The 123,256-nt window shown below is 56.8% G+C and overlaps 3 protein-coding genes and 1 long non-coding RNA gene across 6 annotated transcripts; 3 read left to right on the top strand and 1 right to left on the bottom strand.

Moving 5' to 3' along the window:
• Nucleotides 1–12,988: 12,988 nt before the first annotated feature.
• On the bottom strand, nucleotides 12,989–22,339 carry LOC144935377 (uncharacterized). Its single transcript, XR_013637306.1, has 3 exons — nucleotides 21,324–22,339; nucleotides 13,636–13,688; nucleotides 12,989–12,999 (listed from the first exon to the last, which is right to left on the bottom strand). It is a non-coding gene; the product is annotated as an uncharacterized LOC144935377 (long non-coding RNA).
• An 87-nt stretch (nucleotides 22,340–22,426) lies between these two features.
• On the top strand, nucleotides 22,427–50,382 carry LOC144935600 (uncharacterized). Its single transcript, XM_078862425.1, has 10 exons — nucleotides 22,427–22,509; nucleotides 22,580–22,850; nucleotides 27,321–27,507; nucleotides 27,791–30,196; nucleotides 34,513–36,829; nucleotides 37,611–37,731; nucleotides 39,953–40,054; nucleotides 43,727–44,018; nucleotides 44,248–44,382; nucleotides 45,532–50,382. Exons 1-10 carry the CDS (start codon nucleotides 22,427–22,429, stop codon nucleotides 45,699–45,701), a joined length of 6,084 nt encoding a protein of 2,027 aa, XP_078718551.1. The 3' UTR covers nucleotides 45,702–50,382.
• Nucleotides 50,383–53,680: 3,298 nt separating this feature from the next.
• On the top strand, nucleotides 53,681–84,497 carry CSK (C-terminal Src kinase). 3 transcript variants are annotated; one of them, XM_078861952.1, is made up of 13 exons: nucleotides 53,682–54,066; nucleotides 66,074–66,127; nucleotides 66,314–66,424; nucleotides 67,146–67,258; nucleotides 68,034–68,253; nucleotides 74,782–74,875; nucleotides 75,739–75,804; nucleotides 76,396–76,495; nucleotides 77,052–77,136; nucleotides 77,974–78,047; nucleotides 81,175–81,373; nucleotides 81,987–82,073; nucleotides 82,591–84,495. In XM_078861952.1, exons 2-13 carry the CDS (start codon nucleotides 66,113–66,115, stop codon nucleotides 82,771–82,773), a joined length of 1,347 nt encoding a protein of 448 aa, XP_078718078.1. In that variant the 5' UTR covers nucleotides 53,682–54,066; nucleotides 66,074–66,112; the 3' UTR covers nucleotides 82,774–84,495. The 3 variants fall into 3 exon arrangements, with proteins under 3 accessions (XP_078718079.1, XP_078718078.1, XP_078718077.1); XM_078861951.1 differs by having other exon boundaries at nucleotides 53,682–53,965; XM_078861953.1 differs by lacking the exon at nucleotides 66,314–66,424 and having other exon boundaries at nucleotides 53,681–53,965; nucleotides 82,591–84,497.
• A 2,511-nt stretch (nucleotides 84,498–87,008) lies between these two features.
• On the top strand, nucleotides 87,009–104,318 carry LOC144935293 (protein ERGIC-53-like). Its single transcript, XM_078861856.1, has 13 exons — nucleotides 87,009–87,180; nucleotides 88,246–88,400; nucleotides 89,107–89,208; nucleotides 90,455–90,516; nucleotides 91,019–91,118; nucleotides 91,297–91,417; nucleotides 91,877–91,935; nucleotides 92,377–92,536; nucleotides 92,835–92,983; nucleotides 99,196–99,254; nucleotides 100,707–100,851; nucleotides 101,692–101,798; nucleotides 104,282–104,318. The coding sequence occupies exons 1-13, from the start codon at nucleotides 87,009–87,011 to the stop codon at nucleotides 104,316–104,318; spliced, it is 1,428 nt and encodes a 475-aa protein (XP_078717982.1).
• Nucleotides 104,319–123,256: the final 18,938 nt, after the last annotated feature.

Consider the following 123,256-nt stretch of genomic DNA (forward strand, 5'->3'; position numbering starts at 1 on the left):
GAGAGGTGAGTGGTGGTGAGTGAAAGGTGAGTGGTGAGGAGTGAGTGGTGAGTGGTGGTGAGTGAGTGGTGAGTGCCGAGTCAGAGTGAGAGGTGAGTGGTGGTGAGTGAAAGGTGAGTGGTGATGAGTCAGAGTGAGAGGTGAGTGACGAGTGAGAGGTGAGTGACGAGTGAGAGGTGAGTGGTGGTGAGTGAAAGGTGAGTGACGAGTCAGAGTGAGAGGGGAGTTGGGATGAGTGAGAGGTGAGTGGTGATAAGTGAAAGGTGAGTGGTGAGGAGTGAGTGGTGGTGAGTAACGAGTGAGAGGTGAGGCGAGTGAGAAGTCAGAGTGATGGGGGTGAAAGGTGGTGATGAGAGGTGAGGAAAGGAGTGAGAGGTGAGTGGTGAGTGGTGAGGAGAGTGAGAGGAGGTGAGTGGTGAGGAGTGAGTGGTGAGGAGAGTGAGAGGTGAGTGGTGAGGAGGTGAGTGGTGAGGAGTGAGTGAGTGGTGAGGAGTGAGTGGTGAGTAGTGAGTGGTGAGGAGTAAGTGGTGAGGAGAGTGGTGAGGAGTGGTGAGTGGTGAGGAGTGAGTGGTGAGGAGTGAGTGGTGAGGAGTGAGTGGTGAGGAGAGTGGTGAGGAGTGGTGAGGAGTGAGTGGTGAGGAGGGAGTGAGTGGTGAGGAGTGAGTGGTGAGGAGTGAGTGGTGAGGAGAGTGGTGAGGAGTGAGTGGTGAGGAGTGAGTGGTGAGGAGTGAGTGAGTAGTGAGGAGTGAGTGGTGAGGAGTGAGTGGTGAGGAGTGAGTGGTGAGTGGTGAGGAGTGAGTGGTGAGGAGTGAGTGGTGAGGAGTGAGTGAGTGGTGAGGAGTGAGTGGTGAGGAGTGAGGAGTGAGTGGTGAGGAGTGAGTGGTGAGTGGTGAGGAGTGAGTGGTGAGGAGAGTGGTGAGGAGTGAGTGGTGAGGAGTGAGTGGTGAGGAGTGAGTGGTGGGTGAGGAGTGAGTGGTGAGGAGTGAGTGGTGAGAAGTGAGGAGAGTGGTGAGGAGTGAGTGGTGAGAAGTGAGGAGAGTGGTGAGTGGTGAGGAGTGAGTGGTGAGGAGTGAGGAGAGTGGTGAGTGGTGAGGGGTGAGTAGTGAGTGGTGAAGAGTGAGTGGTGAGGGGTGAGTGGTGAGGAGTGAGTGGTGAGGAGTGAGTGGTGAGGAGAGTGGTGAGGAGTGAGTGGTGAGGAGTGAGTGGTGGGTGAGGAGTGAGTGGTGAGGAGTAAGTGGTGAGGAGTGAGGAGAGTGGTGAATGGTGGTGAGGAGTGAGTGAGTGAGTGGTGAGTGGTGGTGAGAAGTGAGGAGAGTGGTGAGGAGTGAGTGGTGAGGAGTGAGTGGTGAGTGGTGAGGAGTGAGTGGTGAGTGGTGGTGAGGAGTGAGTGGTGAGTGGTGAGTGGTGGTGAGGAGTGAGTGGTGAGTGGTGGTGAGCGGAAGCTGTGATTGGGTTCCGCCATGGCCGCTCAGGCGGGGAGCGCGGTCGCCATGGCAACCAGGCACGCTGGGGGGAAGGGGGGAATCAAAGGTCACATGACGACTCCCTCCACTGTCACACCACGTGTACTGCCACACACTGTACTGTCACACCACGTGTACTGTCACACTGTACTGTCACACCACGTGTACTGGCACACTGTACTGTTACACCCCCTGTACTGTTCTACACGCAACCTTACGTATACCCACGTCCTTATCATTAAACTCGGACACCGCTACATCCGTCGAGTTGGGTAACACACCTGTGGATACACCTACACCTGTATAACACACGTTTAGCACACACACCTACACCTGTTTAACACACACACCTGTTGAGCACACACCTACACCTGTTTAACACACACCTACAGCTGTATAGCACACACACACAAACACCTACACCTGTTTAACACTCACCTGTATTTTTCGATTTAAAGCTTTCGTGACTGCAGGGATTCATCTTCTTGGTTCTTTCGGTAAAGTCACGTAGAAGGGAAGTAATAAAATAATAAAAATAAAACATAATAAAATTATTCTCACGACGTTTCGGCCACAACGCAAGCAGCCGTCCTCAGGTGAAAACCAGGTCCGTCGAGGCGACAGAGTCTGAATGAAACAGCACACGAGCTTGGAGCATCTATATAAGCTGGGCGCCTTGACAAAGGAATTTGCATATCAATAGGAATTTAGCATATTTATGGGAAATGCAGGAATGTGATTAGCACTACATATGCATGTGCATTATGCAGGATTGACAGCATCAAAGGGAGCTGCAGTTGCTGCTGCTGCTGCTGCTGCAGTTTCTGCTGCTGCTGCAGTTGCTGCTGCTGCTGCTGCAGTTGCTGCTGCTGCTGCAGTTGCTGCTGCTGCTGCTGCAGTTGCTGCTGCTGCTGCTGCAGTTGCTGCTGCTGCTGCTGCTGCAGTTGCTGCTGCTGCTGCTGCTGCAGTTGCTGCTGCTGCTGCTGCAGTTGCTGCTGCTGCTGCTGCTGCAGTTGCTGCTGCTGCTGCTGCTGCTGCAGTTGCTGCTGCTGCTGCTGCTGCAGTTGCTGCTGCTGCTGCTGCTGCAGTTGCTGCTGCTGCTGCTGCTGCAGTTGCTGCTGCTGCTGCTGCAGTTGCTGCTGCTGCTGCTGCTGCAGTTGCTGCTGCTGCTGCTGCTGCAGTTGCTGCTGCTGCTGCTGCTGCAGTTGCTGCTGCTGCTGCTGCTGCAGTTGCTGCTGCTGCTGCTGCAGTTGCTGCTGCTGCTGCTGCAGTTGCTGCTGCTGCTGCAGTTGCTGCCTTATCCATTTTAATATAACACTATGTATTATTCTACCCACCCTAATGTGTATCACACTGCTATATATTTACTATACAATTACGACACCATACATTACTCTGCCCACTGCACCATGCCAGTGAGTGGAACGCGGTCTGAAATTCACCGTAAACGTGAACACAATCAGTTAAGATCCGACATGGTTTATTACGTCCTTCCAATGATTGCTAAGCCAGAATCCATCTTCTCGGTTGAAATTGTCTCTGTGTTTGTATATGTGGATCGCCTCATGAACGAATCTCTCATGATAGCCAGATGGCTTGCAGAGAACCTCTGTCTTGGAGAAGTCAATGTCATGTGAACCCACTGAATTGTAACAGTGATCTGCCACGGCTGAGGTGTTTGTCCTACCGTGTTTCAGGTCTGCTTTATGTTCACGGATGCGGTCCGAGACATGTCGTTTGGTTTCTCCAATGTAACTGCTACCACAGAGGCAACTTAGTTTGTAGACGCCAGGGTACTGTGTGTCTGGAACCACATCTTTTACAGACGGGACCAGATCACGGATTTTATGTACTGTGTTGAATCGGACCTGGATCTTGTGTTTAATCAGGATTTTGGAGATCTTTTTTGTGACCCCAGCAATGTAGGGTAAGGTGATGGTCTTGAAAAGCTCCTCAACAGGATCCTTCTTGATGGTTGGAGTGATGGCCTTGCGGATTGTGTAGTCGGAGTAACCATTAGCCTTAAGAGCTTGGCGTACGTGTTTGAGTTCACTGCCAATGTGTTCCTGGTCGGAAATGCATTGGGCTCTATGGTATAGAGTCTTGATGAGGGAATTCTTCTGGGATGGATGGTGGTGGGAATCCGGTTTTAGGTAAGCATCCGTATGGGTAGCTTTCCTGTAGACAGAGTGGCTCATTGAACCATCAGGTCTCCTTTTAATTAGGACATCCAAAAAGGGTAGCTTGCTATCTTTTTCGACTTCCATGGTGAATCTGATGGCTGGGTGTATGGAATTGATGTGGTCGAGAAATTGGTCTAGAGCAGGCCAGCCATGTGGCCAGATGACAAAAGTGTCATCTACGTACCTCTTCCATAAGGTCGGGCGTAGAGTGGCAGTCTTGATGGCGTCAGTCTCAAATTTCTCTGCAAGCCATCTGGCTATCATGAGAGATTCGTTCATGAGGCGATCCACATATACAAACACAGAGACAATTTCAACCGAGAAGATGGATTCTGGCTTAGCAATCATTGGAAGGACGTAATAAACCATTTCGGATCTTAACTGATTGTGTTCACGTTTACGGTGAATTTCAGACCGCGTTCCACTCACTGGCATGGTGCAGTGGGCAGAGTAATGTATGGTGTCGTAATTGTATAGTAAATATATAGCAGTGTGATACACATTAGGGTGGGTAGAATAATTCATAGTGTTATATTAAAATGGATAAGGCAGCAACTGCAGCAGCAGCAGCAACTGCAGCAGCAGCAGAAACTTCAGCAGCAGCAGCAACTGCAGCAGCAGCAACTGCAGCAGCAGCAACTGCAGCAGCAGCAACTGCAGCAGCAGCAACTGCAGCAGCAGCAGAAACTGCAGCAGCAGCAGAAACTTCAGCAGCAGCAACTGCAGCAGCAGCAACTGCAGCAGCAGCAACTGCAGCAGCAGAAACTGCAGCAGCAGCAGCAGCAACTGCAGCTCCCTTTGATGCTGTCAATCCTGCATAATGCACATGCATATGTAGTGCTAATCACATTCCTACATTTCCCATAAATATGCTAAATTCCTCTTGATATGCAAATTCCTTTGTCAAGGCGCCCAGCTTATATAGATGCTCCAAGCTCGTGTGCTGTTTCATTCAGACTCTGTCGCCTCGACTGACCTGGTTTTCACCTGAGGACGGCTGCTTGCGTTGTGGCCGAAACGTCGTGAGAATAATTTTATTATGTTTTATTTTTATTATTTTATTACTTCCCTTCTACGTGACTTTACCGAAAGAACCAAGAAGACTCACCTGTATAACACACACACCTGTATAACACTCACCTGTTGAGCACACACACACCTACAGCTGTTTAATACACACACACACACCTACAGCTGTTTAATACACACACACACACCTACACCTGTATAACACCTACACCTGTTTAACACACACGCCTATTGAGCACACACGGTCGCACGCCCACGCGACCTCACACCTCTACCCACGCACAAGACAAAGATCCCCCGTGTAGCCTTAACAGACTTTTGGGGCAAGTGCTGTGAGCGAGCGCCTATGAAGGGGTCGGTGGCCAGCCTCACGCCCGACCGCCTTTGTCTCCCTAGCGGCGATATTTAACACTGCACCAGGTACTCATTTGAGGCTGAGTCGACCTCGGGGAGGCCCAGGACCGGTTCGGAAAATCGTCACTGTTATTGGCCCTGAGCAGGAATCGAACCCGGGTGGCGCGCGAACCGCTCCACGACCGCTCCCCACCCGTACACCCACTCGCACGTGTCCACAAAAACAACTACACTCAGTGCTTGTGCCAGGCTAGGTGCACTTTGAGGGTCCATTACCAACACCCCGCCATTCGCCACTCAGTGACGGTGACGTCACCACGGCGTCTGTGCCAGACCAGGTGCACTTTGAGGCCACGTGAAGTGTCGAGGGCTCGCTGGCATGTTTCAGGACAGAGTGACAGACCCAGGTGCCATGGGTTGGCTGACTGAGATGACTGGTAATTGCATCACCTGTACCCCCACTGTGCCAACTTGCTGTGCTTTATCAGCCCAGTGCCCCGCTTGTTGTTGGAGCGTCGCTCCTCCGCCCTCCGTTGTTGCTGGAGGGCGACTGCCTCCAACTGCCCAGTAGCAGCGTCCTTCACGAGCCTCCTCCACAGAGGCCGATCTTGACACTGCTGGTACCAGTCATCGGCAAGTCCACTCAGCTCCACGTCCTTCCGTACCACATCACTCCATCTCTTCTCTAGCCCATGTCGTGTCCGTTTGGCCCCCTCTATTCGGCCAAACAAAAGCTGTTTGGGCATGCGGTGGCTGGGCATGCGGGCTACATGACCCAGCCAACGCAGCCTTGCCTGCCGGAGGAGTTCACTGATGGGAATTTGTCCAGATATGTCAAGGATTTGTGAGCTCCTCACACAATCCAGCCTGCAGGTTAAACCCAGGATGGAACATAGGCATGGCAGCCTGAGTGTTTCTAACTGGCGCAGATGTTCCATGAGAGGGGTCCATGTTTCACAAGCGTAGAGAAGGGAGGGAATGACTGTGGCCCAGAACACCCGAAGCTTTGTGCGGAGCGACAGACCAGGTAGCTTCCACACAGCATAGAGCAGCCGATGAAAATATGCCGCCCGAATGATTCGGAGTGGAGGCATCTGTTGTCAAACCGGAGCTGGTCATACGCACACTGCCCAGGTATTAGAAACTCTCTCCACAATTACTCCATCACCAAAGGGGGAGGGGTGGCGTGTTTGGTGGAACAAAATACCCAGGCATGTGCTTAGTTTTGGTGGGGCTGATGGTTAAGAACCCACCTCTTAGTGGCACACTCCAGCCAGATTCGGCAGCAGCGCATCCAACTCCTCATCTGAGTGAGCAGCAATCACACAGATCACCGACATACATTACATGGTTGACCAATAGGGAGCCATCCCTCGACCGCACCCGGGTATCGATCAGCCTCCCATTGTATCAACACCAGATATCAATTCCTCGCACACAGATCCAAAGCACACACACCACGTGACCCCTCCCCCTCGGGCCCCTCCTCCTCGGGCCCCCTCCCCCTCGGGCCCCCTCCCCCTCGGGCCCCCTCCCCCTCGGGCCCCCTCCCCCTCGGGCCCCCGCCCCCTCGGGCCCCCTCCCCCTCGGGCTCCACGGGCCCCTCCCCCTCGCGCAGGGAGAGCCACGGGGCCCTCCCGCGGGGTTTCGCGACTCGCCAGAGCTCACTCGGGTTCACTCGGGGCCTCCTCGGGCCTCCTCGGGCTTCCTCGGGCCCTCCTCGGGGTTCTCTGGGGACCTCGTCGGGCCTCCTCGGGAGCCCCGAGCAGCGGGGACATGCGGGGGGGGGGGGGGTAGAGCCGACGCGGGGCCCGCGGGCACCCCGCGCGGGCTCGGGGGTGATACGCAGTGGGGCAGGTGAGGGAGCGTGGGCTGTGTGTGTGGTAAAGTTTGGTGTGTGTGTGTGTGGTAAGGTTTGGTGTGTGTGTGGTAAGGTTTGGTGTGTGTGGTAAGGTTTAGTGTGCGTGGTAAGGTTTAGTGTGTGTGTGGTAAAGTTTGGTGTGTGTGTGTGTGGTAAGGTTTGGTGTGTGTGGTAAAGTTTGGTGTGTGTGTGTGTGGTAAGGTTTGGTGTGTGTGTGGTAAGGTTTGGTGTGTGTGGTAAGGTTTAGTGTGCGTGGTAAGGTTTAGTGTGTGTGTGGTAAAGTTTGGTGTGTGTGTGGTAAGGTTTGGTGTGTGTGGTAAGGTTTGGTGTGTGTGTGTGTGGTAAAGTTTGGTGTGTGTGTGTGGTAAGGTTTGGTGTGTGTGGTAAAGTTTGGTGTGTGTGTGTGTGGTAAGGTTTGGTGTGTGTGGTAAGGTTTGGTGTGTGTGTGTGGTAAAGTTTGGTGTGTGTGTGTGGTAAAGTTTGGTGTGTGTGTGGTAAGGTTTGGTGTGTGTGGTAAGGTTTGGTGTGTGTGGTAAGGTTTGGTGTGTGTGGTAAGGTTTGGTGTGTGTGTGTGGTAAGGTTTGGTGTGTGTGGTAAAGTTTAGTGTGTGTGGTAAGGTTTGGTGTGTGTGTGTGGTAAGGTTTGGTGTGTGTGGTAAGGTTTAGTGTGTGTGGTAAGGTTTAGTGTGTGTGGTAAGGTTTAGTGTGTGTGTGGTAAAGTTTGGTGTGTGTGTGTGTGGTAAGGTTTGGTGTGTGTGTGTGTGTGGTAAGGTTTGGTGTGTGTGGTAAGGTTTAGTGTGCGTGGTAAGGTTTAGTGTGTGTGTGGTAAAGTTTGGTGTGTGTGTGTGGTAAGGTTTGGTGTGTGTGGTAAGGTTTGGTGTGTGTGGTAAAGTTTGGTGTGTGTGTGTGTGTGTGTGGTAAGGTTTGGTGTGTGTGTGTGGTAAGGTTTGGTGTGTGTGGAAAGGTTTAGTGTGCGTGGTAAGGTTTAGTGTGTGTGTGGTAAAGTTTGGTGTGTGTGTGTGTGGTAAGGTTTGGTGTGTGTGGTAAGGTTTGGTGTGTGTGTGGTAAAGTTTGGTGTGTGTGTGTGTGGTAAGGTTTGGTGTGTGTGGTAAAGTTTGGTGTGTGTGTGTGTGGTAAGGTTTGGTGTGTGTGGTAAGGTTTGGTGTGTGTGTGTGGTAAAGTTTGGTGTGTGTGTGTGGTAAAGTTTGGTGTGTGTGGTAAGGTTTGGTGTGTGTGTGGTAAGGTTTGGTGTGTGTGTGTGTGGTAAGGTTTGGTGTGTGTGGTAAGGTTTGGTGTGTGTGGTAAGGTTTGGTGTGTGTGTGTGGTAAGGTTTGGTGTGTGTGGTAAAGTTTGGTGTGTGTGTGTGGTAAGGTTTGGTGTGTGTGGTAAGGTTTGGTGTGTGTGTGTGTGGTAAGGTTTGGTGTGTGTGGTAAAGTTTGGTGTGTGTGTGTGTGGTAAGGTTTGGTGTGTGTGGTAAGGTTTGGTGTGTGTGTGTGGTAAAGTTTGGTGTGTGTGTGTGGTAAGGTTTGGTGTGTGTGTGGTAAGGTTTGGTGTGTGTGTGTGGTAAGGTTTGGTGTGTGTGGTAAGGTTTGGTGTGTGATTGTGGTAAGGTTTGGTGTGTGATTGTGGTAAAGTTTGGTGTGTGGTTGTGGTAAGGTTTAGTGTGTGTGATTGTGGTAAAGTTTAGTGTGTGTGTTTGTGGTAAAGTTTAGTGTGTGTGTGGTAAGGTTTGGTGTGTGTGGTTGTGGTAAAGTTTAGTGTGTGTGTTTGTGGTAAAGTTTAGTGTGTGTGGTAAAGTTTGGTGTGTGGTTGTGGTAAAGTTTGGTGTGTGGTTGTGGTAAAGTTTGGTGTGTGGTTGTGGTAAAGTTTGGTGTGTGGTTGTGGTAAAGGTTGGTGTGTGTGGTTATGGTAAGGGTTGGTGTGTGTTTGTGGTAAAGTTTGGTGTGTGGTTGTGGTAAGGTTTGGTGTGTGTGGTTATGGTAAGGGTTGGTGTGTGTTTGTGGTAAAGTTTAGTGTGTGTGGTAAGGTTTGGTGTGTGTGGTTGTGGTAAGGTTTGGTGTGTGTGGTTGTGGTAAGGTTTGGTGTGTGTGGTTGTGGTAAGGTTTGGTGTGTGTGGTTGTGGTAAGGTTTGGTGTGTGTGTGTGGTAAAGTTTGGTGTGTGGTTGTGGTAAGGTTTCGTGTGTGGTTGTGGTAAGGGGTGGTGTGTGTTTGTGGTAAGGTTTGGTGTGTGTGGTTGTGGTAAGGTTTGGTGTGTGTGTGTGGTAAAGTTTAGTGTGTGTGGTAAGGTTTGGTGTGTGTGGTTGTGGTAAGGTTTGGTGTGTGTGGTTGTGGTAAGGGTTGGTGTGTGTTTGTGGTAAAGTTTAGTGTTTGTGGTAAGGTTTGGTGTGTGTATGTGGTAAGGTTTGGTGTGTGTGTGTGGTAAGGTTTGGTGTGTGTGTGTGTGTGTGTGGTAAAGTTTGGTGTGTGTGTGTGGTAAGGTTTGGTGTGTATGGTAAGGTTTGGTGTGTGTGGTAAGGTTTGGTGTGTGTGTGTGTGGTAAGGTTTGGTGTGTGTGTGTGGTAAGGTTTGGGGTGTGTGTGTGTGGTAAGGTTTGGTGTGTGTGGTAAGGTTTGGTGTGTGTGTGTGGTAAGGTTTGGTGTGTTTGTGTGGTAAGGTTTGGTGTGTTTGTGTGGTAAGGTTTGGTGTGTGTGTGTGGTAAGGTTTGGTGTGTGTGTGTGTTGTAAGGTTTGGTGTGTGTGGTAAGGTTTGGTGTGTGTGTGTGTGTGGTAAGGTTTGGTGTGTGTGTGTGTGGTAAGGTTTGGTGTGTGTGTGTGTGTGGTTAGGTTTGGTGTGTGTGTGTGGTAAGGTTTGGTGTGTGTGTTTGTGGTAAAGTTTGGTGTGTGTGTTTGTGGTAAAGTTTAGTGTGTGTGTGGTAAGGTTTGGTGTGTGTGTGTGGTAAAGTTTGGTGTGTGGTTGTGGTAAGGTTTCGTGTGTGGTTGTGGTAAGGGGTGGTGTGTGTTTGTGGTAAGGTTTGGTGTGTGTGGTTGTGGTAACGTTTGGTGTGTGTGTGTGGTAAAGTTTGGTGTGTGTGGTTGTGGTAAGGGTTGGTGTGTGTTTGTGGTAAAGTTTGGTGTGTGTGGTTGTGGTAAGGTTTGGTGTGTGTGGTTGTGGTAAAGTTTGGTGTGTGTGTGTGGTAAAGTTTAGTGTGTGTGGTAAGGTTTGGTGTGTGTGGTTGTGGTAAGGTTTGGTGTGTGTGGTTGTGGTAAGGTTTGGTGTGTGTGTGTGGTAAGGTTTGGTGTGTGTGTGTGTAGTAAAGTTTGGTGTGTGTGGTTGTGGTAAAGTTTAGTGTGTGTGGTTGTGGTAAGGTTTGGTGTGTGTGTGTGGTAAAGTTTAGTGTGTGTGGTAAGGTTTGGTGTGTGTGGTTGTGGTAAGGTTTGGTGTGTGTGGTTGTGGTAAGGGTTGGTTTGTGTTTGTGGTAAAGTTTAGTGTGTGTGGTAAGGTTTGGTGTGTGTATGTGGTAAGGTTTGGTGTGTGTGTGTGGTAAGGTTTGGTGTGTGTGTGGTAAAGTTTGGTGTGTGTGTGTGGTAAGGTTTGGTGTGTGTGGTAAAGTTTGGTGTGTGTGTGTGGTAAGGTTTGGTGTGTGTGGTAAGGTTTGGTGTGTGTGGTAAGGTTTGGTGTGTGTGTGTGGTAAGGTTTGGGGTGTGTGTGTGTGTGGTAAGGTTTGGGGTGTGTGTGGTAAGGTTTGGTGTGTGTGGTTGTGGTAAGGTTTAGTGTGTGTGGTTGTGGTAAGGTTTGGTGTGTGTGGTTGTGGTAAGGTTTGGTGTGTGTGGTTGTGGTAAGGTTTGGTGTGTGTGTGTGTGGTAAGGTTTGGTGTGTGTGTGTGTGTGTGGTAAGGTTTGGGGTGTGTGTGGTAAGGTTTGGTGTGTGTGGTTGTGGTAAGGTTTGGTGTGTGTGGTTGTGGTAAGGTTTGGTGTGTGTGGTTGTGGTAAGGTTTGGTGTGTGTGGTTGTGGTAAGGTTTGGTGTGTGTGGTTGTGGTAAGGTTTGGTGTGTGTGGTTGTGGTAACGTTTGGTGTGTGTGTGTGGTAAAGTTTGGTGTGTGTGGTTGTGGTAAGGGTTGGTGTGTGTTTGTGGTAAAGTTTGGTGTGTGTGGTTGTGGTAAGGTTTGGTGTGTGTGGTTGTGGTAAAGTTTGGTGTGTGTGTGTGGTAAAGTTTAGTGTGTGTGGTAAGGTTTGGTGTGTGTGGTTGTGGTAAGGTTTGGTGTGTGTGGTTGTGGTAAGGCCATGTGGCCAGATGACAAAAGTGTCATCTACGTACCTCTTCCATAAGGTCGGGCGTAGAGTGGCAGTCTTGATGGCGTCAGTCTCAAATTTCTCTGCAAGCCATCTGGCTATCATGAGAGATTCGTTCATGAGGCGATCCACATATACAAACACAGAGACAATTTCAACCGAGAAGATGGATTCTGGCTTAGCAATCATTGGAAGGACGTAATAAACCATTTCGGATCTTAACTGATTGTGTTCACGTTTACGGTGAATTTCAGACCGCGTTCCACTCACTGGCATGGTGCAGTGGGCAGAGTAATGTATGGTGTCGTAATTGTATAGTAAATATATAGCAGTGTGATACACATTAGGGTGGGTAGAATAATTCATAGTGTTATATTAAAATGGATAAGGCAGCAACTGCAGCAGCAGCAGCAACTGCAGCAGCAGCAGAAACTTCAGCAGCAGCAGCAACTGCAGCAGCAGCAACTGCAGCAGCAGCAACTGCAGCAGCAGCAACTGCAGCAGCAGCAACTGCAGCAGCAGCAGAAACTGCAGCAGCAGCAGAAACTTCAGCAGCAGCAACTGCAGCAGCAGCAACTGCAGCAGCAGCAACTGCAGCAGCAGAAACTGCAGCAGCAGCAGCAGCAACTGCAGCTCCCTTTGATGCTGTCAATCCTGCATAATGCACATGCATATGTAGTGCTAATCACATTCCTACATTTCCCATAAATATGCTAAATTCCTCTTGATATGCAAATTCCTTTGTCAAGGCGCCCAGCTTATATAGATGCTCCAAGCTCGTGTGCTGTTTCATTCAGACTCTGTCGCCTCGACTGACCTGGTTTTCACCTGAGGACGGCTGCTTGCGTTGTGGCCGAAACGTCGTGAGAATAATTTTATTATGTTTTATTTTTATTATTTTATTACTTCCCTTCTACGTGACTTTACCGAAAGAACCAAGAAGACTCACCTGTATAACACACACACCTGTATAACACTCACCTGTTGAGCACACACACACCTACAGCTGTTTAATACACACACACACACCTACAGCTGTTTAATACACACACACACACCTACACCTGTATAACACCTACACCTGTTTAACACACACGCCTATTGAGCACACACGGTCGCACGCCCACGCGACCTCACACCTCTACCCACGCACAAGACAAAGATCCCCCGTGTAGCCTTAACAGACTTTTGGGGCAAGTGCTGTGAGCGAGCGCCTATGAAGGGGTCGGTGGCCAGCCTCACGCCCGACCGCCTTTGTCTCCCTAGCGGCGATATTTAACACTGCACCAGGTACTCATTTGAGGCTGAGTCGACCTCGGGGAGGCCCAGGACCGGTTCGGAAAATCGTCACTGTTATTGGCCCTGAGCAGGAATCGAACCCGGGTGGCGCGCGAACCGCTCCACGACCGCTCCCCACCCGTACACCCACTCGCACGTGTCCACAAAAACAACTACACTCAGTGCTTGTGCCAGGCTAGGTGCACTTTGAGGGTCCATTACCAACACCCCGCCATTCGCCACTCAGTGACGGTGACGTCACCACGGCGTCTGTGCCAGACCAGGTGCACTTTGAGGCCACGTGAAGTGTCGAGGGCTCGCTGGCATGTTTCAGGACAGAGTGACAGACCCAGGTGCCATGGGTTGGCTGACTGAGATGACTGGTAATTGCATCACCTGTACCCCCACTGTGCCAACTTGCTGTGCTTTATCAGCCCAGTGCCCCGCTTGTTGTTGGAGCGTCGCTCCTCCGCCCTCCGTTGTTGCTGGAGGGCGACTGCCTCCAACTGCCCAGTAGCAGCGTCCTTCACGAGCCTCCTCCACAGAGGCCGATCTTGACACTGCTGGTACCAGTCATCGGCAAGTCCACTCAGCTCCACGTCCTTCCGTACCACATCACTCCATCTCTTCTCTAGCCCATGTCGTGTCCGTTTGGCCCCCTCTATTCGGCCAAACAAAAGCTGTTTGGGCATGCGGTGGCTGGGCATGCGGGCTACATGACCCAGCCAACGCAGCCTTGCCTGCCGGAGGAGTTCACTGATGGGAATTTGTCCAGATATGTCAAGGATTTGTGAGCTCCTCACACAATCCAGCCTGCAGGTTAAACCCAGGATGGAACATAGGCATGGCAGCCTGAGTGTTTCTAACTGGCGCAGATGTTCCATGAGAGGGGTCCATGTTTCACAAGCGTAGAGAAGGGAGGGAATGACTGTGGCCCAGAACACCCGAAGCTTTGTGCGGAGCGACAGACCAGGTAGCTTCCACACAGCATAGAGCAGCCGATGAAAATATGCCGCCCGAATGATTCGGAGTGGAGGCATCTGTTGTCAAACCGGAGCTGGTCATACGCACACTGCCCAGGTATTAGAAACTCTCTCCACAATTACTCCATCACCAAAGGGGGAGGGGTGGCGTGTTTGGTGGAACAAAATACCCAGGCATGTGCTTAGTTTTGGTGGGGCTGATGGTTAAGAACCCACCTCTTAGTGGCACACTCCAGCCAGATTCGGCAGCAGCGCATCCAACTCCTCATCTGAGTGAGCAGCAATCACACAGATCACCGACATACATTACATGGTTGACCAATAGGGAGCCATCCCTCGACCGCACCCGGGTATCGATCAGCCTCCCATTGTATCAACACCAGATATCAATTCCTCGCACACAGATCCAAAGCACACACACCACGTGACCCCTCCCCCTCGGGCCCCTCCTCCTCGGGCCCCCTCCCCCTCGGGCCCCTCCCCCTCGGGCCCCTCCCCCTCGGGCCCCCTCCCCCTCGGGCCCCCGCCCCCTCGGGCCCCCTCCCCCTCGGGCTCCACGGGCCCCTCCCCCTCGCGCAGGGAGAGCCACGGGGCCCTCCCGCGGGGTTTCGCGACTCGCCAGAGCTCACTCGGGTTCACTCGGGGCCTCCTCGGGCCTCCTCGGGCTTCCTCGGGCCCTCCTCGGGGTTCTCTGGGGACCTCGTCGGGCCTCCTCGGGAGCCCCGAGCAGCGGGGACATGCGGGGGGGGGGGGGTAGAGCCGACGCGGGGCCCGCGGGCACCCCGCGCGGGCTCGGGGGTGATACGCAGTGGGGCAGGTGAGGGAGCGTGGGCTGTGTGTGTGGTAAAGTTTGGTGTGTGTGTGTGTGGTAAGGTTTGGTGTGTGTGTGGTAAGGTTTGGTGTGTGTGGTAAGGTTTAGTGTGCGTGGTAAGGTTTAGTGTGTGTGTGGTAAAGTTTGGTGTGTGTGTGTGTGGTAAGGTTTGGTGTGTGTGGTAAAGTTTGGTGTGTGTGTGTGTGGTAAGGTTTGGTGTGTGTGTGGTAAGGTTTGGTGTGTGTGGTAAGGTTTAGTGTGCGTGGTAAGGTTTAGTGTGTGTGTGGTAAAGTTTGGTGTGTGTGTGGTAAGGTTTGGTGTGTGTGGTAAGGTTTGGTGTGTGTGTGTGTGGTAAAGTTTGGTGTGTGTGTGTGGTAAGGTTTGGTGTGTGTGGTAAAGTTTGGTGTGTGTGTGTGTGGTAAGGTTTGGTGTGTGTGGTAAGGTTTGGTGTGTGTGTGTGGTAAAGTTTGGTGTGTGTGTGTGGTAAAGTTTGGTGTGTGTGTGGTAAGGTTTGGTGTGTGTGGTAAGGTTTGGTGTGTGTGGTAAGGTTTGGTGTGTGTGGTAAGGTTTGGTGTGTGTGTGTGGTAAGGTTTGGTGTGTGTGGTAAAGTTTAGTGTGTGTGGTAAGGTTTGGTGTGTGTGTGTGGTAAGGTTTGGTGTGTGTGGTAAGGTTTAGTGTGTGTGGTAAGGTTTAGTGTGTGTGGTAAGGTTTAGTGTGTGTGTGGTAAAGTTTGGTGTGTGTGTGTGTGGTAAGGTTTGGTGTGTGTGTGTGTGTGGTAAGGTTTGGTGTGTGTGGTAAGGTTTAGTGTGCGTGGTAAGGTTTAGTGTGTGTGTGGTAAAGTTTGGTGTGTGTGTGTGGTAAGGTTTGGTGTGTGTGGTAAGGTTTGGTGTGTGTGGTAAAGTTTGGTGTGTGTGTGTGTGTGTGTGGTAAGGTTTGGTGTGTGTGTGTGGTAAGGTTTGGTGTGTGTGGAAAGGTTTAGTGTGCGTGGTAAGGTTTAGTGTGTGTGTGGTAAAGTTTGGTGTGTGTGTGTGTGGTAAGGTTTGGTGTGTGTGGTAAGGTTTGGTGTGTGTGTGGTAAAGTTTGGTGTGTGTGTGTGTGGTAAGGTTTGGTGTGTGTGGTAAAGTTTGGTGTGTGTGTGTGTGGTAAGGTTTGGTGTGTGTGGTAAGGTTTGGTGTGTGTGTGTGGTAAAGTTTGGTGTGTGTGTGTGGTAAAGTTTGGTGTGTGTGGTAAGGTTTGGTGTGTGTGTGGTAAGGTTTGGTGTGTGTGTGTGTGGTAAGGTTTGGTGTGTGTGGTAAGGTTTGGTGTGTGTGGTAAGGTTTGGTGTGTGTGTGTGGTAAGGTTTGGTGTGTGTGGTAAAGTTTGGTGTGTGTGTGTGGTAAGGTTTGGTGTGTGTGGTAAGGTTTGGTGTGTGTGTGTGTGGTAAGGTTTGGTGTGTGTGGTAAAGTTTGGTGTGTGTGTGTGTGGTAAGGTTTGGTGTGTGTGGTAAGGTTTGGTGTGTGTGTGTGGTAAAGTTTGGTGTGTGTGTGTGGTAAGGTTTGGTGTGTGTGTGGTAAGGTTTGGTGTGTGTGTGTGGTAAGGTTTGGTGTGTGTGGTAAGGTTTGGTGTGTGATTGTGGTAAGGTTTGGTGTGTGATTGTGGTAAGTTTGGTGTGTGGTTGTGGTAAGGTTAGTGTGTGTGATTGTGGTAAAGTTTAGTGTGTGTGTTTGTGGTAAAGTTTAGTGTGTGTGTGGTAAGGTTTGGTGTGTGTGGTTGTGGTAAAGTTTAGTGTGTGTGTTTGTGGTAAAGTTTAGTGTGTGTGGTAAAGTTTGGTGTGTGGTTGTGGTAAAGTTTGGTGTGTGGTTGTGGTAAAGTTTGGTGTGTGGTTGTGGTAAAGTTTGGTGTGTGGTTGTGGTAAAGGTTGGTGTGTGTGGTTATGGTAAGGGTTGGTGTGTGTTTGTGGTAAAGTTTGGTGTGTGGTTGTGGTAAGGTTTGGTGTGTGTGGTTATGGTAAGGGTTGGTGTGTGTTTGTGGTAAAGTTTAGTGTGTGTGGTAAGGTTTGGTGTGTGTGGTTGTGGTAAGGTTTGGTGTGTGTGGTTGTGGTAAGGTTTGGTGTGTGTGGTTGTGGTAAGGTTTGGTGTGTGTGGTTGTGGTAAGGTTTGGTGTGTGTGTGTGGTAAAGTTTGGTGTGTGGTTGTGGTAAGGTTTCGTGTGTGGTTGTGGTAAGGGGTGGTGTGTGTTTGTGGTAAGGTTTGGTGTGTGTGGTTGTGGTAAGGTTTGGTGTGTGTGTGTGGTAAAGTTTAGTGTGTGTGGTAAGGTTTGGTGTGTGTGGTTGTGGTAAGGTTTGGTGTGTGTGGTTGTGGTAAGGGTTGGTGTGTGTTTGTGGTAAAGTTTAGTGTTTGTGGTAAGGTTTGGTGTGTGTATGTGGTAAGGTTTGGTGTGTGTGTGTGGTAAGGTTTGGTGTGTGTGTGTGTGTGTGTGGTAAAGTTTGGTGTGTGTGTGTGGTAAGGTTTGGTGTGTATGGTAAGGTTTGGTGTGTGTGGTAAGGTTTGGTGTGTGTGTGTGTGGTAAGGTTTGGTGTGTGTGTGTGGTAAGGTTTGGGGTGTGTGTGTGTGGTAAGGTTTGGTGTGTGTGGTAAGGTTTGGTGTGTGTGTGTGGTAAGGTTTGGTGTGTTTGTGTGGTAAGGTTTGGTGTGTTTGTGTGGTAAGGTTTGGTGTGTGTGTGTGGTAAGGTTTGGTGTGTGTGTGTGTTGTAAGGTTTGGTGTGTGTGGTAAGGTTTGGTGTGTGTGTGTGTGTGGTAAGGTTTGGTGTGTGTGTGTGTGGTAAGGTTTGGTGTGTGTGTGTGTGTGGTTAGGTTTGGTGTGTGTGTGTGGTAAGGTTTGGTGTGTGTGTTTGTGGTAAAGTTTGGTGTGTGTGTTTGTGGTAAAGTTTAGTGTGTGTGTGGTAAGGTTTGGTGTGTGTGTGTGGTAAAGTTTGGTGTGTGGTTGTGGTAAGGTTTCGTGTGTGGTTGTGGTAAGGGGTGGTGTGTGTTTGTGGTAAGGTTTGGTGTGTGTGGTTGTGGTAACGTTTGGTGTGTGTGTGTGGTAAAGTTTGGTGTGTGTGGTTGTGGTAAGGGTTGGTGTGTGTTTGTGGTAAAGTTTGGTGTGTGTGGTTGTGGTAAGGTTTGGTGTGTGTGGTTGTGGTAAAGTTTGGTGTGTGTGTGTGGTAAAGTTTAGTGTGTGTGGTAAGGTTTGGTGTGTGTGGTTGTGGTAAGGTTTGGTGTGTGTGGTTGTGGTAAGGTTTGGTGTGTGTGTGTGGTAAGGTTTGGTGTGTGTGTGTGTAGTAAAGTTTGGTGTGTGTGGTTGTGGTAAAGTTTAGTGTGTGTGGTTGTGGTAAGGTTTGGTGTGTGTGTGTGGTAAAGTTTAGTGTGTGTGGTAAGGTTTGGTGTGTGTGGTTGTGGTAAGGTTTGGTGTGTGTGGTTGTGGTAAGGGTTGGTTTGTGTTTGTGGTAAAGTTTAGTGTGTGTGGTAAGGTTTGGTGTGTGTATGTGGTAAGGTTTGGTGTGTGTGTGTGGTAAGGTTTGGTGTGTGTGTGGTAAAGTTTGGTGTGTGTGTGTGGTAAGGTTTGGTGTGTGTGGTAAAGTTTGGTGTGTGTGTGTGGTAAGGTTTGGTGTGTGTGGTAAGGTTTGGTGTGTGTGGTAAGGTTTGGTGTGTGTGTGTGGTAAGGTTTGGGGTGTGTGTGTGTGTGGTAAGGTTTGGGGTGTGTGTGGTAAGGTTTGGTGTGTGTGGTTGTGGTAAGGTTTAGTGTGTGTGGTTGTGGTAAGGTTTGGTGTGTGTGGTTGTGGTAAGGTTTGGTGTGTGTGGTTGTGGTAAGGTTTGGTGTGTGTGTGTGTGTGGTAAGGTTTGGTGTGTGTGTGTGTGTGTGGTAAGGTTTGGGGTGTGTGTGGTAAGGTTTGGTGTGTGTGGTTGTGGTAAGGTTTGGTGTGTGTGGTTGTGGTAAGGTTTGGTGTGTGTGGTTGTGGTAAGGTTTGGTGTGTGTGGTTGTGGTAAGGTTTGGTGTGTGTGGTTGTGGTAAGGTTTGGTGTGTGTGGTTGTGGTAACGTTTGGTGTGTGTGTGTGGTAAAGTTTGGTGTGTGTGGTTGTGGTAAGGGTTGGTGTGTGTTTGTGGTAAAGTTTGGTGTGTGTGGTTGTGGTAAGGTTTGGTGTGTGTGGTTGTGGTAAAGTTTGGTGTGTGTGTGTGGTAAAGTTTAGTGTGTGTGGTAAGGTTTGGTGTGTGTGGTTGTGGTAAGGTTTGGTGTGTGTGGTTGTGGTAAGGTTTGGTGTGTGTGTGTGGTAAGGTTTGGTGTGTGTGTGTGTAGTAAGTTTGGTGTGTGTGGTTGTGGTAAAGTTTAGTGTGTGTGGTTGTGGTAAGGTTTGGTGTGTGTGTGTGGTAAAGTTTAGTGTGTGTGGTAAGGTTTGGTGTGTGTGGTTGTGGTAAGGTTTGGTGTGTGTGGTTGTGGTAAGGGTTGGTTTGTGTTTGTGGTAAAGTTTAGTGTGTGTGGTAAGGTTTGGTGTGTGTGTGTGGTAAGGTTTGGTGTGTGTGTGGTAAGTTTGGTGTGTGTGTGTGGTAAGGTTTGGTGTGTGTGGTAAGTTTGGTGTGTGTGTGTGGTAAGGTTTGGTGTGTGTGGTAAGGTTTGGTGTGTGTGGTAAGGTTTGGTGTGTGTGTGTGGTAAGGTTTGGGGTGTGTGTGTGTGTGGTAAGGTTTGGGGTGTGTGTGGTAAGGTTTGGTGTGTGTGGTTGTGGTAAGGTTTAGTGTGTGTGGTTGTGGTAAGGTTTGGTGTGTGTGGTTGTGGTAAGGTTTGGTGTGTGTGGTTGTGGTAAGGTTTGGTGTGTGTGTGTGTGTGGTAAGGTTTGGTGTGTGTGTGTGTGTGTGGTAAGGTTTGGGGTGTGTGTGGTAAGGTTTGGTGTGTGTGGTTGTGGTAAGGTTTGGTGTGTGTGGTTGTGGTAAGGTTTGGTGTGTGTGGTTGTGGTAAGGTTTGGTGTGTGTGGTTGTGGTAAGGTTTGGTGTGTGTGGTTGTGGTAAGGTTTGGTGTGTGTGGTTGTGGTAAGGTTTGGTGTGTGTGTGTGGTAAGGTTTGGTGTTTGTGTGTGTGGTAAAGTTTAGTGTGTGTGGTAAAGTTTAGTGTGTGTGGTAAGGTTTGGTGTGTGTGGTTGTGGTAAGGTTTGGTGTGTGTTTGTGGTAAAGTTTAGTGTGTGTGGTAAGGTTTGGTGTGTGTATGTGGTAAGGTTTGGTGTGTGTGGTTGTGGTAAGGTTTGGTGTGTGGCTGTGGTAAGGGTTGGTGTGTGTGGTAAGGTTTGGTGTGTGTGGTTGGTGTGAGGTTGTGGTAAGGGTTGGTGTGTGGTTGTGGTAAAGTTTGGTGTGTGTGGTTGTGGTAAGGTTTGGTGTGTGTCGTAAGGGTTGGTGTGAGGTTGTGGTAAGGGTTGGTGTGTGGTTGTGGTAAGTTTGGTGTGTGGTTGTGGTAAGGTTTGGTGTGTGGTTGTGGTAAAGTTTGGTGTGTGTGTGTGGTAAAGTTTGGTTTAGTGTGGTGTGTGTGTGGTAAGGTTTAGTGTGGGGTGGAAGTTTGTGTGTGGTTGAGGTTTAGTGTGGTGTGGTGTGTAAGTTTGCGTGTGTTTGAGGTTTTGTGTGGTGTGTAAGTTTGTGTGTTTGTGTTTGAGGTTTAGTGTTGTGTGTGTGTGTAAGTTTGTGTGTGTGGTAAGGTTTAGTGTGGTGTGGTGTGTAAGTTTGTGTGTGTGTGGTGTGTGTGTGTAAGTTTGTGTGTGTGGTTGAGGTTTAGTGTGGTGTGTGTGTGTGTAAGTTTGCGTGAGGTTGAGGTAGGGTTTGGTGTGTGTGTGGTAAGGTTTAGTGTGGTGTGTAAGTTTGTGTGTGTGTGGTAAGGTTTAGTGTGGTGTGGTGTGTAAGTTTGTGTGTGTGTGGTAAGGTTTAGTGTGGTGTGTGTGTAAGTTTGTGTGTGTGTGGTTGAGGTTTAGTGTGGTGTGTGTGTAAGTTTGTGTGTGTGTGGTAAGGTTTAGTGTGGTGTGATGTGTGTAAGTTTGTGTGTGTGTGGTTGAGGTTTAGTGTGGTGTGTGTGTAAGTTTGTGTGTGTGGTTGAGGTTTAGTGTGGTGTGTGTGTAAGTTTGTGTGTGTGATTGAGGTTTAGTGTGGTGTGTGTGTGTGTAAGTTTGTGTGTGTGGTTGAGGTTTAGTGTGGTGTGTGTGTAAGTTTGTGTGTGTGATTGAGGTTTAGTGTGGTGTGTGTGTGTGTAAGTTTGTGTGTGTGGTTGAGGTTTAGTGTGGTGTGTGTGTAAGTTTGTGTGTGTGGTTGAGGTTTAGTGTGGTGTGTGTGTAAGTTTGTGTGTGGTTGAGGTTTAGTGTGGTGTGTGTGTAAGTTTGTGTGTGTGTGGTAAGGTTTAGTGTGGTGTGTGTGTAAGTTTGTGTGTGTGGTTGAGGTTTAGTGTGGTGTGTGTGTAAGTTTGTGTGTGTGGTTGAGGTTTAGTGTGGTGTGTGTGTAAGTTTGTGTGTGTGGTTGAGGTTTAGTGTGGTGTGTGTGTAAGTTTGTGTGTGTTTGAGGTTTAGTGTGGTGTGTGTGTGTAAGTTTGTGTGTGTGTGTGTGTTTGAGGTTTAGTGTGGTGTGTGTGTAAGTTTGTGTGTGTTTGAGGTTTAGTGTGGTGTGTGTGTGTAAGTTTGTGTGTGTTTGAGTTTTAGTGTGGTGTGTGTGTGTAAGTTTGTGTGTGTGTGTGTGTGTTTGAGGTTTAGTGTGGAGTGTGTGTGTAAGTTTGTGTGTGTTTGAGTTTTAGTGTGGTGTGGTGTGTAAGTTTGTGTGTGGTTGAGGTTTAGTGTCGTGTGTGTAAGTTTGTGTGTGTGAGGTGAGGTTTAGTGTGGTGTGTGGTGTGTAAGTTTGTGTGGTTCTGCGATTGTAAAGTTTCGTGGTTGTCGCGACAGGATGCGGTCAGAGCGCTGCTCGGCGCGAGTTCGATTCCCGATCGCGGCCACCAGCGCAGGTGACGATTATCTTAACCGGTCCTGGGCCACCCCTAAGTCTACTCAGCCTCAAATGAGTACCTGGTGTATAAACATCGCCACTAGGGAGACAAAGGCGGCAGAGCGTGGTGGTGCTGGTGACTCACCCCTCGTGTGCCGTGCCGGCCTTCATAGGTGCTCGCTAACAGCACTTGCCCCAACATGTGCTTTGTCTATAGTGTACGGAGGATCTTTGTCTTGTGGTTGTGGTGCTTGGTGTGGCGTGCATTGTGTCGGGGTGCGGCTGTGTACGTTGGGTGGGGTGTATAGCGGTGTGCTGTGTACACGTTGTGCGGGGTTTGTGTGGTCTGTGCACGTCGTGCATGTGGTGGTTATAGGTGTTGGTGCTGTGTAGTCTACATGGTGTGTACGTGGTGAGTTTTGGCCTGTGCGTGGTGTGTGAGGGTGTGCGTGAAATGCATGGGTTTATGGTGTCGGGTGAACGTCGTCAATGAGGTGGTGGAGTGTGGTGTGATGCGTGGTGTGTGAGGGTGTGAGTGTATGGGTTTGTCGGGGGTGTGTGCGTGTGGTACGTGGTGTGTGAGTGTATGGGTTTGCGGGGGGTGTGTGCGTGTGGTGCGTGGTGTGTGAATGTCTGGGTTCGTGGGGGGTGTGTGCGTGTGGTGCATGGTGTGTGAGGGTGTGAGTGTATGGGTTTGCGGGGGGTGTGTGCGTGTGGTGCGTGGTGTGTGAGTGTGTGAGTGTCTGGGTTCGTGGGGGGGTGTGTGCGTGTGGTGCGTGGTGTGTGAGTGTATGGGTTCGTGGGGGTGTGGTGCGTGGTGTGTGAGGGTGTGAGTGTATGGGTTCGTGGGGGGTGTGGTGCGTGGTGTGTGAGGGTGTGAGTGTATGGGTTCGTGGGGGGTGTGGTGTGTGAGGGTGTGAGTGTACGGGTTCGTGGGGGGTGTGGTGCGTGGTGTGTGAGTGTATGGGTTTGCGTGCGTGTGTGGTGCGTGCGGTGCGTGCGGTGTGCAGCAGCAGCGGCAACAGCGGCACGCCGTCCCTCACGCCCCTCTCGGTGTCTCCCTCCCTGCAGGAGGCCGCCCCTCACTCCCAGCTCCTGCCGCTTCATCCTCGTCGCCTAGCAACCGTCTCCCCGGACAACCGCTCCACTCTGCGGGGCCATCCTCCTCCTCCATCCGCCTCTCCTCCTCCTCCGCCTCCTCCCTCTCTCCCGGGCGCCGCCTGCGGCCCAGCGAGCCCCGGCGGCAGCATGGGCAGCCAGCCCAGCGCGCCGCGCAAAGACGGCAAGGAGGGCCGGGAGGGCAAGGCCGTGGGAAAAACCAAAGCCAAGAAGCGCAAGGAGAAGGCCGTCCCCCGGGCGAGCGCCCCGGACGACCGTCACCGCCGCTCGCTGGACGTGAAGCCCCCCTGCGGGGGGGGGGCCGGCGTGGCCTGGCGACGTCGCCGTCGGGCGCCGCCGCTCGGAGGTCGTCTCGGAGCGCCGGTACGCGGAGGTCGCCGAGCGGCCGTCTCCTCCGCGGGGGGCGGCGGCAGCGGCGGCGTGGCCGGGCGCGGAGAGCGTGCGCATCACGCGGCAAGAGGACGAGAGCTTTGGCCTGGACGTGGAGGTGAAGTCGTCGCGGCCCGTGCGGGTCCTCGTCGTGAACCTCCACCTGGGGGGGGTGGCCGAGCGCGTGAGTCGCCCACGCTCGCCCTCCCTCGCTCGCACCGGCTCTCGCTCGCTCAATTACTCGCCCTCTCGCTCCTCGCGCGTGCTGTCTGTGCTGCTCTCTGTCTCTCTCTCGCTTGCTCGATCAATTACTTGCTCACGCATTCACTCGCTCCCTCGCACGCACACACTCACCGTCTCACGTACTCTCTCACTCGGTCCCACCGCCATTCAATCCACTCGCTCACTGGCACGCACTCTTTGCACATCGCTCCCACTCGCACACGTGCACAAATCTACATACGCAAAGACAAAGCTTTTACCAGACTGTAGGATCGCTATTAGGGAATGTGTAACACCTATGACTTGCGGCACGGCACGCGAGGGGGTGGGTGGTCAGCACCACGCACGCAAGGTCCCCGTTGTCTCTCCAATGCTGATATTTAAATACACCATAGCAGGTATGTATTTAAGGCCGAACTGACCTAGAGGAGGCCCAGGACCGGTTCAGAAATTCGCCATGGTTATTGGTTGTGAGCAGGAATCAAACTCTGGTCGCCGGGTTCTAGCGCAGTGCGCTCATTCCCGTGCCTTCTCACCATTTTGAGACGCGTGCTCACAGTGGCAGCCCCCCCCCCCCCTTTGTCTCCTTCATGCTGCTAATCCCTCACTGTCTGCGGCACGCACTGTGCACCCCCACCGCTCCCTGCACCCGCCGTCTCATCCTGTCGGTGGGGGGAGCAGGGGGAGCTGGGTGGGAGGAGGGGGAGCTGGGTGGGAGGAGGGGGAGCTGGGTGGGAGCTGGGTGGGAGCAGGGGGAGCTGGGTGGGAGGAGGGGGAGCTGGGTGGGAGCAGGGGGAGCTGGGTGGGAGGAGGGGGAGCTGGGTGGGAGCTGGGTGGGAGCAGGGGGAGCTGGGTGGGAGCAGGGGGAGCTGGGTGGGAGGAGGGGGAGCTGGGTGGGAGCAGGGGGGGCTGGGTGGGAGCAGAGGGAGCTGGGTGGGAGCTGGGTGGGAGCAGGGGGAGCTGGGTGAGAGGAGGGGGGGCTGGGTGGGAGCAGAGGGAGCTGGGTGGGAGCAGAGGGAGCTGGGTGGGAGCTGGGTGGGAGCAGGGGGAGCTGGGTGGGAGCAGGGGGAGCTGGGTGGGAGGAGGGGGGGCTGGGTGGGAGCAGGGGGAGCTGGGTGGGAGGAGGGGGAGCTGGGTGGGAGCAGGGGGAGCTGGGTGGGAGCAGAGGGAGCTGGGTGGGAGCTGGGTGGGAGCAGGGGGAGCTGGGTGGGAGCAGGGGGAGCTGGGTGAGAGGAGGGGGAGCTGGGTGGGAGCAGGGGGAGCTGGGTGGGAGCAGGGGGAGCTGGGTGGGAGGAGGGGGAGCTGGGTGGGAGCAGGGGGAGCTGGGTGGGAGCAGAGGGAGCTGGGTGGGAGCTGGGTGGGAGCAGGGGGAGCTGGGTGGGAGCAGGGGGAGCTGGGTGAGAGGAGGGGGAGCTGAGTGGGAGCAGGGGGAGCTGGGTGGGAGCTGGGTGGGAGGTGGGGGGGCTGGGTGGGAGCAGGGGGAGCTGGGTGGGAGCAGGGGGAGCTGGGTGGGAGCAGGGGGGGCTGGATGGGAGCAGGGGGAGCTGGGTGGGAGCAGGGGGAGCTGGGTGGGAGCAGGGGGAGCTGGGTGGGAGCAGGGGGAGCTGGGTGGGAGCAGGGGGAGCTGGGTGGGAGCAGGGGGAGCTGGGTGGGAGCAGGGGGAGCTGGGTGGGAGCAGGGGGAGCTGGGTGGGAGGAGGGGGAGCTGGGTGGGAGCAGGGGGGGCTGGGTGGGAGCAGGGGGAGCTGGGTGGGAGCTGGGTGGGAGCAGGGGGAGCTGGGTGAGAGGAGGGGGAGCTGGGTGGGAGCAGAGGGAGCTGGGTGGGAGCTGGGTGGGAGCTGGGTGGGAGCAGGGGGAGCTGCGTGGGAGGAGGGGGGGCTGGGTGGGAGCAGGGGGAGCTGGGTGGGAGGAGGGGGAGCTGGGTGGGAGCAGGGGGAGCTGGGTGGGAGCAGGGGGAGCTGGGTGGGAGCAGAGGGAGCTGGGTGGGAGCTGGGTGGGAGCAGGGGGAGCTGGGTGGGAGCAGGGGGAGCTGGGTGGGAGCAGGGGGAGCTGGGTGAGAGGAGGGGGAGCTGGGTGGGAGCAGGGGGAGCTGGGTGGGAGCAGGGGGAGCTGGGTGAGAGGAGGGGGAGCTGGGTGGGAGCAGGGGGAGCTGGGTGGGAGCAGGGGGAGCTGGGTGGGAGCAGGGGGGGCTGGGTGGGAGGAGGAGGGGGGGCTGGGTGGGAGCAGGGGGAGCTGGGTGGGAGCAGGGGGAGCTGGGTGGGAGGAGGGGGGGCTGGGTGGGAGCAGGGGGAGCTGAGTGGGAGGAGGGGGGGCTGGGTGGGAGCAGGGGGGGCTGGGTGGGAGCAGGGGGAGCTGGGTGGGAGCAGGGGGAGCTGGGTGGGAGGAGGGGGGGCTGGGTGGGAGCAGGGGGGGCTGGGTGGGAGGAGGGGGAGCTGGGTGGGAGCAGGGGGAGCTGGGTGGGAGGAGGGGGGGCTGGGTGGGAGCAGGGGGGCTGGGTGGGAGCAGGAGGAGCTGGGTGGGAGCAGGGGGAGCTGGGTGGGAGCAGGGGGAGCTGGGTGGGAGGAGGGGGGGCTGGGTGGGAGCAGGGGGGGCTGGGTGGGAGCAGGGGGAGCTGGGTGGGAGCAGGGGGAGCTGGGTGGGAGCAGGGGGAGCTGGGTGGGAGCAGGGGGAGCTGGGTGGGAGGAGGGGGGGCTGGGTGGGAGCAGGGGGAGCTGGGTGGGAGCAGGGGGAGCTGGGTGGGAGGAGAGGGTAGCTGGGAGTGAATGCCAGATTCTTTGAAGGAATTTAATTTATGCAAATAATAATATGCGCATTGTGTCACTCGACACCCCTGCAAACGAGACGTTCCACACTCATGGAGTTGTGACAGCTGCATTGCATTACCCGGGCAGGGCAGCTCTGTTCATACATCCTGACAAGATCCAGGTGGAAGCCTGGAAGAAGCCAGGAGGAAGCGAGGTGGAAGCTTGGTGGAAGCCAGAAGGGAGCCAGGAGGAAGTAACGAGGTAGCCTGGTGAAGGTCAGGAGGGAGCCTGGTGGAAGCCAAGAGGAACCCTCAAGGGCGCTGAGTGGAAGTAAGGAGAGTCGGGTGAGAGCATGGGTTAGAGTAATTTGCAGGGTTCTCAACTCTGGAATTACAACAAACCTGGGACGCAACATGGGAAGAAGAGCAATATCTGGCAATAGCAGAAGAGGTGGGAATGAGCAGTGAACGTGCTCTGAGCGCTGTTTCGTCGTTGTTGTTACGACGCCGACAAAAGCCGGCACTCGTGATGTCCCCAGGGAGACTCCAGAACGACAGCTACGTCATTACTCAGCAAGAGGACGATCCTGGGACAGGTGAAACCTCTAGCCTGGTGGGAGCCGGGTAGGAGCTGGGTGGGAGAAGCCGGCTCGGAGCCGTGCCGACCGGTTGGCCCCGACCCGTCGGACCGGTTAAGCGAGGTCCCCGGTGCCAGCGTGAGGCCCACGGAAGCGAGGAGGCAGCGTCCTCATGCGGGGTCACTGAGGCCCACGTGGCCTGCCACCATCACCACCACCGCTACCACCATCACTGCTACTACTACTGCCACCACCACCATCATAACCGCCGCCACTACCGCCACCACCGCCGCCACCAGCACCATCATCACCACCACCATCATCATCACCGCCACCATCACCACTACCATGACCGCCACCACCATCACCGTCACCACCAATACAGCAGCTACCACCGCCATCATCATCACCACCAAAGACAAAGATCTCCCGTATAGCCTGAATAGACTGTTGGGGCAAGTGCTGTTAGCGAGCACCTATGAAGGCCGGTACGGCACGGCACACGAGGGGGTGGGTGGCCAGCACCACGCCCGGCCGCATTTGTCTCCCCACACTGCTTCAAGTACTCATTTGAGGCTGAGTCGACCTAGGGGAGGGCCAGGACCGGTTCAAATAATCGTCACTGGTGTTGGCCGTGAACGGTTTGTAGCGCAACGCGCAAACGCCTATACCACCACTCCTCATCACCACCGCCACCACCGCCACCACAGACAGGCAGCCACACAGGTGTAGCCCAGGGCTTATCACGAGGGTCAGAAGGTTTGGCAAATAGTTTGCAGGTCAACGCGCAAGGTCAGAGCTGGGTCACCAACCACATCCCCAGTGCTGAGAAACAATCTTCTGCAAATCACTCAATAGGGTTCTCATAGCAGCAGCAGCCGCAACTTTGCCGCCTCGCACTGCAAACACTTGGCAGGACCCTCCTGAAAAGGTGTCTTGAGACTCTACGTTCCCACCACTCACCGGCTCCCTCTGCTGCGATCGTTCCCAATGCAGTACTGTTTCTACTGCCATAGCGAGATGGACACTGGATGCGGTGTGCCGGGGCGAGATTAATCCCTACCCTCCGTTATGCGTGGCCACTGGTCGCCGTGGCGACGCGGTCCTCGCAGGAGGTGGGCGGGCGGCTGCTGCCAGGAGACGAGATCGTGGTGGCAAACGGCATCGCCGTGGAGACGCTCTCGTACCAGGAGGCGCGGCAGCACCTGGCGCACCTGGCGCACTCCACCACGCTGGTGCTGACCAAGCGCACGCCCAGCGCCACCACCACCGCCCCTCTGCGGCCCTCCAGCGCGCCAGGTGAGGCTCACCTGCAGCTCACCAGGAGAGCAGCGCACTTGTACAGCTCACCAGCTTAGCGGGCCACTGAAACACCATCTCACCGAGACAGCAGCTCACTGACACAGCAGCTCACCAGCCTAGCGGGCCACTGAAACACCATCTCACCGACATAGCAGCCCACTGACACAGCAGCTCACTGACACACCAGCCCACTGACACACCAGCTCACTGACACAGCAATTGACATGTAACGTTGCTGTGGCCGTGACGCGAGTTCCGCCTGCGTTGTCTCTCGCACGAGGAGTCGGAGGCGTGCGGAGACCGGCGCCGCCCGTGCCGGTGGCCGCCGGCTCCACCGGCCGCAGCGCGGGTGACTCGCCGGACGCGGGACCGCGAGCGCACAATGGTGCCGCCGGCAGCGCCGGCAGCGTGGGCAGCGTGAGCAGCGCGAGCAGCGACCCGGCGTCGGAGCGCGCCGCACCGCCCGGCTCCTGGGCGCTGGCGCGTCGGTCTCCCGCCGGCACCACGACCACCGGCAGCAGCGGCGGGAGCATCGGCAGCGACGGCGAAAGCGACGACAGCGACGTCGCTGTAGAGAGGGGCGCGTCACCCGGGAGAGGGGGGGCGGCGAGGGCCGAGGGAGCGCCGCCGGGGTTGGCGGCGGTGCCCCCCGGGGGGAGCGGTGCCGGCGGCCGGCGGGGCTCGGGGTCTTCCGACCCGACCTCCGACTCGGAGGGGGAGTCGCTCGCGTCTGGACGATCGGGACGGGAACGTTCCGAACGGGGAGAGGAGGAGGAACGGGGGCGTGGGGGGAGGGGGGAACTCCCGGAGGGCACGCGCGTGGGCCCGGCTCGGCCACGGCGAGAGAGGGAACGCCGGGAGGAGGAAAGCTCCAACAGCGAAGAGGAATGTTTGGAAGAGGAATGCGTGGAGAGGGAATGTTTAACGTTGGAACGTTTAGAAAAGGAGCGTTTGCAGAGGGAAAGCTTGAAAGAGGAACAGAAGAGTTTGGAAAGGGAACGTTTGGAGAGGGATGAGGAGGAACAGGAGCGCGTGGCGAGGGGGGAACGCCCGGAGGGTACGCACGTGGGCCCGGCTCATCCACACCGAGAAAGGGAACGCCGGGAAGAGGATAGCTCGGACAGCGAAGAGAAATGTGTGGAGAGGGAATGTTTAACGTGGGAATGCTTAGAAAAGGAGCGTTTGCAGAGGGAAAGCTTGAAAGAGGAACAGAAGCGTTTGGAAAGGGAACGTTTGGAGAGGGAACGTTTGGAGAGGGATCGTTTGGAGAGGGAACGTTTGGAACAAGAACGCTTGAATAAAGAAGAGGAACGTTTGAACCAAGAACGCATGGAACAGGAATGTTTGGAGAGGGAACGCTTAGAAGAGGAAGAAGAACGTTTGGAATGGGAACGCTTAGAAGAAGAACGTTTGGAGCAGGAACGCTTCGAGGAAGAGGGACGTTTGGAGAGGGAACGCTTTGAAGAACAACGTTTGATCAAAGAACGTTTGGAGAGGGAACGCTTGAAAGAAGAACGTTTGGAGAGGGAACGCTTAGAGGAAGAGGAACATTTGGAGAGGGAACGTGTGGAATTGGAACGTTTGGAGAGGGAACGCTTCGAGGAAGAGGAACGTGTGGAGAGGGAGCGTTTGGAATGGGAACGTGTGGAGAGGGAACGCTTAGAGGAAGAGGAACGTTTGGAGAAGGAACGCTTCGAGGAAGAGGAACGTGTGGAGAGGGAACGTGTGGAGAGGGAACGTGTGGAGAGGGAACGTGTGGAGAGGGAGCGTGTGGAGAGGGAGCGTGTGGAGAGGGAACGTGTGGAGAGGGAGCGTGTGGAGGAGGAACGTGTGGAGAGGGAGCGTGTGGAGAGGGAGCGTGTGGAGAGGGAGCGTGTGGAGAGGGAGCGTGTGGAGAGGGAACGTTTGGAGGAGGAACGTGTGGAGAGGGAGCGTGTGGAGAGGGTGCGTGTGGAGAGGGAACGTTTTGAAGAGGAACTTTTGGAGCTGGAACTCTTAAAAGGGAGGGATCGCAGCTCGGGGTCTGATTTCAGTTCCAGGGAAGCTGGACCAAGATCTGCAAAATCCGAACCGGACGAGTCCAGCGACTCGGACTCGGATTTGGACCACGGGCGCCCGCCGGTGGGCCCAGCAGCCCCCGGGCAGCCGGGACCGCGGGATGGGCCGGCGGTAGCAGCCATGTATGCCAACGCCGTGGACAGCACCGAGAGCAGCGACGACGACGACGACGACGACAATGACGATGACGAGCTGGAGCTTTGCTGCCCTGTGGCGGCGCCCGTGTCGGGGTCCAGCGCGGCCAACGGGCCCGGCTCTCCCCGGACACCCGCTCAGCTCCACCTGCTGCTCTCACCCCGCCTCTCCTCCTCCTCCTCCACCTCCTCCACCTCGTCATCGCTGGCTTCGTTATCGCCCGTCGTGGCGGTCCGGGGTGCTCCGTCATCGCCGCCGCCGCCGGTGGAGGGTAACTCATTAACCGAAATGGGCGGAGGGGGCCCGGCAGTGCCGCCCCAGGGTCAGAGTCTCCCCGAACGAGAGACTCTGTCGTCGCCTAGCGGAGGCGGCGGGCACACGGGCGCTGCGGCGGTGACGGCGGCGGTGAACGTTCGAGCGCCAGAAGTGAGCGGCGGCGGTGGCACCGCGGCACGGGCCAAGGCGGACGGAATCGAGATGTCCAAGCTGAAAGGTAACGGCGCTCCGCTCGCCCGGTCTGCGTGTCGGGGTTCGCCGCGATTCGCTCGCCCTGCTGGCCCTCTCGGCATTTTGGCACCGCGAGCCGCTTGGTTTACGACACCACTAGAGCCGCCGCAATAAACCTCGCATTTTTGGAATTCATGCAAAGTGTGACCCTTGCCCGACGCCGGTAACAGCCGGGTGGTCGGTGGGCGCCTCGGTGTTCTGCCGCCGCAACTGGTGCAGCGACAGCGGCCGTAGCATGACAACGCAAGGGCACAACGAAGAAAGTTTCCGATGAGCGCGCGCGTGCCACCAGCAGCGACGTGACAGAACGAACGCTGGTCAGTGCAGGCAGAGGCACGCAGAGACGGCAGCACGGAATTCCATTGAGAGGTGGAAAGAGGTTCGCGTGGATTACAGAATGCACATCTCGCCACGGTGGGATACAGGAGGTCGTGGGTTTCATCCCGATCCTGACGAAACCTGTATATTTGGAGTTTTCCTCTCTCTCTCTCCCCACGGTCGCGTGGATTTTTTTGAGTTTTTCCTTCCACATTTAGAAGCATGCGTTTAGAGTATTTGGCTGCTATAAATTTCCACATGATAAGCCACTTCGTGGAGCTATCATTTGTGGCCAGGTCGCTTCTGAAAAAGGGTTATATCGCTCAGTAGGCCTTACCTGGTAAAATAAAGAATAGCTTTTAGTTTAATGACATCATCCAAACTGTGAAGTGAGTGAGGCTTGGGCAGGATGCATCATGGCCAGTAGGCGGCACGATGATGGCCGCTGATCGAGACGAACGACGAAGTGGCAGCTGAGGGATGGAACGTGGAGTCCTAGGGGATGGCCACCCCTTGAGGAGATGGAGCGACGATGAGGTCGGCGTGTGGTGGCTGTGTGGATCGTTGCATCGCAGGATCGTATGATGTGGCGACTGCTTGGGGAGGCCTTCATCCAGCAGTGGATTGACCACGGGCTGATGACAATGATGACATCTTTATTGATTCACAATCATTGCGGCTGATGTGGCGGTGCTCGTGATGCTGGGCAGAGTCTCGGATTGGTGTTGGGCTCATTGCTGTACTGGATTTTACTTGCAGCGCTTTTGTCCTTGTAGTGACCCTTGGTCACTCTTGCAAAAGAGACTCACCCTGGTCTCTGTGATGTCTCACCTCGATAAACAAAACAAACGTGAAGCCTGAAGTGACGGCACAACGTGCAGCACGGATTGCAATCGTAGCAAACATCACACCACACGCGCACACTGGAGTGGGTGGCACGCGTCTCGTGGCCATGGCCATAGAGGGCGGGTCATACTGGATGTGGTGTGCTGCACTTGGATATATGATGGCGCCTCCTCTTCCACCGGAACATTAACAAAGTTCTTCCCCACTTCTCACTCGCTCTGTCCGTGCGGCACCCCGCACCTCTTCCCTGCCTCATCCCCTAGCCCACACCTCCTCCGAGTCCTGATCTTCATGCAGCCATGCACGGTCAGGGTGGTTCATTGTAATTGGTGTAGTTTAGCGCGTGCGGTACGAGCACTATCGCTCTCATAGCGCAGGCCGATCGTAGGAAAGGCGCTGCTGTGGTCTCGAAGCAGGCGGCGGCGCTGCTGCTGCTGCTGAGTGGGATCCCAACTGAGTGACTTGCGGTGTAATTTTTCTAATGTGGCAAATTTTGGACCGTGACACCGGTGGCACAAAGTTGCCTGCTTGTTGCAAACGACGTCGCGGGATCTGTAACGTCCACTGTGAAGTGGATAGCGCGAAGTAGTGGTAGCTTACAGTTGATACGCACAGTAGCAGTCACAAACCACTGCAACAAGCGGCTAACACTGCACCGCTGGGGAATATCACCGCTTCAGCTTACCCATTGTTATAGCCCCGGGGTTGTAACACCACCCCCGGGGGTTGTAACACCACCCCCGGGGGTTGTAACACCACCCCCGGAGGTTGTAACACCACCCCTGGGGGTTGTAACACCACCCCCGGGGGTTGTAACACCACCCCCGGAGGTTGTAACACCACCCCTGGGGGTTGTAACACCACCCCCGGGGGTTGTAACACCACCCCCGGAGGTTGTAACACCACCCCTGGGGGTTGTAACACCACCCCCGGGGGTTGTAACACCACCCCCGGGGGTTGTAACACCACCCCCGGAGGTTGTAACACCACCGCCCGCGAGGGTTGTAACACCACCGCCCGCGAGGGTTGTAACACCACCGCCCGTGGGGGTTGTAACACCACCGCCCGCGAGGGTTGTAACACCACCGCCCCGGGGTTGTAACACCACCCCCGGAGGTTTTAACGCCACCGCCCGTGGGGGTTGTAACACCACCCCCGGAGGTTTTAACGCCACCGCCCGTGGGGGTTGTAACGCCACCGCCCGTGGGGGTTGTAACACCACCGCCCGCGAGGGTTGTAACACCACCGCCCGTGGGGGTTGTAACACCACCGCCCGCGAGGGTTGTAACACCACCGCCCGTGGGGGTTGTAACACCACCGCCCGCGAGGGTTGTAACACCACTGCCCGTGAGGGTTGTAACACCACCGCCCGTGGGGGTTGTAACACCACCGCCCGCGAGGGTTGTAACACCACCGCCCGCGAGGGTTGTAACACCGCCGCCCGTGGGGGTTGTAACACCACCACCCCCGGGGGTTGTAACACCACCGCCCGTGGGGGTTGTAACACCGCCGCCCGCGAGGGTTGTAACACCACCACCCCTGCGAGGGTTGTAACGCCACCACCCCCGGGGGTTGTAACGCCACCGCCCGCGAGGGTTGTAACACCACCGCCCGCGAGGGTTGTAACACCACCACCCCTGCGAGGGTTGTAACGCCACCACCCCCGGGGGTTGTAACACCGCCGCCCGCGAGGGTTGTAACACCACCGCCCGCGAGGGTTGTGACACCACCACCCCCGGAGGTTGTAACGCCACCGCCCGCGAGGGTTGTAACACCACCACCGCCCGCGAGGGTTGTAACGCCACCGCCCGCGGGGGTTGTAACGCGACATTGTCGAGGAAGTTGGCACCGCGTGCCGAAGGGTGGAACAGTGGCTCGGTGATTTGCGCGCTGAACTCTGAACCCGGCGAGTAGAGTCCGGTTTGCGGTAAGAGCCACCGCCCCGTCGTAGGGTGAGCGGTGTGAGAGACGCCCCTCTCACTAAACCGCACTGACCAGCGCGGTGAAGTACGGTCAAAGATCGCCCGTGTCTGACACGGAGCCTGTGTTGGGGCCTTCACCCGGCAGCGGGGCAGCGTGGCTCCCTTTGTGGGCCGCCGTCGTGCGATTTGTCAGAATCAGAATATTTATAGTGGATGAATCTGATGAGCTATAAAGCTCTTTCACAACTGTCCAGTAGGAGGCGGGTCAGAACGTCACAACAATACAAAAACACGACAGGAGTGAAAAACACAGGAAAAGTAAACAAAACATACACTTAAAACTAAACTATATTTTTTCTTACCAGCTAAAGCCCACTGAGGTATTAACTTATTTTTCAGAGAAGCGACCTGGTTTACAAATGATAGCTCAACAAAGTTGCTTATCATGTGGAAATGTATTTCAGCCAAAATAATAATACAAAAATCAATGCAAGTTTCTAAATGTGGAGGGAAAAACCGGAGGACCCGGAGAAAAAAATTCCACGCGACCGTGGTGAGAACATGCAAATAGAAAATATTCAGGTGTCGGGATCGAACCTCCTACCTTCTATGTACCAGCCAAGGAAAATAACATCACACCACCGTGGCGCCCTTTAAATCATAAGTATATAAGTTCGCTGCCTCTGGTATGGATTGAAACAAACATAGATCTAGAGTACAATACAATTTGGCACAACATCGCTGTGGCGGCTCGAGAAACAAATGCAATCGCATTCTTCTCTGGGAAGGAATAAAGAGATGCAGTTTCTGGAGCTTCTCTTGGAGTTCAAGATTTCGCTCTGGCTGCTCTCCGTTGGTACCCCCTCAAGGGCAGTAACGTCCTTGGAGTATTTTAATCCTCCCTCCCTCCTCCATCTCCCTCCTTATCTGCACCCCGAGCGATGGAACTCCCTCCCCTGACACCTTAACCCCCCACCCACCTCCCAACAAAACCACCTGGCCTCGCCTACAGCTCCCTCCTCTACCCTTGAGCAGAGCCCTGCCCTAACCGTGCCCACCTCCCGAGCCATCTCGCTGCTCCCTCTTCCTGAACGCTCTCCCTAAACCTCTTGTTGTCGTATAGATGTCTCCCTTGTGAATTCTGAGATCTGTGGCGTTGCTGTTTTCGAAACATCTCGGTTGTTGATACCTCTGTGTTGTTGCTGTCTTATTGCAGGCCTCGCTATCAGGAGGGGTCCGGGCGCGGGGCCCACGGTGGCCCCCAGGGCCCCGGCGCCATCTCTGCCGGGCCCCGTCACGTCCCTGCAGCTGCTGTCGCGACGGCTGCCGTCCCCGCTCGCCGTCGCTTCCGACGAGGACGAGGACGGCCGCGGGAAACCACCTGAGCCCGCGGGGAGCGGCGGCAGCGAGGAGGCGGTGTCGCCCCAAGACAAATCTGACGAAATCCCGGAAGGAACCGGGCATGGGAGAGGTAGCCCCGTGCCAGTGGAGGAAACCGATTGGGCCTGCGGATCCGGCGACGAAGGGGGGTCCCTGGAGGAGGGGCAGCGCGGGGAGGAGCACGACCCTCGCCGGCCGCCAAACGACGTCTGCGCCGCGGAGCCGAGCGGCGGCGACGTGGCGACGCCGATGCCCGGCCTCGACTCGCCGAGCGGTGGAGGGGCGAGGAGCCTCCCGCCCAGCCCCCCGCCCAGCCCCCCGCCCAGCCCCCCGCCCAGCCCTCCGCCCAGCCCCCCTCCGAGCCCCCCTCTGCAGCAGCGCGAGTCCAACGGCTACTCCGATGCATCGGCATCTCCGCCCAACGGCCGGGCGTCCCCTGCAGGGGAGGTCGAGCCGGAATCGCGCAGCCCCCCGCTCCCCCCACAAAGCCCCCCGCTCCTCCCACCCAGCCCCCCGCTCCTCCCACCCAGCCCCCCGCTCCTCCCACCCAGCCCCCCGCTCCTCCCACCCAGCCCCCCGCTCCTCCCACACAGCCCCCCGCGGTCACCTCCAGCGGTTCTCCCGCAGGAGCCTCCGTTCGGTACTCCGTCCCGCACTCCTCAAGGGCCCGCACCCAGCCCCCCACATTCACCACCGCCCAGCCTCTCTCGGGGCCTCCACGCAAGCCCCCCTCGGGGCTCGCCACCAGGCTCGCCCCCTCGCAGCCTCTCGCCGTTCACTGACCAGGATCTGGTCGCCGTGACGTCGACGCGGCCGCAGGAGCGTTGGGAACGCGATGGCGCCGTGGTCCCTCGGGGCCCACCCACCATTTCCTCGTCACTTCCATCGTTACCGCGGTCACCGGGCCAACGCGTGGCTTCCTCGGGGAGCGACTCGTCCGGGGAGCAGGAGGTGCGGGTCCAGGAGAAGAAGCCACGGGGGTCCTCCCCTTCTAAAGAGGCGTCCGCTCCGGACGCAGTCATCCATGACGCGAGGCCCAGAGCCGGTGGCAGCCACAGCGGCGACGACGACGACGATGAAGTGGACTGGAAGCAGCGTGGGGCGAGGCCAGCTGGAGGGGGAGATGCCCCCCACTTTGGCAGCCCTCCGGGGACGACCTGGACGGCGCAGGAGCCAGCAGCTCCGAGCGAGCGGCCCCCGGTGCTTCCTCGGCGCCGACCTCCGCTGCCCGCGGGGCTGACCCCGAGCGCCGCAGCCGATCTCCCCGAGACGCGGGGCGAGGGCGCGGACCCGGACTCCGAGTCGGAGGAAGCCGCCTACCGCCCGCAGTCGGTGTGGCAGAGGGTCCGCTCCTACGAGGTCCTGGGCGTCTCGGCGCCGCGCCGGCCCAGTGCCAAGGACGCCACCGCCACATCCGCCGGTCGCGTCTGGCCGCCCAAGCGCCGCGACTCGATCGACGAGCCGGATGGCAGCGGCGGGAGCGCGGCGGGTGACTCTGTGGACTTGGGGTGTGGGTCCACCAGCCCGGCGTTGTCCCTCGACGAGGCGCGGGCCGGGGCGTGGCCGGCGCCGGTCGCTCGCCCGCACACCGGTGCCGGCGCCGGCCCCGCCGAGTCGGGCCGCAAGGATGGCCGAGAGTCGGAGGCCAAAATTGGAAACTACATCTTCCGGTCGGCAGGAAAACCGAAGCCGGACGGCACGGTGGCGTGGCCGCCCCGGGACGGCGACACGCTGGTGGTGCACGCACGGCCCGTCGTCATCGTCGAGAAGGAGGCGGCCGTGCGGGGTGCTGATGGCGACGGCCGTGCGGGCGGGAAGCAGGAGGTGGAAGTTGGCGGCGGGGAGAGAAGGGGTTTCACTGGGAGCCTCGGGTTCGACCACGGCGCCGCCACACGGGCCAAGAGCCTGCCCAGCTTGCTGGATGGCGCCGACACCGGCCGGAGGCCCGCGCCAGAGACCGCCGTCCCGCAGAGATCCGCGGCGGGGCCCGGCAGCCTGGGCGACGGCAGGCGGGAGAGCTGGCGGTGGAGCGTGGCGGAAGGAGCCCTGACGCGGAGCTCCACCGTGGGACCCAGCAAGAACTGGCGGTGGAGCGGGGCGTACGACGTGGGGCGGAGCAGCGGCGCTGAGGTGGAACCGAGCTGGTCCGTGAGGTGAGCGCAAGTCGTCCAGCGGTGACCAGATCGGTCCCATGCTAACGGGGACCACCTGTTCCGAAAGTCTGGGTGACCTCACCGATTGACAGGCACTGGCTCAGATATCGCCGATGTTGGTCGCGAGCGGTCGTCCGGCTCGTAGGGCGGTGCACTACCCACTGCCCCAGTGCTCCCAATCACACATGGACAACACAAAATCCCCTGTCAAGGCTATGTAGGCGGTTGGGGAAAGTGCTGTGTGTGTTTACGTGCGTGTGTGTGTGTTAATTGGGGAGCTGTGGCGTGGTGGTTAGCGTTCTGCGCTACGAAGCCGGCGATCCGAGTTCGAAAACTCTTCATGACTAACATCATTGACGATTATCTGAATCAGTCCCGAAATTCCCCAAGGGCAACTCGCCCTTAAAATCAGTACCTGATGCGATGTGTAAACGAGCACTTGGGGAGACAAAGGCGGCCGAGCGTGGTACTGGCCACCCACCCCCTCGTGTGCCGTGCCGGCTTCATAAGTGCTCGCTAACAGCACTTGCCGCAAAAGTCTGTTCAGGCTGTATGGGGGATCTTTGTTTTGTGGGGAGCGGTAGTGCAGTGGTCAGTACGCTGTGCTGCGAACCCGACAACCAGAGTTAAATTCCTGCTCATGGCCAACACCACTGACGATTTTCTGAACCGATCCTGGGCCTCCCCTAGGTGAACTCAGCCTCATAGGTTCTTGCTAACAGCACTTGCCCCAACAGTCTACGAAGGCTAAATGTTGTTGTTGGTGTTGTTGTTGTGCCAGTCTGCTGGAGCTGGAGAGTTGTGCGCCACACGAGGGGCGCCGGGCACTCGTGACATCGCTCGTCCCATGGGACCACGTGCAGCAGCTGATCGCACAGGCCGAGGAGTGCGGAGCCACTCAGGTGCCACCCCCGTGACGCCTATGACCCCCCCATGAACGCTCGTGACCCCCCCCCCCATGACCTCTGAGGAGTGGCATGCCCAATCGACACCACCTTGTCCCGGACAGCGACCCTGCGTGTTTGTGTCAGTCGGTGATGGTGCGGATGGGTGTGCGTGTCTTAGGGGAGCGGTGGTGCAGTGGTTAGCACACTGCACTACGAATCCGGTGACCCGAATTCGATTCCCGCTCGCGACAAATAACAGTGTGAATATCTCAACGAGTCCTAGGCCTGCCCTAGGTCGACTCAACCTTAAATGAGTACCTGGCAAAGTATGTAAACTTCAGCAATGGGGCTGGGGAGACAAATGCGGCCGGGCGTTGTGCTGGCCAACCATCCCCTCGTGTGCCTTGCCGGTCTTCATTGGTGCTCGTGAAGAGCACTTGCCCCAACAGCCTGTTAAAGGCTATACGGGGAACCCTTGTATTTGTATGTATCTTATACCTGGTGTGCTGTGTAAATAGCAGCACTGGGGAGCTAAAGGCGGGCAGGCATGGTGCTGGCCACCTACCTCCTCATGTTCACCTATGTATACACAGGTGGCACATCTGTCAGTCATCTCCCGTATCCCCTGAGTCCCTCCCATGACCTGCCAGCAACGAGAGCCTTCCACACACGACGGCCTCAACGTGCACCCAGCCTGGCACAAGCGCCATGGTGACGCCACAGCCACTCATTGTCGAATGGTGGCTGTTGTTGAATGTAGTGTGTCTTGTGAGTGTGGTGGTTGTTGTCGTGTGTATTGTGAGTGTGGTGGTGGTGGTTGTTGTAGTGTGTATTGTGAGTGTGGTGTTGGTGGTTGTTGTATTGTGAGTGTGGTGGTGGTGGTTGTTGTATTGTGTATTGTGAGTGTGGTGGTGGTTGTAGTGTGTATTGTGAGTGTGGTGGTCGTTGTTGTCGTGTGTATTGTGAGTGTGGTGGTGGTTGTCGTGTGTATTGTGAGTGTGGTGGTTGTTGTAGTGTGTATTGTGAGTGTGGTGGTGGTGGTTGTTGTGTGTATTGTGAGTGTGGTGGTGGTGGTTGTTGTATTGTGAGTGTGGTGGTGGTGGTTGTTGTGTGTATTGTGAGTGTGGTGGTGGTGGTTGTTGTGTGTATTGTGAGTGTGGTGGTGGTGGTTGTAGTGTGTATTGTGAGTGTGGTGGTGGTGGTTGTTGTAGTGTGTATTGTGAGTGTGGTGGTGGTGGTTGTTGTATTGTGAGTGTGGTGGTGGTGGTTGTTGTAGTGTGTATTGTGAGTGTGGTGGTTGTTGTAGTGTGTATTGTGAGTGTGGTGGTGGTGGTTGTTGTATTGTGAGTGGTGGTGGTGGTTGTTGTAGTGTGTATTGTGAGTGTGGTGGTGGTGGTTGTTGTAGTGTGTATTGTGAGTGTGGTGGTGGTGGTTGTTGTATTGTGAGTGTGGTGGTGGTGGTTGTTGTAGTGTGTATTGTGAGTGTGGTGGTGGTTGTTGTGTGTATTGTGAGTGTGGTGGTGGTGGTTGTTGTGTGTATTGTGAGTGTGGTGGTGGTGGTTGTAGTGTGTATTGTGAGTGTGGTGGTGGTGGTTGTTGTATTGTGAGTGTGGTGGTGGTTGTTGTAGTGTGTATTGTGAGTGTGGTGGTGGTGGTTGTTGTATTGTGAGTGGTGGTGGTGGTTGTTGTAGTGTGTATTGTGAGTGTGGTGGTGGTGGTGGTTGTAGTGTGTATTGTGAGTGTGGTGGTTGTTGTAGTGTGTATTGTGAGTGTGGTGGTGGTGGTTGTTGTAGTGTGTATTGTGAGTGTGGTGGTGGTTGTTGTAGTGTGTATTGTGAGTGTGGTGGTGGTGGTTGTGTGTATTGTGAGTGTGGTGGTTGTTGTATTGTGAGTGTGGTGGTGGTTGTTGTAGTGTGTATTGTGAGTGTGGTGGTGGTGGTTGTTGTAGTGTGTATTGTGAGTGTGGTGGTTGTTGTAGTGTGTATTGTGAGTGTGGTGGTTGTTGTAGTGTGTATTGTGAGTGTGGTGGTGGTTGTAGTGTGTATTGTGAGTGTGGTGGTGGTGGTTGTAGTGTGTATTGTGAGTGTGGTGGTGGTTGTAGTGTGTATTGTGAGTGTGGTGGTGGTGGTTGTTGTAGTGTGTATTGTGAGTGTGGTGGTGTTGGTTGTTGTAGTGTGTATTGTGAGTGTGGTGGTGGTGGTTGTTGTATTGTGAGTGTGCGGCTGTGTGTGGACAGGTGTTGACCGACACGAGGGTCGTGGTTCTGCACAAGGAGGAGGGGGCGGGGCTGGGCTTCAGCATCGCCGGGGGCCACGACATGGAGACCAAACTGATCACTGTGAGCACACACACACCACACGCACGCACACACGCACGTACACACATACGTACGCACACTCGCACACACACAACAACAACCGCCATTCGCCACTAAGTGGCGGTGACGTCACCACGACGCTTGTGCCAGGCCAAGTGCACCTTGAGGCCACGTGAAGTGTCGAACGCCCGCTGGCAGGAGGTCACGGGGCAGACCCAGGTGCCACGGGTCGACTGACTGAGATGACCGAGATGACTGGCTGATGCACCACCTGTGCTCCCTACTGTGCCAACTTGCTGTGCTTTAGCCACCCGGCGCTCCGCTCGTTGTTATGAGCGTCACTCCTCCGCCCTCCGTTGTTGTTGGAGGGCGACTGCCTCCAACTGCCCAGTAGCGTCCTTCACGAGCCTCCTCCACAGAGGCCGTTCTAGACACCGCTGCTACCAGTCATCGGCAAGTCCACTCAGCTCCACGTCCTCCTGTACCACATCACTCCATCTCTTCTCTAGCCCGTGCCGCACCCGTTTAGCCCCCTCGATCCGGCCGAACAAAAGCTGTTTAGGCATGCGGTGGCTGGGCATGCGGGCTGCATGACCCAGCCAACGCAGCCTTGCCTGCCGGAGGAGCTCACCGATTAGACTTTGCCCAGATCTTTCAAGGATTTGTGAGCTCCTCACACAATCCAGCCTGGTTAAACCCAGGATGGATCGCAGGCAGGCCAGCCTAAATGTTTCTCCATTAGGGGGGTCCACGTTTCGCAAGCGTAGAGAGGGGAGGGAATGACTGTGGCCGAGAAGACCTGAAGCTTCGTGCGGAGCGACAGACCAGGTAGCTTCCACACAGCGTTACGCAACCGATGAAAAGATATTGCCGCTCGACTGATTCAGAGTGAGACCTCTGCTGTTAAACTGGAGCCGGTCATAAGCACACTGCCCAGGTATGGGAAACTCTCCACTCTCTCCACAACTGCCCCATCACCGATTGGGAGTTTTGGGGGTGGAGTGTCCGATGGTACAAAATACCCAGGCAGGTGCTTAGTTTTGGTGGGGCTGATGGTAAGGCCCCACCTCTTAGTGGCACGCTCCAGTCTCAGCAGCAGCGTCTCCAACTCCTCCTCTGAATGAGCAGCTATTACCAAATCATAGGCATACATAACGTGGTTGACCAATAGGGAGCCATCCCTTGATCGCACCCGGGCATCGATCAGCCTCCCATTATATCTGTACCAAATGGAAATTCCCCCGGTACAGCTATTGAAGGCTTCACGGACTACGTGGTCAAAATAGATGTTAAATAATGTGGGAGCCAGAGGACATCACTGTCGCACCCCAAGGTGTACAGAGAAAGGCTCCGACTCCTGGCCACGTAGTTTTACCCGGGCCCGCTCACCATCATGAAGGTCCTTAATGATCGTGAGCAGAGGGTCAGGGACTCCGAAAGCACGAAGAACAACCCAGAGCCCAGGCCTACTGATGGTATCATAGGCCTTGACCAGGTCAATAAAGCAGAGATGTAGGTCTTGTTGGAATTCTCTACACCTCTGCTGTAGCAGACGGACAGAAAATATGGCATCTGTGCAGGACCGCTCTTTCCTGAAACCGCATTGGGGTTCCGCAAGCCTCTCCTCAGCGTACCTAGCAAGGCGATGTTGAATAATCCTTGTCAGGACCTTTCCCGGCACACTGAGGAGTGAAATGCCCCTGTAGTTGTTACAGTCTGTGCGGGGTCCCCCTTCTTAAAGAGGGGGGCCACCAGGGCATCCTTCCAATCCTGCGGAACCCGTCCAGTGGTCCAGACTGTTGTTATGATGTCATATAGGGCAGTCTGTGCACAAATGCCACCCTCCCTCAGCATTTCGCTTGGGAGATCATCTCTGCCCGTTGCCTTTCCTGGTCTCAGACTCCGGATCGCCTTCAGTACTTCCTCAACAGATGGCACCTCAGCCAGCCACTCACAGGGGGGGACTTCTTCCAATAGTTGAGGCATCGCAGCCTCAACAGGGTCATCCCCACTCTGTGCCACGCTGTTTTCCTGGCTGAGGGTTTTCCCCTCCCCCAGGACCTCAGAAATGCTCAGCAAATCTGCAAACCTGTTCCTGGGGGTCAGAGATTGGATCACCGTTTTTTTCCCCTAATGATGATAATAGGTATGGTGCTGCAGGTTACTTTTTTGATGGAGTTAAATAGTGATTTATGATCGCGGGCCACTGAGGCAGACTCCATCTCTTCAGCAACCCGCGACCACCACCCATCCTTGCAGCGCCTTACGGCTCTCCGAACCTCCGAGCGAAGACTGCGGTAAGCCTCCTCATTCTCTGATGTGGGATGCTGTAGCCGATGAGAGTGGGCCTGTCGCTTTTTCTCAACTATCCTGAACACCTCCTCTGTCAGCCAGGGTCTCTGGGGAGGTCTGGACCGCGTACCCAAAGCAGCCATTGCAGCTGCATGATTCACAGTTCTAAACCTCGCCCATTTACCCTCGACATCAGGAGGAGTGGGGGACGATGGCAGGCGCATCTTACAGATGACTAGTCGATGGTCAATGGGCAGATCAGCTCCACGGTAGGTCCTGGTGTCAAGGACATGGGCTTGCATCCGCACACGTGCACGCACACACACACGCACACACGTTCACACGCACACACGCACACACGCACACACACACGCACACACACACGTTCACACACATGCGCGCGCACACACCCACACGCATACACGCACGCACACACGCACACATACACACGCACACACGCACACATACACGCACATATACGCACACACAACAACAACAACCGCCATTCGCCACTAAGTGGCGGTGACGTCACCATGACGCTTGTGCCAGGCCAAGTGCACCTTGAGGCCACGTGAAGTGTCGAACGCCCGCTGGCAGGAGGTCACGGGGCAGACCCAGCAGGTGCCAGGGGTCGACTGACCGAGATGACCGAGATGACTGGCTGATGCACCACCTTTGCCCCCTACTGTACCAACTTGCTGTGCTTTAGCCACCCGGCGCTCCGCTCGTTGTTGTGAGCGTCGCTCCTCCGCCCTCCGTTGTTGTTGGAGGGCGACTGCCTCCAACTGCCCAGTAGCGTCCTTCACGAGCCTCCTCCACAGAGGCCGTTCTTGACACCGCTGGTACCAGTCATCGGCAAGTCCACTCAGCTCTACGTCCTCCTGTACCACATCACTCCATCTCTTCTCTAGCCCGTGCCGCGCCCGTTTAGCCCCCTCGATCCGGCCGAACAAAAGCTGTTTAGGCATGCGGTGGCTGGGCATGCGGGCTACATGACCCAGCCAACGCAGCCTTGCCTGCCGGAGGAGCTCACCAATGGGACTTTGCCCAGATCTTTCAAGGATTTGTGAGCTCCTCACACAATCCAGCCTGGTTAAACCCAGGATGAATCGTAGGCAGGCCAGCCTAAATGTTTCCAACCGGCGAAGATGCTCCATTAGGGGGGTCCACGCACACACGCACACACGCACACACACAAAGATCCACTGTCTAGCCTTAGCAGGCTGTATTGGGGCAAATGCTGCGAGTGAGCACCTCCTCCACCCTCCATTGTTGGAGGGCGACTGCCTCCAACGGGAAGAGCAAATGAACCCTTGATTAAGGACTGCTCATAGCGGACGTCCCTGTGGCTGGCGCCGTGCATCATTAACGTTCGTGCTGGTGCCGCCCACGACGCCGCAGGTCCACCGCGTGTTCTCCGAGGGTGTGTCTGCGCGGGAGGGCTCCATCCGACGGGGGGACCAGCTTGTGAGCGTGGGGGGCCGCGCCCTGGCCGGCGCTTCGCACGGCGACGCGCTGACGCTGCTGCACGCGGCGCGGCTGCCCCCCTCCGTGGTGGTGATCGTGCGCCGGACCCCGCTCTCGTCGCCGGTGCTTCTGCCGACGGCATCGCCAACGGGAGCACCGGGTTTCAGGCCCGGAGGCCGCAGCGCCGCCGCCGTTGCCAGCGTCATCACGGCAGCACTGTCTACCGGTGAGCTAGCGCCACGTGCGTGGGAGCGAGAGGTGGGGGGGGGGAGGCGGTGAGCGGCACCGGACGTGAGCTCAATCGAGTGACGCTCACCTGCTCCTTGCTCACGTGACGGTCGGCCTCGTGCCGCCCCTCGCCCTGCTCGCCCCGCTCGCTCACATGCCGCAGCTCACCCACACCTCGGTCGCCCTCCTCGCCCACACCCCTCTCACCACCCGCACTTTCTGTGTAGCCCCCCCGGACCCCCAGGGCCGCGTCTTCACCGTGACCGTAGAGACCGCGACCTCGGGCCTGGGCCTGAGCCTGCAGGGTGGCCGTGGCTCCGTGCTCGGGGACCAGCCAATCACCATCAAGAAAGTCTTCCACGGTAACAGGCCACTGGCGTGCGGGGTCATGCCACCACCGGGCCTGGGCCGTCCGGTGATATGAGCGAGCGATGACTCGCCCGGGTAGCAGTTCCATCACTCGCCCAGACGGATAGCAAATATCATTCCGCGGTGGTGACATCGCTGCTGCTGTGTGGCCGGTGGTGCACAAGCACAATTAACAATTCCTCAGTGACACAGTACAAGTGTGTGGCCTTCAAAGGAAAAGTCTATCATGGGCCACGTTTCGGGCAATGCAGCTTCTTCATCAAGCGTGTCGTTAGAGAGGCCAGAGAGAATTAATTATCATTGGGCCCATGGTGTAAACAAGTCTCCAACTCATGTCATCCACTCTCTCTTCTGGCCTCTCCATTGGCCGAAACGTCGCCTATTAAATATTTGTTATTGACACGGAATGCGCCGAGTTGTTTTGTTGGCTGTGCTTGTGCACCAACCACTTCCGACGCAGCGGCGTTTCCATCACCGTTGCGTTGGCTCTGGTGACGGCCTCACCCCGCCGCTTCCACCGCCGCCACGCGCGAGTGTGGGCGACGCGCGTCCCCTTCCCTCGTGGGCGTCTCTGCCAATGAATTTCACCGCGGGAGCTTGTGAACGGAATTCCTCCGTGACAACGCTCTTTACAGGAAATGAGTTTCTTTGACAGATTTGTGTTTGTTGCCCCGTGTTTCATTTCTTCTGTCACGCAGTAGTTGTCTCTGCTCTGATTGCTGTTCGGTTCATTGCTGTACTTTATTTTATTGGCATTGCTTTTGGCATTGTGGTGACCCAGGTCACTCTTGCAAATGAGACTCATCCTGATCTGTTTGAGTTCTCACCTCGATTAACAAAACAAACGTGAAGCCTAAAAAGATGGCACAATGTGCAGCGCGGATCGCAATCGTAGCAAACATCACACCACACACGCACGCGGGGATTAATCGCACCTCTTATTAGCACAGTTGGCTACGTACGGTGCAAAAGAAGTTCAACATACATACAATCTCTCACCGCTATTCATTTTATTGCTGTGACTTTACATTGCTTGTTTTGCTTTAGTGGGCCCAGGCCACTCGTGCAAGTGAGGCTCCTCTATCCTGATCTCCTGACCTCGCACCTGATTACACAACACAAGCTTGAACCTTGACCCCCAGGTGGCGCAGCGGAGACGAGTGGCAAGGTGCGCGAGGGCGACGAGGTGCTGCAGTTCTGCGAGAGGGACCTGCGGGGGATGACGAAGTTTGACGCCTGGAACCTCGTCAAGTCGGCGCCTCCGGGGCCCGTGACGCTCACGCTGCGGAGAGGGGGCGCGGCTCGGCCTTGAGACGGAGCAGCTCACGCTCCGCACCACATTCCGTGCCAAACCACACTGCGCCGCACCACACACCTCACCACGCACCTCACCACGCACCTCACCACGCACCTCACCACGCACCTCACCACGCACCTCACCACGCACCTCACCACGCACCTCACCACGCACCTCACACACGATACCACATCACTCTGAACCACACCAAACCCACACACTAAACCACACTGCTCCACGCCGCACAAAACCAAACCGTGCCACACCTCACACGCCAAACTGCACCACGCCACACCAAATCACACCGCACGAGTCTAACTGGCTCTGCTCCTTGCGCCCTGTTACTGTTCATTCAGCCAGCCGCGCAGCACCCTGCAGTCCTCGCTACCCCACCAGCACCCTCCCTTGCCATCATCACCACCGTCGGGCAGCCACCTGTCACGCTGCCTCCACTTTGTGGAGACGACGGCGGCGTGCTGCCCTCTGCTGGGGCTAAAGCTGCCGGCGGCCATTCCTGGCTGCCACTGCCAGGCAGCGACAGTCTCGGCCGGTGTGCGCGTCGCGGTGTGTGCTTCACGGTGTGCGCGTCGCGGTGTGTGCGGCACCGACCGTAGAGGGGCATCGTTTTTTACGGAGCTGCAGGGTCAACGTCGGCCTTGGGACCTTCACTGTCATCGGCAACCTCGTCTCCGTCGAGGGCGAGACCGGTGGCCACCTCGGAGGGTTTCGCGATGCCGTCGTGGTTTTGGCAGGGCGCTCTGATCGACGTTTTCTCGGGTTGTACCGCTAAACGTCGTTCGGCACGATGTCCGTCGTTCCGCTCCGCGTGCCAGTCACTTCAGGAAGGAAGTTCAAAAAGGAGTTTGTGAAAAAACTGCCGGCACGCGACAGGCGAATTGTCGGACATCACGCCCGGCAATGCATGGCGGTAGAACCAGAAAGCTCCCCGGAGAGCAGTGACATTACTCTGCGGAGCGGTGGTGGTGGTGGTGGTGGGGGGGCGCAGGAGTAACAGCGGCGCCGTGTGACTCTCACTCGCGACGCGCGCTCTTGCCAAAGTGTGATCATTGCCTGGGGGAATGGGAGAAGCCACGGGGGCACTCGGGTGACGAAGGCATTCAGACGGCGATGCGTCGCGTTCAATTGAGAACGATCGTCCTTGTGCAATAAGTCACGGGGGGTGGGGTCGGGTGGGGAGAGTGGTCACTCACCGCACGTATTTATGTTCGGTTTTGTTCACGTGCAGAATCAATGGGGCAGGTTGGGCCGCACGGCAGCGGTGGGGGTCCCCGGTGAGGTCGTCCTCCGTTGACCCTTGGGGGGGGGGGGTGTGGAGTGTTTGTGGGGGCAGCTGTCGGTCAGTGATGGGCTATTTGATGGCCCAACCATTGGTGGATTGGGTCACTGCACTAATCAGAATTTTTGCCGGGTCGGCACCACACTCCGGGCCCAAGTGAATCTGTGCGGCGCAACCTCGTACACACGGCAATCACCCCCCCTACTGGCAGCAGACTTGCGCCCCAGGTCACTCTGCAATGAGACTCATTCTGGTCTCTTGCGTTCTCACCTGGTTACACAAAACCAACCCGAACCGTAACCCACACCCGAGTGAACGACGACGTATGATTTGCGGTTGCTCTCCGATTCCTCTTGGTGCAATTCCTCGCGCGTGCCTGGGCGCCCTGCATCCCGTGTCGAGCGGCCCGACATCCCGTGTCCCACGTCCCGTGTTCCTTGTCGACCGGTCCTGCGCTCTGGACCCTTGTGGCACCGCGGGGCGATTCACAGCGGTCCACGCGCGTCTCTGTCGCCGCGTCGCTCTGGAGATTTTCACTCGGGAAAATTAGAATTTTCCAAAAGCGCTCCAACCCCCTCCTCCTTCATCCGCCTTTTCATTTCATCATTTTCACCCCGGTTCCTCCTCTGGCAGCCGCTGCCCTCGGCTCGCGCTCCTCTGGTGTTTTCCAGCTGTGGCCGACCGGCGCTCACCTCTGTGATTGTTGCTCGACTTGTTATTCATCTCGGCTCCACGGTGACGAGATGTTATCTCCCTTTTCTGGTGCGCAGGAGGAGGTAGCAGGTTCGACCCCGACGATGCCTGTTGTATATTTGGTGGTCACGAAGATCGTTCTCCGGGTTCCTCCGATTTTGCCCCCCCCCCCTCTACATTTAGAAACACGTGTTTAGATTATTTGGCTGCTATAGGTGATCACGTGTGATAAGCTACTGTGATGAGCTATCATGCGTGGCCAGCTCACCTGTGAACAAGAGCTAATCGCTTGGTGGGCTTTATCTGGGAAATTAAATAGTTCACAGTTTATTATAGTTGTATCTTGAGCCAAACATTGTGGCCTCCTTTGCTGCTAAGGCCTTCGGTCGTTCCGTGCTGAAGGACATCCACCGCGTGTCGTGACGACCACGTCGTTGACAAGTCTCCGTGAAGGGTGGAAACACTTTCACCGTTTGTGTTTATGCCAATATCTCCAATACAATTTTCGGAAAAGCACCTAACGTCACTGTGACGTATCTGCCAAAGTTACTGATTGCGATTCGCGCGGCGGTCTCGAGCACCGCCTTGGTCACGTGTGTTTCTATTGAATCAAGTGACCGCGGCCCAGTGGGACCGCGTTCGACCCGCTTGTTGTTACTGCGGTTCGTGGTGCTGTTTGGGAAGGCCGCCCTCGTTAATCGCGCGGTGTCTGTGTGTTAACCATAAAATGCCACGACGCGCCCTCTGCTTCACTCGCAGTGGCCGTTAACGGTCCCGTGACATGATTCGAAACGAGTTGGCTGGCTGTTGTGTGCGATCCAAATTTGAAAAATATCTCCCAAATGAATCCACTCAATTGAAATTCCGCACGGCAACATCGCCCCCTACCGTTAAACTACCGCAGCCTGTGCCTGTGAACCGCAGCGGTGTCTTCCTTCGCGCTCTGAGAACGATAGCGCCCGCACCAAATCTACTAACTTATAACGATGATTGCAGGTGGTTGGTCGTGCGTAGATGATCGTCAGTGCTATGCATTTCTTGTGGTCAAGATTAATATCCGCAACTGGACCGTGCGGCGAACACTTTGAGCGTCGTGACGGATCGGTGTGGGGATTTGGATGGTGAGCAGCAGGCGGGCTGGGTGAAGCGTCTCGGAATCGCGAGAGGTGGCGGCCGCGGCATTGAGAGGCCTTCGTCCAGCAGAGCACAAAACGCAGTTCAGTTCCCTCGCACCTCCGATGAGTACGGTTGCCTATGTGGGGGCGAAAGTAGCCACGGTCTGTGCATTCCTGATTGATGTTTATGATGATGTTGACGGTACAAGATGGGCCGATTGCCACCTGCAGCCCCCAGGTGATGGCTTTTTGAAAGCGGCTGATGGCAACCTGCCCCTCATAATTTATATTGAGTTTAATCTGTGTTCATTCTATACATCACGGTGCTGTCGTTTGTGCGAATCGCGTATTTCACAATCGTCAAGGAAGAACCACAGACGAGCGGGAAAGCAGCAGCAGCAGCCATGCGCTAAGGATCCAGCACTTCCAACAATCCCCCAAGATCTGCGGTCCTCTCTACATTAAGATGTTTTAAGCCAAATGAATGAGTGTTTAGACACGTGGGAGGATACCAGGGCGCCCAGAGAAAACTCACGCGTGCGAGAGGGCAACACTCTCCCATCATACAGAAGGCACAGATGATAGTCCAAACTTGTACCGCCTTGTGCTGAGCCACGGGAGTTTCGCAAAATCTGCAGCACCGCGTTACAGGCTGCCACGTGCAGCGTTGCGCCCACCACCGCCTCCCGGCCTATCCTGTGGGCAGCATCGACTGACTGCAAGCCTGCCGTCACTTTAATTTGACTACAGTAATTATGCAAATTTTGGCTACAAATTACACGTCCCCAGGCGGCCACACCTGATAACCGGCTGTTGGCAATGATCCCCGTGTGTGTGGGGAATGCCCGCTGTGTTGACATGATCCGCTGTATGCCGCGAGCAGGCTGTCCGCGACCAATGTCGTGAATGGTAATTGAGGAGTGGGTCGGATCGCGTGAGAGAGTTCAGATGTCGGACTGAAGGGCACCGCCATCGTTCTGACGGCTGCCCAGTGATACTGTAAACTACCCGCGAAGCCTCGTCACCCAGTCGTTAATTGTGCTGCTCTTCACCGTTAGTGATAAACTGGTCGAGTTTGTTCACCCCACAACTTCATTACTTGGGCTGTGTCGGATGGAGGAAGGTGTGCGACACACATTTTACTCACGCGGCTGTCTGATCCATAATGCAATAGTTAATGCTCCACCGTGTTTAATCCTGTTGCGTCGCTCCAACAATGACATCTCCATTTGTTTAGCGGATGTATTCTGGCACGTGAGCCAAGTAAACACGTAACGGCGGGGGGGGCAACGTTGGGCCAACCACATGCAACGTTGGCTCTGACGTTGCATGTTTACTGGGAGGTTGTTTGCGTGTGTTTAGCTCGTTTATCCTGAGCCCCACTTTTACTGCCGCCTTTGTTCAGTTCATCTTGCGTTGCGTCTGCTTGCGTGTGGGGAGGTGAGATAATCCGATGGCCGATGGATTGCCCAGGGGTAGCAGCGAGGTGGATCGCTCCTGCTGCTGCTGCTGCTGCTGCTCCTGCTGCTCCTGCTGCTGCTCCTGCTGCTGCTGCTGCTCCTGCTGCTGCTCCTGCTGCTCCTGCTGCTGCTCCTGCTGCTGCTCCTGCTCCTGCTGCTGCTGCTGCTCCTGCTGCTGCTCCTGCTGCTCCTGCTGCTGCTCCTGCTGCTGCTGCTCCTGCTGCTGCTCCTGCTGCTGCTGCTGCTCCTGCTGCTCCGGCTGCTGCTCCTGCTGCTGCTCCTGCTGCTGCTCCTGCTGCTCCTGCTGCTGCTGCTCCTGCTGCTGCTCCTGCTGCTGCTGCTGCTCCTGCTGCTGCTCCTGCTGCTGCTGCTGCTCCTGCTGCTGCTCCTGCTGCTGCTGCTCCTGCTGCTGCTGCTCCTGCTGCTCCTGCTGCTGCTGCTGCTCCTGCTGCTCCTGCTGCTGCTGCTGCTCCTGCTGCTGCTGCTCCTGCTGCTGCTGCTGCTCCTGCTCCTGCTGCTGCTGCTCCTGCTGCTGCTGCTCCTGCTGCTGCTGCTCCTGCTGCTGCTGCTGCTGCTGCTGCTGCTGCTCCTGCTGCTGCTGCTGCTGCTCCTGCTGCTGCTGCTGCTCCTGCTGCTCCTGCTGCTCCTGCTGCTGCTCCTGCTGCTGCTGCTGCTCCTGCTGCTGCTGCTGCTCCTGCTGCTGCTGCTGCTGCTGCTCCTCTGCACGGGCCACGTGGCTCGGGGACTGGCTCCTCGTCACGTCAGCCTCTCATCAGTCCTCTTGTTGTCCATTGCCACTCGGCTGTTATGATCGTGGTGGTGGTCGTGGTGCTGCTGCTGCTGCGATGGCAGTGGTGCACAAGGGCAACTAACAAAACAACTCGACACATTGCGACTCGCGCTCAGACTTTATTGTTTCAGCCGGTGATGTCCCATTGAGCAAAGCAGCTCTGTCTCAAGGACGGGCCAAATACCCTCGGCAGTGGCGGCAGCCACAGGATTTTGCATTAATTATGAGACGCATAGTTACACACAGACGCATAGAGTTACACAGAGACCCATAGAGTTACACAGAGACTCATAGAGTTACACACAGACGCATAGAGTTACACACAGACGCATAGAGTTACACACAGACGCATAGAGTTACACAGAGACTCGTATAATTACACAGAGACTCAGAGTTACACGGAGACTCACAGGGTGAGACTGCGGCCCAGAGGCCACGGCCCAAGACCGTCAGCAGCGATGGTAGCTCCAGGACCTCGCAGGGTAGATGGAACGCGTCGACTCTGCAGAACAACAGACACATGGTTGACACGAAACCCGCGCCACAACTCACTACAGAGACGAAAGGACTCGGTCACTTACACTGCCATAAAACGACGTATGCGCTGTGAAGAAGGGCACTTGCCCGAAACGTCGGCTATTCCTGCAGATGTTTCCTATTGAGGCCGCGCGCGGTATGGAGGTGAATGTGTTGGGGGGGGGGTAGATGTGTGGTCGTCGGTCGCGCCGCCCGTGACCCCGCACGCAGTGGCCACAGGCGGCCACTAGGGGGTGATAAACCACAGCCTCGGGTCATCCGTTCTCAGACCCTTGTCCGGTTTCTCAAAGCGAGTTAACCGGTAACCCGTTTGCAGTGGGTCGTGAGTGGCGATCGGCAACGCGGGGTCGCGTCCACACGGCGCGTTTCTCAGGTTCATCGGTTGAAGCATCCAAACGTGTCGACGCGTTTAGATTGATCGGCATCTCTGTGTGTCGCTGCCAATCGGTTTTTACCGGAGCTTTTTTTTTCCATTTGGTTACCGGTTAATGCAACAACGACCAAGACAAAAATTCCGACGTTCGCGACCCCCTAATGACCACTCGCGGTGTGCGTGACCCCGACTCCGAGTTTTGTTTTCGGTTTTTTAAATATTTTCTTCTGAATTTTGCCGGGGAGATGAGCCCCCGCGGGGCGGGTGGCCAGCACCACGCCCGGGGCCGCCTTTGTCTCCCCAGTGCTGATGTTTAAAATAAAATACATCAGCACTGGTCTTAGTGGGAATCGAACCCGGATTCGTAGCGCAGTGCGCTAACCACTGCCCCACCGCTCCCAACCACCACCACTCCTGATGTTGGATTGTGCACCGGAGCCCCTGGGATGAGAGAGAGATGCACTGCATTGTTTTATTTAGCCGTGGTCAAAACCAGTGATTAATTCACGCATAATGGACACTGCTGTGATTCACTTGCAACGCCACACTTCAGACTGTAATATATATAACCTCGGAAAACGATGGTAATAATAATTATAATAAAAGATCACACTGCTCCGAGTGTGCCGTCGTGAATCGATCGAGCCGGGTGAGTGAAGGTGGAGCTCTGTCCCACAGCAATTTGTCATTTACTCGCCCCCGTCGCCGCTGCCTCGAGGGCTGTAAGCAGGAGGTGAGAACAGCCAATGCCTCCATTGGAGCAGCAAGTCACCGGCCGTGGACTGTTGAGGCCGCATCCCTCACGGAATGAGGGGAGAGGGGAAGGTGGAACACAGGGAGAGGGGGGGGCGAGCACGGCGGCTGTGGAGACGACGCCGTCGACAGGAGGAGAGAGTCTGAGCGACTCTCAAGACTCCTTTTAGGAGGGTCCTGCCAACTGCTCACGGTGCTAGCGGGCGATGTTGCTGCTCCTGCGTGATCCCGTTTGAGTGCTTTGCAGGAGGTTGTTCAGCAATTGGGGACGTGGTTTGGCCAATGCCAGTTCCACTGTGTGTGTGGGTTTAGCTACGGGAGGAGGAGAGGGGGCCGGAGGAGGGGGGGAGGAGGAGGGGGGGAGGAGGAGGAGGGGGGGAGGAGGAGGGGGGGAGGAGGAGGAGGGGGGGGAGGAGGAGGAGGAGGGGGGGAGGAGGAGGGGGGGGAGGAGGGGGGGAGGAGGAGGGGGGGGAGGAGGGGGGGAGGAGGAGGGGGGGGAGGAGGGGGGGAGGAGGAGGGGGGGGAGGAGGGGGGGAGGAGGAGGGGGGGGAGGAGGGGGGGAGGAGGAGGGGGGGGGGGAGGAGGGGGGGGGGAGGAGGGGGGGGGGAGGAGAGGGGGAGGAGGAGGGGGGGCCGGAGGAACCCCGTGCGGGGCAGGGGGAGGAGAATACACCAAGTGGACGCAGGCGGCGCCCGGGATGAGCTGCAGTCTTCAGGAGAGAGGAAAGGAGACAGCAGCAGCAGAGGAGGAGGAGTGAGGAGACGGCAGAGGAGACTGAAGAGGAGGGGAAGACAGTCGTTAGAGGGGGGAGTAGGGAGAGATCAGGGAGAGGGTGGAGAGAGGGGAGGAGTGAGGGGATCGTCAGGAGATCGTCAGGAGAGAGGCCACAGTGTTGGTGATCGTGAGAGGGGGGGACAGAGGAGACCGTGAGGAGGGGAGTGAGGGAGAGTGAGGAGGGAGCAGGGAGAGTGTGGGGAGTGAGGAGAGAGGGGGGAGAGTGAGGAGAGGGGGCAGCAGAGAGAGAGAGGAGGGAGCAGGGAGAGAGTGTGTAGAGAGGGGGGGGAGAGAGCGGCAGAGTCGCCGCTCCCCGTTTCCCCTCTCACGCGGAAACGGCAACAGCAGCAGCAGCAGCATCCGCCCCGCGCCCCGCGCTCCTCTCCGCCTTCTTCACGCTCTCCCATGCGCGGGGCCCGCTGTGAGGCCACGGCGAGCAGCAGGAGCAGGCAGGAGCAGGAGGTGGTGGTGGCACCACGACGAGGAGGTGAGCAGACGAGAGAGGACGCGGCGGAGAGACGAGAGGGGGCGGATCAGGAGGGAAGAGAGGAGGCGACAGGCAGGACGAGCAGAGTGGAGAGAGACGAGGTGAGGGGACGTGAGGCGATTAGGGGACGAGGTGGGGAGAGGGGATGTGTCGAGGTGGGGAGAGATGAGAGAGGCGATGGTGACAAGCGCCGCCCGTTATTTACAATGGGCGCGGTGTGGGGGGACGCCGCGGCCTAGGCCTAGTGCGAGGCCTCGCCTTGCCTGGGGACGCTGCGGGGATGGAGGCGCCTCTCGCCGGCCGAGAGGCTTCGTCCCAGCCCCCGCCCCCCTCGAGAAGTAACACGAATAGAGGCGAGCCCTCTATCCAGCAGTGGAGTGGTCGTGGCCGCTGGTTACGACGAGAAGGGGTTGCTCTGCTTCGGGCCGGATTCGCTTTAAAGTAAGAAATGTAAGGTTCGTACTCGCTGGTGGGGGTTGACGTCTACGGAGGAGACGGAGCGATGGATTCGGATCGTGTGCGCGACTCCCTGTGTGGATTTCTAACGACGGTACACGGTCGGGTCGCGAGACGTGGATGTGGCCCGGGCTTCATCCCGCGGTGGATCATCCAGCTGCTGCTTGACGATGGGAGCTGGAGTCGGGTGACGCCTTCTGATAGCGGCGCCCGAGACTTAACGGAGCAGGAGGAGGATCGGGGGACCCCCTTTAGGGGTCTCGTGATCCCGTCCAGGGCTCTGGTGACTGTGAAAGCATGACAGTGGTCCTGTGGAAGGGTTAGGGGTCCCGTCCAGGGGGTCCAGCGATCCCGGTTAGGGGAGTTTAGCGATTCTGTTTATGGTGATTGCGGTCGTGAGTCGGGGTCGAGCGGTCTTGTTTAGGGGTCCAGTTTTCCTGTTTAGGGAATCGGACAGGGATCAGCCGCTGTGCGTGTGGCGTTTGTAGTGTTTGTTGACTGCGCTTGGAATGTCCGCCGCTCCCATAATTACCGCTAATTTGGCTGTGGGCTGGGGTTCGTTTGGAGGAGCTGTGCGGGCGGCCTGACCCGGTCCCATCATCGTGTCCTGGACTCAATCAGAGCTTTGCAGACCCAGAGCTGTCCCTGCACAACCAGCCGCGTGCTGACCTGGTGCAACCCTCACCCAGTACAACCCTCACCCAGTACAACCCTCACCCAGACAGCCCTCACCCAGTACAACCCTCACCCAGTACAACCCTCACTCAGACAGCCCTCACCCAGTACAACCCTCACCCAGTACAACCCTCACCCAGACAGCCCTCACCCAGTACAACCCTCACCCAGACAGCCCTCACCCAGTACAACCCTCACCCAGACAGCCCTCACCCAGTACAACCCTCACCCAGACAGCCCTCACCCAGTACAACCCTCACCCAGACAGCCCTCACCCAGTACAACCCTCACCCAGTACAACCCTCACCCAGTACAACCCTCACCCAGTACAACCCTCACCCAGTACAACCCTCACCCAGTACAACCCTCACCCAGACAGCCCTCACCCAGTACAACCCTCACCCAGACAGCCCTCACCCAGTGCAACCCTCACCCAGTACAACCCTCACCCAGACAGCCCTCACCCAGTACAACCCTCACCCAGTACAACCCTCACCCAGTACAACCCTCACCCAGTACAACCCTCACCCAGTACACCCCTCACCCAGTACAACCCTCACCCAGACAACCCTCACCCAGTACAACCCTCATCCAGTGCAACCCTCACCCAGTACAACCCTCACCCAGTACAACCCTCACCCAGTACAACCCTCACCCAGTACAACCCTCACCCAGTACAACCCTCACCCAGTACAACCCTCATCCAGTGCAACCCTCACCCAGTACAACCCTCACCCAGTACAACCCTCACCCAGTACAACCCTCACCCAGTACAACCCTCACCCAGTACAACCCTCACCCAGTACAACCCTCACCCAGACAGCCCTCACCCAGTACAACCCTCACCCAGTACAACCCTCACCCAGACAGCCCTCACCCAGTACAACCCTCACCCAGTACAACCCTCACCCAGACAGCCCTCACCCAGTACAACCCTCACCCAGTACAACCCTCACCCAGTACAACCCTGACCCAGTACAACCCTGACCCAGTACAACCCTCACCCAGTACAACCCTCACCCAGTACAACCCTCACCCAGTGCAACCCTCACCCAGTACAACCCTCACCCAGACAACCCTCACCCAGTACAACCCTCACCCAGTGCAACCCTCACCCAGTACAACCCTCACCCAGTGCAACCCTCACCCAGACAGCCCTCACCCAGTACAACCCTCACCCAGTACAACCCTCACCCAGTACAACCCTCACCCAGTACAACCCTCACCCAGTACAACCCTCACCCAGTACAACCCTCACCCAGTACAACTCTCACCCAGTACAACCCCCACCCAGTGCAACCCTCACTCAGTACAACCCTCACCCAGACAACCCTCACCCAGACAACCCTCACCCAGTACAACCCTCACCCAGTACAACCCTCACCCAGTACAACCCTCACCCAGTACAACCCTCACCCAGTACAACCCTCACCCAGTGCAACCCTCACCCAGTGCAACCCTCACCCAGTGCAACCCTCACCCAGTGCAACCCTCACCCAGTGCAACCCTCACCCAGTACAACCCTCACCCAGTACAACCCTCACCCAGTGCAACCCTCACCCAGTGCAACCCTCAGCTCTCATTACCCGAGCCCTCCCTGCCTTACCTAACCACACCCTACCCAACACAACTACACCTTAACCAATCACACCCTACCCAACCACTCCCTACTCTACCACATCCTACTCAACCACTCCCTACTCAACACAACTACACCTTACCCAATCACTCCCTACTCAACCACTCCCTATTCTACCACATCCTACTCAACCACATCCTACCCAACCACTCCCAACTCTACCACACCCTACTCAACCACTCCCTACTCAACACAACTACACCTTACCCAATCACACCCTACTCAACCACTCTCTACTCTACCACATCCTACTCAACCACTCCCTATTCAACCACTCCCTACTCAACCACTCCCTACTCAACCACTCCCTACCCAACCACTCCCTACTCAACCACTCCCTACCCAACCACTCCCTACTCAACCACTCTCTACCCAACCACTCCCTACTCAACCACTCCCTACTCAACCACTCCCTACTCAACCACATCCTACTGAACCACTCCCTACCCAACCACTCCCTACCCAACCATTCCCTACCCAACCACTCCCTACCCAACCACTCCCGACTCAACCACTTCCTACTCAACCATTCCCTACTCAACCACTCCCTACCCAACCACTCCCTACCCAACCACTCCCTACTCAACCACTCCCTACTCAACCACTCCCTACTCAACCACTCCCTACCCAACCACTCTCTACTCAACCACTCCCTACTCACCCACTCCCTACCCAACCACTCCCTACTCAACCACTCTCTACCCAACCACTCCCTACCCAACCACTCCCTACTCAACCACTCCCTACCCAACCACTCCCTACCCAACCACTCCCTACTCAATCACTCCCTACCCAACCACTCCCTACCCAACCACTCCCTCCCCAACCACTCCCTACTCAACCACTCCATACCCAACCACTCTCTACTCAACCACTCCCTACTAAACCACTCCCTACTCAACCACTCTCTACTCAACCACTCCCTACTCAACCACTCCCTACCCAACCACTCCCTACTCAACCACTCCCTACCCAACCACTCCCTACCCAACCACTCTCTACTCAATCACTCCCTACTCAACCACTCCCTACCCAACCACTCCCTTTCCAACCACTCCCTACTCAACCACTCCCTACTCAACCACGCCTTACTCAACCACTCCCTACTCAACCACTCCCTACTCAACCACATCCTACTCAACCACTCCCTACCCAACCACTCCCTACCCAACCACTCCCTACCCAACCATTCCCTACCCAACCACTCCCTACCCAACCACTCCCTACCCAACCACTCCCTACTCAACCACTCCCTACTCAACCACTCCCTACTCAACCACTCCCTACTCAACCACTTCCTACCCAACCACTCCATACCCAAGCACTCTCTACTCAACCACTCTCTACTCAACCACTCCCTACTCAACCACTCTCTACTCAACCACTCCCTACTCAACCACTCCCTACTCAACCACTCCCTACTCAACCACTCCCTACTCAACCACTCCCTACTCAACCACTCCCTACCCAACCACTCCCTACCCAACCACTCCCTACCCAACCACTCCCTACCCAACCACTCCCTACTCAACCACTCACTACTCAACCACTCCCTACTCAACCACTCCCTACCCAACCACTCTCTACTCAACCACTCCCTACTCAACCACTCCCTACTCAACCACTCCCTACCCAACCACTCCCTACCCAACCACTCCCTACTCAACCACTCTCTACTCAACCACTCCCTACCCAACCACTCTCTACTCAACCACTCTCTACCCAACCACTCCCTACCCAACCACTCCCTACTCAACCACTCTCTACCAAACCACTCCCTACCCAACCACTCTCTACTCAACCACTCCCTACTCAACCACTTCCTACTCAACCACTTCCTACCCAACCACTCCCTACTCAACCACTCCCTACTCAACCACTCCCTACTCAACCACTCCCTACTGAACCACTCCCTACCCAACCACTCCCTACTCAACCACTCCCTACTCAACCACTCCCTACCCAACCACTCTCTACTCAACCACTCCCTACTCAACCACTCCCTACCCAACCACTCCCTACCCAACCACTCCCTACCCAACCACTCCCTACTCAACCACTCCCTACTCAACCACTCCCTACTCAACCACTCCCTACCCAACCACTCTCTACTCAACCACTCCCTACTCAACCACTCCCTACCCAACCACTCCCTACCCAACCACTCCCTACTCAACCACTCCCTACCCAACCACTCCCTACCCAACCACTCCCTACCCAACCACTCCCTACTCAACCACTCCCTACTCAACCACTCCCTACTCAATCACTCCCCACCCAACCACTCCCTACCCAACCACTCTCTACCCAACCACTCTCTACTCAACCACTCCCTACCCAACCACTCTCTATTCAACCACTCCCTATTCAACCACTCCCTACCCAATCACTCCCTACCCAACCACTCCCTACCCAACCACTCCCTACCCAACCACTCTCTACTCAACCACTCCCTACCCAACCACTCCCTACTCAACCACTCCCTACCCAACCACTCCCTACTCAATCACTCCCCACCCAACCACTCCCTACCCAACCACTCTCTACTCAACCACTCCCTACTCAACCACTTCCTACTCAACCACTTCCTACCCAACCACTCCCTACTCAACCACTCCCTACTCAACCACTCCCTACTGAACCACTCCCTACCCAACCACTCCCTACTCAACCACTCCCTACTCAACCACTCCCTACCCAACCACTCTCTACTCAACCACTCCCTACTCAACCACTCCCTACCCAACCACTCCCTACCCAACCACTCCCTACCCAACCACTCCCTACTCAACCACTCCCTACTCAACCACTCCCTACTCAACCACTCCCTACCCAACCACTCTCTACTCAACCACTCCCTACTCAACCACTCCCTACCCAACCACTCCCTACCCAACCACTCCCTACTCAACCACTCCCTACCCAACCACTCCCTACCCAACCACTCCCTACCCAACCACTCCCTACTCAACCACTCCCTACTCAACCACTCCCTACTCAATCACTCCCCACCCAACCACTCCCTACCCAACCACTCTCTACCCAACCACTCTCTACTCAACCACTCCCTACCCAACCACTCTCTATTCAACCACTCCCTATTCAACCACTCCCTACCCAATCACTCCCTACCCAACCACTCCCTACCCAACCACTCCCTACCCAACCACTCTCTACTCAACCACTCCCTACCCAACCACTCCCTACTCAACCACTCCCTACCCAACCACTCCCTACTCAATCACTCCCCACCCAACCACTCCCTACCCAACCACTCTCTACTCAACCACTCCCTACCCAACCACTCTCTATTCAACCACTCCCTACTCAACCACTCCCTACCCAATCACTCCCTACCCAACCACTCCCTACTCAATCACTCCCCACCCAACCACTCCCTACCCAACCACTCTCTACCCAACCGCTCTCTACTCAACCACTCCCTACCCAACCACTCCCTACCCAACCACTCCCTACCCAACCACTCTCTACTCAACCACTCTCTACTCAACCACTCCCTACTCAACCACTCTCTACTCAACCACTCCCTACCCAACCACTCCCTACCCAACCACTCCCTACCCAACCACTCCCTACTCAACCACTCCCTACCCAACCACTCTCTACTCAACCACTCCCTACCCAACCACTCTCTACCCAACCACTCTCTACTCAACCACTCCCTACTCAACCACTCCCTACTCAACCACTCTTTATCGAACAACACCCTACCCGACCTGGCCCTATGCTGACCCACGCACACCAGCCCATACCTCAACTCCACCTGGGCCTACTATAAGGCTGGCGCCTGTTCCACAACCAAACCCGAATATGATTCTCAGTCAGCACTTGGTCTATTATCAAAACTGCGCAATAAACTGTTAATACAGTTCAACACAAGACTGGTGGAAGCAGATCTCGATGCAAATCCATTCCTGCCACCAGAATACAGGTGTCACTTCCCAGACAGGTGGAAAATCTTTCTTCCAATCATCCCCCACCCAGGCCAGTCCTCCATAATAACCTACCTTCATCTCGCCCTCACTCTTAACTAAACTCGAAACCAACTGGCCAACCTTACTCTACCTGATCCTACATACCTCTTCTGTACCATGCCCTAACCTTTTCAAACCTACTCCGTTCCTCCCTTCACTGCCCTACCAGACGTGATCCGACTCTTTGCCGTTAGCTCCCGTTCTACTCTTGTCTGCATATAATAGGATGAGATGGCCCCTGTCAGCCCCAGTGTTTACTCGCAGAGCAATAACACTGATTAATTCTGGTTGGGATACAGACCGCACCACTGCTCTGTCCTGCCCGAACACGAGCTCCGAATTCGGTGGTCAGCAACCTGCGGCTCCGAAGCCGCATGCGGCTCTTTAAAGACTGCTTCGTGACATTATTTATTAAGGGCCGCCGTCCCGTATTCACGTTGCATTGCGGCTCTTGAAACACTGAGTTTTTTACCGAATTAGAAAACAAGGGCACTTCTTGTTATTTTGATTTCTGACTCCTGCCTTAACTCCACTCCCCTCGATCACAAGCCTACCCCAGCTGGGACTAAGCCTGCCCAGGGGCACGTCCCTGCTGTTGATATCCCTGAGAGAGAGATTGACAGATGCTGCTATCTTCTGCAAATGTAGACAATCAAGAATAGCCCAGAGTGCGGCTGCTGTCACCAATCTCAAACCGTGGACCACAAAGTAACACCACTGCACGCTTAGATCATTGGCCAGAACCACTTAAAATGTGTTGTGTGTGTATCTTTGGGTCTCTATGTAAGTCTGTTAATCTGTGTGAGTCTATGGATCTGTATGCGAGTCTCTGGGTGTCTATACAAGTCGTTGAATCTCCACGATATTCACCGGGCTACTCCTGAAGCTCACACGCCAACCTAGACACAAGCGTGTGAGCATTGATGATCAACACCGCACCGTGCGTGAGGACGAGAGGGATGGGGAGGCGGGCGCTCCACTCCATCCCTGCTTGTCCCTAACTCTGTTACGCAGTAATACAATGGAACTCGTGCACCCTATTGATTTGGGATCTCCGCTGGGGGCAGCGTAATTGAGCCAGAGGCAGCTGGGTCATGGAGGGGCTGTTCATCATGGCCAGGGCTCAGCGCGAGCGATGGAGGACGTGGCGCGTTTCGTTCAAACGAGGTACCACACGGCGGGGAAAACGTCGCTGTCATCGAACACAGTGCTGCAGCCAATCAGTAGCCCTATACTCCTCACGCTAAACTCTTCACCCTAACCCATAATCCAACCCTTAGTTGTTAATCCCAACTCTAAACCTCAACATCCAACCATAACCCCAGTTCTAAATCTAAACCATAACCCTAGCCTTAGCCCTAAACCAACCTTAATCTTGGCAATAAACCCTAACCCCAACATTAACTCCAACCCAATCTAAAACCCTAAACTCCAACCCTAATCGCAGCCCTTACCCCAACCCTTAGCCCTAAACCCTAACATCCCAGTTCCCAACTGGAACCCTATTCCACTGTGCACCAATCAAAACACAGTCCCATGCAGAGCCCTACAAATCACTTGACACGACACACTGTATTTGCAAAGAGACAGCATCTCAAGACGCCATACAGAAATGGGGAGCATATTTAAATGGAAGCACTCACTCATTGGCCCCGATGTGAGTCTATGGGTCCCTATAGGTCCGTATGTGAGTATTACTGGTCTTTTTGGAGTCTATGGGTCTTTGTGTTTTGTATGGGTCTAAATGCGAGTCGGGACAGTACAATACAATGGGCTGTACAGAAACTGTAGTGCAAATGTATTTATAGAGTCGATTTGTTGTAGGCAGAAGAGAATGGAAGGAGCTCAGCCTGAACTTGACATTGACTTATTATCTCATCATTGCGTTTATTTTCGTTATCGTTAATTTGTGTAAAGAGCTCGAGTAAGATTCCTGCTATCGTCTGAGCATTACAACAGTCTGACCACTATCCCTTGTTATGCTTTTCGTGACAATCTCGGGGACTTTTCTGGTCCCCCGGATAGAAGGAAGTCCTAAAGATAGCGGCTTGTGGTCTCGGGACACTGATTGATTCATTTAAAGATATTTTTGCCATCGTCCCCCAGCAGTGTGGACTGTCAAGGCGAGGTTGTAGGGATAGGGCGAAACGGGGTCGCAGGGAGTGGACAAATTAGGGGAACTGGGGTGGGGGCACGGAGGGGTTCTCAGCTGCCCAAGCGAGCCGCACAGCTGCATATCCCTCATCCCCCCCCTTCCCACCACAACAGCCTCAGCCTAAAATAGTGCAACATCCCCCAGCCAGCGCTAGAGCGGAAACTCGGAAGCGGAATTTGTTGCGGCACCAAAACTGCGCAAGCGTCCACCTGTGGTGGGTGAAGTTCCCAAGCACAGACACGGCTCTGGTGCGAGTCGTGACGCCGCCGCGTGGGTGTTTTTACGGTTGTGCCACACGGCTCTCTCCGCTGTGTTTTTACGGTTGTGCCACACGGCTCTCTCTGCTGTGTTTTTACGGTTGTGCCACACGGCTCTCTCTGCTGTGTTTGTGGGGTTGTGCCACACGGCTCTCTCCGCTGTGTTTGTGGTGTTGTGCCACACGGCTCTCTCTGCTGTGTTTGTGGGGTTGTGCCACACGGCTCTCTCTGCTGTGTTTGTGGGGTTGTGCCACACGGCTCTCTCCGCTGTGTTTGTGAGGTTGTGCCACACGGCTCTCTCTGCTGTGTTTGTGAGGTTGTGCCACACGGCTCTCTCTGCTGTGTTTGTGGGGTTGTGCCACACTGCTCTCTCTGCTGTGTTTGTGGGGTTGTGCCACACGGCTCTCTTTGCTGTGTTTGTGGGGTTGTGCCACACGGCTCTCTCTGCTGTGTTTGTGGGGTTGTGCCACACGGCTCTCTCTGCTGTGTTTGTGGGGTTGTGCCACACGGCTCTCTGCTGTGTTTGTGGGGTTGTGCCACACGGCTCTCTCTGCTGTGTTTGTGGGGTTGTGCCACACGGCTCTCTCTGCTGTGTTTGTGGGGTTGTGCCACACGGCTCTCTCTGCTGTGTTTGTGGGGTTGTGCCACACGGCTCTCTCTGCTGTGTTTGTGGGGTTGTGTCACACGGCTCTCTGCTGTGTTTGTGGTGTTGTGCCACACGGCTCTCTTTGCTGTGTTTGTGGGGTTGTGCCACACGGCTCTCTCTGCTGTGTTTGTGGTGTTGTGCCACACGGCTCTCTCTGCTGTGTTTATGGTGTTGTGCCACACGGCTCTCTCTGCTGTGTTTGTGGGGTTGTGCCACACGGCTCTCTCTGCTGTGTTTGTGGGGTTGTGCCACACGGCTCTCTCCGCTGTGTTTGTGGGGTTGTGTCACACGGCTCTCTCTGCTGTGTTTGTGGGGTTGTGCCACACGGCTCTCTCCGCTGTGTTTGTGGGGTTGTGCCACACGGCTCTCTCCGCTGTGTTTGTGGGGTTGTGCCACACGGCTCTCTCCGCTGTGTTTGTGGGGTTGTGCCACACGGCTCTCTCTGCTGTGTTTGTGGGGTTGTGCCACACGGCTCTCTCCGCTGTGTTTGTGGGGTTGTGCCACACGGCTCTCTCTGCTGTGTTTGTGGGGTTGTGCCACACGGCTCTCTCTGCTGTGTTTGTGGGGTTGTGCCACACGGCTCTCTCTGCTGTGTTTGTGGGGTTGTGCCACACGGCTCTCTCCGCTGTGTTTGTGGGGTTGCGCCGCCCGCATTGTCGTTCGGCACGTCGCCCGACATTCCGCTCCGCGCGCTGGGAGCATCCTCGGTGCCGGGAACCTGGGAGCCGTGAGCCGTCTTCTCTTGTCGGCATGTGGAGCGAAACGTCGGACGTCGTGCCGAACAAGAACGGGCGGCGCAACCCGAATAAGCAGCAGGGACACGGATGAGTCGTCGTTGGGTGGGGGGCACCCATCGGCGCACTCGTTTCACCCCTGCGACACCGCCACCGTGGACAGAGTGGGTTTTCTGTGCTGCATTTATACAAAGCGTGATGTTGTCCACATCACGATCAGTCATTATCCACTGCTGGATGAAGGCCTCTCCACGCCCTGACCATTCCTCATGGCCCGGTGCTGCCGGTTATCTGCTGTACATGAGCCAATCTGATCTCTTGGCACCATCTCCACACGGGTCATCCTCCTGGACGCGTTCCCACCTGCGGCTGCCCATTCCATCATGAGTCTCGTCCCATCTATCGATCTGTCCTGCCCAAGCCACGTACCCTTTTTTATTCTCAGTGTGATGTGTTCCTTTTCTGCCTCGCGGTGCAATTCAAATCATTGCACCCCTCCACGCTTCTTTTGCACGCTCTCCAATGTTTGTTCCGTTTTGTTTGTCAACACACCTGCGGGCACGATGTCTCTGTGCTAAAACGGTCGCTTCTCAGTAACGTGTACTCGCTTGCCCGTCCGTCGTGCTCGCTGCTGCTGCTGTTGCAGCGGTGGTGGTAATCGCGGCGGGGTGTTTCCTGCGTGTCGATTGGCTCGGCTGCTTTGGCACGCGCCGCCAATGCACAAGCGTTGCCATCTCTAGGTGCCGTGCCATTACTCTTGGAATTATAACGTCGAGCCCTGCTTTCTTGCCCCCCCCCCCAACTAGCAAGAGGGTAGCAGGGTGGGTGCTGAGGTTTTGGTTTGGGTGGCAGGGCCTTTACCAACTGATGCTGCCACTTGCCACCCCTGTGGCCACAAACACTAGGGTTCCCTTCTCGGGGGTTTCTAACGAGCGAGCCTCAATTTCCTTCCCCGGTTCCCTCCCTCCCTGCTCGCCCTACCCGCCTGCTATCGCTGGTTCCCATGTTTCCGTGGCAGCCAGGGAGCACGGCACTCGCAGATCGACAGATGAATATCTGCTGCTCCCTTTTCAACGTCGGGTGTTTCCTGTTGGCCGTGTCACGATTGCCTGAGCGTGTCCCACGCTTTCCCCGCGAGCAGCGGTGCCGCTCAGGAACTGCTGCTCAATCTCCCTCTGCCGTGCGCTCATATTTCACCCCTAACCGGGGCTCCTCACCCCTGACCCAAGCTCCTCACCCGTACAGGATTCATCATCCTTACCGGGACTCTTCTTCTAGAACACCCTGCCCCCTACCAAGAATCCAGGACTCCTGCCCCCTACCTCCATACCAAGTGGGTGTCTGTGGTGTCGCTGAGAGGAGCTACCCCGGCACAGTTTTTCCTAGAACCAGCGGCCGGTGTGTCGGCGAGGAAGCGGCATCCCTGTCAGTATTTGCGGTCGTGCGTAATGAACTTTCGCGGGTTTCTAAATCTTCGCCGCATCCCGCTCCTTCTCCCCGTGTGTTCCCTGTTTTTCCTTCTGCTGCCCCCCCCCGCCTTCCCCTCCACAGATCGGATGATCGGGGAGAGCCCTTGAGCCGGGAGTCGTGATGACGGACCACGAGGTAATGTCACAATGCAAGGCCACCACGCACGGGGTCGCATGAGGGGCCACGCTTGGGGTCACACGCACACACGGGGTCACGTGTACATGAGGTCACACATTCACGGGGTGGCACGAGACCACTCGAGGCCCCTCGTCGGTGCCTTGTGGTGCTCCAGCACTCCCTCAACATCTGCTGTGTCCCCAGACCTGGGCCCCCGGGACCCACTGTGTGGCTCGTTACAACTACCATGGCACGGCTAACGACGACCTCTCCTTCAACAAGGGCGATGTGCTCACCATCGTCTCCGACAACAAGGCATATGGGCTGACCGCCTCACCACCTCACCACCTCACCACGCTACTGCCTCACGCCCTTACAGTCTCACCGCATTACAGTCTCACCACTCCACCGCCTCACCAACTCATAGCATCACCACCTCGCCATGCCACAGTCTCGTGAACTCGCAACATCACCACCTCACCCCCCGCACCTCGCCACCTCACCCGAGTGCCTCGCGTAGCCCAGGGTTCCCCGATCAATCGTCGTGATTGCGTCCATCTGTGTGTACGTGCTCCTCTTCCGTTCCCACACGCACGAGTGAACCTCTCGGTGTGCACGCGCGTGCGTGACCGCACAGAGAAACGCGCCCGTGCGTGATGTGTTTCCAAGTGTGTGAACGCGCACGCTAACGCACGCGTGAATCCCCCCCCCGACCCCGTGTGTGCGTGCGTGATGTGTTTCCGAGTGTGTGAACGCGCACGCTTACGCACACGTGAACCCCCGACCCCGTGTGTGCGTGTGTGTGTGCGCGCGCGTGTGCGTGCGTGCATGCGTGATGTGTGTGATGTGCGTGTGTGTGCGTGCGTGCGTGCGTGCGTGTGTGTGTGTGCGTGCGCGTGTGTGCGTGATGTACGTGCGTGCGTGCGTGCGTGTGTACGTGCGTGTGTGCATGCGTGTGTGTGTGTGCGTGCGTGCGTGATGTACGTGCGTGTGTGTGTGTGTACGTGTGTGTGTGTGTGTGCGTGTGAACGCACAGGACAGGAACTGGTACCAGGCTCGCAACAAAGATGGCCGCGAGGGCTTCATTCCTGCCAACTACGTGCAAAAACGCGAGGCCGTCAAGACCGACGGCAAGCTCAGCATGATGCCGTGAGTGCCCGTATTGAGCCCGTCCCATCCGATCTGGTGAAGCTGGGGGCGGCAAGGCAGGGGGCTGGAGGTCAGCCCGGTTTCTGGTCACTGAGCCGGCGTTTTTTGTTCGGGTGGCAGAGTCTCGGCCGATCCGGTTGGGGCCCGGCGCGGTGGTTTGATCTCATAGAGGTCGGGGGTGGTGGGGAAACTCGGGGCTCACGGGGGCTCGATGCGGCCCGCAGCCACGTGAGGCCTACCAGTTATAAACGGCGTGCCGATGGTTTAATTATACTGATCTTAATTGATATTCGGCTTTGGCCCCGTGATACACTGAATCGTAATACTGCCTGCGATAACCTACGTGTTGAGATGTTTACGCTGTTTACAGTTCAGATTTCTGCCAGTCTTCTCTCCACATGATGGTACAACCCAGTGGAGTAACTTTCAGTGTCATATTTCGAAATTGGTTACCGTGACGCCGGCACGCAATGGCCGACTCATGCAAACGATCTTCATCAATGTTCACCGTGAGTGAAGCAAACGGCGTGTGGCACTGTTGTGATTAACATACGCACCACAGTATTAACCAGGGCAGCCAGCCGGATTCGAACCGCGAGCCTCAACAAACAAGCGGCGGCGGTGAACACGCTGCCCACCAGGGAACCGTGGGATGCAGGGAGGGGAGGGATCGTATGATATTTGTAGACGTCTGATCCCAGGTTCAGAATTTTATGCGGGTTGAAAGGTCGTCCTCTCGCCCGACGCGTGATCGTGGCGGGCGCGTGCACCGCAGGTGGTTCCACGGGAAGATCCCGAGGGAGCAGGCGGAACGGCTGCTGTGCCCTCCGGAGGACGGGATGTTCCTGGTGCGTGAGAGCACCAACTACCCGGGCGACTACACGCTGTGCGTGTGCGCCGGCGGCAAGGTGGAGCACTACCGCATCATCTACCGCGAGAGCCGGCTCACCATCGACGAGGAGAGCTACTTCGACAACCTTATCCAGCTCGTCGAGGTGAGCGCACGAGCACGCGTACGTGCGTACGTACGTGTGTTTGATGAGGAGCGGTGGCGCAGTGGTTATGATAATGATGGTGGTGGTGATGGTGGTGATGATGATACTGGTGGCAAACACAGATGGGAAGCGATAGTGTAGTGGTTAGCGCATTCTTGCTATGAGCCTGGCGACCTGAATTCAATTCCCGCTCTTGGCCTACGTCAGTGACAGAATATCTAAACCGGTCCTAGCTCGCGCCTGGATCAACTCGGGACGAAATGGGTACCTGGTGTGGTGCGTAAAGTCAGCATTCGGCAGACAAAGACACCGAGCAGTGGTGATGGCCGCACCACCCCTTTGTGAGCCGTGCCGGCCTTCATAGGTGCTCGGGAACAGCGCTTGCCCCAACAGTCTTCTTAAGGCTATACGGGGGATCTTTGTCTTTGTGTGTGTGCGCACCTGGACGAGTCCGCATTGGGAATCTGCATTGATGTATGTATTTGTGTTTGTTCATGAGTGTGGATGTGTGTGTGTGCTGTGTGTTCGCATGTGTGTGTGTCGCTGGGAGCTGTAACAGTCTGCTTTACAACAGCGGCATGGACTTATACAGCGTCCCAACGCAATTACAACACAACGCGCTACGCAACAACAGAGGGCACATTTGTTTCATTCTTTATTGTTTTATTATTGCGCTTTTACCCGGGAAGCCTCACTGAGTCTCATGACTCTTCTGTAGAAGAGTCATGCCAAGTTTTCACGGTATTAGGGAGCAATGTTGTTGCTGCTGCGTGTGATCCCGGATTGAGTCATTTACGGGTGATTTCTAAGCATTGGGATGCTTTGGCCAGAACCAGCAACATTCTTTTAGCTATGAGAGGAGGAAACCAGAGAACCCGGAGGAAAACGGCGCCCGGGTCAGGAATGGAACCCAGGAACTCGTTGCTGTGTGACGCGAGTGTCAACGCTGCACCGCCCTTATAGAGAGGGTTGGTCGGTCATCGGCCTCTGTGAGTCTACGTCTCTGTGCGAGTCTATGGGTCTCTGTATAAGTCTTTGGGGTTATGCGTAAGTCTATCGATCTGCGTTGTGAGTCTATGGGTCTCTGGGTCTATGGGTCCACAGTCATTCAAAGGCAGAGGAAAAATAGGAACCTGTTGAGCCTGGTCTTAAACAGGGAGCTGACAGCACGGCTAACCGGGGCATGGGTGTTTCAGACCGTGGGGGCATCAGCAGAGGTGGTGCGGTGTGGGGGCGGTGGATCGGGTAAACCTTACCCCCCCCCCGCTCGGTGTTTATCTCCATGGTGATCACTGGCCGACCCGCTTCTCCCTGAGCCCGCCGTACACGACGCGGGGGACACGGCGTCCTCGTCAGTCGCCCCCTGACCTTTGGTCGTTGCCTGCAAAATGTCAAAGGTTGCTTTCTCATGGAAATTCACGTACAGTGCGGGTCAGATGTACAGTTCACATTTAAAGCGGAGCGCGTGGGTGCAACTTTGGATCTAAATGCGGACGAGTTCCTGTTTTTTGCAACAGAAATACAAATTGTAGAAGAGAAACCGCGAACTTCCTCCATCACTGCGGCGTGCTAACACATGCGGCCTTGCTTGGACCGCGATGGCACCGGCTGTCGCAATCAGCGGGGCCTTTCTCAGACGAAGCGAGTGTGTGGTTTGGCGAACGTCCTTTGGCTCGGGCCACACGAGCGGCGCGAGTTTCCGTGACGTCGGCAATGTATTGTGGGAGAGGAAAGGGGCCCCCACGATCCTGGGCGGCCGATTCTTCGTCGCTCGCCGGGCTCGTAATGGGTCTGGGGGCAGAAGGGGGGGGGCGTCCATGCCCCACGCCCCACGAGAGGGTTTTCTGCGCTCAGGTTTTTAGATAAACGGTAGAGACCGCCACCGCCGCATCTTCTCCTCACGGCTATCTAAGCCATGCGGAGACGCTCGCACAAAGCCCCGTGTGTGCGCGCGTGTGTGTGCACGTGTGTGTGCACGTGTGTGTGCGTGTGTGCATTTGTGTCACTTGTACACAGTGCGGATTTTCACCGTTGTCATGGTAATGGCACTCAGTGGTTCAGTGTAGCGGTTAGCAAACTGCTCTACGAATTCAGCGACCAGAGTTTGATTCCCGCTCAAGGCCAACACCATTGACGATCAGCCCTAAGCCGACTCGGCTTCAAACAAGTACATCGCCACTAGGGAGACCAAGGCGGCCATGCAAGGTGCTGGCCACCCACCCTCTCGTGTGACATGCTGGTCTTCAAAGGTGCTCACTAACAGCACTTCCCAGACATTATGTTCAGGCTATGGGGGTATCTTTGTCTTTGAGTGTGCACGTGAGTGTGTGTGTGTGCGCGTGTATGTGTGTGTGTCCATTTGTGTCACTCATACACAGTGCGGCTTTTCACCGTTGTCATGGTTATAGCACTCAGTGGTTCACTGTGGCCGGACTCAGTGGGTGCTGGGAAGGGAGAAGCGCCTGTGGCAGGGATTCGGTTACTGGCTGAGTGCTGCTCGTAGTAACTGTGTGTGCTCTGCTGTGTGCTGTGTACTTCGCGTGGTGACCATGTGTGCTGTGTACTTCGCGTGGTGACCATGTGTGCTGTGTACTTCGCGTGGTGACCATGTGTGCTGTGTACTTCGCGTGGTGACCATGTGTGCTGTGTACTTCGCGTGGTGACCATGTGTGCTGTGTACGTCGCGTGGTGACCATGTGTGCTGTGTACTTCGCGTGGTGACCATGTGTGCTGTGTGGTGTGGGTGTGGTGGTGTAGCGTGCTGCGCTATGAACCCAGCGACCTGAGTTTAATTCCCGCTCACGGCCAAAACCGTTTGTGTAAACATTGCCACGAGGGAGACAACGATGGCAGGGCGTGTTGGTGACCACCACCCCCGTGTCCCGTGCCAGTCTTCATAGGTGCTCGCTAACAGCACTTGCTCTTACAGTCTGTTAAGGCTACACGGGGGGGATCTTTGTATGGTGGGTGTGGTGTGCATGCGGTATGTGTGCTGCTTGTGTGTGTGTGCTGTGTGTGTAGAAGCTACCTGGTCTGTCGCTTCACACGAAGTTTAGGGTCTTCTCGGGTGGTTGTGCTCTTCCTTCTCTACGCTTGAAAAACGTGGAAAATCTTCGCCGGTTAGACACATTCAGACTGGCCTGCCTATAATCCATCCTTGGTTTAACAAAGCTGGATTGTGTGAAGAGTTTACAAATCCTTGAAAGATCTGGACACAGTCCCATAGTTGATCTCTTCCGGCAGGCAAGGCAGCGTTCGCTGTGTCATGTAGCCCGCATGCCCAGCCACCGCATACCTAATCAACTTTTGTTCAGCCGGATAGAAGAGGCTAAACAGGCACAGCACGGGCTAGAGAAGAGATGGAATAATGTGGTACCAGAGGATATATAGCTGAGTGGACTTGTCAATGCCTGGTACCAGCGGTGTCAAGATCGGCCTCTGTGAAAGAGGTTCGTGAAGGACGCTGCTACTGGGCAGTTGGAGGCAGTCGCTCTCCAGCAACAACGAAGGGCAGAGGAGCAACGCTCACAACAACGAGCACAGTGCCGGGCAGCTAAAACACAGCAAGTTGGCACAGTAGGGGGCACAGGTGGTGCATCTGCCAGTCATCTCAGTCAGTCAACCCATGGCACATGGGTCTGTCCCGTGACCTCCTGCCAGCGGACGTTCGACACTTCACGTGGCCTTAAAGTGCACATAGCCTGGCACAAGCGTCGTACTGACGTCACCGCCACTTAGTTGCGAATGGCGGTTGTTGTTGCTGTGTGTGTGCTACTCGTGTGTTTGTAGTTCAGCTTTCGTGGGGTCACCCTGTCCCCACGACCCACCGCATGGCCCATGGCTCTCACATCTATGCCAGCAGTCTGGCCCAAAACTAAAACGTGGAATGCACGTTTATAAGTTGTGCTTGCACAAGCCATGTATTTGTCAAATCGACGCATTCGTCAATGCCACCTTGGCCTGTAAAGAGAAATATAATATAGAAGTATAAAACGGAAGATGTTTTGCGCAATGTCCATTTCTGGTCTCATAAGCCTCATTGCTTGGGTTAAATATGAAATAAATATGAGTCTGGAGAGGCTGCTTCACTTGGGTGTGGTTGCGTGAGCATCTCTGCGCGTCCTTGTGCGTGCGTGAGCGCACCCTGACGTGTGTGGCTGTGTTTGTCAATGAGCCTTCCACGCTTCACATGGCCTCAAGGTGCACTTAGCCTGGCACATTCACTGTTATGATGTAGCCGCCACTTGCACGTCCACCTTTTCCCTGCAAGCCTTTTAAAGGCTATAAGGGGTATTTTCGTCTGGTGTTTGAAAGGATACACATGGGATCCCTGTCATTGTGTGTGGGGAGCGGTGGCGCAGTGGTTAGCACACTGTGTTATGAATCCGAGTTTATTTCCCACAATATGACCAATAACAGTCATGATAATCTGAACCATTCCGGGGCTTCTATTAAGTGGACTCGGCTTTAAATTGGAGTACCTGGCATAAACATACACCACATTAAGCACTTCAGAGACAAAGGCGGGCAGGTGTGGTGTTAGCCACCAACCACTCATTTGCAGTGTCGGCCTTCATAGGTGCTTGCTAACAGCACTGGTCCCAACAGTGTGTTGAAGGCTATATGGGAAATCTTTTATCTTCGTGTGATCATGCCTGTGTGTTTGCCGGTGTCTCTACGGCTACACATGGGATCTGTGCGTGGGACTATGTGTGACTGTGGGTGTGGCTGCGCGTGCGACTGCGCGTGTGACTGCGTGTGTGACTGTGTGTGTGACCGCGTGGTGGTCCCCCTCTTTAAGAAGGGGGACCGTACCGACTGTAACAACTACAGGGGCATCTCACTCCTCAGTGTGCCGGGTAAGGTCCTTGCAAGGATTATTCAACATCGCCTTGCTAGGCATGCTGAGGAGAGGCTTGCGGAGCCCCAATGTGGTTTCAGGAAAGGGCGGTCCTGCACAGATGCCATATTTTCTGTCCGTCTGCTCCAGCAGAGGTGTAGGGAATTCCAAAAAGACCTACATCTCTGCTTTATTGACCTGGTCAAGGCCTATGATACCATCAGTAGGACTGGGCTCTGGGTTGTTCTTCGTGCTTTCGGAGTCCCTGACCCTCTGCTCACGATCATTAAGGACCTTCATGATGGTGAGCGGGCCCGGGTGAAACTACGTGGCCGGGAGTCGGAGCCTTTCCCTGTACACCTTGGGGTGCGACAGGGATGTCCTCTGGCTCCCACATTATTTAACATCTATTTCGACTGCGTAGTTCGTGAAGCCTTCAATAGCTGTACCGGGGGAATTACCATTTGGTACAGATATAATGGGAGGCTGATCGACGCCCGGGTGCGATCAAGGGATGGCTCCCTATTGGTCAACCACGTTATGTATGCCGATGATTTGGTAATAGCTGCTCATTCAGAAGAGGAGTTGGAGACGCTGCTGCTGAGACTGGAGTGTGCCACTAAGAGGTGGGGCCTTACCATCAGCCCCACCAAAACTAAGCACCTGCCTGGGTATTTTGTACCATCGGGCACTCCGCCCCCACAACTCCCAATCGGTGATGGGGCAGTTGTGGAGAGAGTAGAGAGTTTCCCATACCTGGGCAGTGTGCTCATGACCGGCTCCAGTTTATCAGCAGAGGTCTCACTCCGAATCAGTCGAGCGGCAATATCTTTTCATCGGTTGCGTAACGCTGTGTGGAAGCTACCTGGTCTGTCGCTCCGCACGAAGCTTCAGGTCTTCTCGGCCACGGTCATTCCCTCCCTTCTCTACGCTTGCGAAACGTGGACCCCCCTAGTGGAGCATCTTCGCCGGTTGGAAACATTTAGGCTGGCCTGCCTACGATCCATCCTGGGTTTAACCAGGCTGGATTGTGTGAGGAGCTCACAAGTCCTTGAAAGATCTGGGCAAAGTCCCATCAGTGAGCTCCTCCGGCGGGCAAGGCTGCGTTGGCTGGGTCATGTAGCCCGCATGCCCAGCCACCGCATGCCTAAACAGCTTTTGTTTTGCCGGATCGAGGGGGCTAAACGGGCGCGGCACGGGCTAGAGAAGAGATGGAGTGATGTGGTACAGGAGGACGTGGAGCTGAGTGGACTTGCCGATGACTGGTACCAGCGGTGTCAAGATCGGCCTCAGTGGAGGAGGCTCGTGAAGGACGCTTCTGGGCAGTTGGAGGCAGTCGCCCTCCAACAACAACGGAGGGCAGAGGAGCGACGCTCACAACAACGAGCGGAGCGCCGGGTGGCTAAAGCACAGCAAGTTGGCACAGTAGGGGGCACAGGTGGTGCATCAGCCAGTCATCTCGGTCATCTCGGTCAGTCGACCCGTGGCACCTGGGTCTGCCCCGTGACCTCCTGCCAGCGGGCGTTCGACACTTCACGTGGCCTCAGGGTGCACATGGCCTGGCACAAGCGTCGTGGTGACGTCACCGCCACTTAGTGGCGAATGGCGGTTGTTGTGTTGTGACCGCGTGTGTGACTGCGTGTGTGACTGTGCGTGTGACTGCGCCTGTGACTGTGCGCGTGTCCCAGCATTACACGCAGGAGGAGGACGGGTTGTGTACGCGGCTCATCAAGCCCAAGCCCATCGAGGGCGCCATCGCCGCTCAGGAGGTTTTTTCCAAGGGTGAGTGACGCATGGCGGGAGGTGGGCGGGGTGGAGGTGCGGGGAGGGGCACCTCTCTCGCCATCTGCCTTGGCGCCAGGAGCCTCCTCCTCTCGGGCTCTTGGGCAGGCAAGCTCGTTCGACAGGGTTCGGGCGGGCGTCTCTCGCCTGGCTCGCCGCGATCACCGAGCCCGCTCGGTTCTGCTGGACGTGTTGCGATTAATAATAATAATTTTAGAAATACATTTGTACGGGGCAGCATTTTATCCGAAGGTCCCAATGTACAGCGCTAGGTGGCGGTTCGCACACAGACGCAATGGGGGTTTATTACTTCATGGAGAGAAAGGGGCGAAGGTCTCTGTGTGAGAGTACTGGTCTCTGTGTATTTTGAAGATCTAAAGTGAGGCAGTCGGTCAAAGAGGGGGAAGAGGAAGCGAGACTAAGTAGTGGACAGCATGGAAGGGAGTTGCAGACTCCCTTCCATGGGGACAGCAGAGGAGAATGAGCGACCTCCCACTGTGCCCAGGTTGACTGGGGTCTTGAAGAGAAGAGCGTTGGTTGCTGGAGCGGAGAGTGTGGAGGGAAGTGAGATGAGAGAGGCAGGAGAGTGTGGAGGTAGGGTTGTGGTTTCCCAGGGGCTGTGGTATGGTGCCTGCTTAACGTGAATTTAACTTGATTTTTTTAAAACTATTGATGCGTCTTTATTTTGTGTGCTTGTCTTTCTCATGCATATACACACACATGCACACTGAAAATTACACTCGCACACACATATACACATGCACGTGATCACACATGCATGAACACAATCCACTCGCACACTGACACACACGCATAAATACACACACACATGCACACACACGCATAAACACGCACACACGCAGGCGGCTGGGTGATTGACGTGCATGAGCTGAACTTGGGCAACTCCGTGGGGAAGGGCGAGTTTGGAGGTAACACACGCTCACACCCGTGGGTTTTGGTGGGGGGCAGGGAAGTTGCCCCCCATTTCCGCCTGGCTCTGGGGGATGAGGGGGAGGAGTGGGAGGGGCCCCCTGGGTCGCGAGCGCCAGCGTTGGCTCATCAGTGAGCGATTGATTCATCAGACAGGGCCCATTGTGGGTCTGCGTGACCTTTGACTCGCCCGGCTCGGGGTGCGGGGTCCTCGGCAGCAGCACAGTCTCTCCAGTGTGCTCCACACGAGTGCTTGCGTGCCTGCGTGTGAGCATGCCTGTATGCATGCCTGTGTGTGTCTTTGTGTGTATGAGAGAGTGGGGAGCGGTCATGTAGCGCTCCGAACCCGGTGGACCCGAGTTCGATTCCCGCTCGTATCTGAATAGCTGCTGGGCCTCCCCCCAGGTCGACTCGGAGACAAAGGCGGTCAGGCATGGTGCTGGTCATGCCAACCCATCGTGTGCCGTGCCGCCCTTCATAGGTGTTCGTCAACAGCACTTACTGCAACAGTCTGTGTAGGTTATACGGGGGATCTTTGTCTCCGTCTCTACAGGTGTGCGTGCTTGTGTGTGCGCGGGTGTGTGAGACAGACGTACACGAGGGCTGCTACCGTGGCAACCGCGTGGCCGTCAAGATCATCAAGAGCGATGCCACGGCGCAGGCATTCCTCGCAGAGGCGGCCGTCATGACGTACGCATACTCACTCACGCACTTGCGCACTCACGCACTCACGCACACGTGCACAAAGGTCTCCCGTGTAGCCCACACAGGCTGCTGGGGTCAAGTGCTGTTTGCGAGCACCCGTGAAGGCTGGCACAGCGCTCGAGGGAGTGGCTATGGTCAGCGCCGCGCACGGCCACCTTTGTCTCTCCAGTGCTGATTTTGGCTACACGCACCGCACCGGCGACTTTCCGGGCAGGGTATGGCACACGTGTCCTTAAGTCCAGCGATGTGGAGGCCAGGGTTGGCGGATTCTCTGGTTTCCTCCCACGTGTTTCAACACTCGTTAATTTGGCTGACAATATCTTAATGTTTCGAGGACCACAGAGCTTAGTTCATTGTTGGTGGTGCCGGCTCGCCTGTGGTTCCTCCTCGGCGATTGGGAGAGACGCTATCCGAACAACGACGGGGCTACAGATAATACTAACGCAGATTAAGCTACGCACTTGCCCCAACAGTCTGTAAAGCCTACACGGGAGCATCTTTGCCCCTGCCTTTGGTGCCTCCCCGCCCCCCACCCCTGCAGTGAGATCCGGCACAAGAACCTGGTGCAGCTGCTTGGCGTGGTGATGGGTGACTACCTCTACATCGTCACCGAGTTCATGGGCAAGGTCCGTGAACAACAACCAAACAACAACGTCATTCATTCTCCCAGGAAGGCCTCAGGGAGTCTCGAGACTCGTTCTCACGAGGGGGTCCTACGTTGGGGATGTTTGGCCAGTAACTTTAATGGGCGCTTGGCTTTGTACGGGAGGAGACCCTGGTGGAAACCCTTCCCGCACAGACGGGTTCACAAAACCCTTTCTAGAGTCCCCCCCCCCCATCGCCTCTTTTACCCCCCCCCCCCGCACGCTCTCACAGCGATAACCTCCCTCAATTCAGGAGACGTGGTAGCCAGGCGGTGGAGGCTACGCTGCTGCACGTGGCAGCCCGTGATCCAGTACTATGTGGAGGCAGCAGCGAGGTTTGGTGGATCACGCACAGATGCTGCGCAAACTCCCTTCCCGCGAGCATAGAGGAGGATCCGTACCCCGACTCGCCAGGAGAAGGCCGTGCAAGACAATCTGTGCGGAATAGAGCGTTGCCTCCTCGCACGTGTGGGTTTTCTCCAAGTGCTCCAATTTCCTCCCACACTCATCATTAATTGGCCGATGACACCTTCAGATACATAGAGGGCCGCAGAGGCACCGAGTGGCTGCTGCTGCTGCTGCCTTCCCGCTGACCTGCCGCTCCTCCTCGCGCCTCCGAGTCGTCCACTCTCTCTACGAGAGCGAGCGACCGCTGTGCGGCGCCACGTCTTTATTATTAATATCATCTCTCATCTTTTGCAACTTTGATGGAGCTGTTTGTTGCTGGCGGTTTTATGTTTTGGGCCTGTGCTTAGCAGCTGTGTTTCAAGGAGAGTGTGGGGACCGTGTTGTTGTCGGTGACCGGTGTCGTGGTTGCAGGGCAGCCTCGTGGACTACCTGAGATCGCGGGGTCGCTCGGTCATCACGCAGAGAGACCTCATCCAGTTCTCCCTGTGAGCGCTGCCACTCGCTCACTCGCACACACTCGCACACTCACACACTCGCACACACACTCTCACACTCACACACACACTCTCGCACACACTCTCACACTCCCACACACTCACACACTCGCACACACACTCTCACACTAACACACACACTCACACACACTCTCACACACTCTCACACACACTCGCACACACACTCTCAAATTCGCACACACTCTCAAACTCACACACACACTCTCACACACACACACTTGCACACACTCTCATACTCACACACTCTCACACACACTCGCACACACACTCACACACGCACTCTCACACGCACTCTCACACACACTCTCGCACACTCACACTCTCACACACTCACACACACACTCTCACACACACACTCGCACACACTCTCATACTCACACACTCTCACACACACTCGCACACACACTCACACACGCACTCTCACACACACTCTCGCACACACTCTCACACTCTCACACACTCTCACACACACTCGCACACACACTCTCAAATTCGCACACACTCTCACACTCACACACACACTCTCACACACACACACTCGCACACACTCTCATACTCACACACTCTCACACACACTCGCACACGCACTCACACACGCACTCTCACACGCACTCGCACACACACTCGCACACACACTCGCACACACACTCACACACACACTCACACACACTCGCACACACTGTCACACTCGCACACACGCTCACGCACACACACTCTCACACGCACTCTCACACACACTCACACACACGCCCACTCGCACACTCGCACACACTTGCACACACTCGCACACACTCTCACACACTCTCACGCTCGCACACACTCTCACGCTCACATGCACACTCATACACACTCGCACACACTCTCGCACTCACACACACTCTCGCACACACACTCACACACACACTCTCACACACACTCGCAGACACACTCTCACACTCGCACACACTCTCACACTCGCACACACTCGCACACACTCTCACACTCGCACACACTCGCACACTCGCACACACTCTCACACTCACACACACACTCTCACACACACACACTCGCACACACTCTCACACTCTCACACTCGCACACTCGCACACGCACTCTCACACGCACTCTCACACGCACTCGCACACACACTCGCACACACACTCTCACACACACTCACACACACTCGCACACACGCTCACGCACACACGCTCACGCACACACACTCTCACACACACTCTCACACACACTCTCACACACACGCACACTTGCACACACTCGCACACGCTCGCACACACTCTCACGCTCGCACACACTCTCACGCTCACATACACACTCACACACACACTCACACACACTCTCACACACTCGCAGACACACTCGCACACACACTCACGCTCGCACACACTCTCACACTCACATACACGCACACACTCACATACCCGCACACGCTCATACACCCTCGCACACACTCGCAAACACTCTCGCACACACACGCTCTCACACACACTCTCACACTCACACATTCTCACTCACACACACACACTGTCACTCGCTCGCACACACACACACACTCGCATACTCGGAGTGGGGCAGGGGGGCATAATGAGAGGGGGTGGGGGTCATCAAGCAGAACATTAACGAGTAAACCTACAACAGCCAAGCGACCATAACACCAAACACAAAGATTCCCCATATAGCCTTAACAGACTGTTAGGGAAAGTGCTGTTAGCGAACACCTATTAAGGCCGACATGGCACACAAGTGGTGGGTGGCCAACACTACACCCGGCCGCCTTTGTCTCCCCATTGGCGATGTTTACACACCACACCAGGTACCAGGTACTCATTTGAGGCTGAGTCGACCTAGGGGAGGCTCAGGACCAGTTCAGATAATCGTCACCGGTGTTGGCCGTGAGCGGGAATCAAACTCGTGTAGCAGCACGCTAGCTGCTACAACACAAGCTCCCCACACACACTGACTCGCACACACTCACTCACACTCGCTCACACTCACTCACACTCGCTCACACTCACTCGCACACTCTCGTACACTCCCACTCACACACTCGTACGTGTATCGCCATCGTCTTCAGCACGTCTGAAGGTCGGCACGTTACACGAGGGCGTGGGGCTGGGCATCGCCAGGGGCCACGACATGGAGACCAAACTGATCACTTGGAGCGCACGCACACGCACACACGCATGTGCGCACATGCATACACGCATGCACACACGCACATGCGCACGCACACACATACACACACATACACGCACACACATGCATGTGCATATGCACACATACACAAAGACAAAGATCCACTGTATAGCCTTAGCAGGCTGTGTTGGGGCAAGTGCTGTATACGATTAGCACCTATGAAGGCCGTGACGCCCCACTAGGGGGTGGGTGGCCACCACCACGCCGGCCATCTCTGTGCACGTCTTGTTGTGTTGGCAACTCGGTGTGTCCCGCGTAGGAAGCTGCCGCGCAGTGGTTAGCACACTGCCCTCTGAACCCGGCGACCCGAGTTCGATTGTCGCTCGCGGCCAACATCTGTGACGAATATCTAAACCGGTCCTGGGCCTCACCTAGGTTGACAAGGCCTCAAATGATTACCTGGTGTAGTGTGTAAACCATCAGCACTGGTGCTGGGCACCCACCCCCTTCTGTGCCATTTTGACCTTGATAGGTGCTTGCTAATAGCTCCTGCCTCTACGGCCCATGTAGGTTACATGGGGGATCTTTGTGTGAATGGTGATGTCCATGTGTTGTGTGAGCGTGTCTCTGTGCGCATGTGGGGGCGGTGGCGCAGCGGTTAGCGAGCTGCACGACAAACCCAGCAACCCGAGTTCGTTTCCTGCTCACGACGAATAATTGGCAAATATTTGAACCAGTCCTGAGCCTCCCCTAGGTCGACTCGGCCTCACATGAGTTCCTGGTGCGGTGTGTAAACATCGCAACTAGGGAGACAAAGGCGGCCGGGCGTGGTGCTGGCCACCCACCCCCTCGTGTCCCGTGCCGGCCTTCATGAATGCTGCTCGTGAACGGCACTTGCCCCAAAAGTCTGTTAAGGCTACACAAGGGATCTTTGTGTGTGTGCGCGTGTATCGGCGTGTCCCAGCGACGTGTGCGAGGGCATGGAATACCTTGAGTCGCGGCGCTTCGTGCACCGCGACCTGGCGGCACGGAACGTGCTCGTGTCGGACGACAGCATCGCCAAAGTGAGCGACTTCGGCCTGGCCAAGGAGCAGGCGACCGCCACCGTCGACAGCAGCAAGCTGCCCGTCAAGTGGACCGCCCCGGAGGCGCTGCGGCACAACGTAGGAATGGCCGCACGCGCCCCGCACAACCACGCAATCTCATCTCGTGACACAACCACGCGGGCAGCTGCACACACGCATGTGTTGGTGGTACAGCCGTACAGGCAAGCACACGAGCATGTGGTGGTGTGTGTACCGGTGTGCGTACAGGTGCGTGTGCCTGTTTGTATAAATGATTGTGCGATTGTGCGCATCGGTGTTTGTGCCATTGGCCGTTTCATTGTGTGTGTGTGTTGGTGTGTACCAGTGTGTGTACCACTTTGTAGATCGGTGTGTGCCGCTGTGTGTACCAATATGTGTGCGTGCCAGTGTGTACCCGTGTGTGAGCAGTGGTGTAGTGGTTAGCATGCTGCCGAGTTTGATTCCTGCTGACGACCAACACCAGTGACAATTATTAGAAGATGTCCTGCGTCTCCCCTAAAAATTAGTAACTGGTACGATGTGTAAATATCAGCACCGGAGAGACAAAGGTGGCTGGGCGTGGTACTGGCAACCCACGCCCTCGTGTGCCATACTGGCCTTCATAGGTGTTCGCTAATAGCACTTGCCCCAATAGCCTGTTAAAAGTTACACGGGGGATATTTGTCTCTGTGCCGCTGCGTGTGCCACGCAGGCCTTCACATCACAGTCGGACGTGTGGAGCTACGGCGTCCTGCTGTGGGAGGTCTACTCGTTCGGACGCGTGCCCTACCCCCGTGTGGTGAGTGCCCCACCTCACCACCCCTACCTACCCACCTGTGTGTGGCGATTGTCATTGGTGGTGACTGTGGTATTGGAAGTGGTTGTTTTGATTGCGCTCGTGGTAAACGGTGGTGTTGGTGTTGGTTGTGGTGCTGATGGTGGTGGTGCCAATTGTCGTGATGACGGTAGTGTTGGTGTCGGTGGTCATGGTGTTAGTAGTGCCAACAGGTAATGGTGCCAAACCGATGGTGCCAAATGGTTAAACTGAAGGTGCCCAACGGTTAAACTGATGGGGCCAATGACCAGAGGCAATACTGGAATCAGTGCTGACTGTGGTGCTGATAAACTAAACTACGGTAAACTATAAAAAACTATTTCAGTAGTGACCTGGCCACAAATGATAGCGCAACAAGTTCGCTCATCATCGAGTGGAAATTGAAAGCAGCAGGCACATAGCGATGGCATTGGTCACGCCGTTGGCACCAACGATGGCGATGGTGGTACCGATGGTGGTGGTGGTTGTCGCGGTGGTGCAGCCCCTGAAGGACGTGGTGTCCCACGTGGAGAAGGGCTATCGGATGGACGCCCCCGAGCAGTGCCCGTCCATCGTCTATCAGCTGATGCGCGACTGCTGGAGCCTGGACCCACAGAAGAGGCCCAAGTTCCAGGACCTGCGGCGGAGGATAGAGGCGGAGAAGGGTCGCATCGCCAGCGAGTGACACGTGCACCGACACACACACACACACGCCTGTACACACACACGAACCTACATACACACGGACCTACACACACGTGCCTATACACACACACCTACACACACATGGACCGACACAAACACGCACCTACACAAACACGCACCTACACACACACCCACACACACCAATGCACACCGACCTACATAAACATGCAAAGTCCCCTACAAACACACACACCTACACACGTATAACCACCAATACACCAAAACACACATTGACAGACAATCTAACACACACACCCAAACATAGCCACTTATGCAGAGACGCACACGCACAGAGACGCGCGCACACACACTGTAGCACCGCACTCCTCTCATTTCCGTTGCCTGGGCTCGTTGCGCTCCACTCTTCGGGAAGCCGGACGCCGACGGCGCCGGGCGGCGGCAGCAGCAGCAGCAGCAGCGCCGCTCCCCTTGCATGTCCACGCCTCGTTGAGCCTCGCATCGATAACATCGTCGTCATCATTTTTAAATCTTATTACTAACCCTTACTACGGTAGCTTTTTTAATCGTGTTCGCGCGTGCGCGACGTTTGTGTTCGTGACGCTGGTGCGTTGGCCGGCACTTTCCTTGCAGTTGGGCTGGCACCGCCGCCTGTGCCCCCCACGCCCCCCTCCTCCCCTCGGGTGCCCCCCCCCCGCCCCCACGGTGCCCCTCTTCGCTTCCTCGAGTCGCACATTTCAGGGTCGCGCCCCCCACGTGGACTGTGGTGGGTGCCGGGGGGGTGGGGGGGCTCGGCCTCCTGGCCAGGGTTCCGCGCGACCCCCACAAGTCGGGCGTGCCCGCGGCGCGGGTTTACGCGCGCGCGCGCCACGCGGTGCCGCCCGGTGTGCCATGCTCTGCCATCTGGTGCCTTGTGGCCTTACGCGGGCACCGCGTGGTGCCGCCGTGCGGCGCTTCCCCACCCTGCGGGGCCCCCCGCCGCCTGTGACCGGGTCGCCGCCAACCCTCGACGCGTTTCCTCGGAGCGCCGTGCGCCGGTAGCGTTTTTATAAATCGACTGCGTCCGTGACAGTCCCCCGCTTGCGGGGGCTGGGGGGTGACCACGGGTGGGGAATCGCCCCACGATTCCCCTCTTGGTGCCGCGCAGAGTTGGGCGGCGGGTGGCCCGGGCCGACGGGGTGGGCCCCCCTCTAACGCGCGTCCCCGGCCGTAGCAGCATTCGACCAACGGTCCCACGCGGCGTTCGCCTCTCTCTCAACCCGGGCAGGTTAATTTATACAGGCGACGTCCAGACACGAGAGGAGGGCGCGAGGTCCCCGCTGGCAGGATGCGGAGAGAGGCCGCCGCAGTGTCCTTGGACGCGGCGGCCTCACCGCGCTCCGCTCGTGGGAACCTTACGTTCCGGTGTGTGGGCGAAGTGAATCGTGTCTGAATAAAGTCGCTTTTCATTTTGGTTCTATTTCACTCAACGGTAAGTTTTTTTCAGCTCTCCGCCTGACGAATTCGCCCGCCCGCCGTCGCCTCCGCGTGCGCGTTGGAGCCTCGCACTGCCCCCTTGGCCGGCCCGCGGTGCGAGCGGCGGGCGCTGTGGTCCGCCGCCGGCCGCCCTCCCTCCCTCCCTCCCCGTCTTGATGCGTTTACACTGACCCCGCCTGCCCCCCAGCGGTCCTGGTCGGTCCTGCGTGTGAGATCATCGTCGTCGTCGTTATGGGTTTTTTTTGCAATTGAATTCCTTAACTCGCGTAACCCTCCCGAGTCCGTCTCACTCTGTGCCCGGTTCCTCGTGTCGCCTCGTCATGTGAATCGGTCCACGCCGAGGTAGCCGCCTGTCCCCGTGTTTCACTCGGACCTGAATCCTGTGTCCGGGTGGCAGGAATTGATCATCCACCTTGATCCGGTTCCAGTATTGCCGTGTTGAACTCTTATCACGGTAAACCGCGGCACGGTTCTGGTAACAGACCTCGTGCCGAGAAACACTCCCCCCTTTGTTTGATCCCCGCAGTGGGAACAAAAATGCGGCGACCTCCGTTTCACGGCACATTCGCCGTGACCACCTTACGGCAAGCAGCCTGGTCGGCCCAGGTTTCGGGTTGGGGTCCTGGGCCGTCCCTTGACCCCCCCCGGCCCCATTTCCAAGCCCAGGCAAGCCCAGGCAAGCACGCCTTCAAATCGACGTGGGGCTCCAGGTGGTCATCAAGACATGACGCTGCTGAGTTTCACACTCGGGCTGCTGCGGTAGTTTTGCAGGGGGGGGGGGGGTGTTGCCGCGTGCGTCCTCCGAGCGGAGCGTTTTGCGGGTGAGTTTTCACACTGGCGGTGCCTTGATCGCGCTGGACTACCCCTGGGTGACGGGTTGGCAACCTGCAGCTCTGGATCCGCGTGCGCCTCTTTAAGGACTGCTTCGTGACCGTATTTAGGACCTCCGTCTCATTCACGTTGCATTGCGGCTCTTCAAATATTGAGTTTTCGCACAAAAATGGCTCCTTTTCAATTTGGTTGCCGACCCCTGCCCTAGGTCACGTATCTTCACTGTAATGAAAGTGACCGGGGCGCTTCTCCGATGACCCTGTGAGATCACGCTTGTTTACTCGGGCGGCCCATAGCGGCCAGACCACCTAGCCCTGTCCGCCAGTCGAACCGCAAACTTCTCGGGTCACATGAAGTCGCACACACCTCCTCGTGAAAGACCCGACGACACAAAACACAATCACCTGCCTTGAATCTTCTGGACCACAACTGTGAACCCCGTCGGCACAAACCATGGCAGCAGCAGCAGCTGACACAGTATTTGATGCACAAAGGGAAAATTAAAGACCTCCGGCAGTGGAGTCTGGTCACCCACAACACAAGCGTGGAACATAACGACGCCTCGATGCCTGATTCACAAAGACGGAAGAGGCATCACGACAGCAGCGATCCGCTGCTGTCGTGACGCATTCGTCTGGCTCATCCACAACCTCGATGTGTGGCTGCCCATCAGAATGGTACTGCCTGGCGCAGCACCATTCTCCGTCGCCTTGGGAACGCCGCACCACGGCGCATCCAGCAGGTCCGCGCACGGCGAGGTGCATCGGATGGGTGTTGGGCGACATTCGAGGATCCAGAGGGGTTCGGGAGAGAGGGGAAGGGGTCGCGCCAGGGGTCTCGTCTCCTGGACCCCGCCACGAGGTGGCGCTGTGGATCGGGGCCCACGCATGGCCGCGTGCAGCCACGAACGCGGCAGCTCAACGCCGCTTGTGTCCCCACAATCAGAATCTTTATCCTGCCTGGAGGAATCGGATGAGATGTGAAGATCTTTTACACAGATGTACAGTCGGGGCACGGGGTCGTCGAATTATAACAAAAAGACAAAACGACATAAAACGATCGTGAAAAGTCTAGACGAGGTGAGCAAGTCACTAAACATAAAACGAAGCACGAATTGCGTAAGTACACAGCACACTGCTCCTGATTGTTCTACACAATGCGAACGACTCTGTCTCAAGCGAGCCCGACTGCCGATGGGACAATGAACGGTGAAGCCGGCCCGGAGTGTTGGCTGTGTTGAACGCAAGGCAGTGTTGTGGCTGATGTGTATATACTCGCCTGCTCGCTCAAGTCAATTTTGTTTGTGTTTACATCCGTGGCTGGCGCCTTGCTGCCACAAATTGCCAACTCGAAGCGCCATCGCCTTAATACTGAACATAAGAGTTGACAATTCTAAACTATGATAACATGTATATTTACATCCTGTCTATAGTTTAAAATATAACAAATAATACCAAGCTGCGCCTGTGAGTCAAGGCTACACATACGGTGCTATTGTGCTGTGACCTGCAGTGCTGTCAGTGAGTGGGTGAATGGGTGGGTGAGAGGGTGAATGAGTGGGTGGGTGAGTCGGTGAGTGAGTGATTGGGTGGGTGAGTCGGTGAATGGGTGGGTGAATTGGGTGGGTGAGAGGGTGAATGAGTGGGTGAATGAGTGGGTGAATGGGCAGGTGAGTGGGTAAGTGGGTGGGTTGTGACCTGCAGTGTGGTGCTTGAACACAGTTCAGGCAGCACGAGAGTTGAGCACAGCGCCAGGCGCGCTCTCTCCTCGAGAAGTCCAACACCCAGATAGGTGAGCTGCTGCCCAACCTCCCCCCACTGCCCACTCCTCGGAGGGGGAGGGGGGCGGGGTGGCACCTCAGCCACGGCACGTGACGTTGAAGAGCCGGGGCGGAGCCGCCGCCGCTCTCCGCTCCACGTGTCTCTCGATACTCGAGTCCCTCTCCTCGTGATGTCTCCTCGCCTCGCCCTCGTCCTGCCCATCCTCGGCGTCCTCGGCGTCTTCGCGGGGCTCGGAGTCCGCGCTCGGGAGCCGCGGCTCCGCTTCGAGTACAAGCTGAGCTTCAAGGGCCCCCACCTGGTGCTCGCGGACGGCGCGGTGCCCTTCTGGAGCCACGCGGGCAGTGAGTCGAGGGGCCGGCGCCCGTGGCGTCTCCACGCCGCCGGGTGGTGACTGGTGGCGCGAATGTCCCACCTGTGTGTGTGTGTCACTTAGTGCGTGTGTCCCACCTGGTCCCTGTGTCCCACCTGGTCCGTGTGTCTCACCTGGTGTGTGTCTCACTTAGTGCGTGTGTCCCACCTGTGTGTGTGTCTCACCTGTCCCTGTGTCCCACCTGGTCCCTGTGTCTCACCTGGTCCCTGTGTCTCACCTGGTCCGTGTGTCCCACCTGGTCCGTGTGTCTCACTTGGTCCGTGTGTCCCACCTGTCCGGGTTCACACGCCACGTGCGTGTGCTGCCATATGCAACAATCATCGCAGCGAGACGTGATGGTCATGGTTCGGGGTTATGATCGTGGTAGAGGCAGGGATCTTCATCGTCACGATGAGGTGAGGGTCGGGGTCAAGTTCAGGGGTTGCGGTCAGGGTCGGGGTTTGTGGTGTTGACCTTAGGCGGCCTCAACGCATGCGCGGAGAGAGGAAGAGGAGAGTGATGGAGAGGTAGGGAGAGAGGAGAGTGATGGAGTGAGATGTCGAGATGAGAGAGTTGGGGGGGGGGGTCAAGTAGAGAGAGGGAGGGAGCTTGGGAGAGCGTTTGGGCAGAGAGTTTGACGCAGCGAGAGTGAGAAGTCGCGAGTCGCGAGTGGGAGAGACGGGGAGCGCGAGGGGAGAGTCGGGAGCCATCTGGTGGCGCTGTTCGCGATCCCACGCCTCGCGCTGCTGAGGGCCCGGGGGGGGGGCCGTGGGAACGCGGCAGCAGCAGCGTGCGGGGTCCGGAGCGGGGTCCATCCCGCCCGGGGACCCCAGATAACGCGACCCCTTTAGACCCCGCGTCGCACCGACCTAATGAAGTTTCTTTTTTGCCTTTTGGTTGCCCCTGATCACCCCTGGTTACCCCTGGTTGTCCCTGGTTGTCCCCGGTTGCCCCTGGTTACCCTCGGTTTCCCCCGGTTGCCCCTGGTTACCCCCCGGTTTCCCCCGGTTGCCCCTGGTTACCCCCGGTTTCCCCCGGTTGCCTGCCCTGTGCGCAGGCGCGATCCCGGGACCCGAGCTGCTGCGCGTGGCCCCCTCCCTGCGCCACGGGCGCGGGGCCGCGTGGTCGCGCAGCGCGCTCAGAGCCGCCTCCTGGGACGCGCGAGTTCAGCTGCGGGTGGCGGGGAGAGGTCGCGCGGGGGGCCACGGCCTGGTATGGGGGGGACACGGGGGGGGGGCACGGGGGGGGCACGGGGGGGGCACGGGGGGGGGCACGGGGGGGGGGCACGGGGGGGGGCACGGGGGGGGGCACGGGGGGGGGCACGGGGGGGGGCACGGGGGGGGGGCACGGGGGGGGGGGGCACGGGGGGGGGGCACGGGGGGGGGGCACGGGAGGGGGCACGGGGGGGGGGCACGGGAGGGGGCACGGGGGGGCGCACGGGGGGGGCACGGGGGGGGGCACGGGGGGGGGGCACGGGGGGGGGGCACGGGGGGGGGGGCACGGGGGGGGGGCACGGGGGGGGGCACGGGGGGGGGCACGGGGGGGGGGCACGGGGGGGGGGCACGGGGGGGGGCACGGCAGGCCACGGCCTGGTATGGGGGGGGGGCACGGGGGGCACGGGGGGCACGGGGGGCACGGGGGGCACGGGGGGCACGGGGGGGGGGGCACGAGGGAATTGGAACACTGGACGATTGGGGGCCGGGTCAGGGAGACATTGAGACGTGGTGACAGGAGGGTACTGTGACACAGAGACATGCAGGGGTACAGGGCACATGGAGACACGGGGACAGAGCGCGGGGGACACGAGGAGACAGGGGGACACGTGGTGGGCCCGCGCGGCCTCGCTGACTGCTCGTGGTGTGCACGCCTCTCCCTCTCTCTCTCCCTCCCTCCCTCCCCCTCCCTCCCCCTCCCGCAGGCGATTTGGTTCGCGGAGGAGGCGGGGGCCTTGGGCCCCGTGTTCGGGGGCCCCGAAACGTGGAACGGAGTCGGGGTCATCCTGGACTCTCGCGACAGCCAGGTGGAGGCCTCCACACCGACCCTCCCACGGAACCCTCAGCCCCCCCCCAAACCAACACCCCCATTTCTTGATGTTGGTGGTGGTGGTGGTGGGGAGCGGTGGTGCAGGTGGTGGTGGTGGTGGGGAGCGGTGGTGGAGGTGGTGGTGGGGAGCGGTGGTGGAAGTGGTGGTGGTGGGGAGCGGTGATGGAGGTGGTGGGGAGCGGTGGTGGAGGTGGTGGTGGTGGGGAGCGGTGGTGGAGGTGGTGGTGGGGAGCGGTGGTGGAAGTGGTGGTGGTGGGGAGCGGTGATGGAGGTGGTGGGGAGCGGTGGTGGAGGTGGTGGTGGGGAGCGGTGGTGGAAGTGGTGGTGGTGGGGAGCGGTGGTGGAGGTGGTGGTGGTGGGGAGCGGTGGTGGGGAGCGGTGGTGGGGAGCGGTGGTGGGGAGCGGTGGTGGTGGTGGGGAGCGGTGGTGGTGGTGGGGAGCGGTGGTGGGGAGCGGTGGTGTAGCGGTTAGTGCGCTGCGCTACCAACCCCAGTGACCCGCGTTCGATTATCTGAACCGGTTCTGGGCCTCCCCTAGGTCGATTCAGCCTCAAATGAGTACCTGGTGCGGTGTGTAAACATCGCAACCAGGGAGACAAAGGCGGCCGGGCGTGGTGCTAGCCATCCACCCCCTCGTGTGCCGTGTCGGCCTTCATAGGTGCTCACCAATAGCACTTGCCCCAACAGTCTGCTAAGGGGCCGTCCATAAATGACGTCACGCACCTGGGGGGGGGGGGGGGGTCAGACATTTGTAACGATGTGTGACGAGGGGGGGAGGGGGGGGTTGAGAAATGTGACGTCACATCAAAATGCGCAACTTTAAATAAATATAGACAACACGTTCTGCTTAATTAAATAGACTTTTTAATAAATGTTTTCTCCTACAACATCAGAGTGCAGCGCCACATTAAATACGCACTACAATGACAATAGTTTAAAGCGATTTGAAGTATTTTGGGGGGGGGGGGGGGCAGAGCTTTGTGACGTCATATTTGAGGGGGGGTCTGACTTTTTGTGACGCCGTGTGACGAGGGGGGGGGGGTCAAAAATCGTCCAAAATCGCGTGACGTCATTTATGGACGGCCCCTAAGGCTATACGGGGAATCTTTGTCTTGGTGTTGTGGTCGCTCGGCTATTGTAGGTTGACTCGTTAATGCTCTACTTGACGACCCCCACCCCCTCTAATTACCCCCCCCCCACCCCCTTCCCTCCCCCGCCCCTCAGGGAGATTTGCCGATGGTTTTTGTCGTCGCCAACAACGGAAGCGTCGCGTTCGCCCAGGGGAGGTGCGTGGGGGGGCTGGTGGGGGGGGGCTTTGGGGTCGGGGTCAGTATTCGTGTCAGGACCGGGAGCGTCACGGATCGATCGTCACGATCCCCACCTCACGCCGTGGATCGATTCACGAGCCGATTCCTTTAGTTGGCCATCGTGGTGCGGCGGGAGAGGTTGCTGATAGATTGGACGCGTGGTGCGCAGGGTGGAGGAGCAGGAGGATGGGGTAGGCAAATTAGAGGTTTGTAATAAGAGGTAGTGATGGGTGGGACACGTGGTGTGCAGGATGAAGGAGGGGCAGGGGCAGGGGACCAAGAGGGCATTGGAGTGGCACTCAGAGGTCGGTGACCTCGATACCTAGAGCCACGTGTTGGCGGTCGTGGTGGTGGTGATGACGAGGCCATAAGAGGGGTCATTCGCGGTCAGGAGTGGATCAACAGCTGTGTGATCCCGAAGCAAGGAAGTGATGGCGAGGTGCGGTGACCTCCTGACCTTGGCCTGTGCTCGTGTCGGCAGCGACGCCTCCGCGCAGGCCCTCGCCTCGTGCCGCCGCGACTTCCGCAACAAGCCTCACCCGGTGAGGGTGAGGGTCTCACTCCACGCGGGGAGCCTCGAGGTGAGCAGGGGACGCTGACACCGTGACCCCATCCTCACCCCGGTGATCCTAACCTCGCCCCGCGACCCCATCCATTTGCCTGTTACCCTGACCGCCTTCCCGTGACCTCCCCTCACCCCGTGACCTCCCCTCCCACCCAGTGACCTCCCCGTGACCTCCCCTCACCCCCGTGACCCAGGTGCACCTCACCTCCGGCTTCACTGCGGAGGAGGACTTTGAGCTGTGCGCCACCGTGGGGGACCTCTCCCTCCCACCAGCGGGGTTCTTCGGGGTCTCAGCCTCCACCGGAGGGGTCCCGGGTAAGGGGCTCGGGGGAAGGGATAGGTGAGAGGGGAGAGAGGTGAGTAGGGAGAGGTGAGAGGGTAGAGGTGAGAGGGGAGAGCTGAGATTTTAGAGGTGAGTGGTGAGAGGTGAGTAGGGAGCGGTGAGAGGGGAGCGGTGAGAGGGGCTCGGTGGGAGGGGAGAGCTGAGATTAGAGAGGTGAGAGGGGAGAGGGGAGAGCTGAGAGGTGAGAGGGGAGGAAGGAGAGGGATGAGGGAGTGGTGTGAGGTGAGAGGGGAGGAGGTGAGAGGGGAGGGATGAGAGGGATGAGAGGGAGTGTGTGAGGTGAGGAGGTGAGGGGGAGGAATGAGAGGGATGAGAGGGATGAGAGGGATGAGAGGGAGTGTGTGAGGTGAGATTGTAATTCGGGGACGGGGGTCCAGGAGCAGGGCCGGGTTTTGGGTGTGGCCCCACGTGACGCGGCCTCTCTCTTCCAGATGACCACGACGTCCTCTCGTTCCTCACCTACAGCCTCAGCGCGCCTCGCCGGGGAAACGTGAGAGAGTGAAGGACTCGCAGCCACTCACTGCAGCCACTCACCGCAGCCACTCACCGCAGCCACTCACCGCAGCCACTCACCGCAGCCCTCACCACTCACGTCTCCTCACCTCACGACGCACCTCACTTCGTGAATAACTCACTGTACATCTCATACGCCTCACCTCACCCATCACCTCTCACACCCCTCACCTCCTGACCTAGGTTCACCCCTTGCGTCAGTTCATTTTCACAGCACCTCCACCGTCTCCTCACCCTCACCTTGACATAGCATGACCCTGACACTCACTATGACGTATCCTTAGCCCTGACCTAACTCGACCTTTGCCCTTATCGCAGCCATGAACCCTGCCTGACCGTCGCCTACGCAGAACCCGACATCGGTTGACCCCTGACTCTTGCCGCGGCTCTGACCCTGACCTCGCTGAACCTTCCCCAGGGGAGCGAGGTGACCCAGGAGGAGCAGGGGGAGAAACAGGAGGAGGAGGAGGAGCGGGGGGAGGAGGAGGAGGCGCTATGGAGGGAGGAATTTGCTCGCTACCAGGAGGAGCTGCGCCGTCAGATCGAGGAATTCCAGAAGGTCCACCCCACGCAGCACGGTACGGGGTCACTGGGGGTCACCGGGGGTCACCGGGGGTCACTGGGGGTCACGGGGGGGGGGGTGGGGTCCTTGGTATATCCTAAGGGGTCCTCCGGTATGGGGGGGGGGGGTAACCATTTGCATCCATAGGGTCACCTGAGGTCCGAATGATTCGGTTGTCCACTGCAGAGGTAATTTGTAGTCACCAGGAGTTCACGGGGGTCTACACATGGGCAAGGGTTCCACAGAGGTCATCGCAGGGTGCTCGGGGGTCGTTCCTAACCCCGTGCTCCCCCCCCACTCCTCACCCCCCTCAGCAGGTGAGGGGGCGCTGGAGTCTCAGGCCGAGAGGGACCTGCGTCTGATCTTCGAGGCTCAGGCTCGCATCCAGGCCGAGGTGCGCGACGCAGCCAGGCTCCTGGGCTCCCTCGCCGAGGGGGTGGGGGCCGGGGGGGGCAACACCCAGGTGAGGGGGGTGGGGGGTGATTGGTGAGAGAGGTGAGTGGGTGAGTGAGCTAGTGTGCAAGGAGACGAGTGAGTGGGCGAGTGCTCGGGTGGCTGGGTGGATGAGTGAATAAGTGAGGTTAATTCGATGGGTGAGTGAGCGGAAGGTGAGTGGGTGAGAGGGGCGAGTGGAGCGGGTGAGTGGGCGAGCGAGCAAGTGAGTCAGGTGAGGCAGGTGAGAGAGTGAGTGAGCGAGTCAGAAAAGCGAGACAGATGACACAGTGGCGAGATATTAACTACCTTGTCTGGTATATAGGGTTTGATCCCGACCCTGATGCCTGTGTAGTGGCATAGTGTAGTAGCACAGCGCTGGCTGCCTGCAGGGAAGGGGATCTGCGGCTCACGGCAGCCCTGACGTCAGCAGGCCACGTGACACACCAGAGGGGGATCTAGGGGAAGGTGACAGAAGGGGCACACCAAGAACCCGCTGGGAGGTTCCAGAAAGGGGGCGTGGCCGGGGGTGGAGCCAGGCCACGTGACAGTACAAGAGGGGCCCCTGTAGGGGACCTCGGGGCTGTTGTTGGAGTGGGTTCCCCGTCGTGCTGCTGAAGTCTTCTTCACCATCCTTCTCGTCGTCTTCACCATCCGTCTTGTCATTGTGTCCGTGTTCACCATCTCGGGGCATCACCAGTGAGGCAGCCGACAGACTGACTGAGTAGCGTCGCCGACAATAGACGGACTAATTATGAAGAGTGTTAACCCCGATGGTGCTTGTTAATAAAGAAGTGCCTCCAAGTCTTATCGTCTCCGAGTTAGTCACTACATTTCACATCAGAAGTGCTAAAGTAAAACAAGAAATTTGTCATGTCAAAGTCGGCCAAGAGAAAGAATCCACCGATAGTGTCCTCTGGAGATGAGGACGACGGGGATGCGATCCCCTCGACAGCCCCAGAATCCGGGACTCTGGTGATGTGTCTGGAGGCGGCGATACCTGCGGAGCAGCAGGAGAGGGATGTCGGGCCCTTGCAGCCGCCGGTCGGACAAGGGTGGCGCGACCTCACCGAGCGCCTTGCGGGCCTGCTCTCTGTCGCAGCTGAGCTGGTCGTGCAGCTCGGGTCCGCGGCGCCTGCCGAAGATACTCCAGCCCGAGGGCAGCAGGCGGACGGCTCATCTTTCACCGCTGCACCAGAGCGGGAATCGGCAGAGTTCCCGCCCACGTCGTCCAAGCGGGAAAGTCTTCCTGCCAAATTCGAGTCACCATCGGCGGCTTCTGCAGGGGCGCTGTCTCTACGGGAGCACCTGCCTGTGGCCGCGGGGGGTGACTGGACGGCTTTCCAGCGCCGCTTCAAAGCGGCTTGCACCTTGGTCGGGTGGTCAGACGTGGAGGTGCTACGGGCTCTGCCCACGGCACTGGATGACGACTCCCTGGCAGCGTTCGAGGCCAACCCCGAGGCTGACCGGGCAACTCTGCCTCGGGCATGCGCTCAGATGGCTGCTATTTTGTATCCACCGTCCAACGCGCATCGAAGGTTCGTGCTGCGGAGGCAGGGAGAGGCCGAGAGGCCTCTCGCCTTCCGCAGCACGCTGCTGGCCCTGGGTGGCCCAGCATAGCCGCGAATGGAGCAGACTGCGCTGGTTTCTCTGGCGCCGGAGAAACTGCTGTCACTGTCCCAGGAGTTAGGCGTCTCTCTTCCCGTCACGGAAGAGGATGACCTGTCGTCCCTAAAGGTCGCCCGCTGCATCCAAGCCCACGTTAACTTGCAGTGGTGGTCCGGGCTGCCTGCACGGGACTCCTAGAGGACGCGGAGGAGCCGGCGCCGCGGGAGCCAGAGTGGGCCTGTGCGTCGTTCGTCCAAGGTCCATGTGGGAGGAAAATTGAGGACCGACGACCGGAGCAGGAACGGCGAGAGAGGGGCTCCCTTCCAGCGTGGAGGTCCACGACCGCCTGCTTCAAATGCGGCCAGCTGGGCCACATCGCCAGGGCGTGTCGCAACGGCACCGGATCGCTCTCCTCGCCTTCAACGTCCTCCGCCCCACCGACATCTGCTTCCTCGGGCCCGCAGGCGAGTCGCGATGCATCAGACACCCGGCCGCTAATGTCACATCATGCATCCCCGTTGTTGAGCACGTCGAGTTCGCACATCGTCATCCCTCGTCGTGTCACGGCGCACGAGTGACGGACTTTGGTGTCGACCGATCGGCAGCGGAGTGCGGGGCAGTGGAACACGTTGGCGCACCGTGTCGTGGTGGCGGCAGCGGCGGGGTCTTCTGCGGTAGTTGGGTTTGTTCAAGGGATAGAGGTGAGGGTGCTGATCGACACGGGAGCGTCGGCTACCATGATTTCGGAGATTATTTTTTAGTTATTGCCACCGAGGTCCGGTCGCTATTGCTTGTGTTGCCGCGAATGGCTGGAGTTTGGGCATTATAGGCCAAATATTGGCGAAAGTCCACGTTGAGGACATTGAATTGATAGGGCCGGTGTTGGTTTCTAGGACATTGGCTGTGCCCTGTCTTTTTGGGCACTAATTAGCGTGGGAGGATGCCCCTTAAGATCCTTGTTGATCAAGGTTGTATTGAATTGCCATCGGGACGGGGGTTGGCCTTCCTGAGGTCTCCGACCTGGTTAGAAAGGGCCAACGCCATGGTTCAGGCCCTGGCAAAGGAAACTGTCACAGTTCCTCCAGGCGCTCAGATGTTGGTGCCCTTGGGGTTGCGGAAGCAAATTGATTTGACGGATACCGTTGAAGGGGTCCTTTTAACCCCTTCGAACAAGGCGATTCGGGGTCCGCGTTGGTGGGTGCCCAAACTATAGTAAGAGGGGACCAGGAGCCCTTTTTGCAAGTGCTGAACAACGGGCTTGGGCCTGCGGTGGTCCAAGCCGGTACAGTTTTGGCCCACGCAACGACCGCGCGCTGTGAGGAGGCTTGCGAAGAAGGCTGCAGAGGTCATTGCCGCGGTGGAGTGGGGAGGCAGGTCGGATGGGGCTTGGATGGACGTGTTGTGTGGGGAAAATTCTAAATTGTCCGGGGAACAGCGGGGTGAGCTGCATGCCTTGCTCCAAGAATTTGAGGATATTTTTAGCCAGGGGATATTTGATATTGGCACACGTCACTATTGCAACATCGCATCGACATGGGTAACGCTGCTTCAAATACGGCAGAATTCGTACAGGCTCAGTCCCAAGGAAAAGAACGCCAGACAGTTGACGAAATCTTGGCTGCGGACATTCCACTAGTCCGTGGGGGGCTCCCATTTTTTCGTAAAAAAACTGGATGGAGTCTGCGCTTTTGCGTCGACTTTCGTAAATTAAATAAAGTATCTGTGGTGGACGCGTATCTGCTCCCCCGGATGAATGACTCCTTGGACGCCTTTTCGTGTAAACAGTTTTTCTCGACCCTCCAATTGTTGTCGGGGTTTTGGCAGCTGCCCTTGGATGAAGGATCCCGGTGGGTCTTAACTCTGCTCTGGCCATGTTTCAGCGGCTTATGGAATTGGTCTTAGCAGGTCTTCATTTACTTGGACGACGTAATTGTAATCGGGCGCACGTTTCAGGAGCACCTGCAGCGGTTGTGGTCAGTGTTTATCGTGGTGCGAGCGGCCAATCTCAAATTTAAACCACAGAAGTGCCATCTTTTGCAAACATCGGTGCGGTATTTGGGCCACGTTGTTAGCAAGTCCAGGATAGCCACGGATCCCGACAAACTGCGTGTGTGCACACATGGCCAACCCCCACGTCGGTGGGTGAAGTCCGCAGTTTTGTCGGGTTCGCGTCGTATTGTCGCTGGTTTGTCCCCAAGTTGGCGACGATCGCTAAGCCGCTCCACGGGCTCACTGCCAAGGGCCAGAGATTTCGGTGGGGGGAAGAGGCCGTGTTTGACGCGCTGCGTGATGGCCTCGCCAATGCGCCTCCGCATGGATACCCCGATTTCTCTCTGCCCTTTCTGTTGGATACAGACGCCAGCGACACCAGAGTCGGCGCTGTACTGTCCCGGGTCGTGAACGGTGCGGAGAGGGTTGAGGCCTCCGGGAGCCGTGTGCTGTCCCCCGCAGAGCAGCGTTACTGCGTGACGCGCAGAGAATTGTTGGCCATAGTGCACTTTGTGCAGCAGTATAGGCCGTTCCTTTACGGAAGGAACTTTGCCGTGCACACTGACCACGCGGCTCTTCAATATGCCTTACGGATTGACCAGCCTTCCGGCCAACTTTCCCGCTGGCTAGAAATGTTGCAGGACTACTCCTTCACGGTCACCTACAGGAAGGGTGTACGTCAATGCAATGCGGATGCTCTGTCCCGGTTACCACCGAGAGACCAGTGTGCGTGTGTAATGGGTGCTGGCCGATGTGAACCATCGGCTGCGGAATTGCCGTGCGCTGTTGTGGCATCTGTCGATGTACCACCACCCGCGACAACTGCTCCTTGTGACAACACAATTGGTCTCACGCACGCTGAATGGGGATGCCTCCAGGTAGAGGACGCCTCCTTGTTAAAGTTGCCGCGTCACGTAGGGACGAGAGGTAGTAAAATATGCCAGTGGGAATGTCCTTTATAGTCCTCCATGACGGGCTTTTGATGAGGTGGGATGAGGAGCTGCACCGTCATTGCATTGTGTTGGGGACTGCTCTGCGGGGTAAACTCACACGGGCAGTCCACGTGAAATTACTGCACCTTGGGGTGCGTAAAACTTCGCTGACACTGAAGCGTGACTTCTTTTGGCCTGTGATGACGGACGACGTGTACCACGTGGTCAGGGGATGTACTGACTGCACACGCCGCAAGCCGCCTCCGAGGCAGGTCCAGCCGCCATTACAATCCGTCGCGGTGTCTCGTGTCAACGAGCTCGTTGCTCTGGACATCCTCAGGCCGTTTCCCGCCACTCAGAGGGGAAACAAATCCCTCCTCGTCGGGGTGGAGTCCCTCCTCGTCGCGGTGGAGTCCCTCCTCGTCGGGGTGGCACACCTGTCCCGGTGGCCGCTGGCGTGGTCTCTGCCAGATCAGTCGGCCGCCATTGCTGACGCATTTTTACACGGGTACGTTTTGGACAAACGGGCCCCAGAATAACTTCTTACGGACCAGGGGCAAAATTTTTATTCTAAATTGTTACAGGAGGTGTGCGATACCCTGGGAACAAAAACAAATCCGAACATCGCCCTACCATCCCCAGACAGACGGGATGGTGAAGCGCTTGCACAGGACCCTCACATCCATGTTGTGCCAACAGGTTAATGAGCCACAGTTGGACTGGGGCTTACACGTTCCTAGTGTCCTGGCCGCATATAGGATGGCCCCTCACACCTCAACAGGATTCTCCCCATTTTAGCTCATGTATGGGAGGGAAAGTGACCCCCCCCCCATTGAGGCTCAGTTGGGCATGGACCTGGGCAAGAGAGAAGGCCGTTATGCCCATGCAGGTCGTGATTAGGCGGCTGACGGAGGCGTGGGAGGTGTCTCGAGGGAACCCGGCTAGACGACAGGCCGCGAATGAAAAACTCGTAGGGCAATGGGAGTCCGGGACCCCATGGACCGCTGGGGGCAAGGTGTGGTTGCATTGTCCCCAGATGCCCCTGGGTACGTCCCCTAAATTGCACCGGCCCTGGCAGGACCCTGTTGAGGTGGTTGAAGTCGAGCAGCCCGCAGTGCGTGCGGATGCACCCGTCACGGTTGAAACCCAATATTCCACCCTGTGTTGACAGTTCATCTCCTGAGTGCCGGGTGTCTGATGTGTCTGACGAGCCGGGACGGGCGAGCTCAGAGGTTACACCTCAGAAGGATTCCATTGTATCGCCCACAGGATTCCAGCGCCTGACGCCCGCAGCGCCTCCGAAGGACGGACCGGGTGTGAGAGAACGGTTGCCATCTTCTTCCCGGGAGGGGCCGCGCCCGTTAGGCCGTTTGCGTTGTGTCCCGGGGGGGTCCCCAGCACGCCGATTCCCATCCCAGCCGGGGGTCCGGTGGCGAGGACCCATTCAACAAGTGCTTCGTTTTGATGACCCGCTCCCTTTTCCATTCTCCAAATCAGCTCGACGCCGTCTGGCGTGTGGCCGCAGACGCGAGGCGGGCTGCGGCTATCAGTTGACCCGGGGCCCTTCCCAAGGCTCGCGGGCTGCCGCACGCCGGCGGTCGTCGGACATTGTTCACTTTCTTGCGGTTCGGATTCATTGTAAAGAGTTCTCGCCTAAAATTGGTGAGCGAGGCAGGTGAGCGTGGCAGGTGAGCGAGGGATTCGTCTTTTCCAGGCGCTGGACTCGCTGTTGGACTCTCAGAGGGAAATCCTTCAGCAGCTCAAGGAGATGAGGTGAGTCTGGAACTTCCGACGACTTCCTCACCTCTCACCTCACCTGATGACACCTGTCCCCTCAATGTGTAAGGATGCCCCCGCACCCTCCCGCCTTAATTGGCCCCTCCAATGATCTAATCACTTCCCCCCTCCCCCGGGTTAATGTGGGGTCGCGAGATGCGGATTGATCCCCCAATCGGCTTTAATTGGTGGAGGCGGGGCATGTGGGGATGAGGCATGTGGGGGCGGGGCATGGGGGTCCCGTGTCTCTGTGTTTCCGTGTCTCTGTGTGTCTGTATCTGTGTGCTCCCGTGTCTCTGTGTCCCCGTGTCTCTGTGTCGCCGTGTCTCTGTGTCCCCGTGTCTCTGTTCTCCCGTGTCTCTGTGTCCCCGTGTCTCTGTTCTCCCGTGTCTGTGTCCCCATGTCCCCGTGTCTCTGTGTCCCCGTGTCTCTGTGTCCCCGTGTCTCTGTTCTCCCGTGTCTCTGTTCTCCCGTGTCTGTGTCCCCATGTCCCCGTGTCTCTGTGTCCCCGTGTCTCTGTGTCCCCGTGTCCCCGTGTCTCTGTGTCCCCGTGTCTCTGTTCTCCCGTGTCTCTGTTCTCCCGTGTCTGTGTCCCCATGTCCCCGTGTCTCTGTGTCCCCGTGTCTCTATGTCCCCGTGTCCCCGTGTCTCTGTGTCCCCGTGTCTCCGCATTGTCTCCTCGGCAGCTGTCGGTGTTGCCCCTAGCCCCGGATTCTAATGTCGCCGAGTCGCAGGGCAGAAGGGTGCGAGGCCCCGGGGGATTTCAGCAGAAACACGACTCAGTCACGGGGTGAAGCGGGGGGTGACGTCACCACGGTGCTTGTGCCAGGCTAGGTGCATGTGTTCACGGGACAGGCCCAGGTGCCATGAGTTGGCAGTGCTCCCCGCTGTGTCAATTTGCATGTGTTTTATCCGCCCGGCGCTTCACTCGTTGTTGTGAGCGTGTCGCCCCTTTCGCCCTCCGCTGTTGCGGGAGGGCGACTGCCTCCAACTGCCCAGTAGCAGCAGCATCCTTCACGAGCCTCCTCCACAGAGGCCGATCTTGACACCGCTGGTAACAGTCATCGGCAAGTCCACTCAGCTCCACGTCCTGCTGTACCACATCACTCCATATCCTCTCTAGGCCGTCCCGCGCCCATTTAGCCCCTTCTATCCAACAGCAGCGGCGATATGAAGACAATCAGCAGCATCAATACCGTGATCAGCAGCAGCGGCAGGGAGTTTTTAGTGTCCAATGTGAGTGAAGCAGCCGGCCGTGTGGTGTTTCCGTGGTGATTACACACCGCAGTATTTACCAGGGCGGCCGCTGGTTCCGAACCGCGAACCTCTGCAACAAGTGGCGAAGGCGCGTCACCGCCCCTACTGCCGATGATGAACCCAGAAGCCCCGCCCCCCACTGACCCCCCCTGCCACCCACTGGCGCACCCCCCCCGCCCCCCCGCCCCTCAGGAGCATCGTGTCGGACACGTTCCAGCGTGCGAGCGCCATCCAGGCGGTGGTGAGCGGCGGCGGCGCGGAGCACGTGCAGCGGCTGTCGGAGCTGCAGCAGCACGTGGCCGTCGTGAAGAGGGACCTGGGGACCCTGGTCCAGGAGGTACGGGGACCCTCAACGCTCACCTCACCTCAACGCTCACCTCACGTGCCCTCGCTCGTCGGTAACACTGTGTGTCCCCAAGAAATAGACTGACTATGCGACAGGCGACGTCTCGGGCAATGGCCCCCTTTTCACAGCAGAGAATGAGTCTCGTCTCACGTGACCTCGCTCCTCACCACGGACAGGTCCGTCCGCATGGCTGACCCGGAATATATTTCCGCAGCCCGCACACCACATCCAGTATAGCAGCACCACCCCTCACCACCCCTCACCACCCCTCACCACCCCTCACCAGCTCCACCCCTCACCACCCCTCACCACCCCTCACCACCCCTCACCATCCCTCACCAGTGCCACCCCTCACCACCCCTCACCACCCCTCACCAGTGCCACCCCTCACCACCCTTCACCACCCCTCACCACCCCTCACCAGTGCCACCCCTCACCACCCCTCACCAGCGCCACCCCTCACCACCCCTCACCACCCCTCACCAGCGCCACCCCTCACCACCCCTCACCACCCCTCACTACCCCTCACTAGCGCTACCACTCACTAACACGACCCCTCACTCACAGCCACCCACGCCAGCCCAGCAGGCGACCCGCAGAATATCGCGAAATGCAATCGGAGTCCTCACCCCGATTCTCGCTGCTCACTTCACTCCTCACTTCACTCCTCACTTCACTCCTCACTGCACTCCTCACTGCACTCCTCACTTCACTCTTCACTGCACTCCTCACTTCACTCCTCACTTAACTCCTCACTGCACTCCTCACTGCACTCCTCACTGCACTCCTCACTTCACTCCTCACTTCACTCCTCACCCGCCGTCGCCGCAGGCCGCGAGGGGGCAGTGCCCCCCGCCCCCGGCCTGCGTCTCCACCCTGAGCTTCGTGCTCTTCTCCGGGATGCAGACGGCGCTGCTGCTGGGATACCTGGCCTACAGGTGAGGGCCCTCGCCCACCTACTCACCCAGCTACTCACCACACTCACCACACTCACCCAGCTACTCACCACACTCACCCAGCTACTCACCACTCGCCCACCTACTCACCCAGCTACTCACCACACTCACCCAGCTACTCACCACACTCACCCAGCTACTCACCACTCGCCCACCTACTCACCACACTCGCCCACCTACTCACCACACTCACCCAGCTACTCACCACACTCACCCACCTACTCACCACGCTCACCCACCTACTCACCACACTCACCCACCTACTCACCACACTCGCCCACCTACTCACCACACTCACCCAGCTACTCACCACACTCACCCACCTACTCACCACACTCACCCACCTACTCACCACACTCACCCACCTACTCACCACACTCACCCACCTACTCACCACGCTCACCCACCTACTCACCACACTCACCCACCTACTCACCACACTCACCCACCTACTCACCACGCTTACCCACCTACTCACCACACTCGCCCACCTACTTACCACACTCGCCCACCTACTCACCACACTCACCCACCTACTCACCACACTCACCCACCTACTCACCACACTCACCCACCTACTCACCACGCTTACCCACCTACTCACCACACTCACCCACCTACTCACCACACTCACCCACCTACTCACCACACTCGCCCACCTACTCACCACACTCACCCGCCTACTCACCACACTCACCCACCTACTCACCACACTCACCCACCTACTCACCACACTCACCCACCTACTCACCACGCTCACCCACCTACTCACCACACTCGCCCACCTACTTACCACACTCACCCACCTACTCACCACGCTCACCCACCTACTCACCACGCTCACCCACCTACTCACCACGCTCACCCACCTACTCACCACGCTCACCCACCTACTCACCACACTCGCCCACCTACTCACCACGCTCACCCACCTACTCACCACACTCGCCCACCTACTCACCACGCTCACCCATCTACTCACCACGCTCACCCACCTACTCACCACGCTCACCCACCTACTCACCACACTCGCCCATCTACTCACCACACTCACCCACCTACTCACCACGCTCACCCACCTACTCACCACGCTCACCCACCTACTCACCACGCTCACCCACCTACTCACCACACTCGCCCACCTACTCACCACGCTCACCCACCTACTCACCACACTCGCCCACCTACTCACCACGCTCACCCATCTACTCACCACATTCGCCCACCTACTCACCACGCTCACCCACCTACTCACCACACTCGCCCACCTACTCACCACGCTCACCCACCTACTCACCACGCTCACCCACCTACTCACCACGCTCACCCACCTACTCACCACACTCGCCTACCTACTCACCACGCTCACCCATCTACTCACCACATTCGCCCACCTACTCACCACACTCGCCCACCTACTCACCACGCTCACCCACCTACTCACCACGCTCACCCACCTACTCACCACACTCGCCTACCTACTCACCACGCTCACCCATCTACTCACCACATTCGCCCACCTACTCACCACACTCGCCCACCTACTCACCACGCTCACCCACCTACTCACCACATTCGCCCATCTACTCACCACACTCACCCACCTACTCACCACGCTCACCCACCTACTCACCACACTCGCCCACCTACTCACCACGCTCACCCATCTACTCACCACATTCGCCCACCTACTCACCACACTCGCCCACCTACTCACCACGCTCACCCACCTACTCACCACACTCGCCCACCTACTCACCACGCTCACCCATCTACTCACCACATTCGCCCACCTACTCACCACGCTCACCCACCTACTCACCACGCTCACCCACCTACTCACCACACTCGCCCATCTACTCACCACACTCACCCACCTACTCACCACGCTCACCCACCTACTCACCACGCTCACCCACCTACTCACCACGCTCACCCACCTACTCACCACACTCGCCCACCTACTCACCACGCTCACCCACCTACTCACCACACTCGCCCACCTACTCACCACGCTCACCCATCTACTCACCACATTCGCCCACCTACTCACCACGCTCACCCACCTACTCACCACACTCGCCCACCTACTCACCACGCTCACCCACCTACTCACCACGCTCACCCACCTACTCACCACGCTCACCCACCTACTCACCACACTCGCCCACCTACTCACCACGCTCACCCACCTACTCACCACACTCGCCCACCTACTCACCACACTCACCCACCTACTCACCACGCTCACCCATCTACTCACCACGCTCACCCACCTACTCACCACGCTCACCCACCTACTCACCACACTCGCCCATCTACTCACCACACTCACCCACCTACTCACCACGCTCACCCACCTACTCACCACGCTCACCCACCTACTCACCACACTCGCCCATCTACTCGCGACTGTGTTGCCTGTGACTATGTCGCCTGCGACTGTGTTGCCCGCGTGTTGCCAGGAGTCACCAGGATTCTGTCGCCAAGAAATTCTTCTGACCCCCCCGCCACCACCACCGACCGTGACTCAACTTCGTCCCCGTGGGGTGGGGGCTGAGACCCCCGTGTGCGGGGGGAGGAGCAGGCAAGGTCGACGTGTGGGGGGAGGGGTAGTAGGGGGAGGGGGGAGATCTCCACTCGTTCATGACCGTACGGGATTGATCACGTGGGAAATGTTTATTGTTGTTGTTGTCGTCGTCGTTAAAATTGAGAACAAAGCCAGAGAGACGGCGCCTCCGTGGTGATGAGAGTGAGTGGCGTGCGGGCGGTGGGGGGAGGGGGTGACGTGCGGGGGGGGGGCTGAGTAATCAAGGAGCCGGGTAATTAGCGCGCACGAGGCAATGAGCACCCGGGTCTCGCTCGCGTCTCCCACCGGACCCCCCCCCCCACCCCGTGACCCCTTCATCACGGCTGCACCCAGGAGAGAGGTTACGGGGACACGGGGACCCCCGTGATGAACCCCGGCTACCCCCAGCCCCGCCCCCCCAGGAACTCATCACCTGGCAGCAGCCGGGCCCCCCGTGACCCCCGTGACGACGTCGTCGCCTCCCCACGAACCCCCCAACGGGGTCTCGCTTGCCCCTCCCACTCTGCAGAGACGACCCTCGCCCTGACCCCTGACACGTAGACCAATCTGTGACCAGCTCCCCCCCTCCCCCTTCCCCCGTAACACCCCCCCCCCCGCCACCGCATCACTCGAGTTTCCAGGAGCCCAGGACCCCCCACGACTTGAGCTTGACGTAGGCGAGGCCCAGGCAGGCGAACATGGCCACCAGCACGAGCACGATGGCCACCACGCGGCCCCCCTGGGGCTGAATGTTGGTGGTCAGGTACTTCTGTGGGCAGAGCAGAGCACAGCGGTGAGCTCACCCCTCGCCCACCCAGCCTCGACAGACAAAGACTCCCCGTGTTGCCTTGACCGACCGACGGGGCGAGTGCTGTTAGCGGGCAGCACCTACGAAGGCCGGCACCGGCACACGAGGGGGTGGGTGGCCAGCACCACGCCCGGCCGCCTTTGTCTGCCTTCACTACCCACCGCTCCAGGTACTCATTTTAGGCTGAGTTGACCTCGGGGAGGCCCAGGATCGGTTCAGGTAATCGTCACTGGTGTTGGTCGTGAGCGGGAATCGAACTCGGGTCGCCGGGTTCGTAGCGCACCGTGGCGCTGACCGCTGCACCACTCCCGTAGGCGATACATCGCACGCACGCGCCGACACGGCGTTGCTCTGTGGTGCTCGGTGAACACGCTGCTGAAGCGGGCACCACGGAGCCCGCGTCCACTGCCCCCCTTAGCTGGCAGGGTCCGACTCGAGCTGAGGGTCGGGGGTGGGAGAATTCCTTGGTGAGAGGAATTTATTCCAATTCCCCCCCCCTTCCACCCCCCCCCTCCCCTGCCCACCTGCCGGCCGGGCTCCTTGAACTGTAGCCGCTCGACCTCGCTGTCGTCCAGCACGCACACGCCGTCCTCCAGGAACATACTCTTGCACTTGGACGCTATCTGGTCAATCACCTCGTCCCTGGGAGGGGGGGGGGCAGGAGGAGGAGAAGGGGGGGGCAGGGTGAAGGTGGGTGTGACATGAGCACAAGTGCGCGGGCGAATTTTCAAGTGAGTTCGCAGGTGAGCGGACAGCTGATTGTAGAGGTGCGTGTAGAGGTGAGTGTAGAGGAGAGTGTCGAGCTGATTGTAGAGGTGAGTGTAGAGGTGAGTGTAGAGGAGAGTGTAGAGGTGAGTGTAGAGGTGAGTGTAGAGGTGATTGTAGAGGTGAGTGTAGAGGTGAGTGTATAGGTGAGAGTAGAGTCGATGAGTGGACAGCTGATTGTAGAGGTGAGTGTAGAGGTGAGTGTAGAGGAGAGTGTAGAAGTGAGTGTAGTGGTGAGTCGGTGAGTGGACAGCTGATTGTAGAGGTGAGGGTAAATGTGAGTAGGTAAGCGGACAGCTGATTGTAGAGGTGATTGTAGAGGTGATTGTAGAGGTGAGTGTATAGGTGAGTGTATAGGTGAGAGTAGAGTCGGTGAGTGGACAGCTGATTGTAGTGGTGAGTGTAGAGGTGAGTGTAGAGGAGAGTGTAGAGGTGAGTGTAGAGGTGAGTGTAGAGGTGATTGTAGAGGTGAGTGTAGAGGTGAGTGTATAGGTGAGAGTAGAGTCGGTGAGTGGACAGCTGATTGTAGAGGTGAGTGTAGAGGTGATTGTAGAGGTGAGTGTAGAGGTGAGTGTAGTGGTGAGTCGGTGAGTGGACAGCTGATTGTAGAGGTGAGGGTAAATGTGAGTAGGTAAGCGGACAGCTGATTGTAGAGGTGATTGTAGAGGTGAGTGTATAGGTGAGTGTAGAGGTGAGTGTAGAGGTGAGTGTAGAGGTGATTGTAGAGGAGAGTCGGTGAGTGGACAGCTGATTGTAGAGGTGAGTGTACAGGTGAGGGTAAATGTGAGTAGGTAAGCAGACAGCTGATTGTAGAGGTGAGTGTGTATGCGAGCGCACGATCTATAGTCAGGGAAGTGCGCATATGGTGATCGAGGTGTGCGTGAGACACAGGCGAGTGACGCGGATGAGTGCGTGGGTGAGTGCACGTGGTCATGTTCTGGTGGGTGGACAGGTGGGTGGACAGGTGGGTGGACAGGTGGGTGGACAGGTGGGTGGACAGGTGGGTGGACAGGTGGGTGGACAGGTGGGTGGACAGGTGGGTGTGCGTCACCCACAGGGGGCTCCACGGGGGGGGCACCTCCTCCCCCTCCTCGACCTGGAAGCCCTCGGTGAGGAAGAACATGAGCGAGTCGAAGGTCACCTCGTGTTTCTCCAGGTTGAACGTGTACATCACTCCCTTGGCCAGGCTGCGGGCACGGGGGCGGGAGCGGTGGCGTGGTGGTTAGCACGCTACGGACACAGCCGACCTGAGTTCGATTCCCACTTCGCGACCAATAACGGTGGCGAAATGTTTGATCCGGTTTCTGAGCCTCGCCTAGGTAGACTCAGCCTTAAATGAGTACGTGGCGCGGTGTGTCACCATCACCACTGGGGAGACAAAGGCACTTGTCGTCACCGCCTGTTAAAGGCGACACCTTGAATGTGTGTGGGGCTCCTTCCGCACCGCGTGTAGCCAGTCGTGCTCCGCGCGGGGCCACACACGAGCATACACACTGGACAGCAACAGCCGCCGTTCGCCACGGAGTGGCGGGGACGTCACCACGGCGCTTGTGCCAGGCTAGGTGCGCCTTGAGAACACCCAGGCACACACGCAGCCGCAGGTCGCTCATCTCCGTCGTACTGAGCCACGGGTGGAAATTCCTCATTCCCATGACGAGGACAGCCGACCTTGCGCAGAGTGGTATTGACCCGTCACGGATAATGATGAAGATGACGATGAGGAATGGTGGCAATGCTGCTGATAGTTGTATCGACTGCACTGATCAATCGTGTTGATGATGATGCTAATGGTGATGCTGATGATGGTGATGCTGATCGTGATGATGGTGATACTGATGGTGATGCTGATGATGTTGATGCTGATGATGGTGATGCTGATGTTGATGATGGTAATGCTCATGATGGTGGTGATGGTGGTGATGGTGGTGATGGAAGATGAGAGATGTAATCGCTCTGAGCTCGTGTCCCGCCGTGACCTTGACGTGACCTTGACGTGACCTTGACGTGACCGGGACCTCACCTGCTGCCGGACTCCACGATGCGCTCGCTCCTGTGGTACTTTAGCTTCACCTCCTCCTGCTTGATCCTGGGGGGACGAGGGTGGGGGTGGAGAGGCGGTGGTGGTGGCAGTGGGGGGGGGGGGGGGGTAACACGAAGCGGGGATCAGATGAGGTTCGGTGAGGGTGGTGACCTCTAACCCCGGCCCCGTTCTTGCCGAGCACCACCAACACGTGCTCACGCCGGGGCGTCCTGCTGCCGCCGGCCACGTCCTGAAGGGGACCCCCGTGTGAGGGACCCCCCCCCCCCCGTGTGAGGGACCCCCCCCCCCCCGTGTGAGGGACCCCCCCCCCCCGTGTGAGGGACCCCCCCCCCCCGTGTGAGGGACCCCCCCCCCCCCGTGTGAGGGACCCCCCCCCCCCGTGTGAGGGACCCCCCCCCCGTGTGAGGGACCCCCCCCCCCGTGCTAGGGGGGTACGCACAGGATGATGGTGGGGAAGCAGCCCCGCTTGACCCCGAAGCGCTTGACCAGTCCCTCTGTGGTCTCCGAGTCCATGTCCACCACCCCCACCCGCGCCTCGCTGCGCGCCCTGCCACACACACCCCGCGCCACCATCACCACCACCAACACCATCAACACCACCAACATCACCACCAACACCATCAACACCACCAACATCACCAAAACCACTACCACCATCAAGACCATCAACATCACCACCAACACCACCAACACCACCAACACCATCAACATCACCAACACCACCAACATCACCATCAACACCATCAACACCACCACCAACACCATCAACACCACCAACAACCACCATCAACACCACCAACACCATCAAGACCATCAACATCACCACTGTCACTAACCAACACCATCAACATCACCACTGTCACTAACCAACACCATCACCGCCATCACCAACAAGTCCAACACCATACAAAGACAAAGATCCCCCGTGTAGCCTTAATAGATTGTTGCGACAAGTGCTGTTAGCGAGCAGCTCTGAAGGGCGGTCACCCACGAGAGGGTGGGTGGCCAAGCACCACACCCGGCCGCCTTTGTCTCCCCAGTTGTGATGTTTTTTACACACAACAGGTACTCATTTGAGGCTGAGTCTATTTAGGGGAGGCCCAGGACCGGTTCAACACTGATGTTGGCCTTGATCAAGAATCTAACTCGGGTCGCCGGGTTTGTAGCGCAGCGCGCGAACAGCTCCACTTCTGCTCCATCATCACCAGCAGCAACAGCAGCAGTGCCATTAGAATCAGCAGCGTCAACCATCATCATCATCATCAGTGGCCCCCATGCCACCCGCCCCACTCACTTGGCCGCCACGGCTCCCATCACGGGCACCAAGGGCCGCACCTCGTCACACGACGGCTCGTAGCTGCGGATTGAATAAAACACGTGGTGTGAGTGAGTACAGGTGGTGTGAGTGAGTACACGTGGTGTGAATGATTAAGTACACGTGGGGTGCATGAGTACACGTGGTGTGTGTGTGAGTGTGTGGGTACACGTGGTGTGTGTGTGAGTGTGTGAGTACACGTGGTGTGTGTGAGTACACGTGGTGTGTGAGTGAGTACACGTGGTGTGTGAGTGAGTGTGTGAATACACGTGATGTGTGAGTGAGTACACGTGGTGTGTGTGTGAGTACACGTGGTGTGTGTGTGAGTGTGTGAGTACACGTGGTGTGTGTGTACACGTGGTGTGTGTGTGAGTACACGTGGTGTGTGTGTGAGTGTGTGAGTACACGTGGTGTGTGTGTGAGTACACGTGGTGTGTGAGTGAGTACACGTGGTGTGTGTGAGTACCCGTGGTGTGTGTGTGTGAGTACACGTGGTGTGTGTGTGAGTACACGTGGTGTGTGTGAGTACACGTGTGTGTGTGAGTGTGTGAGTACACGTAGTGTGTGTGAGTACACGTAGTGTGTGTGAGTACACGTGGTGGTGTGTGTGAGTACACGTGGTGTGTGTGTGAGTACACGTGGTGTGTGTGTGAGTGTGTGAGTACACGTGGTGTGTGTGTACACGTGCTGTGTGTGAGTGAGGGAGTACACATAGTGTCTGTGAGTGAGTGTGTGAGTACACGTGGTGTGTGTGTGAGTACACGTGGTGTGTGTGTGAGTACACGTGGTGTGAGTGTGTGTGTACACGTGGTGTGAGTGTGTGTGTACACGTGCTGTGTGTGTGTGTGAGTGAGGGAGTACACGTAGTGTCTGTGAGTGAGTGTGTGAGTACACGTGGTGTGTGGGAGTACACGTGGTGTGTGTGAATACACGTGGTGAGTGTGAGTGAGTGTGTTTGTGTGTACACGTGGTGTGTGTGAGTGTGTGTGTGTGTGTACACGTAGGTTGTGTGAGTGAGTGTGTGTGAGTGTGTGTGTGTGTACACGTAGGTTGTGTGAGTGAGTGTGTGTGAGTGTGTGTGTGTGTACACGTGGGTTGTGTGAGTGAGTGTGTGTGAGTGTGTGTGTGTACACGTGGTGTGTGTGAGTGAGTGTGTGTGAGTGTGTGTACACGTGGTGTGTGAGTGCACGTGGTTTGTGTGTGTGAGTACACGTGGTGTGTGTGTGAGTGAGTACACGTGCTGTGTGTGTGTTAGTGTGTACACGTGATGTGTGAGAGTGTGAGTGAGTACACGTGGTGTGTGTGAGTACACGTGGTGTGTGTGAGTACACGTGGTGAGTGTGTGTGTGAGTGAGTACACGTGGTGTGTGTGAGTGTGTGTGTGAGTGAGTACACGTGGTGTGTGTGAGTGTGTGTGTGAGTGTGTGTGTGAGTGAGTACACGTGGTGTGTGTGTGTGTGAGTACACGTGGTGTGTGTGTGTGTGAGTACACGTGCTGTGTGTGTGTGAATGTGTACACGTGATGTGTGAGAGTGTGAGTGTGTACACGTGGTGTGTGTGAGTACACGTGGTGTGTGTGAGTACACGTGGTGAGTGTGTGTGTGAGTGAGTACACGTGGTGAGTGTGTGTGTGAGTGAGTACACGTGGTGTGTGTGAGTGTGTGTGTGAGTGAGTACACGTGGTGTGTGTGAGTGTGTGTGAGTAAACGTGGTGTGTGTGAGTGTGAGTGAGTACACGTGGTGTGTGTGTGTGAGTACACGTGCTGTGTGTGTGAGTACACGTGGTGTGTGTGTGAGTACACGTGACGTGAGTGAGTGAGTGAGTACACGTGGTGTGTGTGAGTACACGTGGTGTGTGAGTGTGTACACGTGCTGTGTGTGTGAGTGCATGAGTACACGTGGTGTGAGTGAGTACACGTGCTGTGTGTGTGTGAGTGAGTACACGTGGTGAGTGAGTGCACGTGCTGTGTGAGTACACGTGGTGAGTGAGTACACGTGGTGTGTGTGTGTGAGTACACGTGGTGTGTGTGAGTACACGTGGTGTGTGAGTACACGTGGTGTGTGTGTGTGAGTACACGTGGTGTGTGAGTACACGTGCTGTGTGTGTGTGAGTACACGTGGTGTGTGAGTACACGTGCTGTGTGAGTACACGTGGTGAGTGAGTACACGTGCTGTGTGTGTGTGAGTACACGTGGTGAGTGAGTATACGTGTGAGTGTGTGTGTGAGTACACGTGCTGTGTGAGTACACGTGTGAGTACACGTGTGAGTGTGAGTACACGTGTGAGTGTGTGAGTGCACTCACAACATCACGAGCCACGTGGCCGGCGCGCCCTTCTGCTGACTTCGAGTCGAGTTCTCGAAGTTGGCCCCGTGGAGTCGCTCGAGCCGCGCCCCCCGCGACTCCTCCACCCAGTCCACCACGGCCTGCGCCACGAACGCGCCTGCCGACGAGAGCCCCCCCCCCCCCCAGTCGTCAGTCACGGGGAGGCGGGGGGGGGGCTCCATCGTGACAACACGCGCAGCAGCGGCAGCGGCGGCAGGCATCACCCCTCTGGCAGCACGCGAATGCCCTCCCCACGCGCTCGGACACTCGCGCGTGAGACTGCTGCCCGCAGGCGCGGTGCGGCCACTCGGGGGCGTTGGGGCGACACCCCACCGAGCAGCTGAGATGAGAAATTGTTTTTCTAATAAAAAAAATACTTTTCTGTAAATAGTTTTGTTGTATTCTTGGTTCTTTCGGTAAAGTCACGTAGAAGGGAAAGAATAAAATAATACAAAAATAAAACAATAAAAAATGCTCACGACGTTTCGACTGCAACACAAGCAATCATCATCAGGTGTGAAATCCACAGCAAGAAAATTAGAAAAAGTGTTTTTATTTTATTTTATTATTTCCCTTATACGTGACTTTACCGAAAGAACCAAGAATATGAATCCCTGCAGTCACGAAAGCTTTAAATCAAAATTGTTTTTTTGTGTTTAAAAAATATTAAATTATTATGAATCTTTCAGCGTGAATTGCCGAATGAAGATAACATTTAAAGTTGTTCGTATTAGAAACCGCTGCAGCGCCACAGTTCTCGTGGTGGCTGTGACGGCGTCCTCCGAGTGAGAGATCTCCCTTCATTCACTGCGATGAGCAGCTTCGAGCATCGTAGCCACGCCGCGTGAGACCCACTCAGGGCGGTGGAACGGGCGCCCGTGGCTGCCACGAGACGATGCCACAGCGCGCGGTGGCGCCGTGTACCTATAGCAGCCCACGGTCCACACGCTCTAGGCTTTTGGCAGTGTCAAAGGGGGTGTGTAGTGTGGACTTGAGGGTCATGGGGACAGCATTTGGGTGCCTTGTTGTCTTGTTTAGGATTCATCTTCTTGGTTCTTTCGGTAAAGTCACGTAGAAGGGAAGTAATAAAATAATAAAAATAAAACATAATAAAATAATTCTCACGACGTTTCGGCCACAACGCAAGCAGCCGTCCTCAGGTGAAGACCAGGTCTTCACGAAAGCTTTAAATCGAAATTGTTTAGGATTGCTTATAAATAAGAAAGTAATATCACTTTCACGGGAAGGCGAATAACATGACGAGGTTGTTCTTGATGAGGTCACTCACAACAGCCCCACCTCGTGGGCACGTCACGAGCCGCCACTGCTGCCCTGGCCCCTTGACCTCTCACGGGGTCACTCGACATCAACCTGAACCTGGAACTTGATGATGATGATGATGAAGCAGATTATGCTGTTGCTGCTACTGCTGCCGCTAATGCTGCTGATGATCATTCTAGTGCTGATGATGGTGGTATGTTGAACTTCTTTCGCACCGTACTTAGCCAAACGTGCTAATCGAAGGTGCGATGATGGTATGTGTATTGCTAGTGCCGATGATGCTGCTACTATTGTTGTCCGATTAACATCACCATCTGCATTACCTGGCTCACCGGATCTGAACTCTCTGACTCGCTGCTGCGATCATGGTACGACGACTGATGCCGCTGGCGGCGCCTCACCCTGGTACATCACAGGCGTGGAAGCGGCGAAGAGGACGAGGCTCGGGAACTTCCACTCGGCGTCGAGGCCGAAGGCGGCGCTCCCCCCGCGGTGCCTCCACACGGCCACGCGGCGCTCGGCGGGCCCCGCCGACAGCGCCTCGGCCGCCTCCTTCACCACGAGGAGCGACGCCTTGCACGTGGGGCAGCCCTCCTCCGTGTCTGTGGGGCGCACGGACGAGCGAGGGGCGGCTCAGAACAGTGGTTGTGCACAGTTGATCATCAGATCATTATATAGAGTTGATAATACAATACTCATATACAGTTCATAATCACATCATGATGAAAGTTCATAATTAAGGTTGTTGGGTCAGGTCGCGTAAGTATAAATGTGTCGGAACCCTCCACCACCCAACACAGCCAGTAAGTTTTGTCATGTAAATGTAGTGGTGGTATTGACGTGCGCCGACTGTGACAGTGATGGATCACGGGGCGGCGCGGGGTGCGGGGTTGGGCACGCGTTGTGGGCGTGGTGTGGACGCGCGCGCCGGGAGTGACAGATGACGGGGCGGCGCGGCGTGAGTGGTGAGGCACGATGAGATGTGGGAAAAGAGGATCGTAGCCAGCGCCCGGCGATTGGTCGAATAAGTGGGTGCTCGCAGCGACGTCCGCAGGTGGGGTATAAAGGGGGACGTGCGAGAGCACTCGGGGAGAGTTACCCAGTTGAAGACCCGAAGACGGAGCTGAAGACCTAGTGCTCCGAGTAGCTAAGTGGATGTTGGTCATCCGAGTAGCTCAGTGGCGTTAGTCGCCGAGTAGCTAAGTGGATGTTGGTCATCCGAGTAGCTCAGTGGCGTTAGTCGCCGAGTAGCTAAGTGGATGTTGGTCATCCGAGTAGCTCAGTGGGCGTTAGTCGCCAAGTAGCTAAGTGGGTGGTTGTCACCCGAGTACTAAGTGGATGTTGGTCATCCGAGTAGCCCAGTGGCGTTAGTCGCCGAGTAGCTAAGTGGATGTTGGTCATCCGAGTAGCTCAGTGGGCGTTAGTCGCCAAGTAGCTAAGTGGGTGTTTGTCACCCGAGTACTAAGTGGATGTTGGTCATCCGAGTAGCTCAGTGGGCGTTAGTCGCCAAGTAGCTAAGTGGGTGTTCGTCACCCGAGATACAAAGTAGGTGTTAGTCACCTGTAACCAAGTTTGATAAAATAAAGAGTGTGTTACCCGTGAAGTCGTCTCCCGCCGAGTTACTACATTACAACTGGCGTCAGAAGTAAACCTGTCTTCAAGAAGTATGGACACAAGGAAGACTACCCGTACCCACGAGCGAGGTCGGGATGACGACGGCGTACCGGGGACACCGACCTCGGGAGTAGAGGACGAGGAGTTGCCGCCGATGCAGCACTTCGCGGTGATGGCCGACGCTCCGCTTGCCTCCGACACCAGCCTCCAGGACGCGCACTCCCGGTTGGCGGAGTTGCTACTCGCCGCCGCCGCTGTCTTGGCCGACATCTCCGTTCCGGCGAGCGGAAAAACGGCTGCGGGGGTCGTGGAGGAAGCGACGTTGGAGGATTCCCGCCAAAAGGCGCTTCGCGCCAAAAGTCTGGAAGTTGCCGCCGTTTTTGGGGGGCCGCCACCGATTGGCGGGAAAGACGGACGCCACGTGGCCGGACACCTCCGCGCAGCGCAGCCCACGTCATCAGCGCGCGCCGGAGCCCTCCATTTTGCGCCTGACAACCGAGCCGACATTTTACACAACTCCAGCGGAGCGCGGGAAAATCTCTCCGACGTCGACGACGATCGGGTCCTCCAGCAAAGATTGCCCGCGCTGTCGGCGTTCAAGGCGGATGGGGGCGACTGGGGAGCCTTCCAACGAAGGTTCCTCGCTCATCAGGAGATGTCGGGGTGGTCCGACACCACTGCCCTGCGTGCGTTGCCAGCGATGCTTGACGACGACGCGCTTGCAGCCTTCACATCTGCTGCAAGGTCGTCCCGCTCTACGCTCCAGGCCGCACTACACCTGATGGCGAAGGTGTTCGGGCCGCCCTCCACGTGTCGCCACCAGTTCTACGATCGGCGGAAGGTGGCTGGGGAAACGACGCTAGCCTACCGCACGGCACTACTCGCCTTGGCGGACGCAGCTTTTCCCCGCATGGATAAGGAGGGGAAGGACGCCATGGTGACGGAGCAGCTGCTGGTGTTGGCCCACGAGTTGGGGGTCCCCATCAACGTGGCAGACGAGATGGAGATCTGCTCCCTGGCGATCGCCACGAGCATTCACGCGTACGAGGTCCTCAAACGCAAGCCGGGGGTCGTCTGCAAATGGCCGGGGAACGCGGCACTGGCCGCCACGATCGCCGAACCTCAGCCAGCTGCGGTGCAGGAGCAGGCCTTCGCTGCATCGCGTCCGGGGGAGTGGAGAACGGGAGGTCGTTCGCCCACACGTTCGCCCCGCAAGCTGGAGCAACCGAAACCTACGACGTCCGTCGTCTGCTACAACTGCGGCCTTCGGGGTCACGTCGCAGCCGGGTGCCGGGCCCCGCGTCAGCGCGCCGCAGGACCACGTCGGGACGACGACCAGGGCCACAAGTCATCCCAACAAAACCCGGCAAGTCGCGGCACCTCACACGTTCGGTCCACAAACACGGCACATTCGGGTCGCCGCTTCGCGGTGGGGGGTTCGCGGCTGGGTGCCGGGGGTTCAATTCAGCGAGGGGGGTCCGTACGCGGCCCGCAAGCAGTCGAGTGGTCCGAATTGGCCCACAGGATCGTGGCTGCGTCAGCCGGGTCGTCCGTGGTAACGGGGTTCATTGACGGGGTTGAGGTCCGGGTGCTTGTTGACACGGGTGCGTCGGCCACCATCATCTCGGACCTTATTTATAACATTCTTCCCGTCCAAAGTAGACCCCTTCTGCCAGTAGACGTGCCATTTTATGCGGCGAATGGGGGATCCCTGGGGATCATCGGCCAGATTCGGGCGACTATTTGCATTGGTGACATTAAATTAGCGGGCCCTATTTTTGTATCATCATCGCTGGCCGTTCCCTGTTTGCTAGGTACGGACTTTTTGTCAAAAATGCCCATCAAAATTCTTATAGATCAGGCCTGCATAGAGCTTCCGTCAGGTCGGCGGGTTGCCTTCTTGTCGAGCCCTACCAAAGTGCGCACGGTTTGTGCGACGGTGCAGGCGCTGGCGACTCACACTGTACGGGTGCCCCCGGGATCGCAAATGTTAGTACCCCTTCGGTTCAGGAAGCCACTCGAGGTGGGTGCGGAGGCACAGGGGGTGCTGTTGGGGCCGTCAAACAGAGCCAGTAAGGGCCTCGACTTAGCGGTTGCTCAAACCATGGTGAGAGGGGACAGTGAGCCGTTCGTAATGGTCCTGAATACGGGGTCGCGGCCGGCCGTAATTGCGCAGGGAACGGTGCTGGCTCACGCCGCGCCGCTACCCGTTGAGGAACGGCTCGTGGCTCAAGCAGATTTCACTGTCGAGTCGCATCCTCAAAGTGATGAGGGGACTGAGTGGTTGGACTCGCTGTGTGCGGGTTCTGCTAACTTGTCCGGGGTGCAATTGGGAGCATTGAGGGGTTTGCTCATCGAGTTTGCTGACGTGTTCAGCAAACATAAGTACGATATCGGCTGCACTGACCTGTTGCGCCACCACATAGCTACAGGGGACGCGGCCCCTATTCGTCAGAATCCCTTCCGGCTCAGCCCGGCCGAGAAGGAACATGTGCAATCGGCGGTTAATGATATGTTGGCGGCCGATATCATTTCGCCCTCTTCTAGTCCGTGGGGTGCTCCTATTGTCCTAGTAAAGAAACAGGACGGGTCCTTGCGGTTTTGTGTCGATTTCCGCCGCTTAAACAAAATCTCGATGGCGGATGCGTATCCGCTCCCCAGGATGGATGAGTCGCTGGATGCCTTGGCGGGAGCGCAGTTTTTTTCCACACTCGATCTGCTTTCTGGATTTTGGCAATTGCCACTCGATAACGAGTCAAAACCTAAAACTGCTTTCCGGACACCTGGGGGCCTATTTGAATTCAACCGTTTGCCCATGGGCTTACATTCCGCTCCCGCCACGTTCCAGAGACTCATGGAATTGGTTTTGTCGGGCCTCCAATGGGATACCTGTTTGATTTATCTTGACGATATTATCGTCTTTAGTCGGACTTTCGAGGAGCACCTCCAGCGACTGAGAGCGGTGTTCCTCAGGATGCGTTCCGCTAAGCTTAAATTTAAACCGGCTAAATGTTTTCTGCTTCGGGAATCGGTCAGGTATTTGGGCCATATCGTGAGTCGTTCAGGGATCTCGACGGACCCTGCTAAGACGCATTGCGTCAGCTCATGGCCAACGCCAACCTCGGTCACGGAGGTTCGTAGTTTCATTGGTTTTGCCTCCTATTACCGTCGTTTTGTCAAGCAATTTGCCACCATAGCCAAGCCCCTGCACGCTTTGACGGCTAAGGGTGTGAGGTTTCACTGGGGGGCGGAAGAGGAGGCTGCGTTCTGCTCCCTCCGTGACGCTTTGGTGCAGGCTCCCCCCTTGTGTTACCCCGATTTCACACAACCGTTTTTGCTTGACACGGACGCCAGCAATACGGGTATCGGGGGGGTGCTCTCACAGGTGGTCGGGGGGGTTGAACGGGTGGTCGCCTACGGTAGTAGGGTTCTTTCCCCCGCAGAACAACGCTATTGCGTAACTCGTCGTGAATTGTTAGCCATTGTGTTTTTTACACAGCAATTCAGGCCGTATCTTTACGGCCGTCATTTTACGGTCCGGACGGACCATGCGGCTCTACAATACGCTATGCGCGTGGCACAGCCATCGGGCCAATTGTCCCGATGGTTGGAGGTCCTTCAAGACTACCAATTCACGACGATTTACCGAAAGGGGTTGCGGCACTCAAACGCGGACGCCTTGTCGCGGTTGCCGCCGTGCACGGACTGCACATGTTTGTTGGGATCAGCACGGTGCAAACCCCCGGTCGCCGGCACCCCGGGAGTTGCGCTCGCCGCCACTGACACCCCGGGAGAGGACGCCCCCACGGGGAGGGATTCGCTGTTGTCGTTGCCCCTCATTGAGTGGGGCCGCCTCCAGATGTCCGACAGCTCCCTACTTACGCTGCGTCGGAAAGTTGGCGCTCCCGAAGAAGGGGAGGCGCGGGTCGGTTCCTGGGTGTGCAGACAGGGCCTTTTGATGAGGTGGGACAACATGTCCCGGCGTCACGTGCTCGTTGTGCCTGTTGCTATGCGGGGTAGGGTTGTTCTGGCAGCTCATGAACGGCTCATGCATCTGGGTTTTCACAAAACGCTCGCCCTAATCCAGCGAGACTATTATTGGCCGGGGATGGGTAACGACGTGGCGAATATTCTTAAGGGATGCGTAGGGTGCGCCAAAAGGAAACCGCCACCATTGGCAGCTAATCCACCGCTGCAATCCATTCAGGTTTCGCGTATAAACGAATTGGTAGCGTTGGACATCTTGGGGCCCTTTCCGGTTACACCAAGGGGAAATAGGTTCCTGCTGGTTGGCGTGGAATACTTCACCCGATGGCCTATGGCATGGCCGCTCGCCAACCAGTCGGCTGCGGCGGTGGCGGACGCCTTTGTCCAGGGTTATGTGTTGGACAAGGGCGCCCCCGAACGCTTGCTGACGGATCAAGGGAAGAATTTTTCGAGCGTTTTGTTGCGCGAGGTGTGCGACCTGTTGGGTACAAAGAAAGTGCGTACTTCCCCCTACCACCCGCAGACTGACGGGATGGTTGAGCGTCTGAACAGGACGATTACGTCTATGTTGTGCCAACAGGTCTGCGACGATCAGGTTGATTGGGACTTACAGGTGCCGGGGGTACTCGCGGCCTATCGAATGGCCCCTCATGCGGCGACGGGGTTTTCCCCATTTTTTCTTATGTACGGGCGGGAGGCCGATCCGGCCGTGGACGTCCAACTGGGGATTTCCCAGCCACGGGCAAAATCTAAATTGGCAGACCACATCAAATTTAATATCGCCAAATTGACTGAAGCGCGGGAGGCGGCAAGGCTGAATTCGCGGTCGCGGCAAATTGCAAACGAGAAATTGCATGAGCGGAGGGTGCATACGCATGATTGGAAACCAGGCAATAAGGCCTGGCTGCATTGTCCACATGCACCGTTGGCTACGTCCCCCAAGTTGTTGAGACCTTGGAGGGGACCGGTGGAAATTGTGCGGGTTGCACGACCCCAGAGTATACAGATTAAATGGGGGAAACGCCGTTGGTATGTGCACCCCTCCCGACTGAAGCCCTATGCGGCACCGTGTGACCCCGTTCTGTGCTGTGACGACCGGGCGTGTGATGTGACCGTCGACTCGGGGAGGGAGGTGTCGCAGGCTGATCCTCACGTGTCTCCACCTGACCCACCCCCAGGTGCCTCGGGCTTGACGGCTGCTGACCGTCGAGAGCCTGAACCCCGGGGCACGCACGAGTCCTCGATGCCTGGCCGATGTCTTCCTGAACCGCCGGCACCACCGGACGTTCAACCGCGTCTGGTGCCGTACGACGGACCGGCAAGGCGGACTCGGGCTAGGTCTCAACAATTTTCATGAAGACGGTTTTTTTGCTCTACACCGAGCTCGCCCGGTGTTCCCCTCTGCCGGGGTAATGTCCCGTTGTAGGGACGCTCGGAAGAAAAGGGGACACTGCACGAGTCGAAAGAAAAAAAAAAATGTTTTCCATTTATTTTTTTTGCATACACATTGCTATTGTCACTCGCCGGTTTGTATATATTGTTCTATTGTCGCGGTGGCATTGGTTGAGGGTTGCGGATGGTAGTGTTCGCGTCGTGTTGTGTTGTTAGCTTAGTTGTTGTTCTTGTTGTTGTGTTGTGTTACGGGGCACACAGGGGGGGTTTGTATATTTTTATAGCAGCCGGGGCGGCTGCGAGCTATGTGGTAGGGGGTGATGTAGTGGTGGTATTGACGTGCGCCGACTGTGACAGTGATGGATCACGGGGCGGCGCGGGGTGCGGGGTTGGGCACGCGTTGTGGGCGTGGTGTGGACGCGCGCGCCGGGAGTGACAGATGACGGGGCGGCGCGGCGTGAGTGGTGAGGCACGATGAGATGTGGGAAAAGAGGATCGTAGCCAGCGCCCGCCGATTGGTCGAATAAGTGGGTGCTCGCAGCGACGTCCGCAGGTGGGGTATAAAGGGGGACGCGCGAGAGCACTCGGGGAGAGTTACCCAGTTGAAGACCCGAAGACGGAGCTGAAGACCTAGTGCTCCGAGTAGCTAAGTGGATGTTGGTCATCCGAGTAGCTCAGTGGCGTTAGTCGCCGAGTAGCTAAGTGGATGTTGGTCATCCGAGTAGCTCAGTGGCGTTAGTCGCCGAGTAGCTAAGTGGATGTTGGTCATCCGAGTAGCTCAGTGGGCGTTAGTCGCCAAGTAGCTAAGTGGGTGGTTGTCACCCGAGTACTAAGTGGATGTTGGTCATCCGAGTAGCCCAGTGGCGTTAGTCGCCGAGTAGCTAAGTGGATGTTGGTCATCCGAGTAGCTCAGTGGGCGTTAGTCGCCAAGTAGCTAAGTGGGTGTTTGTCACCCGAGTACTAAGTGGATGTTGGTCATCCGAGTAGCTCAGTGGGCGTTAGTCGCCAAGTAGCTAAGTGGGTGTTCGTCACCCGAGATACAAAGTAGGTGTTAGTCACCTGTAACCAAGTTTGATAAAATAAAGAGTGTGTTACCCGTGAAGTCGTCTCCCGCCGAGTTACTACATTACATAAATAAAACATGCAAATTAGTTACTAGTATAGTGTATAGTGTAGTGTATAGTGTAGTGTGTAGTGTAGTGTATAGTGTAGTGTGTAGTGTATAGTAGTGTATAGTGTAGTGTGTAGTGTATAGTGTAGTGTATAGTGTAGTGTGTAGTGTATAGTGTAGTGTTTAGTGTAGTGTTTAGTGTAGTGTGTAGTGTATAGTGTAGTGTATAGTGTAGTGTATAGTGGAGTGTATAGTGTAGTGTATAGTGTAGTGTGTAGTGTATAGTAGTGTATAGTGTAGTGTGTAGTGTATAGTGTAGTGTATAGTGTAGTGTGTAGTGTATAGTGTAGTGTTTAGTGTAGTGTTTAGTGTAGTGTGTAGTGTGTAGTGTATAGTGTAGTGTTTAGTGTAGTGTGTAGTGTATAGTATAGTGTATAGTGTAGTGTATAGTGTAGTGTGTAGTGTAGTGTATAGTGTAGTGTGTAGTGTATAGTAGTGTATAGTGTAGTGTGTAGTGTATAGTGTAGTGTATAGTGTAGTGTGTAGTGTATAGTGTAGTGTTTAGTGTAGTGTTTAGTGTAGTGTGTAGTGTATAGTGTAGTGTATAGTGTAGTGTATAGTGGAGTGTATAGTGTAGTGTATAGTGTAGTATATAGTGTAGTGTAGTGTGTAGTGTAGTGTATAGTGTAGTATATAGTGTAGTGTGTAGTGTAGTGTATAGTGTAGTGTGTAGTGTAGTGTATAGAGTAGTGTGTAGTGTAGTGTGTAGTGTAATGTGTAGTGTAGTGTATAGTGTAGTGTGTAGTGTAGTGTATAGTGTAGTGTATAGTGTAGTGTGTAGTGTAGTGTATAGTGTAGTGTATAGTGTAGTGTATAGTGTAGTGTGTAGTGTATAGTAGTGTATAGTGTAGTGTGTAGTGTATAGTGTAGTGTGTAGTGTATAGTGTAGTGTATAGTGTAGTGTATCAAGTGGAGTGTATAGTGTAGTTTATAGTGTAGTATATAGTGTAGTGTGTAGTGTAGTGTATAGTGTAGTATATAGTGTAGTGTGTAGTGTATAGTGTAGTGTAGTGTATAGAGTAGTGTGTAGTGTAGTGTGTAGTGTAATGTGTAGTGTAGTGTATAGTGTAGTGTGTAGTGTAGTGTGTAGTGTAGTGTATATTGTAGTGTGTAGTGTAGTGTATAGTGTAGTGTATAGTGTATAGTGTAATGTTTAGTGTGTAGTGTAGTGCATAGTGTATAGTTTAGTGTATAGTGTATAGTGTAGTGTATAGTGTAGTGTGTAGTCTAGTGCATAGTGTAGTATACTACTGCAGCCCACCGGTGTGTTGGAGAGTAAATCCACAACATTTACAATTTGAGTAGCACCGTGACGTTTCGCTGGTAATTGCATCAAGCAGCATCATCGGGCGATTTGCCAACACGCCGCTGGGTTGAAGTAGTCAACGAATTGGCGCATTTCGTGTACGTGACCAACCTTACTTGCTGTCAGGTGGTGGAGGCTTACGACGCATTTATACTTACGCGATCTAACCCCAAAAAAACCTTGATTATGAATAATATTGGTCGCGAAAGCCTTCTGCATGTAAAACGTAATTATATAGAGTATCAAAACACAAGTTTCGCTAGCTGGAGGACGGACGAGGTGCAGTGAAGGCAGCAGCAGCCACGCGGTGGTGAGGTTCCGGGGCTACCAACGATTTCCCGAGCTCTGCGGGCCTCTATATATGAGAAAGTGTGTACCGACTTACACGTGCGGAAGTCAACCGGAGCAACCGAAGAAATGCCACGGTGGGGCAAACGCTGTATCCGCTACAGGCGGGAACAGGTGGAGTCCACGCGCTGATGATGATGATGGTGGTGGTGATGATGATGATGATGGTGGTGGTGATGATGATGGTGGTGGTGATGATGACGATGGTGGTGGTCATGTTGATCGACAAATGTCGTTGGTGATGCCGCTGCGTTGGCAGTTGGTGCACAAACAAACACCTCAGCACGTCCCGTGTCAAGAACAACGCTGCGTGTGTGTGGCCTTAAAAGGAAATATAGAACAGGCGACGTTCGAGCAATGGCCCCTTCAAAGCAACAACAACAAAAGCGAGCCATTGCCCGAAACGTCGCCTGTTATCTGCGTGTCCCCCGTGAGCCCCCACCGCACGAGTGGGCGCGTGGAGGAGTTTGTTGTCGCTGCTGCCGGTGGGGGCGATGCTGCTGCTGTGTCCCTTCGACC

This window comes from Lampetra fluviatilis, chromosome 13 (genome assembly GCF_964198595.1).
Source record: "Lampetra fluviatilis chromosome 13, kcLamFluv1.1, whole genome shotgun sequence".
NCBI lineage: Eukaryota > Metazoa > Chordata > Hyperoartia > Petromyzontiformes > Petromyzontidae > Lampetra > Lampetra fluviatilis.

What these genes read in the sequence shown, in the direction of transcription:
- CSK (XM_078861952.1), top strand. An exon ending in TCAGGAGGTTTTTTCCAAGG is followed by an intron (nt 74,876 to 75,738) that starts GTGAGTGACGCA and finishes GCACACACGCAG; the next exon opens with GCGGCTGGGTGATTGACGTG. An exon ending in CGGAGGCGCTGCGGCACAAC is followed by an intron (nt 81,374 to 81,986) that starts GTAGGAATGGCC and finishes TGTGCCACGCAG; the next exon opens with GCCTTCACATCACAGTCGGA.
- LOC144935293 (XM_078861856.1), top strand. Translation starts at nt 87,009, where the DNA reads ATGTCTCCTCGCCTCGCCCTCGTCCTGCCCATCCTCGGCGTCCTCGGC. An exon ending in GTCGCGTTCGCCCAGGGGAG is followed by an intron (nt 90,517 to 91,018) that starts GTGCGTGGGGGG and finishes TCGTGTCGGCAG; the next exon opens with CGACGCCTCCGCGCAGGCCC. An exon ending in CAGCAGCTCAAGGAGATGAG is followed by an intron (nt 99,255 to 100,706) that starts GTGAGTCTGGAA and finishes CCCGCCCCTCAG; the next exon opens with GAGCATCGTGTCGGACACGT.
- LOC144935600 (XM_078862425.1), top strand. Translation starts at nt 22,427, where the DNA reads ATGGGCAGCCAGCCCAGCGCGCCGCGCAAAGACGGCAAGGAGGGCCGG. An exon ending in GGAAAAACCAAAGCCAAGAA is followed by an intron (nt 22,510 to 22,579) that starts GCGCAAGGAGAA and finishes CTGGACGTGAAG; the next exon opens with CCCCCCTGCGGGGGGGGGGC. An exon ending in CATCAAGAAAGTCTTCCACG is followed by an intron (nt 44,383 to 45,531) that starts GTAACAGGCCAC and finishes CTTGACCCCCAG; the next exon opens with GTGGCGCAGCGGAGACGAGT.